The sequence below is a fragment of the Lycorma delicatula genome, chromosome 1 (assembly GCF_047948215.1).
Source record: "Lycorma delicatula isolate Av1 chromosome 1, ASM4794821v1, whole genome shotgun sequence".
Lineage (NCBI taxonomy): Eukaryota > Metazoa > Arthropoda > Insecta > Hemiptera > Fulgoridae > Lycorma > Lycorma delicatula.
In genome coordinates, this window is record NC_134455.1 from 259,673,398 (window position 1) to 259,817,576 (window position 144,179).

Sequence of the window (144,179 nt, forward strand, 5' to 3'; positions counted from 1 at the left end):
AAAATGGGCAGTTACTCCACAATATTACACTGAATATGGCCAATGGTTGCTTGAATGCAGTACTTCATTTTTAGGGTAGATGATTGGAATTTGTTCTTAAGTTTTCGTTGCCCAACAAAATGATGACAGCAAATTAAGCAACATCCCACTTAAAACTTGGATCCAGTTTTGCTTCTTGAAAGTTTAACATCATGTACTCTGAATTAAATTTAAGTCTCAAAACCAGTATCTGAAAACACCTTGTATGAAATCTTAGTAAATTTTGTTTCAAATTCAAAATCAATTTAGTATTGTTACAAATCTTTGTTGTTAAGAAAAGTGATTTTCATAGTTAAGTGTTGCTTTTCATTTCTAGAAACAGCAAAGAGATGTTGTCAGGGTACAACACCATTCAGGCTCATTTACAATTATACTGTGCATTTTTAAAATTCATTATAATGTTTTTGTTTTCATGTAGTTAAATAAATCCAATTTATTGTTTTCTAGAAACATTCTTGTTAAGAATAGTTCATTATTAATATTGATCAGTGGAGAAACATTATTCTTTAAATCTCAATAGAAAAATTCCACTAAAATATTATCAAAACTAACTGCTTTTTATTCTCAGAAAATTTCATAAGTTTGATAACTTAACCCTCAATTATGTGTGCAAGAAAGAACAAATTTGCTACAAATTGTAAACAGAAGTGTCCTTTGATGAGGGATTGATGTACATTATTTTTTGGTAAAAATTTATTTGTAAAATATTCATTACGTGTATTAGAAACCTTAATTAAAGGTGTCTATAATTAAGTCATTTTTCCATTTTAAAATAAAAATTATCATTAACTTTGTTTTAATAAAATTCCAAATAAACTTAATATTATTTTTTTCCCATAATTTTTCCCAACTGCACACATTTGTAGTTGCATCTTTATATTTTAAATAGTTTAAAAAATGAATATGAAATGAATTCATTGTTATACTGTTTATTTAATTGCAATGTTTTTAATTTTTCTGAAGAAACCTGTACGTACTTACATGTAATACAGCACCTATTGTAATTTTGTGGTAGTAGTTTGGTATTCTTCAGTTAATAAAATAGTTTCTTAAAATTTTGTTTATTGTTATGGCAGCAATTACATTTTTTCTGGAGACTTTTATGTTCTTTAATCTGGGTCAAAATTTCCTTCTACACCAACTACAAAAATAATCAAATTTCTTTTGAGAAGATTTTCCAGTATATCTATATTATTATTTGGGCGTTAAGTGGAAATGTACAATATTGTGCTGTGAAATCTGAAAAAAGATTTTGATAGATTCTGCATAAGGAATATACTGGTCATAAGTAGGCTTTGAATACACCATGATGTGTCAGAAGCTGGATTAGCCAAAAATTAACCTCCCCATGCCTCTGACAGACCCACTTTTCCATGCTCAAGATGACCTAGTGCATCATCTACCAGTCATGGCAGCTCCCATCTCTCCAGAAGTAAGTTTCTTTGTTTTGTCTCACTAGTATTGAGCCTGTTCCTTTGTTTTGTCAACTCATCTATCAATGCATTCACTAATCTTGAGGTTCACAGGCGGCACCCCGGCAACCACAAACACTGCCTCAGTTAAGACACTCCTATATGCAGAAGCGATTTGGAGCTTCATCCTCCTCTGAACCTTGTTGGTATTTCCTGCACTTCTCATATCAAGGCTATGAACCAAAGTGGGCTAGCATAGGACGTGATGGACCCACAACTGTGGTTAGCAATTAGCCTTCCTCTCCCAACTTTTTGAGGATTGCCAACCATCTCATGCTGTTGAAGGTGTTACAGACATCTGGGAACAAAGTCATTGGTAACTTCCTGGTGCCACAGACCACCCCCTCAATCAGCATGGTAGTCCACAGTGGATGCACTGTGGACCCCATGTCAGAACCCATATTGTGATCAGATAACCTGGCACATGTATTAACTATATCTCTTCCCTGTTTTCAGCCTCTCAGAAGCCAAGTTTAGATCTTTCAGAGTAAAGAATGGTATCTCTTACGTTACAAACTCACTTCTATGTAAGGGTTCATCACAACTCATAACCTGGGGAGCTCTGCCAAATTTTTTTTGTTATAATCATATAAGCATCACACCCCATGGGTCTTCATTGATCTTGGCACATAGCCCAGCCCACTTATCTTTTTTGGTGCTCTCAATAAGTTTTTTGAGGTGCCTATTCTGAGCCAAGTAATGTTCGCTGGAGACCCTGGCATCTGAGTCTCTTCGTCTCTTCTGCCATGCTCTTTGGCATCTCCTTCATGATTTGGCAATACTGGAAGACCACCAGTACACCTGCTTTTTGGTCTGATGACCAGGCCTTTTGTCCTCGATTTCATAACATATCTTCAAGGTAGTTTCTATGAGACCATCAGCCAGGATAGTTTCTTCCTTCAACCTATCAACAAGGACTACCCTGAGCTTCTGAAGGGCTGCTGGGCTAATTATTAATGACTGTCTTATTGCATTAGCACTGGGTCCAGTCATGAATACAGGGTACATTGAAGGATACAGCCTTAGATGTAATGAACATGCTGAATATCTAATAGGTTATTAAAATTACTATTTGTTTGAGGTGTGTGATAGACTGATAATTGTAATGTTAAACTTCTGAAATTCATCAGCTGCAGTAATTAACTTATCTTTGAGTAACTTAATTTCATTTTTTTTAAGGTAAATTACAATTCCATTGTGAACATTAGTAATATTATGGAAAGTACAGGCCAAACAGTTAGTAGAAAAGTTTTAAAATATTACTGTTACAATGGATGAGTGCAATATCATAGCGCTACCATGCTCACTATTAAACATAACATTAAAAAATGCTGTTCTAAAAATATTTCCAGTCCTCAGATTTATGGCAAATACTACACAATTCCTGAAGTTTGAATTTTCAATTTGTTTAATTAGGTATTTTCTTTTCTGAATAATATTTAAAAAAAATTTCATTTCATTGATCTTTAAATAACATCTTTGCTTACATGCAGTTATTATTAGATGACTTAATCGTAAGAAGATAATCATAGTTATTTTCTAATTAAAATGCATATCAGGGATTTTTTTTCTTATTCACAGTATATTATATGGAAATAATAAAGTTTGTATGAAATTTATGGTATGATATTTGTTTTTAATTTTCTCTACCTAAAATAGTAAACAAGTGTTATCAGTAAAAGCTTTCTCACTGTAGGGTAACTTTTGCAGATGGGTCTGTATTAAAAATAGAAAGGTTTTTGGCTTCCAAAAATTTTGAATCTGAAACAAAGGCTTCATATGTTTAAAAAGATTAATAAAAATATTAAGATAGACACTATTCAAAATAATCCACTTAACATCCTGTCAACATACAGGAATACATACTTGTATTCCTTGATATAACCATCTTTTGATCATACCTTTTCAAGAATTATTATTGTCCTTCATAAATCACTACGAAACAATAATCACCTGAACACAACTGAGTTCATGACTTAGTCTTTATATAAGTCATAAAATAATTGAATCACTCCATCAGCAATAAGTAATATTACAACTATTACAATAGGTTCATCCATTTGTAAATCTCAGGTGAAATATTTTTAGGGCATTCTGAAAACATATACATCAGACAAAGTATACATATATTGCTATGTTTATATTGTCATATAGCCAATACAAAGGAAATGGCAATGTCATGCATTCCATATATCCAGTCTCAAAATATGTTACATTTTTTGATTCCATCATGTAAAAATAGATAAAAACAATGTTAACATATATAGAAAACTGAACATCTAATTGTCCAATAAAATGCAGATATGTTGCTTTCTTACACATATTACATTATCTAATGCACACATCTTTGTCAGCCAACAACTAAACAACTGGGATAGGTAAATAGTTACATTTATTTTTTAAATTAATTTTTATATGTTTTTTAGGAGGGTTATTATATTGCTTTCAAAATACAGTAAAGTCATTTAGCAAATCAACAAAATTCTACTGATATCCAGCAACTCAGTAGTATACAATATAAATTCCTTTCTTTTTCCCGTTTAGCCTCCGGTAACAACCGTTTAGATAATTCTTCAGAGGATGAATGAGGATGATATGTATGAGTGTAAATGAAGTGTAGTCTTGTAAATTCTCAGTTCGACCATTTCTGAGATGTGTGGTTAATTGAAACCCAACCACCAAAGAACACCGGTATCCACAATCTAGTATTCAAATCCGTGTAAAAATAACTGGATACAATATAAATTGCAGCGATTGAACTACACTATGTAGCTTGTTTATCATGTAATAAGAGTTGACTTTATTAGACAATGGATTTCCAAAATTTTAATAAATCATTTGAAACTAAAAATTTTGTAACAACACTTTGAATTAAATTGCACAAAAATTCTTTTATAAAAATAACCAATTTTAAAACATTTTCACTGTGTCTTTGCTAAGAATGGTTGGTTGCTAAGACAACTTAAAAAGTTTTCAAATGTTATTTTAAAAAAAACTGTTTTATTGTACAATTTGGTTTGGTGTGTTGTTAAAATGTTTAAATTTGAACTGATATCACTGTTGATCAACATGATTGCTGGATAAGATTATAGCAAATTTCATATACAGTTGTAATCTTTTTTTTAAAAAGAAAAAATAATGTTTAACCGGTTTCAATACCGGTTAAACAATAATATTATCACTTTTCTCTACATAATATTTAGATCCAAAAAATTCATTGTTCCATTTCCTTAAGTTCCCATTGTGAATTGTAATTTTTATAATGGCTCTTTCCTACAGTTCCTTAAAAGGTTTCCTATAGTTCTTTTCAAAATTATTTAGAAAAATTTCAACTGTGCTTACCAATGCAGGCATTCTCATTGATAACCCTTATTAGAATACCATCTAAAAATTAAAATTTGACAGAAGATCAAACAAATTTGGGTATATTATTGTTGGGTAAAGTTAACAAAAATAAAAGAACACACCGCTCGTATTTGCCAACAGAAATTGGACTTTAATTAGAAAGAAAACAAAAGAACTTATGTTAAATCATAACCTTAAAAAAATTAAAAGAAATTATGAAATTAACAAAACTTAATGATACTTAATAAATATCAGCTGAATCAACATATGAATAATGATATTAAATGAGAAAATACATGAATATACATTTTTTAAATACACATTTTGACAATATACAATTTAACAACGCCTGAAAACAAGAGAACATAAAACACCTTATTTTCAATTAGTTAATTTAAACTGTTGCATTACTGATATGCTGTAATATTGAAAAATTAGCAATGAACAAATGTTATTAACTTAGAAAAATAAATTATAGTAAATCTTAATTGGCACTGGCCTTTCCTGAAGCCGAGTCCATCCGAAAGGACCTGTGTGAACGGTGAAGAGCCGCTAAATCGTCAGGCGCCGAGTGCTTCCGAATGGAACCGAGTGAATGTAACATGTTTACGTTTAGTTCTTTTTTTTAAACATTATACACATGAAATAACACAGAATTAAATTTTAATAAATAATCGATACAAAAGTCATAAATAAAAATCAACTGAGCACATATTTATATGTATGTTGAACGGAATGCATTAATTTCAGTGTACGAAAAAATTTCTTATTTATAATAAAAATATTCATTAGATCGAAATACTGTTAAATTTTAGATGAAAATAAGTCAAATACCAAACCAGTTGAAATAACTTAAAAACTGCTTTACGCAATGGCGTAAACAATAATTATCATCATTATTTATTATTATTATTATTATTAATAATAAAAAATTATTACTTTCTTTTACATACTTTCAGATTAAATACTGAATATTGATAAGTAAAAACACACTGTTTGCAGTTAATCCCTCTTGGCCCATAATGTTATAATCCAATGATTTGTGATTTTTTTTCCTTTATTTTAATTGGCTTTACTTTTATGAAGATACCTCTTTAAGTGTAGCTTTGTCAGCTGTTTTAAGTTCTTGTGCGTTTTTGGTTGACTTTTTCTTGATGTCATATTTTTTTCTTGTTTTTGTGAAAAAATATTTTCACAAGTTTCTTTCTTGGGTTTTAGTTTTTTCTGTACACTTGAAAACTTGTGATGTTTTTTAAAGTTTTCTTTATAGGTGACTTTAAACATTAAGGTGCCTATTTCTTAATAAAGTTTTTCTTTGTTTAAATAAACTTCTAATTTTTAGCCTGGAACAAATTTTGAAAGCTCTGACAGGAAATAACAATAGAAGTGATTTTAAAGTATTATAACAAAGTTAATGAATATCATGGGATAGTGATTAAGTTAAAGAAAAAATTTATTTTTGTTATTTATTTGATAATTTAAAGAAAGAGATTGTACTTACACAGTAAAGAAGTCAATATTGTTGAATATATATGATTGTGAATAAGTGTTGCATATCGTGAAATCATATTTTATTTTTAAAAAGATATACTTCATAATTTACATGTATTCTTGCTTATGTCCTAAATCCTTCTATAAATCTTTTCTGAACTACTCCCAGCATTTTTCACTGTTGGTAAGCATTTTTAGTACCCATGACTATTTGAATAGTTTGCAGATTTCTAACTCAGTACAGGATCAGAGAATCCCTGATCAGTGCTCAGCAATGAGAAGTTTGCATTGACCAGCAAGAATGTGCTTAGGAAGAAATCTATTTTTACTTCTGGAATTTAAAATGCTTCATAAGAAAAAGCTCAGCTTCTAAAAGTATATTTTCATCCAGCCTCAGAGTGTTTGGTTATGTAATTATTCAACAGAACAATAAACTGTTCACTCCTACTGGAGGGAAATCACTTTGTCATTATGTATACAAAAATGCTTGGTCGTTGATATACTTGTAGAAAATAAATTTTCTTTTTTTTTAGAGTAGGAATGTGCCTTTAGAAAGAAAGTTTACATTTATTATTAAACTTTTATATGTGACCAAGTCTTTAAAACCTTTAAATATATGTTGTTTATTACATATTACTTTTTCATATTTTTAATAGTAGACAATTTTTTTTTTTTGAAAAATAATTAGTTGTCTTTATTTCTAAAAACTTAACACCAAACATCAGTGATTTTTTGGATGTCCATCCTATTACCTTTTAGTTTGTTTAAGAAGGAAGGAAAATTAGTTTTTTTTAATGTTTATCCTTAAGACACTACTATTCTACTCAGAATAAACAGATATTTCACTAACAGAAATACTCACACATGGGAGTCTAATTTTAAAATAAACACTTTAAATGAAATCTACTCTTTCGCCTTTTATAATTTTGGAATCAAATCAAATTAATGTTCTTTCTGTAGGTTGAGAAATATCCTATATGTTTGTTATGCCTTATGTTGTATTATGTCATGTTATCTAAGTATTATATCATGTGATTTACACTGATGTATTGCACCTGGAGTTCATACCCACATAACTTTGTGTACTCATTACAGATTAAAAACATAGTTGCCAAAATAAATCATTTTATTTAAACAAAGCTTGAGCCATATGAATCAATTGATTATTTTTTGCCATGTTATATGCTAGTAGTTAAAACTGGAATAAGTAAATTTCCAGTATCAGCAAAATTAATTAGGCATCAGTTAGAATAATAATATGCTGAATTCACTGTTTTCTAAAGTAAAAATTGTCATATATATATATATATATATATATATATATATATATATGTATAAAATAACAGTAATAAATGACAACAATTTTCCACATTGGCTAAAAAGCTGAATAGTAAACCAAAACCATATACCCTGAATTATAAAGAAGCTCTTATATTGTAAAAGATTGTCATTTGCATAATTAATGAAAATAACTGATTTGGATATATAATTAATTATTCTTTTTAGTTAAAACGACTATTAGTATATATCTTTTATGGTCTTTATTTCAAAAAGCTGAAAATGATTTTTAAAATAAAAATTCCAAACAGTAATAGCTTAATTGCAAATTAATGTGAAATAAAAATGCAAGTTTAATATTATGTACATATAACTTTATTTATATAATCACTATTGTTTCAATAGTTATTGTCTTTGATCAACATATACAAAATACTGGTTATCAGGTAAATGTATTTTACATTCAAACAATTAATTATTCTACAATAAATTATGATTAATCATTATGACTTCATTTATTTTGGTGAGTTATTTGCTTCCATGATACAGATACTGTTTGACTATCTGGGGCACGTCCAAATGGTTTTGAACCATCCGTTGCAGTATATTGATTTACTCTATATTCCCTCAGCACTCTGTAGCCAAAAATATCAGTTCCTAGTTGCTGAAACAGATGAGTGACATTAAATTTTATAGACTTGTAAGTTAATACATTTTTCATATTTACAGTACATTTTGCTAAAGAAGAAAAAAGAGATTGTTCATTTATGTACTGTGCAGATTTTCTTATGCATTTTGAAGTTAACCATTTTTTGTTACCACTTTTCAACTATTAAAATAATTACTTTAAAATAGTTTACATTTTCAAAAAGTAATTTCTTAGAAGTGATCACCTTTATTTTTTAGCAAATGAAAAACCTGACAACACAGTTATAGGAGTTTCCCATCATGCGGCTTTTTCCAGATCCATGGCTTACAGTACAGCTAAATGTCTGTGCTACACTACTACTCCTTGTGGTGACAGGGGGTACTATTGACACAAAATACCCACTTAGTCACTAGTTTAGTGCATTTTTTTTTGGGAAGGGTGCGATTTAAAAAAAATTTTTTTTTGCAAATATAATTTTTTAACAAATGTATCTAAGAAAAATAAGATCTTAAATAGGTGAAATCTCGAGATACTGATGGTAAACTTGCTCTACAGCCTCACCCCCTTGACCTTTTAAGTTGAAAATTTAATGACATTAATGTCCCATACACAGAAGTAATCTGACCAAGTTTGGTCAAAATCAATCAAATAGTTCTGGAGATATAAGGTGAGAAACACACATACATACATACACACACACACACACACACACACACACACACACACACACACACATCTGGAAAATCTCCATCTGGTTTTTTGGTTTTCTTGGGTTCCTTAGTTGTCAAAATGTCAAGATCCAGTGAAAACTGCATATGCCCAAATTGACCAATTATGATACGTTTCCTTGTGTAGCTATAGCTCTGCTGTAGCGCTAGATGGGAAAGTAAAATGCCATCTCTGACTGATTCAAATTCAGCACCTTCATATGAATAAGACACTACACTTCACCACGGTGATCGGCAATTTTCTCTGATATCCTTTTGTTAATTACTTAAAAATATAAAAATTATAATTAAAATTGCAAACAATCTTATCTTACTTCCTTGTGTATTTTCTTCTTGTTTAATAATTTTCAATCTCTGTACATGACTAATATATATTCTTTAATTGCTTAAATTAAGTGAATGAGTTCTTCTTTTATAAAAAGTATGTAACTTTTTTTAAGCTACTTTTCAAATGCTTTCTTAGTGTCAGAAAACTGTTTGGATTTTTAAGTTAACTCAACAAGATCTCAATATATATATATTTTATATATATATATATGCATTCGGTCTTTGACCCTTTTAGAAAACCACACTATTCATCTTCATACTTTTTCCAAGAAGAATAATAAATCATTTGAGAACATTTAACAGCAATTCATAACAGGTTGGGTGTCATCTGGGCATCATATCATTCAGTTGGGAGTTCTAATATGTGCAATAAATTTACTTGTTTACTGTACAGTTCAGTATTGTAAAAATAATATGATTAAAAACATTTGTACTTTTAAGAAGTTACAAAGCAAACACATCTTTTTGGGTGATTTAAGTTTCTGTAAATGATGAAAGTGTTAATAGTTTCATATATTTTTTTCTTTTTCATAAAGTAGGAACAGAGATATTACATAAAAATCAAGTCATGCTTAATGTTATAATAAATTTAATGTAATGTCTAGTAATGTAATTTTGTAATATATTACAAATTTTGTATGAAACTATTTCTTATATTATTTAAAAATATTAGTAATATTCTTATTTTATTTTGTACTACACTGATTAACTGATTGATTTGTCTCATATGCTGGAAATATCTAGTTATCTTATGCAGATTTCTTGATTTAGGGGGCTGAAGGCAGCTGATTTCTTTAAATATAATAAGTATACTCGTATTTATAATTCATTATATTGGTAGATTGCCCCAGTTAAGATTTGTTGTTAACTGGACCTCACACATCTAACCACTGCCATTCTAATACACCACACTCTATTGGTGTGTATTTGTGAATAATCTGTTTTTTTATTGTTTCTCTTTTTCTTCTCTCCTGGGCTGGTTCCTGCAGTAGAGCTCAGGGGAGAGTCCTTTACTCTAATGGTCCTCCACATCTCGGCCTGCCAGTCGGATCTCACTTTGCGCCTGCCTCAAACCCCCAGAGTAGGATCCAACAGGCCCAGCTATGCCATCCCTGGGTCCTCACCCCGGGAGCCGAGGCTCAGTCTTTATGCCAATGCCTCTAACAGGGACACCCTCTAAGTGGGGCATCCCCGCTGGAACTCAGTCTTTTTCACTCGGGAGTGCGAGAGTCCCCGTGCCTCATCGCTACCACCCACTCGTGCAAGCACGTGCGAACAGCAGCTCCGCAGATGGCTGTCCCTCATTCACGAGCTCTCCGAATCCTTCAACACTCACTACAAACTCAGAACACCATGTGTTCTGGGGTATCCGGGTCGCCACAGTAAGGGCAGTAGGGGTCATCCGCCCTCCTCCTACCACACAGGTAGGCGCGGAAGACCTCATGGCCGGTCAGGAATTGCGTGAGACAGTAGTTAAGCTGACCAAACCAACGATCAGCCCACGGCTTTATATCCACGATAAGACTGCGCGTCCACCTGCCCTTGGTGGACGCATCCCACCTAGCTTGCCAATCTCGGAACAGGGCCGCATGTATGTCTCGCTTGAGCACTCGCCGGTGGCCCAACACTCGAGCCTCTGCCAGCTGCTGAAGAGGCAGCTGCTCCGTGACCACCAACACCGCCTCTGTCGACACCAAGGCATATGCTGATGCCAACTTGAGGGCCATGGGACGCTGTACCCCCTCTAGAAACTCCTATTGCGCCCCACGGCCATGGACCTCTTCCACGCCATAACGCCATAGAGAAGAGTTGCATTTACCACGTGTGTATACAGCCTTCTTTTCGTGAAGTGGCTTTCTTTGGCTCGTGGTCTGCCGATGTTCGAGAGAAACCTAGCCAGATGCTGCACCATTCGTCCGCTCACTAACCTCTTTCACATAGTGGGTGAACGATCGCTTGTGATCCAACCACATTCTCAGGTACTTCGTGGTTTCCCGCGACTGGACCACCTCTCCCTCAATGTTGATTGCAATGGGCTCCAGCACCCGTCTACCCGCCAGCGGGACGAACACAGATTTTCCTCAGGACGGCTACAACTTCTTTTCCGTCATCCATCTTCAGATCTTAGCTGTAGTAGCGTTTGTCACCTCTCCTCAGGCTTCTCCACCACCAGAAGGGCCAAATCATCAGTGTAGGCAATAAGAGTCATCCCTCCTGGGTAACGCAGCCGATGTACCTCATCATAGACCACGTTCCACAGGGGAGGTCCCAAGACAGAGCCTGGGGGCACCCTACGCGTAGACCGGAATCACAGCTCGTTATCCTCTGCCTATATACAAGTCGTCGATCGTCGAGGTAATCCTGTACTATCCTCCTCAGGTAGCCATTAAAGCCCTTCCCCTCAGCACCTGGAAGATAGACTCCCAGCTGGGGGAGTTGAATGTGTTCTGCACATCGAGAAATATTACAACTGGTATAATAACCAATCGTAATATTAGTCCTCTAGGTATCGGTCACCGCCTTATCAGCTATCTCCATTACTGCATTGACAGCATCAACTTTCCAGGTCGAAAGCCAAACTATCAATTGTGGAGACTTCTGCCATGGTCAATCTCAGTCTTACATTGATCATCTGCTCCAATAACTTAGTAATGTTGTTCACCAGACATATAGGCCTATACAAAGACGGAGACTCCTCAATGTTGGATATTTTGATTAAGACCAACCGTGATCTTTTCCAGGCCTCCGAGATGGATCGTCGACATAAATCACCATTTAGTACCCGAATGATCTCTGTTGGCGCCTCCTCCACCTAGATTCAGATCACCTCGACCGGTATTCACAATTCTAGGTGCAGTTTTCTAAGATTGAGCACAATAAGTTGCAACAGAAAACCTACACTTTTATAAAAAAAGTCTTTGTAATCTACAGATAAAACTGGAAGGGTACATTAGATGAACAGGAAAAAGAGACAGAGGGAGATGTTTACAGACAACGCGATTAAAATTATTTGCCAAGTTTTGCAGTGTTTTCTACTAGTGACAAAAATGTATTTTTGTGAAAAGTAATATTTTGATATTCAGATTTATTTAAAAATTTATTGAGTTTGAAAATGCTTTATATTATCTTTTACTTTGTTAAAAACATGAAGTTCAGTTATTATACAATTAGATTTATGAGTAAATATAAATCAAATTCGTACTTGTGTCAGAGGACTGGAATTAGTTGTGAAGATACTCGTAAAATCTGAATGTAGAGCTAATCTGATTACTTCTTCTTCCATAAACTGCATTACAGAGACATTTTCTGCTGGAGTTAAGTTTTGATTAGTACCCATCATAAAACTGTGCAAAACTTCGCCTTTTTTTTTTGGTAAATATTGCTCCCTGCAAAATCAAAGAATGTATTTCATCAAATATAAATGAATAAATAAATAAATTCATCATTAGTATGTTGTGATAAATCAAAATTCTGAGATTTCAAAGCATGTGTTAAACATGTTGTAATAGTTCCAGAAAAGGGTTACTTTGACTTGAAGTCAAAATAAGAGGATGAATTTATAAACATTAAACACCTTAATGTTAAAACCTTAATTGTAAATTAAATGTAGTACAAACTGTTGTAAACTTTAACGTTGCAGGGATTTCATATTTTTTTTTTAAATAAAAGAAAATGTAGTTCTTTATACACATAAGAACAAGAAAAAATTACAGCTTCTCTCATTAGTAGCTCCTTAATGTTGTTTTACAGTACTTCTTTCTTATCTTTTTTTTTAAGACACTGGTTTCTTATTTTTGCATTTCTTGAAAACATTTATTTTATAGGAATGTTATTTATTATAGGTCACACCATATTGTATATAAAAATATTTATAAAGAAAATAAAATTGGAAAAAAAAATTAAAACACACTATATATAATAATAATAATAATAATAATAATAATAATAATAATAATAATAATAAAAAACCCACTCTTGATTTTGAGTTTAAAGTAAATTCCAAATTACCACTTTATCAAATAAAGTTGGTTGATAAGTTGATATTTTTTAATTTGGTGTCAACATCAAAAAGTCAAAATTGAAAGAATTGAGTAATAGGCTATTATTTTTTCTTGATTTTGAAATCTTTTATTTCTTTTATAATATACTTTATTATAAATTAAATTAACATTTAATTAATAAATTATTAAAAATTCTATTTAAAAATCGTATCACTTGCATTTTTAAATATTCTATTGTGTTTTTTTTTTAAATCTACTGCTTTAGTTTACTTTGATTACACTATTTCCATTACACTATACAACACTGTATGACAAATATTTTTTTACTTTCTTAGCAGGGATAAACTTGCTGACAGATTGACAGGACCAGTTTTAGGTTGATGCATGTGAGATGCCTCACCCTACCATAGGCCCCTGGGTTTAGGAGGAATGCCATAATCAGGAAAGTACATAAAAAAATCAATTAAAATTTATGATGAAATTTATCTTCATAACTAAAGTAAAACATGAATAGGTCTACACATCAGGATAGACGTTTTTAGGTTCTGGCCGGTTCTAATAAAGAATACACTGGTTAGTGAACCTATTGCCCGGTATATCTATAAGATAGGAAGATTACTCTTCATAAAATTCATCAGTTTCACGAAAAGCCCAAAGGTTTTTGGTTAATTATCACTGAATATTTTACCACTCTTATTTTCTCTACAATTATTTGGGTAAAAAATAATCATGTTAAAAATAATAAAATCATAAGTAATATATTTTGTACATTTAACATTTCAAAATAACTTTTTAACCTTTTTGTTTGGTGTTCGAAAAATATCAAAGTAATATTTTAGCTGTAGCTTTTAATATGTTCAAAAATTTTAATTCACAAAATTTTGACACAATTGAATTTTTATGAGTGTAGAAAAATATATTGCATGCTAATACTTTTCTTTACTTTTTCCAACTGTTAAATTTGCTACAAAAGTTGGACATTTCATTTTTTTCTTTTTTTTTAAATTTATAATAAGTATTTCATTATTGGTTACGTTTATTTCCAATTTATGAAAGAATTTTCATAGGTACTGACCTCTTGTTTATGCATCAATTATTCAAATAATGAAGAAGTAAATAAATAAAGTTAAAAAGCAAACCTTTGCAGATACAATCTATAAATCAGAGTGAACATTTTAATAAATTAAGAAAGCATAATAAAAATAAGTGTTTTTGTAATTGTTAAGTAGACTAAATAAGGCAAAATAAATTTTGAGGTTTTAGATGGTAAGCTAAAATTTTTTTGTTTGGGCACAAAATGTCCTGTGGTCAGTTCTATTTTTCATAATGTTTGTTTTCTTTCCATTAGATTTTCAGTTGTATTTATTAACTGAATTTTCCTTCTCTTACACTTTACTGATTAAAAAAATGTGAGAAAGACGAGAAAGTTTAAAATTAATACATTTTAACTTAAATACAACTATTACGAGAGGTTATCTCTAAAGTAAAAACCGTTTCATAGTAAACGGGTTTATTCTGAAAACTTTATAAGTATTTTTTATTTCTCTTAAAGTGCATACCTTATATTACTTCTCTATATAATCACCACATGAATTAAGACATTTATCGTAGCGATTCACAAGCTTCCATATACCCTCGTCGTATTCTTCTGCCACCAGTTCATTTAGCCACTGATTAACAGCATTTTTAAGCTATCGTTACCCGCGAATTGCTTACCACTCAAAAATTCTTTCAATTTCCCAAACTAATGATAATCAGAAGGAGCTAAATCCGGACTATATGGCGGTGATCGTAAATTTCCCATCCAAATGTTCTCAGTAAATTACGTGTCGAGCCCGCATCATGTGGACGTGCATTATCGTGCAGCGGGACGATGCCGTCCACGTCGCCAATTTTGAATGGTGCGCCGTAACTTACGTAGAGTTTTGCAGTAGGCTTTTGCATTTATAGTCGTTCCATGTGGCATGAAATCAGTCAGCAGTATGCGAAACCGATCCCAAAAGATTGTGGCCATCAGTTTGCGTCCAAATGGCTGAGGCTTGACCTTTGATGGTCTGGTTGGTGATTGAGGATGACGCTATTCACTTGACTGCCGTTTTCTCTCTGGCGTGTAGTACGAAATCCATGTTTCATCGCCGGTAACAATTGATTAAGAAACTCATCACCTTTTTCTGTGTAGCACATCAATAATTCCAAAGCAGATCCCATTCGGATTTTTTATGACGTTCTGTTAAGACGTGTGGGATTCAACGCGCACAAACCTTCCTGAAGCCTAAATAGTCATGAACAATGCGACCAATAACAGCTCTTGAAACATCAGGAAAAAGAAGGACCTGGTTGGAAATCGTTGAGGGACATCTTTTCTGATTTCATAATCGACGCGTTGGGTCTCCCCGAACGTTCTTCATCATGCACAGTAATTCTGTTATTTCTAATCCTTTTTACACCACTTTCGGAAGTTTCTTTCATTCATTACAGTACACACAGTAACCAACTTCCTATGATTAGCAGCTATTTTGATGGTTTAAAAAACGTATGACTACGTATTTCACAGTCGGCGGCAACATCAATTTTTCTATTTATATTATAACGTAATAACTCACACGTAATCAAAGATACTACAACGCGACAATTTACAGACAACAATGCAGTGTGTACGTTACTAGCATGGCCTTGAGTGACACAGGTTCGCTAAACTAAAGGAGAGAAATTTCCCAGTGGTCTTTACTTTAGAGATATCCCTCTTAGTTGGAATGGTTGTTGGATTGCAATGAATGTAAAATTTTTCTTCTGAGTGTAGCATGTGTACAAGCATGCTGATTAAAATAATAAATAAAAGAGTTGTATTAAATTGTTTTATATATAAAAGATTTTTTTTTTAACAGTTGGTCATAATTCTAATGATTTAATGTAAATTCTAAAGAATTACAGATGAGAGATTTTTAAAATAATATTTTACTGTTTGAATTCAGTTATACATAAGCAAGATTTGTCATATTTTTAATGAATAATATAGGAGCAGAGTTTAGTTCTGATAAAACTCTACTACAGCTATTAAATTTCAGCAGTTTACTTTTGTTGATTTCCATTCTGTACATCACCTTAAATAAAACCTTATTTTTCCTTCATTCTTTCACTGTTTGAAAGATCAGAATAAGTGATCTTGCCTGCTTGACTCAACTTTAACTTTCAGATTTCTTCTTCCATACAAATTAATTTTTTCTGATTTCAATCTACTTCTAAAAAATAAAATGTTCAGAATACAGCTTTACACCTAATTTCTTGGTTTGGTCAAGTCTTGCTTCTTAAAATGTCCAAAACATTCATTGTTTAGTAATACTATTTTTTAGACAAAATTTTGAGATCAAATAAAAATAAGAATATACCTTACAGGTTGCTCCATCGTTTCAAGAAACTCAAATACAATCTGCATTTGGCTTGTAAGTTCTACTTCAGGCTCATCATGGACATCAAAATTTAGGGAAACTCCAATTAGTTTTCCATTTTTTGCTCTAACTACGAAACTAAAACAAAAAGTCATATTATTCTATATCTTAACAGTTTAAGAGAAATAAAAATCATTTGCAGAATTAAAACAAATTTGAGTTTTATTATTTTTTATTATAAATGATTTTTTAATTATACATGTTGTGTGTTTAATAAAATGAAAACAAGATCATATTGATCCTATGAAATTCCTAGCCACAGCCAGAATCCAAACTTGGGGCATTCAGTATAACAGTTGTTTCTCTATTGATTTGAGGCTACAGAAACTATATTGTATTGGTACCTACTGAAAGAACATTACGTTAGTTGTAATACAACTTTTACGTAGTTTAACAATTTGAAATAAACAAAATAAAATATAATTGGACTGTGTATCATGCTATGAAACTACTTAACATGGGAGTGTTTGTTTCATAGAGACTAGTAAAAGATAAAAAAAAGATTGTGGCATTTCAAGTTAAAAAATATAATAAGTCACTGGTATAGAGATCTCATTAGTTTTATTTAAAGGCAAGATCTTTGACGTTATAAAATATTTGTTCATGTTTTTATATTGAAATCTTTAGTTTCTAACTAAACAAATTTAACGTTATGTTTCAATTCTGGTTAGTAATGCTATTAAAAATCATTATCCATCTAGCTTATCTAATTTTAACTAATAAGATTGCTATGTAGAATTATCAAAAAAATTAATTTATTCTTATTGTGAATTATCCTTACTGTTAAGTTATATATATTATATCATAATATGATATACAGATATATGATATGTATATCATTATATTTGTGTAAGATATTGTAGAATAATGAAAGTTTGTATTTAAATGTTAACATTTATGAAAATATAATGGGAATCACAATTATAATTTTCATATTTGTTAGGTAGAAAACTTTTATTCAAAATATGTATTGTGATCCATAAAGGTATTGCAGCTTCTTTAGTAAAAATTCAGTTATACTCAAAAATAACTATATAACTATATAAATAATAATAACTATATAATACTATATTATAGTAAAAAATCTAATCAATGAAACAGTAATTGTATAAACATTAGTAAACAATTAATGAAGCAATAAATTAATGTTGTTGAAGCTTATTTTCTGTCTGAGGTAGTATTCTATTTTTAACCTTAAATAATCATTTATTTACTTTTTATTTCTATTAGACCTTGGATATACTTTTGCATATAACGTAAAGAAGGTGAAGTGGTTGGTGAAAAAAAGCCAGGTCGTTGATGGGGATTAAACCTGACACCTATAAGTGTAAGTTACACGTCATTGTATACAAAAATACAGTCAATTTTTAATTATATTTATATTAAGATAGAGCTAGATGAATCTTTTCCTTTCAAAGAGTGTATACTTCTCTATATTTCTTGTAAAGTTTAATGTTTTGATTAGCATCTATAAAATTAGTTGTCATAGTTTTTTTAGAATATTGTTAAGAATTTTAAATTGGCAGTTTTCCTTCTATACAATCAAAAAGAGGTTTCTTTGATTTGATAAGAAACATTATTTTTTAACAGTTTAACAAATAATAAGATCTAAGTTGCTATGTATGTGAAAATTATTATTTGCTTAGAGTAGTGATGCTAAGGTTACATTTCAGAATGTCTAGTATGTGATGTACGCATGTTAAATGCCACTATTAATCAACTGGAGCAATTTGACATGAGACACTAATACTCTTGATGTTGTATGCCTAATAAGAGTCAACAGTTCAAATCATTACAGCTTGAAATGGGTGTCTATTGGCTGTAAAATAATTTTGATTTTGGATTCTGAATTCTATTAAAATACTATGCTCAGAAGTAGATTAATTATTCTGATTTCCTTTAATCATATTTTTCTTGTTATTTTTCTACCTGAAATTATTTTTAAACAGATTACAATGTGAGAAACTGTGGTTACATCATAATTCTTTCTTATAGTATCAAATGAACTGGAAAAGACGATTATGTTGCATTTAATCATTTTTTTTTAATTTTTACTTTATTTATTTATTATTTTTTTTTAATTTATAGTATATAAATGAATAAAAATTGGTGTTTAAAAACATACCTCAGTCTAGTTCTTAGCAATGCAACCCATATTTTGTCAAGCAACTCATGGTAATCTTCACGACGTATAGGAGGCTCTATCCATCTTTCCAAATCAGCCTTCTCAAAAAAACTGTCCGTTATCATTCTGTTGAGAGAAAAATTAATACTTTAAAAAAATTAATTTGTTAAATTATTTTATTTTAATAATGATAAAAAATTGACAGTAATCTTATTTTATTTCAATCACTTTTCTGTTATTATATGCAACATTAGTGAGATTTATTATTCATTTCATTAATGAAAGTTTCTTTAAAATTAAATTGCTTCATTTCATTAAATAATTTAAATCATTTTTTGTGCTGTTATGTTTAGTTAAAAATAGACACAATCAAGTCTTTAGTATGATATCTTAAACATGTTCATTTTTAAAAAAGTCAAAACTAAAATCACTGCAGATCAAAATTTCCTCACAATATTTAAGGAAGTATGAGTTACATATGAATATCCATTTCAAGACATTTTTCAGCTGATTTATCAGATCTCATTGAAGAACAAAAGATTATTCATTATAACTGAAATCCTAGAATATCATCCGTTACACCTAATATTCACAAACGTGTGTTAATACACTCATTGACTTACCTGCCCAGAATTAAAAAAAAAAAATTAAAACAAACACCACAAAATATAACTAACTGATAATAGAAACAAAAATTCCAAAGAAATAAAATTGAATAATCAGGATATGTTAACTAATTTGAGGATTATTAGTTCTCCAACAGCTAACCTATTAGAATAAATTTATAATTTTTGTAACATTTTCTCATTGTCCTAGATATTTCCTAATTTCATTATATCTTTGCAAATGAATTTAAAGGTTAATAATTTACTTCATTATTATGATAAATAATTGACAGAAGTCTTAATTTATTCCAAACACGGTTTGGATATTACATACAACATTAGTGAGAAATATTATTCATTTCATTACTGAAAGTTTCTTTAAAAATCAGACAAGACTGAAAAAAGTACCATTTATTCACTATTTTTAAACCAGATTTGATTTTATGACAATGTAAAATTGCAATGAAAGTCTAAAATTCATCAAATTAACTGCATAATAACATTTTTCCATCCTCCTTGCAAAATTTGAACATTTTTGGATCAATAGTTTTCTGTTTTCAATTTACAAGAAATTGCTATTTCAAACAGGGTATTTCATCTCAAGTGTAAATGTAGCAATACTGTAATTTTCACTACTAGCCTGACATTAACAGTAAAGTTACCTAGAAGTAAAATATATGTACAACAGGCTGAACAATTACATTAAGGCTACTGCAATTAACAAGCATTCTAATATATTTCTTCAGCCAATATTTATAATTCAAACAATTACTTAACGCTCAATTTAATTTTGAATTTATGTGGTACAGTATTTATTAAAATAACCAGTATTTGTTAAACACATAAACAAGTACATATACAAACATGCAATTTATAAGTTATTATAAAAATAAATTATCTAATAAAATATTTTTTAAAGACCGTTTCATGAAAACCAATCCTGTAACATAGAATTATTACTCATTGTAACATTTACATCATGATGATGAAGATGATGATGCATGTATCATTCATGTTAGTATATTGTATATTGTAAGTTCACTATATGATAATTTTTATTAATAATACAAAATATCAGGTGTCTGTATAACCATCAATCTTCCTATCCATTGCTTTAAAACTCAAATTTCTGGAAATAGGATAGTCTGATTAGATTTTTACCTATGTTTTGTAGAGACTACTAGAATACAACTTTCATTAATGTATTCTCAGGAAAATTGGCTAAGAGAAATTTCTACAAAAAAATATAATTGCTGTTTGATTGTAGAATATGAGATTATTATTAATTAAGGAGAAAATTATGTTGATTAAATTAATATTATTTAGATTTTCTTTTATATTTTTAAAATTACTTATTTCTATTGAATTCATACATATTACATTATTATAATCTGTAAAAATGAAACGAAAACCATCATCTCCTTGAAGTGTGATACAATCCTTAACTATCTCTAATTTTAAATTAAGATTTAAATGAATAAATTATAATTATTTAAGGCAGCATTTTTTATGTTCTGAGGAGATACTTTACCTGTATACATCAGATTTATGGTTTTCATGTAATATTTCTGATGAATACAATTCTTTGAATTTCTTTTCAGTAACTGTTTTATCAGTTTCAGTTTCAGGTACCATCCTTTCAACAATCTGCCTCAGTGTTTCAGCTGATACAAATTCTGTAATACCTATGACAGAATTATTTATAATTAAAATAATATACACATATGTAATATACATAAATCTTCATGTATAAAAAATAAATGCTCAAGCAGTTTTACTAGTTTACACCATTAATGCAAGTAAATATTAATCGTGTTTTTTATCAGTAGTCAAATTTCTGTTAATTTTCATTGAGTTATCAGAATGATAATAATTAATTATATGCTACTAAATTTAACAATAATATAAACTCAATGAAATAATATTCAAATTATAAATAAAAATTTCTACTACATGCGTATCTGAACAATCGTGTTTTTGTAAATATAAAAGAAAGAGTTTGCTAAATGGTTACTGGAATAAATTCAAAACCAGAAAACACACAAAATCTGTTAATAAAAAATTATTTAAAATCTAAAAATAAATGACCATTTAGATTATTTTGCAATCATTTAGACCATGGATGAAATAACATGAAATACAAATTACCTCCAAAATTGATATGGCCATTTTATAACAAAACTTATCCCATGCCAAGGTTACTAAGGAAAGTGAGAAGTGTATTATGTTTCTTATTAAGCCAAAGTTACTGATGTACATCAGCTTATAAAAATCCTAAAAAATCCGGAACATTTTTAGCCCTCGAGTAACTCCTTCAGTCCGTTCTCCGATCAAAATATCACGTAAAGCTAGTTAATAGAATGTAACATTATCTACAATTAACAAAAACATTTACCAATACAATTAATCTAATATTTTTTATCATTTTGATTTCCGAACAAGATAATGTATACTACACCAGGAGTTACGAAGCTAATTTATTTTTACAGAATAAACTACGATATTAATATGTTAAACACAGTTCCGCCACTTTTCTGCTGTTACCTCAGCGATACCGTATTCAAGTAAACATTTACCACTAATTTGTACGTTTTGTTACTCCGAGCTACAAATCCTTTTATTTGATACCACACTAGCTCAACTGCATTCAGACTGCGTTGGTATGGTAGCAATCGTAATACAGTACTGTATGTCCATTTGCTTCAGCTATATCAATGATTACATATTTGTTAAATTCTTGCTTATTTTTTTTAACTTCTAATAGTTAAAAATTTAGAATCAAATGGGATTTGTTTTTCTCTGTCACGATATTATATCCACTTTTAGCCATGATGAATTTGGGATTTTTTGTAATTTTATACTATAGTATGCAGCATTATTCATAACAATTAAACTATTTGGCGGAATTAATTTCATAATCGTATTAAACCGGTTTTTAAAAAAGTTACCATTCATATCTTTGTTGTAAACTCTTTGTATTGCATTTGTAAATAATAATGCACCATTAATAAATCCATCTTAAGTCTCGAAATGACCTACAATCAAGCGTTTTCCTTCATTACTTGCCGGTTTTATATCGGTACTTAAATCAGACAGAAAAGTCTATTTAGATGTTTTAACGGACGTACCACACCAAACTTTATTGATTGAATGACCTTCATTCACCCAACTTTCATCCAGATAAAAATCTTTTATCCCATTTTCCTAAACTCATTAATTCAGTTCAAATATTTCCTTCACCAAATTTTTGTCATCTTTATCAATGATAACACTATTTCTACTTTTCCTGCAAGTTTGAAAATTTTCTTTTTTTGAGGTGTATATTACCCCATATTTTTTCTTTTCAGCTCACGACTCTCACTATTTGAAATCGATACACCGTGACTTCGGATTCGGCTTCTACTAGTTTACTTTCTAGAGTGGAGTATTTTTCGTGAAATTATTGAAAACATTAAGAACTATCATCTTTTCTCCACTTGCCAACATTTTACCTTTTCTGTGTTTAACTATGCAAAAAGAAAGACTCTTGGTCATAGTTATTAAATTTCACGACACTTAAAAACACTTATAAACAAAAACTTAATTTCTTGCATTGTAATAAAGGAAGTCAGTTATACGTTTCAAAAAATTGGTTAAAGCAAATTAATGACAAAAACAACCTCACTAAAAGTAACTTCTATCACGAGCAGTTGACAACACCACAGTTAAAATAACAATGAAGTTTCCCAAGGCCAAGTAATCGTTTTTAAAATAGAGTCGGAAATATAATTTAACTGTTTCTTAAAAATATAAGTAGCTATGAAGTATTGTTATTGTTTATAAATGCTATTATTGTATAACATCGTACATGATATGTACCGAATTGCAGTTCAAATACTTGCACTAACACACAGAACATTTTTTTACTCTATGCCTCAAGTAGCAAATAATGTGAATATTATAAAATTAAGGAAACTGAAATTAGCATAAATTTTCCAATAATGCATTGTTTACATTGATATCCTATCATATTTATCATTACATAATAATAAGTTATAACGTGATAATCTTAGATTAATAACGGGGTAAGAAATGATTAACATTCTATCGTGAGGTAGCTATTTTTAAAAGTGATGTGTCATTTTTGTACACCCAGCATATTGCATCAGACAATTGAAGATTATCATATGTGTGTGTGTGTGTGTGTGTGTGTGTGTTGTGTTTTGCACCCACCACAAACATATGGTTTACTTCAGGGCTCAACGTAAAGTATACCGAAAATAGATCTTTAATTCAGGAACTTTGTAAAGACTTCTCTCATTCCTTTAATAAAACAATATAAACCAAGCCTTAGAAAAGCTATATTTTTCCTGACTGGACAGTGTAAATTTGAGTCTCGTTTGAGAAATATGGGCCTTTTTATAGAAGAACCAGTGTGTACTGATTATACAAAGCAAGTTATGCCAATAATCCAATGAGTCTGTTAGGCATCCTTTCCTTGAACTCAAGGGGCTCCAATATAAATGAAATCTGATCTTTGAAGTTTCCCTCTACATGAATTTAAAATCTGAACTTGTAATTAGACTGCTTCTTTTTCTAAATGTAGAGCCATGATCTAGGCTCAGAGCAAATGAAGGATACACACAATTAGCCTTTCACATTGAGGTGTTTCAGTACAGATATGCTTGTTTTTATTTATCCTTAATCCAATCTTAAGTACAAGTAAATTTGGATATCAGTTTAAAAAAAAGCTTATTTAACTAATGTGTGAATCATGAAAAATTACAGTTGTAGGAATCTTGAGTTTAAATGGTAATAGTAACTATATGCTGTATATGTCTGTACTAATTGTTATTTCAGATACTTACCTATGAGATATCCCAAATCCTTTAATTTGGTTACTGTATAAACAGAATTAAGGGAGTTTCCACCCAGTTGGTAGAAACTGGAATCAAGGGAGAGCTTTCCTCTCATAGTTGAGCCAAGAACAGTCCTTATGGTTTTTAAAAGACCTTCAGCTGCAGCCAATTTATGTTCTGGGACACCAGTATAATCGAGTTCATCTGTGTCATCATCTGCAAAATTGTAACATTTAAATATAATTGTACTCAGATTTTAATAGCTTTGCTCTATTATCTAACTATTGTATAAATTGTCTCAGATGGTTTAAGATAAACCTGATACTAGAAACCCACCGGGTTGGTCTAGTGGTGAACGCGTCTTCCCAAATCAGCTGATTTGGAAGTTGAGAGTTCCAGTGTTCAAGTCCTAGTAAAGCCAGTTATTTTTACTTGGATTTGAATACTAGATCGTGGATACCGGTGTTCTTTGGTGGTTGGGTTTCAATTAACCACACATCTCAGGAATGGTCGAACTGAGAATGTACAAGATTACACTTCATTTACACTCATATATATCATCCTCTGAAGAATTATCTAAACGGTAGTTACTGGAGGCTAAACAGGAAAAGGAAAGAAACCCGATACTAGAAAGATGGCTGTAGGATAGAAGGTATCAAATCATTATAATTCATATAATTTATTTTTTATCTTATTGCTCTTCTATTACCATTTGCAGGCTATTGGCCTGGTAAAATCACAAAACTGAAAACTTTATTGAAAAATTATAAATTTAAAAGACAACTAAAAATATTTAAGTTTTTTTTGTAGTGTTTATATTGTAACAATACCATTGTAACAGACGTGAGTAATGAATTCCTTAAAATTAAGAAGAAAGTATGAAAAAAATAATTAAAGGAATCCAGAAGGAATCTCTTTCTCGAGCTAAAAGGTTCGTTTAGCAATCATTCTTTGTAACACTGCCAATGGCACACGTTCAACAGCTGTTTGATGAGAAGGGTTACTACACTACAGTAGGAATTTATGGGAAAATGTAAGGGAGCAGATGATAATTCTCATACTTCAACAGTAAGGAATGTGGTTCTGCAGGCCAGGGCATATAAGACTGCTCAGACAAAGGGGAAAAAGTTAGTGTGTCTTCATGAAAGAGACTTCATTGGAAAAAGGGAGACGATTTCAAAAATCATAATATTGTATTTTTAATGTAGGGAAAAATCTAGGGAAGGTTTTCCATTTGAACATAAACCTTATAGCTTCTGAGATCCCAATGGTGGCCATTTTGAGTTTATCACTGTATATTTACATTAAATCTAAAATAAATTTAATCTGGTAATTGAATAGAGTACATTTTAGGAAACACGCTGGTTTAAAATAAACTGGGGCAATTGTCAACAATTGCGATACTTCAAATTAGTTACTTCAAATTAATTCACTGTTGACCATGTCAATGTACATAAATCATTTTGATAAAAGTATATGACATCCTATTATTTTATATTAACTGTTTGAGTTTGAAAGAATTATTGACAAAAAATTGGTAAGATCATTTTCTGCAATATATGATTGAAAATGATTAAAAATACTTATCAAGTATATATTACTACAAGTACATAAGGCAATATGCTTGGGGAAAAAAATTATGTTTATGAATGTCTATAAAAGTCTGTCCATCTGTTCAGGCATCACTTCTGAATAAGTATTCATTTTTAATTAAAATTATAGGTTGAGTAGATTACAATGTTAATTGAACATAATTCACCAGTTGGCCCCATCACTCTGATGGTAAAAAATGACCTTTAGCTTTTTTTTAATTTTATTTATGAATTACACATAGTTCTTACATTAAAATTTCCTCAGGCTTTTTTCTTCTCTGATTCACTTTAAAACCTATTAATTTTAAACTTTGTTTGCCTGATAGTATTTTTATTACTGATATTAATTTTATTAAACATCTCCCAAAAAGGGAGATGTTTAATGCACATTCCTCATTTACTTTCAGAAATTTTCCATAATATTTTTGAATTAAAAAAAAAAATATTTTGTAGATTAATCTTAATCTACAATAAAGTGATTTATTAATAAGGAAAAATAAACACATCAGTTGGCAGGGAATTCTGTTTTTATAAATTAAACGTATATTTTGATATGGGCACAGTCAATCAATTTCAATTTATTTTTATAAAATGAAATTCAAAAAGCTTGATTAAAACTCTAATTAATAACCTCAGCCTACCTTCAAAAATTCTCCTAATATTGCTCCTTCAAAATGAAAGAGAATCACTTCAGCCATAAATATTTGACCGATCTTAAGATCATTCAAATGAAAGATATGATCATCAGTGAAAATGAAACTAAAAAACTGTTTCCTTAAAACATATTGTCGCGTGTTTGCGGCTCGACCAAGATACTGTGAAATTATTTTGTTGAAAAATGTTGTACATCTATCACAACACACTGTCGAAGGTTGTTAATGACGTATTCAGGAGAGCTACTGTCTACAATTTTATTAATGGTGGCCATTTTGAAAATCTGTCATAATTAACAGTGCAGTTCTGTTGTAATTCTTTCTTCCTAACAAATAAAACTAAAAACACCCACTTCAAGGTAAAAGTATTTTAATCTTACCTTTATTTTATTTTCCACTAATTTTCGAACTTAGAAAATATTATTTGAAAACAAAGTGCTAATACATTAGGTTTCCATTTAAAATAACTGCAGATGATAATAATATTGCATTTAAAAATTGTCATATAGATTGACAATGACCATCAAAAATGCAGGCGGTTTCCTGAAGGTATCATTAAAAGATTTCCACAATGTCTTTTTTTTCTACAATGCAAAAAACAGCTATTATCTAGTGTTAAAATTGGAATTTTTTTTTTTTTTTGAGTATACAATTGTCATCGAATAGCTTTGTAGTGGCTGGTTTTAGAGAGAAAATTCCAAGAATAAAGATGTCTTAAAATGATATTTTCTATAAAAAATGCAATACAAACAAGAGGTTTCCTTTGAAAAAATAATGTTAGCCGTCATATTGGTAAAAGAGCAAGATTTAAAAAATGGAAATACTGTATTTTTAACGTAGGAAAAAATCTATGGAAGGTTCCCTATTGAAAGTTTTCTCATAAAAGTTTTAATTTACTAGGCGCCAATGGTAGCCATTTTGAATTGATCATTCTCTTCATTATTCAAAATACAGTTTTTGAAAGTCGGGTTGTAATTGCAAAAATTCTAAATTAATTTGTCATACATAATTATAAGTTTGTTTTTAATTAAATGTTCTGAAACGTTTGAATGAATTTTCTGATTATTTTCTTTTCTCTTTCTTTTATTATTGTTATTATTTAATCTTCAGGTGTTATTTGATTCATTTGTTTGAGATATGTATATTTAATCACATTCAATACATACATAATTTTTTTTTTGACTTACATGTATTATTATTTAAGAATTTAATTACATCCAAATATTTGCAGATTCATGTAACAATATGTATACATTATATATATATATATATAATTATTTTGTCGCTTTGTATTCACTTTGTATTATTTTATCGTCGAATGGCTTCGAAGGTTCGTGGCACGTTAAAACCTTATGGTGGTAGCCCTGAGAAGGGCTGTTTGAGGTATCAGGATTTGCGGCCCGGAAAATGGCTGGAAGCTGGTCTGCGGCGAAGTCGACTCGGTTGTAATCGGGGAGTTGCGACTCAGTCATTAAAATCAGAACGGACTTCCCCTCAGCGGCAGTTGGGTCCCCACTACAGTGGGGCAGTGGTGGCCCCCAGAGTCCTACAGTGTCGGGTTCGCGTCGGTGATCTTTTGCCGGTGCGGTTCTCCATGAGCGATCCCACGCTAGGCCTGTTTCTGATGCCGAGTCCACCAGCCAGGGCGATTGAAGTCCGAGCAGCTGGAGCAAGAAGGTAGCGTCCGCGCCCAGCGGCTCCCTCGGTAGGGCCGGCCGGGCCTGCTACTCCGGTGGGGATGTTGACATCCGCCGGCCAGGGAACTTCTCTCTCCTTCCATCTTCTTTTTCTTCTTGGTCTTCTCCAGGCGGTGGTCAACAACAAATTGAAAATTCACTTTGTGCATGCTCTTTTATTGGATCTTGCGAGTGGTGGGGAGCAGCGTTGCTTTAGTGGGAGATCTGCGCGGTTATCTACGCTTGTGCAAGTGCGTGCGTATACTGTACTTCTGCTGATATCTGAGATGCTAGCTTTGTGTCCGCCGATTTTGCGCTAGCCATATATGTGGTAACAATTTATTTGACTTGAAGGTTTTGGCAACTACAACATTCATTTATCATCAACAAAAAAAATGTAGGATGATATAATTGGGTGTAGGCCTGCAGTTATTGGGGAAAGAATAAACAAATAACTTTAAGTAATAACATCTTTGGTGCTTTATTAATTTTTTTCTTTTTCTACCAGAAGTGCTTTTAAAAAAAATTGAATGTTGTCTAAGATAATCCTGTCAAATTAATGAATTTATCTAAGCAGTAAAATTAAAAGAAAATATAATGTAAAACACTGGAATGTCTAAACCAGAGGTTCTCACCTTTTTGGGCCTGCGCCCCCTTTGCATCCTCAATTTAATTTGGCCCCCTTAGACATAATGAATTGAATTAAATAGTCTACTGTGATATTATGACTAATAAATGTAACTTAAAAAATGTTTTATAATACTTTTATTATATAAATATAAAAAAAAGTATTTATTTTGTTGAGAGAACATCGTAATTAACTAAATTAATAATTCTATAATACAAAGGATTCTCCCCTCATTGCAGTTAAAATTTCAGGCTACATTATTTGGTTTTATTTCTTAAGAATACAATTAATGAGAGGGCTGACACTGTTTTGTTCACAAATTTTTAAATATTTGGTTCCAACTGTGATAATACACACCTCAGATCACTTTTAACATCCAGCTGTGCTTGGTATTTTAATCTGATTTAAGCCAGAACAGAACACTCAGATTCATGTAGATACATTGATGAAACTGCACTAACATCTTTGCAGCTTCCACAGTAACATGTGAGTACACAGGAAAATAGCTTAACCAAAATTCTTCAACAGTCATGTTTGGGAACTCTTCATTTGTTTCAGAATACATTTCAGGTTGATTGCTTGTTCCTGAAGGGAATCAGGAAGCATGTCCACTTTGATTTTGATTGGATCTTGGGTCAAATGAGATTGCCAGCTATCTGAAGAAAGATTTGGAAAGTAGTGTCCAATTTCAGTTTTCAAGGATGTTCTGAAATTAAGTTCTTCAGTTCACTTTTAAATTTAATGGAAGATTTTGTTTGTCGTCAAGACATGTTAAGGAAGAAAAGTTTGGTTCTAAACTCTGAAGGCGACATTGCCACAAAGATGACAAAAATAAGAATAATGCATCATAAGTCTTCAAAATGTTTTTCTGTTTTTGCAGTTTCAAATTCAAATATTTTATCAGTTCAAAGAAGTCTGCCAACTGGTGGATACATTTCTTGTCTGTGTATTGCATGTACAGATCTTCCTTATTTGAACTCATAAAAAAAAATTAAACTTCTGATTTCAGATTGAATAGCCTCTCTTGTTTCCTGTTTAGCCTCCGGTAATTACTGTTTAGATAATTCTTCAGAGGATGAATGAGGGTGATATGTATGAGTGTAAATGAAGTGTAGTCTTGTACATTCTCAGTTCGACCATTCCTGAGATGTGTGGTTAATTGAAACCTAACCACCAAAGAACACCGGTATCCACGAACTAGTATTCAAATCCGTGTAAAAACAATTGGCTTTACTAGGACTTGAATGCTGTAACTCTAGACTTCCAAATCAGCTGATTTGGGAAGACGCGTTAACCACTAGACCAACCCGGTGGGTTAGATTGAATAGCCTAGTGAGCACATACCTTCTGAGAGCCAATCAACTTCAGTGCGGTAAAGAAGAGTTTGTTGATGACTTTTCAATTCATGACATAAACCATCAAAAAATCTGCTATTCAAGCACTATATTTGTTATACTTTGATTACCAATTTTAAAACAGTATTAAGTGTTTCAGGCAGAGTCTTAAAAGCATTGTAAGACTCTTATAGTCTTATGTCTATTTAAACAAGCTTGTCTGTGTACAATACAATGAAAACCAATGATGTTAAGGTTCTATTATTTTGTAAGCACACAAATCCAGAATGACAGGTGTCATGGCTTGGAGCCCTCAGTGCATATTCCAACAATATTCTTCCATGAAAGATCACTAGCTGTCAAAAAAGTACCCAGAGCAGAACAAAATTATTGTCTGATTTTATGGTTGTATGAAGAATTTGGGAAAATAATATTTTCTTTATGAAGAGTTTCCATCAATATATCTACAGTAAACAACTCAGTGAAATGTCAGTTATCTTGTTGGAGAAAAAAGAACAGAGATTTCTTTACCTTTTTTATTACTTGTGTTTTTTTTAAATCTTGTGCCATTTCATAAATTCTACATTTTACTCTGCCTTTTGAGAGTTGTATTTTTGCAATTCTATTGTAGCTTTCCTTTCCAAATAAAGTGCTGCATACAGTTAGTAAACATGGTTTTAAAAGTGATCCACCAATGGCATGTGATTTCTTGTCTTTTGCTATAAGCAAAGCAAAGCAAGATTGTAAGAAAATTCAACAGTCTTTTCATTCTCCACTTGAAGAACTTCCAGTGGAAATGAGTTTCATTTGTTTAAATGAGTTTCTCTTTCCATCAAAAAACTCCCTTGGTTTGTCTTTCAAGCCAGGATGAGTGGTAGTCAAATGGTGTTCTAATATCCTGTGGCATTGTTTATTACTCAGAACATTGTGACAAATAACACACTAAGGCAAATGACAATCATTCTTTTGAATGTATCAAATTTGACTTGTAAGTCAAATCTTATATAATCATCACTGTAGTCTTCTCTTTAATAATGATTTAGCCATGTTTAGTACTACTAAGCACAATAATCATGTGCACAAATGACTGGAACATAATAACAATCCTTAATTGTATAGGGTAGCCTTTAACTAGTAATAAAATTACCCTTGTCATGGTAGTGTTTTCTCAAGAAGAACTGTTTGCTTCTAACAGAGAAGTAGAAGGATCTAGTGATATTGGGTCAAACTATTTGGGTTTAGGCCGGTGTTAAATAAGACATTTATTTGAATGCAGTTATATCTAGTGGTGATGATGAGAACTATTTGCAGAAGTTCCTTTTCTAAGGCCTTGCATGAATGCTTTGTTTATTACAAGTTTTTATTGTTCGGCTAATTTATGTATATTTTCATTGTTTTTGCTGAGAAAAAAGTTGAACTTAGACATTTTTTCTCAGTGTACCACACCTCCCCTGAAATTCTCCTATGGCCTCCAGGAAGACACAGCCCCCCAGGTTAAGAACTCATGATCTATATCATGTACAACCAAAATAAAGAACAAAATTCTTAATTTGTAATTTCTACATATAAAAAAAATAGCTAAACAAAATAGTTACCACACTAAATTTAGAAAATGTACAAACATATATAAAAAAAATTAACTATACAATGGGATAACACTGTAAATAAAGGAAAAAAAATTAATAAGAACAAAAAACATTTATAAGAACAAAAGATATTTAAAATGTAATTATGTTATTAAAACAGTAGAATTTATTATGAAAAATATACAATAGATAAACACATGATATTTCATCATTAATAAAAATGGAGAACTGTTTATAAAATATTTGAGCCCTACAAATAATGTGTGTGATAAATATTGTAAATGCGATATTTATAAAATAAGTGTGACTGATGGAACACATTTATTCAGAAAAACCAATCAGTTATTTAAAACAAAATTTATATAACAATTGAGAACAGCAAAACTAAAAATTTGTAACAGGTAAGTACTTCATAAAAAAAATACACCATACATAATATAAAAAAAAAAAAAAAAAACTTTAGAAGGAAATAATAATATAAATAGATTAGAACAATATTGGAAAAGTATTAAATTTATAAATTCAAAATTAAACATAATTTAATAAATTGATAAACAATACAAGCCAATATTGTAAAGATCACATGAATTGAAAGTATAATCACATTTTCATAATAAATACTAATATATATATATATATATATATATATATATATATATTAGTTTTAGTATAAAATATTAAAACATATCTGAGTTTTATTTAGATTGATATTTGATTTATTGTTTAATTGTGTATTTTATCAAGTTAGATGTTTCATATATAAAATTCTACTTACTGCAAGAGGACTCTGCATAATGTTTTAGTAATGTTTGTCTATCAACTTTTCCATTCACTAGTAGTGGAATGGTATCAATAACAAACACCTGAAAAATTCAGAAACAGTACTTATGAATTAATTATCCTCTTATAATTTAAAATATTTCAGTAACATAAATTTTATTATATTCCACTATTAATATGAAAATTTTTTAAATATAGTTTTCTATGTACACACAATGCTCAGATGTGTTAAAGGGTACAGACAGCTTATTTAGGTGGCTTAATAGTATTTGTCATAGTGATTTATTTGATTTTTGGTTTTACTCCAAAGCATGAAAATGTGATGTAAAGTTTCAATAATTTTTAATATTTAAAATAATTATTATACCTTATTTTAATTACAGCTGACATTTTATAAATTTAACAAAAAACATTGTAACATTTAAAGACAATGGATTAATTCTTCTACTGAGTTGATGCAGTATGTGTAATACATTGTTTTACAGAAGAACAGAGAATATTGATTGGTTGCTTCAAACCGTCTATCCCAATTATCTTTCTTATAGCTCTGATGCATGTACAGTATAAACTGGTCTCTCTAATGACCAAAAGAGAATGAGGAGGTCACTTACAAAATGCAGGTGATGTTCAGCCATGTAGCTGAATATCTTGTGTATTTTTAGCAAGCTTAATGTATGCAACATTACAATTGACTTATTAAAAAAGGTAACAGAAAATCACTTCAGTCCTCAATTTTCTGGTTTTTCTACTGAATGGCTATGACATTTTTAAAATAACAAGTAAACTGCTTACTAGTATTATGGTTTTGGCACATGACAAACAAACACTGTGAGATAAAAGATGACTTGACAAAAAATCTTTGACACAAACCAGGAATTGAACTTCTGGAGTAAATAACTACATATTTAACCAGCTATAGACATTAGATTAAAATTAGATCACATTCAGATATGCATTTCAAATTATTTAAATGTGTTATCTGTATGTACTGTTTGTTAAAATGAAAGGTTCTGCTAAATTTGAACTGAGGAGGCTTATATCATTGTAACTGAGTTGGGTTGGCAGATCCTACAGTGGGGATTGAGTTCATAACATAAATTTTATATTATTTATGTTTTATAAATTCACAAACTGAAGAAATAAAAATTTTACAGAATGGAAATAAACAAAAAATAAATAAATTTTCTAGTGTACTAGTCAACATACATGTGGACACACACATGTTAAGTTGAGTGTGGATAAAAATTTTACAGTAAACCACTTAAAAGAGTTTTCTTACTAATAACTATGTTGTATTTGTATTATACACACGTATATTATTTGTATATATATATATATATTTTTTTTTTACTATTGCCATATGTGTATTTTTATTATTTATTGTGGGGTTTTTTAAGGGTCATTAGGCATATTAAATATCCACAATATTCAACAAAATTATGCTTAACATTGTTTAATTTTTGGTAATCAATTTATTAAAAATCCATTCTGGATTTTATTTTTACTTTACATTTCTTAATTTCCAATGGGTATTGAGGATTGCTATTACTTGTCACCATGTTCCAGCTTCTTTGTAATCATAAGGTTTTAAGGGATGCAATTAACTAACTACTACCCCAAGACCCCAAAATTAATTAAAAAGATAGCTTAAGATAGTAATTCAAATGGTTTGTATCATATTTTTGAATTACTTGTACATAGTAAAAGTCCACAATGCTAAAGTTTATTGTTACTGTCAAAAAATGTAAATTTTAGTAGTTGAACAAGAAGTATAAAGATTGAGTTAAGTAAATTTTTAAGATGTAAGCCAAAAATAATGAATTAGAGATAAAGCAGGTATAAAAATTGAATTACGTATTAACAAGCATGATTTTTTTTATCCTTCAGAGTGATTTAAAACATTATCTATAAAACTTAACTTCTCTTGGTTAATATAACAGAAATCCACATACTGTGTTGATCTGTGCTGTTACACGGTCAATATTACAATAACAGTAATGTTCAAGAACCAAGAGAGTGATTTAACTGGTATTATTTTGTGTTTATATTTATCTAAATTAATCATCAGATTGGTGTCTGCCCAAGAAATATGCATTAATGAATTCTTTCTTTCAAAGTACATGCTATAAGTCATGTAACACTGACTTTCTGTATAAAATAATTAATTATAAAGTACTATAATCTTGTTGTTTATCTAAAACTAACATAAGTAATATCTACAATAATAAAAATAAATTTCATTTTTTTCTAACCTGCGGTATAGCATATGGCGGTAAAGATGTCATAAGATGATCCTCAATATCTTGAGGCAAATAGTTGTACCCAGAGTTAAGTGTTACATATGCGATTATCATCTGCAAAAATAACAGTATAAGTATTATAGCAAATTAAAAACATGGTTATATGTGGAATATTAATTTGTTATAATTATGTAATTATCCTCTTATGTTAACTTATGTTGTTGATAATTTAAAGAAAAACTACATTGTTTTGGCTAGCATTAATGTTAATGTTATTAGCATTTGAAAACACATTAATTAATCACTATTGTAAAAATAAATAAGTATATTTAAATAAAGGTGAAGTAAGAGCCTATTAAAAAATTCAAAGAAACAACAAAGTAATAAAAATACCGTTATACAGTGTAATCCCGCTATAATGCAGTTATCAGGGGACTTACGTGACACTACCACGTTATAGGCTAATCGCATTATTTTGAGAAGAAAATTTCAAATCACAAACAGGATCAATTAAAAAAATAGCACCACATTGATGGTCTAATGTGCAGTATATCATAAGAATTTCTCCTATTACTGTATTAGAATCGTAGTTTAGTTTTATTGAATCATGTTTTTGGAATTCAAAGACTTTAAAATTGGTCGTGACTAATTGACAGATGTTACATTAGAAGCGTATTGCTGAGAATTTCAAAGATTTATGGTGGGTTTTACACCAATATCGAATACAGTGTTAGGGTGTCTAGCATTTTTTCATCCTATTTATTTTTCAGATATTCAGATGTTTTTTGGTGTACAGATTATAATCCGCGTTATATCCATATCTGCGGTATATCGAACCGCATTAAAGCGGGGCTGTACTGTACTTAGTTTATTTAACCAAAATCCAGGTTTTAAAAAAAATCCACAAAACTAAGCATCCACAATGATGAACCTACTACCCACTTGTCAGTTAGATTACATTATAGTGTTGCTGCAAGCACTCACTTTTTTAAAGTCTTCCCTTAATCACTGAAAAGGCAATTTATGTTCTCCAAAGGATATCCATAGCTAGTATATAACATGGATAAGAACTTTAATTTTGCAAAAAATCAGTCATTTTACCAAATTTTCAATTGCGATGAAGTGTAAGCAGGATAAAAAGACATAGACTTTTTTCAACAATCATCAGAATTTTAATTTTTTACTTATTTATACATTGCAGTGAAAAGCATAAGAAAATTAGAGTATGAGATCAATAAGTCGAGTTTTTTTTATTGAAAACAAATTCAAAAATTAGATAATTGATTTTTACTAAAAATGGGAGTAAATGTTTTTTAAGAAATTTTTAAAGTTATAGTAGTAAAACACATAATACAAGGTTTTGGTCTTAAACCCTACAGACTTATTAACAAAAACTGCCAGCAGGTGAGAGAATTCTACAGAAATATTTTCCATTTTATTGCAAATACAAGAAGGATTTACTATAAATCTGTTAACTCTGGCTACCTTGCTTGGTCTTCAATACTTTATCTTAAGAAAGTACAGATTTGTTGACTAATTAGTTTACAGCAGAGTAAGGCTGTGAAAAGTTAGATGCCCTAAAAACTGAACATATGGCTATAAAAAAAGTTTTGCATAATTTGTAATCTCTCTCTTATTTAGAAATAAATAAATTTTCTATTTATTTTCTAATTTATTAGAAAATAAAATTAAAAAAATTTCTTATTGTTTTTTTTCTTATTTATTTTCTAAAATATATTTTAGAAAATTATAAATTTTCTTATTTATTTTTTTTCTTCACTTTTCTATTTAGTTTTTATTATTCTTAACTTTTGTCTATACCATATTGCTCGGTTAGTTGAAATATGAGGTTTCATGTTTGAAAAGGCTGTTTAATTAAATTTGGCCATCCATCTAGTGTGTGTACCAAAGAGAGGGAATGTTCTAGACTTTTATGTATAATCTCAATAAATTAGATATGTATAATGTAATCAACTGATAAAATTGACTTTAAATAACTAGTCCTTATGGCCAATGATTCCTGGTCTTAATGTAGAATTGATGCCCCATTCTAAAATTTTAGTTGTTATAAAAGAGGTGAACAGAAAGTTTATTCAGCTTTAAGAACAGTTTTAAGGAAACTGCTAGTTAATGGCATTTGTAAGATGTATATGAAAAACCACCTTTTTAAAAAAACGTTCTTTTTTAAAAAGTCTTAAAACCTTTTTTAGCTTGATTGTTTGTGAAAATCCAGATTTTTCAGTTATAAGAAAAAAATAAAGTTTCAATACTTTAAGACGTTCCTAATTTGATTACACAGCATGCAAAAAAAGATCTCTTACAGAAAATATTAATTTTAAAATATTTTTATTTGATAAAAATTGAACATCATGGAGACAGCCAAAAATTTTTAATTTTAATGTTAAAAAAAATATTTTTTATGGAAATGTTTTTTTTTTAAAATCTCCTGTTAGTAAGATATTATTTGACGTCTAATCAGATTTACTAATTTTAAGAAATTACTTAAATAGTAAAAAAAAATAATTTTATTTGATTACACAAAGTTCAATCTACGAGATCTTGTTTGAACATGCTAATGGTAAAGTTTAAGATGGATGGTTTGAATCACTGTTTAGTATAAAATTTGTGTATTTAGTACAGGTATTAAAACAGAATTTAATTTTAGGTTAATGAAATGATATAGTAAAACATAACAAGTCTTCATATATTGACTGTAAAATTTTGTTACTTGATGATGAAATATTTTAATTTAGTAACTTTTATGAAAAATTATTGATTCAGTCACTAAAGTAGAATTTTATCTACAGTATATATATATATATAAAAATTTATATATATACATATATATTTATATATACAGTATAATAATATAAATATATACAGTATATATATATATACTGTATATATTTATATTTTTATTATTTTATGTTATACAATATATATTTATTTATTTTTTTTATCTACTAGCATATACAAGTATTTTATGTTTCTTAAAATTAGTCTAATAAATAGTGTGCATATTACAATAATTAGTAATGTATATACTCGTATGTAATAGGTGTACATATGAATTATGTAGGTTAAAGACTTATACCTCATAAATTCACAAAAATTCTCTTCTTTTTTTTAAAAAGTTAAGTTACGTTTTTGTGCTATTTTTTAATTCAATAATAATGGAATCTGTTGGAGGTGATACGTTTAGTTGTAATGTGTAATTGTAATATGTTTAAAAAAAGAAACTTTGCCAGTAAAATTATATAACTTTATAATGTAAATGTTTAAACATTGAAACTTGTGAGTAATGAGTTTGGTTGAATAATCAGTTGAATTATTTTTTTGATATGCAGAAGGTTCAGATTTAAAGGAATATAATTAACCTACATTAATAGGTTTTTAAATTTATTAAAAAAGTTAATTTCTTTTTTGCTTCAAAAACATGGCATTACATATCAAACATTGTGGCAATAAAATTAGTGAAAATACATCATTTCACAGCTATGGACCTTTATTATTGTCTTATATTTTTTAACTGGTTTAACATATCTAACTTGCCTGGTCAACTTCTCCTGGCTTGTAACACAGCACAGTACTTTTGTTGATGCTTTCCATTTTATTTAATACACCATCAATCTCAGCTAAATCAACTCGATGTCCTCTTACTTTGATTTGTGAGTCCGTTCTTCCTTCATATACAATTTCCTTCTTAACTATCCTACCAAAATCACCGGTACAATATAGTCGATTTAGTCCTGAAATTAAATAAATATTTGGTTTCATTAAAATGGACGAAAATAAAAATAAATTATTTAGTAAAATAATTGAGATAAAAGGTAGGTATCTTAATTTAGAGCACTGTGTTTGGCTAAAGGTTATAACTTGTTAGTTACGCAATAACTGGAATTTCTTAAGGTATAGAATCCTGAAACTGAAATGTGTGAATAAAAAATAAATTGTCAAAAAGTAAAGTCAACTTTAGTAAATCAATTCCATTAGATCTGTGATTAAACAGTAACATAGTGCAAACTGTTATTGAAATTTATTATTGGCTTATGATTGTAGAAGTAATACCTAAAAAGAACACCTTAACGGAAGGTAAAAAATATTTCAAAGCAAAAAATTTGTAATTCTATTACTATTTATTTGAATAATATTACAGTAATATATTTATTTGATTATTACAAGTTTTTATAGCCAGTATTTATAAATGAGGAGGATTTATTTTCTTACAAGTAACATTACTATCAATATTTATTTTCTGTTTACTTTATTATAAAATGTGATTTACATCAGCAACATTGATAATCATCTCCCACTTGTTTAGTACAATATTATATTAAGCTCTAATAATATATTATAAACTGTACAATAATATTTTTTTCTGAAAAATTACATTAATTTTTTTTTATAATAAAATGTCAAGTATCTTTAGGTATGAATATTTGCCAAAAAATTAGAACAAGCACTGGTAATTTAATTAAAAGTATAAATAAAGAATTTATTATTTAAAATTTAAAGAAGCATATCAATTTGAAAAATCCTTCATCATTAGGTAAAATCTTGTTTTAATACTGTTCCCATAGGAATGATAGATTATGGCATTAATTTTCTTAAAACTACCATTTTACCTTCTGATGAATCAGTTTGATTTGAGACTGAAAGAGAGGGAATTCTTCATTTAAAAATGTAGAAGGCTAAGATTCAGTTGCTTGTAATTATTAAAAATTGATTTGATTAATAACTTCTAATGAAATAAAACTAATGTTAGGAAATTTTATGCAAGATTGAAAATGAATATGGAACTGAAACAAAAGACTGAGAAAATGCACATAAAAACTGCTAGTATTCAAGTCTATTGAAATAAATTTAAAGTGGCTAACAAATTTCCAGTAACACCTTTTTCTATGTTATATGATGACATGTGTTTTCAAACTACATGTTTAGACATCATTAGAACAGCAACAATTTCTCTTTTTTTAGTTTTACTGATATAAATGCCAGATTTGTCTTAATTTTAAAACTTTAATGCCTTGTAAGACACTTTAGTAAATGATAACCTGTGTAATTAAGTGTCTCTTTTCTAATGCAAGTTTGTAAATACTGATTAGAGTGTAATGCACTTTTAAATTACATTGAAGAACTGTGAACTATATTTAGTTTTCAGTTTTTCTTATTATTGTACGCTGCACATTTTATCCGAGGTAGTAACTTTCAGAAGCATTTAGCATCCAGCCTAATATTATTTGAGATTAAAAATAAAATTTACTGAGTTTGGTTTTTTTATTACCAAAGATTGTGAAACCTGTTGCAGTTTTCACAACACTTATTTTAATAAATACTGGGGTAAAAAACATGTTTTTTTAAGAAATTTATGTGACATGATTATTCAACGTTGGTTAACATTCTAGGGCAGCTATTTAAGCTGCCCGTGGCGCTACATTGTGGTATGAACTTTAGAAGTAGAATGAAACTATTAATTTGACACAGAATTTCAAACGTAAATCGATTCAAATTAGTCGTTAGAAATAGAACTTGCCTGGTTCAACAGTATGAGGATTAAGAATAAATTTATCAGGATCTCTTCCATCTACATATCCAAGTGCTAAGTTTAGCCCAGAAACATATATTTCTCCTATCTCTCCTGCTGGTACAAGCTTTAACTGATGATCTAGCAGGTACATTATGGTATTGTCCAGTGGTCTACCTGTATAATCAAAGAAATTAAAATATGGTTAAAGGTTTACTAATTGTGTAGAAGACTTAAAGGAATTTTAATAATTAACAGTACTTGTAAAGTTTATTTTGTTTAAAATTACAGAAAATTTGTTTTTGATTGCTAAATTTAAATAAATCAGATAATATTACAAGTAATAAGAATATGTTGCTTATTTAACAGCAATTAGAGTACATGTACTAAGGAGAAGAAGAATTAGCAAATATAAACCTCATAATTTGAGATAAATACCAAACATTAAACAGTCAGTACACAACATTTCCTTTTATAAAAAATTAAAATAAATTCTGGATTTCTATAAAAGATTTATGTATGAAATATTCTTCAATTTCAATATCACCCGGTTTAGTAAAACATTTATTGTTTTTTTAAAAATCAATTTAATATTTCATTTTCACAGTTAAAGGGATTGTGTATAATATTTTGTTTCTTGTAAAAATGGTATAGATCCCAATTTCTCTTATTGTGATTCTTATAAAGCACCTGAGGTAAAAGGGGTACTGATTAGGGTTGCTTCCTCTAAGAGTAATATTTTTTATGCGCACAGCCCTTGATGAACAGTGTGATGGTGTCACATGCAAGGCTGAATGTTACTCGCAGTTTGATGGGTTTAATGTGCAGTTTATGACAGCATTCTCTGTTCAGTGAAAGCCAATAGAACCATTTCTGTCCTCTATTTCCCTCACAAGCTTTAAGCATGGCTAAGGTGTTAGTTATTTGCAAGAATGGGTATGTTATCTTTGGAAGTGACTGGTATCTTTAAAATATCTGCAATTACATATATAAAACATGTTCATATGAGTTTAATTAATAATTATGCTAAAACATAATAAATAAATCAAGTTTAATTAATGGTATGGTACTGATCCTTCTTTTATTATTATTATTAATGTTTTACTTGTATTAACTGTTTAAATAAAAAAAATAGAAAGTAAAAAAAAATTATAATTTCAATAATTTTGTTTTACTTTTTCTATTATTAAATGATGTTTTATCATTAGTGTTATTATTGGTAGCAAGGCTATTCCAGCTTATAAGGTTCATAAAGAATTAGTTTTACTTTCTGAAAATAGTAATACAAACCAATTGGAACTTTGTTGTCAAATGAAGTGAGATCCACTGCTGACTTAATTCTGTAGTATGTAACATCACCCATGACTTCAGTACTACCATAAAAGTTGCAGAGAATACTATCATTTTCTTTAAAATATTGAAAAAATTCAAGAGCTAAGCTCTGAGGTAGAGGTTCTCCACTACATACCCAAAGTTTTAATGAAGAAAGTAGCTGAAAACATTAAAATTGCTTGAGTATTAATTTAATAAGTAGAACAATTCAAGTAACAAGTATTTAATTTATTAGTATAAACCTAAGTGTAGACAATTTAAATAGAGGAAAGAAAACATTTGAACAACTGCAAATTTACAATTAAATAAAAACTAACCATTCAAAATTTTACAGCTTGTACTTTTTATGATCAAAATATTGTATAAAAATGTTCTGATCATAAACAATGATACAATTGTTGTTTTTGTTTAGGTTGTTTGGTTTGAAATTTATTTTTACTATTTGGTAGAAGATTTCAACATACTTAAGTTTTTGTGTTGTTTCTAATGAAAAACAGTTAATTAAATTCCTGCTTAAATACATAGTCTTGAAAGTTAAGTTATATAACAGGTAAGAACATCAGTGTTACTAGGAGAGTAAGAATAAATAAGTCTGTAATTTTTTTTTTAATTTACTGAAAAATAAAATTTAAATACAATATTTTAATAAGTTATAAATAAAATGAAAAATATTTCATTTGATTGCAAAGCATTATTCAGCAGCTTGTTAGTAGAATTATTTAATTCAGCTACTCACTCATAATTGGTGAAATGGCCTTTACAACATTCTGAATTCTGTATGAAATTATCTCAGTTTGTCTAATAGTTCAGTAAATTTTTGGAAAAGTTTTATTTTTAGTTTAGCATTTTGATTTTGGACATATAATACACATAATTCAAACAAAGAAGATGAGTTTGATGAAATAACATACAAAAAAAATATTAGACCTTTGTTGGATCCCGAGTTAAATTAACCTAGAGTCAGCAGAGTTAGTGTGGTTACCACCACACCAACTTGGCCAGCCATACATCAGGAACATATGGTTAGGGCAAAGAGAATATTTCTCGTTTTAAATCTGTTAAAAAATTAACATCTTCATAAACTCATAAATTGTGTAATATATTTATATAATATTATAAAGACCCATATTAAAGTGGCTAGCATACAAACTGATTCTCATTATTAGTGCCAGTTGAGAAATATGCTTCTAATTGTCTGCAATTAAGTGCTGATGTGGGAATGCATCCTTCATAATCATGTGATTTAATTCAGAAAAATTCAGAGTTGATGCTGGTAATATTGTGAATTTCAGTGCCCCTTCAGCCGGTTACTGGCTCATGTCTTGTTCTTTGAATACGCCTGCATCTTACTTAGTTTGTTTCAAACCAATTGAAACAAGTTGCATTCAGTTTTAACCATTGCTGAAATCTGAAGTATTTCTTTTATGTGAGGCAGAACATTCCACAGTGGATGTTGAGGTAGGAAATCCTAGATTAAAGGCAGTATTTATAGTGATCAAAACTCAGGTAATGGTAAACTAACATACAAAAAAATAATAATTTAATAATATTAAATTAAGATTAATTTAATCTTAATCTAGTATTAGTTAAGATTAAATCTTAATCTAATACTAAGGTGAGGAACCTCAAAAAACAAAAAAAAACCATTTTGTTTTTTTTTTTTTTTAAATAACAAAAGTATTTTTTTACTAAATGGAAGTATTTTTTGAAAGTATAATTTACCCAGTCATTAGTCAGATAAAACACTTCATAAATTGTTTTTGATTAATAAATTTATGTGATAACAATTAATATGTGATAACAAATAAATGGCAGTCTCAAAAAAAATTTTGTTTTGCTCAATTGCAGTTAAGCAAATGCCATCAGTTATTATGACATTGTTTGATTTTTTGTAAAAAATGAAAAACTGTTTACAAAATATTTATTTGAGCAACAAATAGAAAAAAGAAACATGAGTAAGTGAAAAATTATTAAAATAGTAACATTTGCCTTTTTTCTCTTGTTGGCTCTATATTATCTTATTCATTGCCAATCAAAGACAATTCCTTATACTGTTTGGTAACATGTGTCTCATTATAACCAAGCTTCTGTGAATTAATACCTATTTATTATCACCTTGTTCTAAAATAAAATGTTATTCATTGTGTATTCTTACTTTTGGTTCACTCCTATTATCTGAAAGTTTCAGATACATCAGCATTGCTCGTAGTAGTGAAGGAACAAGGACTAAACGCTCCACCTGAAAAAAAGTTAGATTTGTTATGAAATGACAGTGACTTAATAAGTAAAGATACAAATACTTGTACTTGTAGTTTTAAAACTATAGATTAGCATCATGGCATCAATGAGCTGTTTAACCAGTTTCTCTGAAGACAACCAGTATCATTCACTTAAGTGATAAACTCTGAAAATATGCTGTTCTGAAGAAAAGCATTTCTAATGCAAAGATTGGACTATTGAGTAAAATATAACACTCCTAATGGTTTAGAGCAGCATTTCTCAACCTGGGGGGGGGGGGGTCACAGTAATATTAAAAGGGGTTTTTGAAATCAGCCTACAATTTTACACCTAAACAATAATGAAATCATTTTAGAAAAAAAATCTATTATACACATTTTAATTACATTTATAAGTACACCTGTAAAGAAAATAAATTTAGGAGATGGTTGCGTTTGGTTTCCATTTAAAAGCTAATACATGTTACTGTTAGAAACGCACAAAAGCAAATTGTTTTCAAGAAATAAAAGATGATTCCTGTATTTAGTTTTTAGCGCAACCATAGACGAAAAACACTTTTCACAAATGTAAGATGTGGTGAAAGGGATTAATATTTTCAGTGCTTCTGTACTAAATTTCATATTCACTTCGACGAGAAAGCAGAATGTATCTAAATCTTCAGATAAGAACTGTAGTTGTAACGTTTCATCAGCAGACATTTAAGTGAGTTGGTTGTGAATCTTAACTGGTAATTTAGGAGCTGCAACAATCACTAAATGGATTCAATACTCACTTCTTCAAGAAATAATTTTTTTTTTCAGGAAATACTCTGCCAAATGAATTTTTAGCTCATGCAATTGCATCTTCATGCAATCCAAACCGTGGTGAATAATAGTGTCTACTTCATCTAAATTTTTCTCAATATAAGTGAGTGGAAACATATCAAAATTGCTATGAAGGTGAATAATCCAGATATCAAGCTTCTTAATGAAATCATGAACTTTGTCATTAATAAAATGTTTTAATCACATCATTGATTGCGAAAATGCATCAGATAAGAAAGCCAATAGCAACATATACTCATTATTCTGTAAAAACATTAAGAATGGCATGTTTTATCCTGGAAAAATATTATTAATTTATCTTAGAATTCCAATAACCAGGTTAAACATTCCACTGCAATAACCATCTCTGTGTAGGAAAGAAGAAATTTTTTCTTTTTGCCCATTTCTGTTATGGTTGACTTTTAATAAAATTAACCATTTTTACAGCTTTACAAAGAATTTGTTTGAGATTTTCCGGCATATTTTTTGTGGACTAGAGCATATTTATGAAGGAAACAGTGCATCCATTCTGCCCTTGGTGTAAGACAGTCTCTTAATTTACTTAGAAATAAACTGTTCTTTCCTGTTATCGTCTTTGCACCATCACTGCATACTGCAATACATTTTGTACAGTCTATGTTATAGTTTTAGTAGCTTCAAAAAGACATTGTGTCCTGTTGCATGACAATTTCCAAAACAACATTTTTTCTTTGATTGATCTCTTCTTATTGCATTCATATCTCACAAAACATAAGAACTGAAAAATGTTTGCCACATCTGTTGATTCATCAAATTGAATACTAAAAAATTCACTGAACAACACTTGCTGAATTATCTGATTGCGAACATTGGCAGCCATATCATTGATTTTTCCTTGATAACGTGTCGTTAGAAAGCGTAACTTTTTTCAGCTTTTTCACTTCTTCCACACATATTAAAACACTGATCATATCAATTGTGGCAGGGAGTATGAAGTTATGTGATTGTATGTGGTTTGCACATTATAGCTACTCTTAATACTACAGATAAGATGCTTCAACAGTACTTTTATCAGTATGGCTTGATTTACAAACAGAAGTGGTTGATATCTCAGAATAATCTTCTTTTAAAAAATTCCAACAATTTGCTTTTATAATCCGAATGTTTATTTTCCAAGTGTCAAATTAATTTTGATGGCTTCTTGCTTTCATCGAAGAAGACTTGAAAGCAAACAATACACTATGGCTTTCCATCCTCAAGTAAACCATAATTTAAATAACTGTCACAGTAAAATCTTGTCTTTTTACCAATTGATTCACTGGTTGTGGATGGCTCACTTTGTTTTTTCACAAATTTATCCATTTTGCATAAGAATCTAATTGAAAAAAAACTGATGTCATTTGATTTAACACTAAAAAACCAAAACTTCAGTTATTATTAGTTTAAATGAAAATATGATTTTTAAAACTTAAATAAAACCATCAGTCGCACCCTTTGCATTCAAACCTGATGATCAGCAATCCCTTAAATTTCTTTTACACTGCTAAAACCAGTGTCGCAACGAGGCGTGGCGAAAGAGGCACCCGCCACATGCGCAACTGGGTTTGGGGCGCAAAACAAAGGATACCGTTCCTGTTGAGAGTTGCACATGGTTTATATTTTACTTGACCATTATAATCTACATGAATCAACACCGACTGTCACTTGTAGTTTTTTGTCTCCTGACCAATTAGACAGAGACACGTGTTATTGCACGCGCATCACACTCCCTCTCTTTCTTATACTTTTATTCGTTCCTTGTTCATAAGATCAGCTGTGTTGTTGCTTTGTTGCAATTTTTTTATGTATTTTCACTCTTTTGTGGAACAAAACAAACTGGAAAAGAAATATAATTTAGTTTATATACGTCATACTGGCATACTAACAAGTAAGTACTGTAAATAATTATATTAATAAAAACACAAATTTTAATTAAAAAATACTTATAGGGTAAAATAGCATCAAAAACACCGTCGGTGCACAGTTTAAAAAAAAATAAGAGAACAGAAGATTGAAAATATAAAGAAAATATAACTCCGATTGATATTTTTCTTAAAAAATCATCTACACCTCTAGTTCATTCAAGCTTAACAACTTAATTAAATCTGCCTTCTACAAGTAGTCATGTTTCATGTGAAATTGAAACAGAAGAGAAAAGTACTACTGAACATCAAAACCAGGAAATCGAGAAGCAGTGTACATGTAATGATGATAATTATATGGTTGATGTGATTAGAAAATATTGATAATAACGCAAAAATAATCGATTTCAATGATCCCACAACATGAGACTTAACTAATAGTAACATAAATATATTTGTGCAACATGGACCAGAGTTCTGCAATAATTTAAGTGTTTATCCTGATAGAGAAAATACGCATTTTGATAAAATATGGTTTGTAAAAACCATGTCAAACGGAGTATTCAGAAATTGGTTGATATATTAGGTCATATATTATTGGTTGATATATGCAAGTGAAAAGATGCACTGTTCTGTTTTCCATGTATTATTTTTGAAAAAAAAATCAGAATGTATGGATCTCTACGGGGTTTCGAGACTTTCGAGACGAAAATTTGTATCGAATAGAAAACTTTTGAATCAAAAATGAAGAAATGTGGTTTTATAAACTATCAATTACAAAAGAAATTTTAAAAGAAAAAGAAAGCAGAGTCGTATTTTGGAAAATTATGACTCCATAATTTTGGATGCCGTTCTGCACTGTGTAAAAAATAATGACGCTTTGAGAGGAACTTGTGAAAAAATTGGCCATCCCGAATGTGAAAAATTTCTGAACACTATAGAATTAATTAGTCATTTCGATTATATTATTGCGCAATATATTGAAAGTCAAAAGAAAAATCAAGTTAATTATTTCTCTCCTATGGTAGTAAAAAATGATATAGTTAATATAGTTGTTTCTAAAATTAGACAGCATATTATTTCAGATATTTAAAAAGCAAAATATTTTTCTATTTTATTTGATAGCACACCTGACACTTCTCCACCAGGAACAGACGCAAATTTTGCGCTATGTTAACATTGAATCCGACACGAATAAATGTAGTAGGATTGAAGAAACCTTCATAAAATTTATTGTGACACATGGAAAAACTGGCGAAGAATATTAAACTGGCCAGGATATTACGTTTAAACAATATTCCGAGGTTTGTTCCATTCACAGCTCACAGTCTTAATTTAATAGGCGTTCATGTTGCACAAACATCTGTTCAAATGAAATCATGTTTTGAAACAATTCAACAGTTGTTTAACTTTTTTGTAAATTCTAATAGTAGATGGGCTCTTTTATAGAAAAAAATATCTGTTTGTCTTAAAGGTTTAAGTAACACGAGGTGGTCCGCGGAAGCTAAGGCGGTTAAAGCTTACGAAATCAAATGCCTTTAATAATAGAACTTCTTAATGAAATGTGTGATGGACAAAGACAGTTACAGTAGACTCTGTAACAAATGCTTGAATGTTGCTAAAATTACTGACAATATTTTAATTTGTTGCACTATTAATATTTTGGGATACAATATTAGGAAAGATAAATAAAGTAAATTTACTTTTACAAGAAAGAAAAACCACAGCCGAAAATGCTGCGAAAATGATAAATGCTCTAAAAAATTAAATTCAACTGTACCGAAATGATTTTTTCGATTCGTTTCACAATTCAGCAGAAAGTCTAGCCGAAGCAACAAATATTGAAACCTACATTACAGAAAAGAGACGGCACAAAATAAAAAATATGCCTGGTGAGAAAGCTACTGATGATTCGTTTGCCATGAATGAAAGTGCATTACTAAAAAAAGAAATGTGTGAAATTTTAGATATAATACTGATACAACTCAATGATAGATTTACTGCTTTGCAAGAGGTAGCAAATGACTTCAGTTTTTTTAAATGAATACGTTTTAAAAACCATGCTACTAGATGATCTTAAAAAATGCGCAACAGACCTAGCCTTGAAATATAATAGCAACTTAGATGCTCCAGAATTTTCATGTGAAATTGAGAGTTTCAAATATCAAGCCGTGGAAGTTTTTGAAAATTGGGGGATATGGATGCTTTTCAAATATTGCGAAAAATTACGAACTGTCATTATAAAATACATATCCAAATCTAGACATAGCATTAAAGAGTTTCATAACAATGCCTGTAAAAACAGCTTCCTGCGAAAGTTCGTTTAGAAAATTAAAAATTGTAAAATCTTACCTTCGTTCTTTTATTGGACAAGAGCGATTAACAAACATGCCTATAATATCAATTGTAAAAGTTGTTGCCAAAACGTTAAATTATGATGATATAATAGATGTGTTTGCAAATGAAAAAGCGAGAATAATTGCTTTATAAAATATGCTGTACTGTTTTATGTTTTTATTCGATTATTTTAACATATACCTATGTTTTGTATTTCTTTTATTTTGTTGTCATTGAATATGAATAAAAATTTGTTCTTATTTGGGTTATAGATTATTTATTCATACAAATATCTTGACAAATACATTATTGTATATACAGGCAATTCATTTTGATGAGGTTAATAGAGTATTTAATATATTGCATTTAGTAAAATTTAAATTGTTACTTTAACATTTTTAATTTTTTTTGTCATTATTGGGTTATGGGGAGGCGCATGTTAGATACTTGCCACAGGTGCTTCATAACCTCATTACGGCACTTCTTAGAGCATGTGTTCAAACGTATCATGTGCATGTTCGAACATGATGCCTCTCACAGAAAATATTGTGCAAGCAGATATTACAATGAATATGTACACATCATGTTGGAACCTATAAATTGATCAGGTTTGGACACTTCATACATGCACATTCATACCTATCGCTATCAATGCAGCTAAATAATTTTAACTATATTTCATAGGGTGTGAAATATTCATTACATATTTTTTTTACTTTTTGGGGATCATTGAGCTAAAAAGGTTGAGAATCACTGGTTTAGAAGGTGTTTTGGAAAAGTGAGTAGTGATTTGTGATTGGATGATGCAAATAATGGACAATAAGTAACAATTGGTCTATCTTACAAAAGAAAGATTATAGAAAGATAATAGGTTAATTGTAATAAATTAATTAGGTTAGTAGTAAATCGCTGATAAAAGGTCTCAAGTAGTTTAAATGTTAACATTATGTGAATTATTTTTATATAAACTAACATTGTTGGTTAAAAATTCATTTTTACCTTAAATTCTTCTAGAAGACTAATTAGCCTCTCTGGATCTTTAGTAACCTGTCTAGGAACTACTAATATCGATCTAGGTTTTGGTGATAGTAGTGGTCCCCATATCTCACTGACGGCATCTACAAAAGTTAGTGCAGTCTTGAAAACACAAATGTGTTCATTTTTTCCATAAGGGAATTCTCTCCACTGCCATGTTAGTCGATTCAGGATTGCAGAATGTGGTATTCTAACACCTGCATGACAATTATCCAGATTAAGAAATATATTTTTAAAATGTGATTTTTTAAAATAAAATTATAGTGAACACGAAAAAGATCTGATTTTAGCTACATATATATTCTACAATGGTTGGACCATTTAAGTTCAGCAGATGACCACAAGTATGTCAGTTAAGTTGGCACACTGAAATAGTGTTAATGCGGTTCAATACTGAATTTAAAGCAAATAAAAGAAAATCAGTTCTTCTAAAAAAAAGAGTACTAATCACTAGCCATCATTAAAATGTTAGCTGTCAAAATTTTTTTAAATAGACATTTGAAAAGACACACTAATCTAATGATAATATTCTTAACAAACATAAATAACTCTAAATACTTACAATATTTAAATTGTGTTATGTAACACAATTTAAATATTGTAAGTTAAACAATATAACAATTGTTAAAACAATGTTGTTTTAACAATTTTACAATAGCCTATTGTATATAAAAAAAAAATAAAAATATTCTTGACTTTATCACTTACACTTAAAATATAGAGAAATATCAAACCATATACATAAATAATGTGGTATTAATTTTCATTTAAAATTTAACATTTACCTATTTAATTTCTGAATTTTATAAGAAACATTAAAAAATTCACTAATAAATTTTCATAATCAGAACACTGTGTGAAACTAGTGAACTTTTACATATGTCATTAGGTCATCAAACATATAAATTTTTTTTGTAATCACACACACACACACTTAGAAAAATAAAAAAAAGACAAGAATCAAAGTAACAACTTTTGTTAAAGGTTGAGTGATCGATCAGTCAATTCATTTGATCAGCAATTTAAATTTAAGAGATGTATGTACATTTGCTGATAATGCTGATGACAATCAGCAAATTGTCTCTAGGTGAGACAATCATTTGATAATATCATGGTAATAGTCTGATGATCAGATTTGATATAAAATATTGAAATACGTCAATTTTGCTTTTTATAAGCGATAAGTAGGTTTAACACAAAAAAAGCCACAATTAAGAATATCAAAAGGATATTTTATAAAATTCTACCTAAAATTCTTTGTAGAACTAAAATAAGTGAGACTGCTCACAAAAAAATTCAATTTTTGCATTTTTAGTATTAATAAAAAATATTCAAATTTTTTAGCTTACTTTTTAAAATGCTGCCCCTTTTTTTAAATTCAGTTTCACACATTGAAATTAATTTTGGTGAAATCATTCAACAAACTTCATCAATTAATAGGCACTATTTTTTGCAATGAAAACATTCTTTTATTATAAATCCAAATTTAAGTACTTTGTAGAAAATCAGTATAGGGCTGTTGAATCTAATCCTGACCCTTACTAGTTACAAAAGCTGAATGTGCATTTGTCTGACAGTTATTACCAGAATAATGGTTCTTTGTAATGTAATTACAAAATATACATTTAGAAAGAGAAAGTATGCAATTACATTTAATCAGTGCTACCGACATAAGGAAGTAACTGGAAGAGGAAGAGTAAATTTGATGTTTTATAAGCATCAAAGAGGAATGAGATGAGCATTCAGTGCAGCTCATTATGCAAGAAAATTGTACATAAACTTGTAAGTGTGATGTATGACAAAAAATAATATTCATCTTGGAATTAGAATGTTAAGGATTAGTTCATAGGGTAAGCGAATTAAGGTAAGTTTTAGGATAGGGCTCAAGTTAGCTTCGCAGAATACAAGTCATTTTGAACTCTTAAATAATTCCTTATATAACGTTTAGAACAGAAGCATACGAACATATGGAGAATGAATATTTCAAAAAAAAAATTTATCAGAATTACTTAACGCCAATGTTACTGAAGCAATCTTTAGCATGGTACGGTATCAATAATTGTGGGAAAAAATGGTTTAAGTGAAAAAGATGCTAAAATTGGCATAATACATTTAAGTAAATATATAAATTATTTATTCAAATATATTTCTCAGAATTTATCATATTTGCTAAAACTCATTGTTGATGAGTTTGTTAATTACTTACTGATAACGCCGTGAAAAATACATTAAGACAGTGATTCCCAAATTTTCCCTAAGTAAAAGTATGACTACTCGTAAGTAAGAGATAAAAATAAATAAAACTCTTGTATCTTCATTATTTTATTACTTTATTAAAATTAAATTAATAATCATAAATGTCTTGGTTCAGTTAATTATGAAGCTTTTATAATATATCGCGGCGCCCCTGTGAAGAGGCCGCGGCGCATAGTTTGGGAATAACTGCTTTAAGAAACACATTTAAATAAGTGAGCCTGAAGAGTTTAATACTTATTGAGAGTAATTTTTCTAAAGTCGGTACTGAATTTGTTATGAATGATCTGATCATATACCTTATGCTATCATATCTTTATAAGAATATTTTTATTACATTAATTTATGCAGTTACGGAATTTTAGGCGATTATCATTTACCGGTTGTAACAGAGAAAGAGCTTACCTTTAGGCACTCCTGTACTTCCTGATGTATAAAGGACAATTCCAATTGGATTATCGTTTCTGGGTAACATTTGGTCATCTGGAATTGGTTCAGCTTGCATATTCATTGCCTCTGAATCCAGTTCCTGGAAGGCAACAGCATTCTCCAAATTGTACAGATCACTTTGTTCATCTAAATAGCAAGAAACATGTATAATTTATCTACAAAATTGTGTCTCACTTGTATGTCTGATTTATTAGCTATATATATAGATTTTCTAAAAAAATAAATCTTATCAAAATAAGTATGATAAATTCAGTTGTGTCTTTAATTTTGTCTGACAGAATATTATTGCCGGTGTAATTAAATCGGCAAATATCATTTTGTAGGAAACCTTTTTGAATTTAAAACTATTTGAATTTATTTAAAACTTTTAATATTTCTTTATACATTTATTATAACTAAATTTATACTACAGGTATTAAAAATAATCTGATGTGGGCACTACATGACTTCCTTATACGCCTATTAAATTACGTATACACACTTTTTTTTAAAATGAAGAGTACATAAAATTTTATTTCATTAATAACGTCTGATATGTTTTCATATGTTTGTTTATTATTATTGAATTATTATTTATTGTAAATTTTTTTTACAATGAGAGGTTAATAATATTAATAAATCAATATATTTAAATTAAAAGAAAAAAGTTAAAAAAAGAAGATCAAGTCGGATTCCAACCGATGCGCCTTCTCCGTATAAGATCCAAATATTTCATTAATTGAAATTCCATTTGGCTATAACTCTGGAGCCGATGAAAAAAAGTACTGCGTATGATATATCGTTGAAAAGGTCTCAATGAGGGCTTATTACTGCAGTTAAGAAAAAGTCCAAAATTCAAATGTTTTTGGATTTTGGGCTTTTTTGGACACTTTTGGTTCAGTTGATTGCAATCAAAAGGGGAGATGCACAACTAGATGTTACAACAGTCTTAAATCCAACATTTCAACATCCTACTACTAATCGTTTTTGAGTTATGCGAGATACGTACATACATACGTATATATATATATATCTACGTACCGACGTCACACCAAAACCAGTCAAAATGGATTCAGGGAAAGTCAAAATAAATATTTCCGTTGAAATCTGAAAACCGAATTTTTTGCGATCACAAAGAAGTAAAAAAAAAAATCGTAATAAAAAAAAAGGGATTATTATGAGATTATAATACATACAGTTACCATGTTCACAACAATATCATTTGCACAGTTTATTTATATAATTTATATAATGATAAATATATAATAATAATAAAATTAATTCCGTGTGGAGTTGTCTGACCTCCGTCGGGCGCGTCCCCAAGTGGTGGATAGGGGAATGCATGCAGATACGCCGGATAGATGGGAAATAAAATACCACCCATGGACCAAACACAATCAACCCTCGTTTGCGTGTTAGGTAGCTTTCTTATGAAATCCAGCTATTGTAATGGGTACAATGATTGGAGTTCCAAAAAATTTCGACATACCTTCGCGTTTCACATCCCCAGATCCCAAAACCACCGTCAATTCAACAGTTTATATATATAGATATAGATATATTTCACTTTCTTGTAGACACGATAACTGACGTAATTTTGCGCCAATCACTTTCAAATTGATACATAAAATATAACTAACCAAAATCTCAGTTGAGTTCGTTTATGGGCAAAATCAAACCATGGAAGTGAAAATGGAGGGCTTTTTCGAAAAAAAAAAACAAAATATCGCTATTATTATCGTTTAAAGTTCCTACTATTCGTTGGATAAGGGCCTAAAATTTATATAAGTAAAGTTTTTTTATATCACCAACTATTGGTCCAGGGGGTGGAAAAAATAGGGTTTCGAAGACAAAAAAACATACCTACCTTAATAAACATAGTATCGAATCGGTTTAAAGTAGTCGTTAGTCCTCTAAACATTACCTAGAACTTTTGTCCGTAAAACCTTTTGATATGACCAACACTTAAGACAGGGGATGACCAAAATATTGCTGGAATTGTAAGATGGGGCTTGTCGTATGCTAAACATATGAAAGTTTTTTCACATGCAGCCATTGTCGTATTGAGTAAATTTGAAGTTTTTCTTAACTTTAAGGTGAAAATCTTTTTATCCTCTACTTAACACCGGTGAAATCTACCTCCGCCTTCCGGCGTGCCGAAAGGGATGTTTTTAGACTAAAAACACACCGTAACCTACAGTGGAACCGATCGTACTAATGGGTGACTGGCTGCACGTTAATGAGTCGCAAACGATGGCCACAGGGCACCAGGAGCACCCTATTGTAACTGTATGCCCCATCTGCAATACGCGTAGTCTCTGCTGCAATGATCTGTTTTCTCCGGTACTTTTGAGATTTGAATGAAATCGAAAAAAAACGAATCACCGATTTGAGGGGCCTCTCAAAACCCTCGTACAGTAAAAAGCCCTCCCGGCGAGGTGAAGAGAAGAAAAACAACAGTTGTAGATCCGGATCAGCTTTTCCAAACAAGTAATGTAGATGTTATACGAAATACCTTATAGTTAAAAGTACAGAGGAAAATTTTGAGGCAGTCAGTCCTTTCTTAATTGAGAAATCGATCAGTGTTTGTGCCGGATCTGCGTCAAAAACATCAACCGTCTGCTTATTTAAACGTTAACAGATCATAAAAGTAAGAAGTTGCTAGAAATGAGAAAGATTGGTGATATTGACATCACGATGTTCCTGTGCATCGATTGCACGATTGAAAGTCCTGACTTCTAATCGTACTGTCGTATCGGAGAAGATAAAAGCCGGTAAACAAGGCTGAATGTATGAGCATTCGAACTTCCACCAATTCAATAATTTCAATGTAAACGCTTAGGACACACCGCTTCAAAATGTCCCAGAACCAAGGAATGTTTATGTGAGAATCTGTGGACCGTGATGGGCTTTGCATGGAACAATGAAGTGTGTCAACTGTGAGGGACAGCACTCATCAAAGTCACGGCACTTCCCACTGTACAAGCAGGAGATGGCAATACAGGAAGTAAAATCCCCGCAGAAAGTCTGTTATCTCGAAGCGAAAAGGTCGTCTCCCCAAATATCCCGGAAAGGTATATTACGTTCAGGCACTTAAAACTATATCCTCGACCGTTCAAATAATTATAGAACTGATGCAATTAGGGACGCATTTCATAAAATACGGTGGAACTCGCGAATAACGAGCTCGCTTGTAAAGATCAAAATTCCGGGATTTGTTTGGTTTTCTATCTCATTAATGATAAATTAATTTACTTTTAGCGAAGTATCGACGCATCATAAACTTGGTTATTAGATAATTTTCATTTTTTTTTAAATACTGCAGTTCAGAAAAAGTTAAATAAAAAAAATAATCTCAAAGCAAGGGGAATTCCATCTCTTCATTTACGAAATATACATTAACAATTTATAAGTATAGATTGTGAGGTTTTATCTTAGGCTTGTTCAGGTCAGGTCTGAAGGGTGAACAAAAGGTTAGTAACAGGAAGTTGTACAGTATGTACAATTCAAGTTCCATTGCGGTATTACAAAGGCTGATAGTTATTTTAATTATTGGGGTTTTTCTGTTTGCAAAATTCCAGGAAAGACTGGGGCCAACAATGATCCATCAAAACCGCCCAAACAGGTTCATCGAACTTTATAGCAATTTTAAATGATTTAAGTGATAATCTGAAGAGGGGCGGGGTTAAAGTTTTACCTGTCCTAACCACACTGGTATATTCAGAAGTCATAATTTTCAGTTTAAAAATACAGTAGTGAACCGTAGAATCAGTTAAACAATCAGTATTGCGTTGAAATTATCGATCAGGTACCCAGTAGCTAAATACAGTACAGTAATACTGTAGTCGCGTCAGTGAATGCGTTTTCATTTTAGTGTTTCTTGACTACCATGATGAAGACGATATACTTACAATGACAGGTCAAAAATAGAAAGAGGAGTAAGGAGCGCCATTGTGGCTAACAGGATTCCCTATATGTGAACACTTCCAAGGAAGCAAGCATATACTGCTTAAATATATGTTGTGTTGAAAGAATTTGGTACTTTGAAACCTGTGGTATTGAAAGATTTGTTTTCTGTACAAATTTAATGAGCTTATTATCCACCGTAGGCAACAAATCTACCACAGATCCATTACTCAAACAATTCTTGATTTGCACCACAAACTAAGACTCCAAGGCTCATCGTTCGCTTTTCTCTGGAGCCCTCACCATTCAAGGCATTCAAGGCAATGAGGAAACAGACGTTACCACTAGGACTGTTGCAAACAGTTCGCTATAAGATAATAAGAGGCAATTAATGCTGATCTCTTGTTTCTCTTGTGTGGTAGAACTACATGTAATGAAATGGAGTGACGACAGATGGATAATGACTGGAAAGTGCAATCAACATGAAGAAATTTTTATCACCAGGCTGACTTGGGTGTACAACGCTAACTTCATCCTACCTTTTTCAAGGATGACATCAGCCTATCTGCTCTTTTAGGGTCCCACTTACAGTGAGGTGCAATGAAGACTGCATTCTCCAGACTGAGTTTGAATCCAGATGTAGGATGAAAGGCAACATCACAGAAGACCTTGCAAATGACCAGCTAGCAATAGACCAAACTATAAATTTCTAAAAGCTGTAAAGCTTTTTTATAGTATATGAAATACTGTAGTTGAAATAAAGTGATTTTTCCCTGTGACTGAAATTAATATAGACCTCAGATGCCAAGCCTCAGAATATAAAAAAATAATAATTCCACGTAAGGTATGAAATGATGTTTCTACTAATATTTATAATAACTTTTATAAAAATAAATTAAAAACAGTTCACTTTCTATATATATATATATATATATATATATATATATACATATAAATATGTATTCTGAAGATCTTCTTACAACTATGAAGCAATTTCTTTCTTAATGATGATATTACAGTTAGTGCTGTTGCTGAGATGTACTTATCTAAGTAGTTTGTTCAAATAGTATATTAGATCTGGTTTATTTTGTTCATCAAATTGCCAATGGATTTCCAGTCAGTTTTAAATGAACAATATTTACTATGGTATCATCGGCATTACAGCTGAGGAAGAAGTTTTGTTGTAATTCTTGAAGGATCTTTTAAGAATATTTCAAGTATTTAAAAAGTGAGTTGTTTCATATTTGTTTTTGTAGAAGTTTAAACTATATTTTATTATGTTGTTTTAGAATTATAATATTTTTTTTCAATTTACTTCTTTTGCCAAAAATATATAGTTTTATTAATTCTTTTCTAATAAAATATTACTAAGTTAATTTTGTAATAGCCAGTATTATGCAAATTATAAAAACATCAAAATAGGTTTGAATTAAATACTTATCAAATACTTATTTTTTTCATAATTATAATCCATATTTTTACACACATAAAACTTAACTATTGCATTACAAATGCAATAGTTAAGTTAAATACAATTAATTTCATTATCATTTCTTACTATTAATGATTTGATAATTTGTAGTAAAAAATTTAATATTGTAACACTTGAAATATTCATTGAAACTTTGCTTTTATGTTCATGATTGCCAGAAGATCTTTTGGGAGTTGATTATGGAGTTCTTTCATCATGCTGATCAGTGAGTATAATTAGTCTGTACATTGTCTACCAAAGAGTGGTACTGGTAACGGCACTGATGAAGGAGCCATATAAAGGTATAAAACAGTTTTTAAGCTAGCTCACAGTAAGATAAAGTTTTTACAAATTTCAGCTTAAATTAATGATACATGTAGTTTTGAGTTAAGGTGTACTTTTAATTGAAATTTAAACACAGGTAGTTGATTCAAACAGTAAATCATGGATATCAAATTAATAATTGAAAAAAATTCCTTTTAGAAGCATAAATTCTAATCTTTTGAAAATAGATTCGTTCATTTTTTAAATTAAGAGAAATTAAATGATTTTTTAATTTCATTTTTTCAATTTTAAAAATCAATTTTTAGAATATTCTATAGTGTGTTATTAAATTTTATCATGTTAATGTCAATGACATACTCATGTCATGAGTAATTATTATTTCAAAAATTTGAAAATGAGTTATAATCATGAATTTTACGTTACGTTTACTTTACGTTCTATCTTATATTTTGTCTAAAAGAAGAGGGGATGAATTTAATATAACGGAATTTCTTCCCTGAATAAAATTATCTGATGCAATCAGTTTTCATTTGTTAGAAAAGAGTTATATATTTTCAAGATGTTCTGTATAAATATACTTACTACTATTATCTTCTTCTATTATGATGAGAACAGGTTTAGCCTCTGAGATGATATGTTTCACTCTGGTCGGAGGAGCACATTTATCTATTGGAAGGTAAGCAGCACCGGTTTTCCAAATAGCAAGAAGTGTCAGAATGAGAGCGTCACTTGGAGATAAGTTGACTGCTATAACCCAGTCACCATCAGAATTAGGTTGACTGTTTCTGTTATGAATTTGTTTAAGAATATTTTGGGCTAACCGATTAGCTGCTCTGTCTAGTTCTTGGTAGTTTAACTTATGAACAACATTGGATTGTAAACCTGAAATGAAATCAGTTATGAGTCTAATTATATTTTTATTAATAATAGAATTAAAACTATGCATATTATAAATGAAAATAAGTTAAAAAATAAGAAAATAAAAACAAAAAAATAGAAAATAAGTTAACTTGGAATGAGGAGATCCTTATCAGAGAATTATTAAAATTTGGTTTATTTAACATACTCTGACTATGGTGCCTTTTCATTAATGCACACTATTTTATTTCAACTATGCTACTCACTAAGGTGTTACAGATGTTATGAAACCATTAGACGGTAAGGAATGCAGTTTGTCATTGAAACTATAATTATAATTTCTTCCCTTTTATTTTAACAGTTAAACATTAAGAAATATGTATGATTTTCTGAATAGGACAAAGGCTATTCTGCAAAACTTCCACTTCTGCTTGTACAGTAATCTAATCTTTTTCTGTTTGCTCCAATCATTATAAATATTTATAATTTTTTTTTGATTTTAGAACATCTGTTTTAAAAATGAAATAAAAATAATTTTTGTGCAGGTCTATACAAGAAAACCGACTTACATTATTCTACTTTGTTTCCTTTAGAAAGTATCTACTCATTCTAGTCAACTGTCTAACTTGCTCTACCCAAATTTTTTCGACTTTAAATTGAGCGTAACTCAAAAACAACTCAACCAATTTTCATCAAATTTTCAAGTGCATAACTTCAGTGTCCCATGAAGACACAGAAACTTTAAGATGTTCTATGGTGAAAGTAATGGAAAAAGTTCATATAAACATAGTTCTGGAAACGCCTTGTTTTCGAGTTAAGGCTAGTGAAAGTTTTACTAGAAATCCGGCCCGGATTTCAGGTCTTCAAATTAAAAGAAGCCCTACAATAATTTTTAGGACCGAAATTAACGAGTAAAGTGGATGGTTTCTTATGTAATCTGAGCTAGGAAATAGGATAAAAAAAGTTCAGAACTGAAATTTCAGTAGTTTTTAAGATACTCAATGTAAAACTCAAAATTCGGTGTCGAAAAACAAGTTTTTTTTTTTTTTAGGTTTGTAGCTTTGTTAAATGACTAATAAATACGGAAGAACAAAACTTGTATAGAATTTAATTCTGAGAAAATTAATGTAAATACAGCCAATAAAACACAAATAAAAACTTTTAAAAATCGGTATTTTAGTGAAGCAAAATATACAATTTTCATTGTAGACCATATTTTACAAGAAAGTATTACCAACCTGTACAATAAAGTTTACAAAACTATTTCTAAAGTAACATACATTTTAAATTTGGTTTTTACGCGATTATTTCGTTTTACTTGTGTAAAATTATTGAATATACACAGCTAAAATATTGTTTTATAAATTTTGTATTTATTTTAAAATTATTTTCAGTAATAGCGGTTTTGTTTTTAAAAAAAATACTTATTAGATACAGAAAGAATAATTGGATTTTCTATCTATGTTTCGTCTAGGTTATGTTTACTTTTTATTGGCTGTATTTACATTAATTTCTCAGAATTAAATTCTACACAAGTTTTGTTACTAAATCTTTTGCACTTATTAGTCATCTTACGAAGCTATTGTTTTACGAAACCTAAAACAATCTTGTTTTTCAACACCGAATTTTGTGTTTTATGTTGAATATCTTAAAAAAATAATGGTGTTACAGTTCTGGGATTAATTTTATCCTATTTCTCAGGTCAAATTACACAAGAAACCACCAACCAACTTTACTTCTTAATTTGGGTCCTAAAAATTACAGTAGGGGTTTTTTTTATTAGAAGAGCTGAAATCCGGGTGAAATCTTTCTCTAGCCATAACTCGAAAAGAAAGCGTTCCTATAAATTTTTTTCATTGTTTTTACCAGTAGAAGATGTCCTGAAAGTTTCTTCGTGGGACTTTTCTGTGTATATATATATATATATATATATATATATACACTATATATATATATATGTACAAGGAAACCACTATTTAAGTGAATGGTATTTTCATACTCCACAAATATTAGAGTAATATTTAATAGAAAATTTCTTGCAATTTGACAATCTAATGATCGTTAATATTTATCTAATGGTTAATATTTAGGAAGAATTTGTGGCAGATTGATGTCATTAATGGATGTTTCGCTGTTGCAATGGATGATTTTAATGGTGTTATTAATTGTCTACCTGAACTTTGTACAAATTAATACTTTTTAATAGAGTTTGACACATTTAATTAAACACACAAATTAATATTATTTTCTAATAATTCTTCATGTTAACAGATAGAACACGGCATTCACAACACAACAAATGAATTTCTTTTGGCTATTACATATTTGTTGCTACAATTCACTTACTCCAAGGGTTTAGATAAATCAGACCAGTAATTGATGTTGAATTGCAAGAGATAGTTGTAGATCTAACTTGTGGTGTATACAGCAGATTCCAATGATTCTCACAGAAATTAGTGAATTCATAGCAAGCATACTTGCGTTAAAAATGACTATTACTGAAGACTGGAATTTTTTATTGTCATATTCTTAAGTAGTTCCATCCGCATTTATTATTGATAAAAATAAAATAAAATAAAATGAATGTCAAAAATTATAAAAAAAATAAATTTCAAAAAACCATGAAAGAAAGTGAAAAGAATAGTTTAGTTCAGTAAAGAATATTTTACTGAATCACATTAAAAACTCTAAAAATTAATAGACTGGAGAAGATGACCAAAAAAGCTCAAAAATTTAAATTTAGTACTTTAAGTGAGTCTATTTTAACTCACACTGTGAGTCTATTTTAACTCACACTGTGAGTTAAACCTACTCTTTTTTGTAAAAATATCTTTTTCACATTACTTAGGCTGTATGATTCTTAAAACCTAATTTTATTCATATTTTAAAATTGATAAGTTTAAAACTTTGTCATTGTCTAAACACCAAAACATAAAATTTTCATTTAATTTACTGAATATCGGTCTACATGATCCGTATTTATGGAAACCAAACATTTTTTGTATCTTAAAGACGTGTTTTGAGTTTCTGAGGGAGCACTAAGAGGTGAAATATACTTTTGACAGAATATAATTTGACACAATTTAATAATGCAAACGAAATCGATTTAATCACCACAAAAGAATGTGCCATCTATTAAAACACTCAGAAAATTCGCAATATGGATAACTGAAGTACAATCATTGTCATTAATGGGAATTTCGTCCACGCTTTATTACATCTGAACACGGAGAAGCGCAGTGGAACAGTTTTATTCTTATCTAAAGTTAGATTGTTACAATCCATCCAATAAATAGATTCTTTGAACTGCTATTTTAGAATTTTCAATACTTTTTAAATAATTATCTTTGAATGTAGATACAGTAGCATCATCTGCGAAGAGGTTAGTAATGATTGGTTGAGAATATTAAAGAGATAATTAATAAACAAAAAATCACCGGACCAAGGACATCTTTTGTAGCACTATACATTCTATATCTTTGTGTGTTCTTATCAAACGATGAAATTTAATTTATCTGTTTACGTTTGGTAAGATATGACGTAGTCAATTGTAAGAAATTTTTCTGAGAGCCTAGTTACTAAGTTTTTTACTGGTAAAAAAATGTGAAATTAAATCGAATGGTTTATTGACATCGCAAAAAAAGGAATATTTTTGTTATCTACGCTGTTTAATATATTTTCTAAAAATTGGGAAATGACGGTGACAGTAGACAATATTTTCCTAAAATTATGCTGAAAATTTATACGTTGAAATTTTACGTTTACTTTTCGTAATTTTTTTCAGGTACTTAAGAAAATACAAACAATAACGAAGTCGGCCAAAAAATTTTGTAAATTAAGGGTTGAACCTTCCATAAGGAGTGAAATAATATCGGAAGTCTTTAGGCACTTTGAAGTACTCTACTGCTAAAAGATTCGTTAATTAAATTTATAAAAAGAACAATAATAGTATCTACAACTTCTTTTAAAATACTGGCAAGAGATTCGTCAGTACCTTTATTCTTTATACTTTAAATTACAGTTTTAACTTCCTGTGCATCAACGAGAAATAAAAATATGATTCATCAACAAAATTATTCCAGGTGAAAGGCTTTTTGATTTGAGTACTAGATCATGGATACCGGTGTTCTTTGGTGATTGATTGGGTTTCAATTAACCACACATCTCAGGAGTGGTCGACCTGAGAATATACAAGACTACACTTCATTTACATTCATACATATCATCCTCATTCATCCTCTGAAGTAATGGTTCCGGAGGCTAAACAGAAAAAGAAAAGGTGAAAGGCTTTGTTGGAAATAGATCAATGCTATTGTTATTTGAAACAATGAAAAAAGAGATTATTAAATTCTTCCGCTACAAAAATACGAGATAAGATAAAACAGAAATTGAATTTTTTTTTGTAAGTTATCTGGCACACGCTTGATTTCTAAATTTGCTTTCACTCTTATTACTTCCAAGCCTAGTTTTAAATTTGTTGTTTGAATTCGAAATTAAATTATCATAATGTATTCTTTTAGCATTACAAATTACGTTAGCACAAATCTGTTTATAATTTTTCAAACAATTTTGGAAATCTTCAGACAAATTATATTTAAACATTCCACGGAAATTCCATTGGACAAAGCTAGACTTTAATATCCCTTTCGTTAACACATGCGATTTTCTTTTTATATTTAAACTGTTTCTATTTTACTAAAGGGTAATCTAAAGAAGGCGCCTACCGAGATACATTAAGAAAATTGTTATATTTTTCATCAAAGCTGCTTTTTTTATTACTTTCAAAATTTTTTTCACAATAAAGTTCTCAAACTTCTAATTGAATCTTTATTGACTACTTTTTTTAAATAATAAAAAAAGGGTTGTTTTGAAAAATTGTATGATTTCATTAGTAAATGAAATCTGGTCAAAGGACAAATCAACAGTTTTAATCTGAAAACCTTCTATAAACCTGCGCAAAAGGATAGAATATCTTTTGGTAATTTGTAAAATTATTGTTAATGTAGGTGATAGAGGGACTTATATATTTATTTGTCTGGAGGCAGAAGTTAGTAAAGAAATACTAACTCAAAACGCGTTTATATCTCATTTGTCATTAAGTAGAAATTTGTAGAAAATTAACATTAAAATCGCCAGAGACTATTATATTGAATTTATTAGGAATTTTAAAAAAGAGTTACCGACAATTTACGTGCAAAGGTTAAAACAGAACCAGAAGGAGATCTGTAAATCTCTTTAGACTTAAATTGTATAGCAGTCAAAATTAATTTCTTCCGCATACATATAGTAACTTCGCATAGTTAATAAGGTAGTCTTTAATAAAAACCGACACTCACCAGTTTTTACACGCACGTGCAGTTCTATAAAACCTTCAACAAACTTTAAATTACCTACTTTCTATCTTGTTCAGTCAGTGTTCTGAAAATATGATTCTTGTGATTCATTATAAAAGAATATTTCAATTACTTCGGCCCTGTTTCTTATCCACTGAATATTTGTATCAAAAATCCTAATGTTAGAGGAGATTAAGTTTTCGGGAAGGAGGAATCAAAATTTAATATTTCAAGAAGATTAGTATCAAATAGAATGCATTATGCATAATAACGTTAATAAACTTGGTAGTGTTTGTAGGGACAGAGTTCTTAATGTTAATTATTACACTAGAAATAGTCAGAATAATATCATGGGAAGAATTTAAGAGGGGAGTCATTTCAAAGACAAAAAAGGGATTTCCCATTGTCATTTATAAAAAAAACTTCTTAGAATCTGTACCGACAATGCTCTATCGGTTTGCCATCGAAGTTTAAGTGGAATCAATAACGCGTGCATATGCGGAGCGTGCTAACCAGATTAGGATCCAGAAAGGAGCTATGAGACTGCGACATCGTACCAATACGTCTCCTCAAGAGACAGTTCACTTTACTTTTTAGTTATATATATTTTTAGAGTTGACGGGGTGCGCCTACCCGTTTTCGCATATATGACAAGTGAGCGGTGGGACACGAAGCAAGTGGTATGTGGCGCCATACTTAGTTCGCTCACGCAATTAGGTTAGCTGTAGGAGCTAGTTAGGACATTGGTCGCTAAACTGATTGGAGGCTCAGTACCCGTTTGTGGCACAGACATTCGGTCTTATACTTAGGGCGACCGAATGGTGGGACAAATACCGTGCAAATCAATCAATATTTTACTTTAAGTTGCTATATTCCATTAGTTCTATTTTGAAAGCTAAATCAACCAATCAATTAATAATAATTCAATAACTTTAATTTGTTTATTTTTTATAATGCAGTTTTGATACATGAAAGAGTTCACCTTTGTAAATGTTTTTGAAGAGGTCAGAAGGTGTTATCTGTATAGCAGGTGTTTAGGAGATTTTGAAGGATGAATGACATTATAAGAATGATTTTATGGATGATAATGAGAGGAAGATTAATAATTAGAACAGATTACAAATATATTAGTGTTTTTCACTACGATTTATTTTAAATTTCCTCTATATATCGGATGATGTGGGATATTATTAAAAAAAATGACAGTAGAAAAGTGTGATTAAAAATTTATCAGTCATTAAAGGCGAAGGGAACTACTCCCTTTTAAGAGCCAAGGCATGACATTGATTTTCAATAGAAACGTTTTTTTTTTTAAAATCAGTTTCATAATTAATGTATCAGTAATGCTTAATAATCTATGTTGTATAGCCTATGTTTAATAACGTATTAACGTTTCTTTCCGACTTCTGATGATGAAAGTATCCAGATGTCATACCAAGTATTTACTGTTTATCTTCTGAAGAAAACAAGAAGGAGGGTTAAATTTAAGTGCCAGTGTTAATAATTCATAACATTTACTTTCGGGTTTATTTTTAATGTTATTGTTAACAGATTAATGCATCCATTTCTGTCAAAAAACAATACATTTTTATATGTTGGCACTACATACGAGGGGAAGAATATATCACTGGACTCTGAATTTTTTTTATGGAAAAGTGACCTTCTTGATGGGTTTTTCTTTGATAAAAATTTTGGTAACCAAATGTATTTCATTTGTTCAAAGATACACAAACGATATTAAAAATTATTAACATAAATCATGACGGGGGTTTGTACTTGATGTGTTTAACGGGGTTTCATACAAGAAGAGTTGTATTGCCTCGTAGAAAATTATCTAGGCTGGAATTATAGTAAAATCAACGATAGAAAAAAATTTCAGATTATATGTTAGATCCTTTATGGATTTCCTTTTCCATCTATCTTTAACGAACAAGCTCCGTTACTATTAAAGTTAAATGCGGATAGGAAGATTATTAAAGTTAAAGAACTTTAAAGATAAAGTTCTTACTTAAATGGAACATCGGACAAGGGAACAAAAAACGTTTTCTAATGAGAAATATTTGCACTAAATACCTAGATTAAACTAACCAGATGAAACCTGACTCGCAATCGACCGAACAATTGCAAGCTGTACTTACATGCACACGCACCCAAAATCCAATCCAAGAACATTGTTGAGCGCTTATTATGAAGAATAATTTTAATTCCGATTCGAGAATTCGGTTACATTTCGCAAGTGAACCTTATTGTAGATGAAACAGTCTCATAAAAATGCTCCGGAAAGTATTTACGCTTAAGAGTAAGTAATTTGATAAAAAAAAAAGACTGTCGAAAGATCTTTTTCATAAAGTTCTTACAGTGAAACCGTAATTGTATTACTGAAAAACTCTTAAGTTCATAAAAAACAGATTTTTTTTAAATTAAAAATATTTTAAGGGAATACATACCTCTGTATATAACGGCCGGTGTGTTGCTATGGAGGGTAGCGTTTCTTTCAAATAACCTATGAATATATTTAATAGGCTGAATCTGGGTGGATCCCCCTCTCAGCATGGATACCTGAGGGATAGATCCCATTTCTGAAACAACAAAAAATAAATAAATAAAAAAATAAAATAAACAAATAGTATCGTTAATAATTGAACTTGAATTTACGGAGCGGTTCGAAAAAACTGCTGCAACATTTAAAATCTGAATGAATGACGTTGATTATAACTATTTTTTAATTTAAATATAATGTTAATTTAAATCTTATTATCAAATTTTAAATAATTAAAATTATTAATTCATTGAGTTGTGTATGTAACTTGCAGAAATGTACTATATTAAAATTATTACTTAATTTCTTTAAAAGTTGAAAATAAAGTTTTTTAAAAAAAGTAAAATTACGGAATTGCAGTATGATTATTTTATCTTTTAATAATTAATTCATTGTCAATTATTAAAAAATCATGAATAAAAGTATTATTTTGAAACCACAATGTTAAGTGCTTAAATTAAATATTTAAAAATAATGAATTAATCGCTCTAGTTATTTAAATTAGATTGTGCTTAATTTAATCCAGATAATTATATCAATAAAATATTGAATGAATTTCTACAAACCTTATTTGCATAAAATTTAACTAGAAATTATTAATTATCATATTGTATTTCTTTTTGATGTAATTACGAAAAAGGTATAGTTTATAAAAATAATTTTACACGTGTTAGTTTAATTTTTATAAAAAATTAAACCGGTTTTTTAGTATCATTGCAAAACTGGATGTACTCTAAAGAAATATAGAACGCAAAGCCTTGAGATCAAAAGATCGAGTTCAATTTAGAAATTCAACTTGACATTCACTGAAAATATGCTCGGAAAAGAAGGAAATAACTAACCCTCGTACAAAAATAAGGTAAATTTATTGTTCTTGCAGAGAAGGATTTCCTCAAAATATGATAGTAAACTACTCGAGGTCACATTTAATTATCTACATCTGAATATCGGACTTTTGTTATCTTATTTTTTTTTTTTTGTTAATGAAACTCAAAATTTTAGCAATAGAGATCACGATGTAAGTATAACAACCAATGATGTCCAGTTACATTTGTTGTAAAAAATGTTACGATTTTAGAATCTTGGACCTTGGTAAAACTAACAATTTTACAGACTAAAATATACCTCTTACTCGCCCTTAAAGCCGCCTGAGGTTATTGTAGGTAGATTGTCATATAAATATGAAATGCGAATATGTAACCGACCTTGCATTTAAATTTTAAAGTTAATTACTTTAAATATTATAAAATTACAGAGATTTTTATTCGTGCAGGTTTACGGTATTGCAGCAGTATTTACTCGTTACAATTCGATTACAGTAATTCCTATTACAGCAAATTAAATACCACTCTTATTTTCAGCATGTATCGAGTGAAGAGTGTAGATACAAAATTTAGTATTTTCTCGTAATCTCCTTGCAACACGTTATCTTTTAACGATGTTATTTTTTGTTTTATTACCTGTGACTAATTTATTAATTACTGCGAGCTTTTATTTTATTGTGATCGATAAATAAACGCAATCGCTTTTAAACGGACAACTTGATTGAGAACCTGTAAAATTTATTTACTAATTTCGGATACTTAACAACAATAAATGCAGTAGCAATTCATTTTTGACCGCATAAAATAAGATAAAATTTATAACTTAATTGAAATAATTTTGAGAAAAAAATGAAAATAAAGTTTAACTTTTCAAAAGTCTACTATTGTATAATGTATATTATTTATATACATTTATATTAATAAGTAATAAATAACAACATAAGAAAAAAAAGTTTCTTTTTCTTTAAAGGCTGTTACTGCCTTTATTTTTGTAAATAGCCGTGTGAGATATGGATTAAGAGAGACCTTACGATTTAAATTTCATTTTTTTAATTTTATGAAGTAAAGCTGTAACAAAAGAGACATTATTCAGTTTAATCCAGTTTCAATTAAAATCGTTTCGAAGGAACATATAAGTATTTCATATTAAATGCGTATTAAGGAATTTTCCCGTTGCGTTATTTATCAACAAGTTTCCCTTGATTTTAACTCGTGTAACTAAACGAAACGTATAATAACCCTTACGTGATGCTATAGGACCTGCTTTCAAATTCAAGTTTATAATCTGAATTTTCCAGCCGCCGGTTTACTTTGTTCATCGAGACTAATATAACATCTCAGTTCGAGGTTTGTCGGGGTTGTCAAGGTTTCTCAGTTTATCGGTCTGAAAAGATTCTATCAAATACGTCGTGCAGTTTATCTTTCTTCTATAGTCTCCCTTCAAAGATAATAATAAAGTAATAAAATGAAAGTGGTAAAGAAAATTAATATAGTAATAACTAAAAATAAAAATAAATGTGGGGGTTGGTATAATTGTTATCTTACAATGACAAGAACTGTTTTTATTAAACATTAATTAATTAAAGAATGCACCAATTATAAAATAATTAATCAAGTTTAAATAATAACGATAATATAAATGAATTCAGAGAAAGAAAGAAAGAAAGAGAGAGAGGGAGAGAGAGAGAGAGAGAGAGAGAGAGAAATTTTATTCCGATTATTAATAATATAATACTTCGTTATAGACAATAAACTTTATAATAAACAAAAACTTATAATAATATTCTGGTTTGACTATACGATTATTTTAAAAATTCATTCGACTTTTAATAATTTTAATAATTCACACAAGAAAGCCTTGCAATCAATATTTCTGTAAACCATCTATCAATATTTAAGTTTAAGGAATCCTGTTTCAGATTTCAAATGGTAATCCTCGAAGACTTCCTGTTTCTCGTATTTCTAAAAAAAAATTAGGCGACGCTTTTTTTATTATTAAAATTTTTTGTATTAAGTTTTGCAGAAGCTTTTTAAGTATAATGAATGTGCTATTTTCAGCATACTTTTATGAATCATCGATTCATCGGCCGTCCTCTCAAAAAATGATGTTGTCGTACTGAAGATAACAAGGAAAGTGAGGTGTAAACTAGTCTCCTATTGTCCTTTTCGCTCATAAAAATGAGATATAGAAGATAATGTTTTCAATTAAGAATTAAATATCTTAGAAAACCGGTAAGCCTTATAACAGCGATCGATATTAATAATTTTATCATATAAAGGTTTTCTATTTAAAATTTTTCCTAATGATGAACGACTTGACTTCAGAAGGAATGTACAAGTCGTATCAAAAATGTTCTCTTAATGAATTTCCATTAACAAAGTCCATAAAACAATGAAGTCCTAATTCGAACTTTAATGTACAATTAACATGATTAATGATAACACTATAAGGTAATAATAATAACAACAATAATAATAATGTCCTGAGGTAGATAATCCTCACGTCTAGAGGAAATCCCCTACATTTCACGTCCAGGGCGGCAACAATTGTACATATGTACATTACATATAGCTGGCTAATGGGGCACCGAGTATTTTTCTCGGAATGAGTTTTTTCTGTTTAACGTGTCATTCCACTTCAGGTCACTAAGATGGATTTGATTTTTTGGCCACCAGCAGATCATGAACATTTAAATGATTTGGAAATAGACTTATATCACTTTTAGAGCTAGCGGTGTGGCGGCCAGGATCAATGTTATTGCAGGTGTACAGACCCTTCCGTTGTCCACATGCCCCCTGCGATGGCAAGCATGTAGCAATGATGCCCATGTATGTCGGTGCACGGGAGCTCTGAAATCTTCAGTGAGTAGGAGCCTGGAGTCAGTGCAGAGATTGCGCATCCGCTTTCTGCCAGGACATATGCTGGTTTCACCGGAGTACTGGATCGGACCTCCAAGGTTAGTAGCCTTGGAGTGGGGGTGTACCCCGGCGGCTAATTTTCCTGCAGAAGGGATCAAACACAATGTAAGAACTTGAACAACAAAACGTGGCAGAAGGTACGCGTAAACACCCTCATTTAGAAACAGCCGATTCGCCACAAGCATAGAGGAAATGTGGTAAGGAGACAGAGAGAATCAAATAAAATACTGACAAAATCAATAGAGACTTGAAGAAAGTTTTGTTTGACAATAATGCGCCCAAACCAAGATATTTAGTCATTACGAGGGAGAATGGAAACTTTCAGAAGATCAGCCCATTCTTAATTGCCAGAGAGATTACGAATTGTGCTGGTGGTCCTGTCAAGGATATTCTAAAGACTTTTAATGTCTTAATTGTATAAAATATATAAAACTTACGCAAACACACACATACACAATAAAGAACTTTTTCAAGATCTTCAAGAGATCTAAAATCCCGGTTTAATCGATCAATCCAGGCATAAAGTTGGAGTTGGAATTAACCGGTTTACTGCGCGGCTTGTGGAACGGTTTTTAATTGTTCTTAGAGTCGGTAATAAAATTCAGATTAGTTTATTTTTCAATACGTAATATATATCTTTGGAGATAATTTTTAGAAGCAGTGATAACTTTTATTTTCATTTCAATAATAACATTTTCTTGGCGAATTAGTAGTAAGCGTAGAAATTTTGATGGGTTATACTCCGGCCATATACACTTCGTTCGTTGTAAATTTTTATTTACATACAAAAATAGATCTATTATTATGTTTATTAAAATTAACATTAAATATGATAAATTTAAAACTTATATTAAGTTTCACGTATAAGGAAATACTGCATAAATAATTGCTCGGATACAAATTTCAATAGGTTGTAATCGATTCACTCGACTACGTGATAACCACAACATATTTTAATTAATTACGATTAATCAGGATTATTTTTCTTTTTTTTTGTGAGAATTAACTCTTAATTTATTTTTAGATTATAAAGAGGTTTAAATTTAAAAAAAAAAAACTTACGCAGTTCTGCACAAGGAGACCGACGCCCTCTACTTCGCAGCCAGAAACGCTCTGATTTTCAGAGTACAACGCACTGCATATTCCACATATTCCTCTACATATTTCACTTTCAAGTTTCAAGTTTCAACTCGCTCACCACTTTGAATCAGTGAACAAGCGTATGAAAAATACACAGTTAACATAACCTCAAATTCTTATGGACCTTAAATTGAGCATAACTCAAGAATGACTAAATCAATGTTCATAAAATTCTCACGTGCAAAACTTCAGATACAGTACTAAAGCATATCTAAATATCAATGATATTGACGCTGTAGTTTTGGAAATTTTCGAGCCAAAAATGTTATAATTAGGCCTATATATATATATATATATATATATTTATTTATATATACACATATAAGGAAATCCCAGTTTAAGTAGATGGTACTTTCGTACTCCTCATACTTAAAAAATAAAGAAAATTCATTTTCACCCGCTAGCTCAAGCCATGCGACTGAAACTAACCGTCGATAAAAGACGGTAAAGATGATAAAAGTAACCGGTAAAAGACAGTTTATTCGAGAGAAAAGCATGTGAATACAAAAAAAAAACCAAATATCGACTTATGTAAAAAAAAAAACCTTTAATTTTCATGTAGTGTAATATATCATTTAATATAATTTAACACTAGCCAATAACGTCTAGCCAGGGATCGCTGTCCCCTGGACCCTCGACGTGTTCGTATCCTCATGTTTGTGAGAATATTAAGAATGTTTTACAGATATATCTTCATGTTTACAGAAATATTTTAAGATAAGAAATATTAGTGCGTAGAGAATATTTTTCTGAACATTTTGGTGTTTTTATGTTTAAAATAGACTTAAGGGCTAAGTTTAATCAAGCGATTATTAGAATTTAATAGTTTTTTAATAAAGATATAATGTTTAACTCTAGCCATATTAACAGGAAGGGCGTCTTCGTTTAGTCTTGTATGAATCCGTGTGGTGTTTTAGTTGCCGGTCCAGCTGTTGCTATTGATGCAGAGTGATGCGCCGGTCGTATGCCAACGACTCTATCCGGTAAATAACGAATCCTTCTTATGCTGCTAAATATTCCTTATATTTATAATTATTTTCTTTTAAAGGAATATAATCCTTTTCTTTTATTGAAAAATTAATAAATAAAAATAATATACGCTTAGAAATTAAATTAAATAATCTCTAAATTAATTGACAACGGACTGCTTCTATCGGGAGAGAGTTGGCTGAGAGAGAGTTGCCGTGCGCACCCGCCCGGCGCACCACCATTGGTCCGCTCTGCGCCAATAGCAAACATACGACATAAAATAATCAAACAAACCCACACACCATACTTTTTTATGTAATTTAACATATAATAGTATTATCTTTTATCTAAAAAAGTAAAAGGAACTATTAATTTAATTTTCTTAGAAAATTTTACCTTTTTGGCTTAAATTACTATTATGTTCTTTTGAACTTAATTATCAATATTCAAATATTATTATAGTTATAAAAATAATTTCTTTTAATGATTCTACATTGTTATTTATTCCGTCCATTGAAATAAGAATACGAATAAAACGTAAAACAGTTACCGATCGCGTATGAGCAGTAAACAAAATTATAGGAATAACATGCAGAGAAATAAAGAGAATTAAATAGCTACTTGTTCTAACTTCTTTATTAGAAACAGGAATATAGTGATTTATTTTTATTCATTATTTTTTTTTTTATGCTGTACTTTAAGTGGTTTTCATTGAATATTTACTGGCATTTGCATTTGCATTTCAAAAGATTTTTTTATAGTCTCTTAGCAAGTAACTAGGTACCTAAGTTTTCACAAATCTACTCATTTCATTTGAGTCATTGAGAATATCTAAATTTGTTTAAAAATCTGCCTGTCGACGAATTGTATAGCTGAAATGAATATAAAGGAACAGCCATTAACTGTAAGTCTTCAAAAGATTAATTGTTAACATGTTTCATATCCCCTTACTGCTGTATATTGATGAATTTATTTTTAAAACCAAAACATCTTTCTAAATTTTGTATAATTTTGCTTAAATTTTGAACATAATTCTATTTTGTATCAGTTATCTTCAAATAGAATGAAGTACCGATTACGAGAGAATATGAAAACACTTAATATGGTGTAAAATATTTTATATAAATTGAAAAAAAATATGTAAGAATCTATACTTAAAATTTATTTAACATGTTTAATATAATGAGCACAATTTATATATAAAAAAATATATTAATAAAGTGAATAAATCAGCTTCAAGTATGTACTTTATGATTGTAAATTCAGAACTCTTTTAAACATCAATTGTAACAAAGCGACCCCTTTGCAAATCTTCTGAAGTGGAGAAGCCAGTTCGATTGTGAAGTTCTATTCATATTTTTAGTTCCTATAATTCTTGAATGAAGACGATTATTTTATTTTAAGAATAAAATACTTTTAAAAGTAAAACCTAACTATACATTTTACTGACGCATTATTAAAAAATAATAATTTTTAATATTAAATAAGGATAAAAAGCGATATTTAGGTTAAAATATGAATTGTTATCTACAGAGGAAGAATGAAAAAGATTCATGAATATGTTACCCATTTATTGCTAAATTAGTTTATTTATAAGAAAACCACAATTATATTGGTTTAGTTATTAATCCGTTCTATTGTTAATTTCTTCTTAAAATAAAATAAAAATACAATCTATATCCGGATACTGAATTTATATCATATTATAATTATAGAGTGTATTTTAACTAATCTAATTTATTTTTTATAGTTAAAGAAACTGTTTTAATTTATTTTTTATACTTTAAGAAACTGCTTTATAAGTGCATAAATAATGTTTGAAAATGCTTCTAGTGGGTTTGTCGGGTAAAATAAATATTGCAATATTTAGCAAGCTCGACTGATAAATCAATATATTCAATCGCTAACAGTTGACAACATTCACCGACTGATTCTGGCGATTATTTACCGATAGAAACTGGTCTGATACGATTCTTTAAAACTTTGAAAACTTTATTATGAATGCGCGAGGTATTGAGTGGAACGTACTATTTTACAGACGATTGTAATGTTTACCCTGACTAACGATCGTTCATCACCAGATCTCATAATCACTTTTAACTGGAGTTATATTAATGATTTTCTTTCGTGCAGAAATCGGTTGCTAAAATCTACTGAAATCTTTGCTAGACAAAAGTTCTTTCGTGATAGTGGATTGCCCTATCATAAGACAGGTTTACAGTATCCAACCTTTGTTTTGAGAGGTAGACTTCCTTAACAGAAAATTTTTGAAACAGATTAAACCTTAACCCTTAAAACCTTAAGGGTTTCGGTTTGGAAAATGTTTTCTTACAGTCGCTATGTTTAAAAGGGGTCAGTAATATTTTGGGACAGAATTATACTTTTTATGAAGGCTCCATTTAAAGTATAATAAAGACATAAGTCAAGATTCTATTTATCGATAAAGGTATGGGTTTGATATTTTTTTTTAATAGTGACTGTACTTTGAAAAATTGTTTTACACAATTCAATGCGGTTTTTGGTGTACAGGTCGTGTTATTATTATTTTTGAACGTAAAAGTCTACTGATGGTAATGTACGATTCCCGTTGCATTATTGATGTATCCATGAGTTAAGAGGTTTTCAGAGGTACCCGGAACAAAATCAGTCTGTAGGTAGAATCCCCTTGTGGTATGTTAGAATCAAAATAACTGGAACTTTCGTGCGAAGCACGGGTAATAACCCGTGCTCCGATAACGATATCTAGGCATGTATAAGACAATAAATTTGCTGTAAATTATGAACTACTACAGCCAATTTCTAATAATATATTAAATATTTTTATTTATCAATAAAATAATTAGATAGCTAAGTGATTGTTTCCATCTACGATTTTTTTATGTAGTCTTTGGACGTCATAATTACAGTCATTTTGCTTGTTTATTACGCAATATATACTTTTATGTGACCGAATGATTAAGTTTTTATGGTAGTTGAGACACCTTTTATGATGACACCTTTTATGGTAGTTGATATAATATATTTTGAGAAAGTGAAGGGAATGTTTTTGCAAACAAAAAAATTCTTTAGCCAAGTAATACTACATAATTATATACACAGCCGTGAGAACGAAAAAAATTACAAACATTTAGTACATTACAGTATTATCTCGATTTATTCCCTACTTGCGAAATCGATTTGTACTTGTCAGTTTTTGTCTCTACAACGATAGAAATATATCCGTCGTCGTAAAAATTAAATATATTTTGTCTGTCATATTTTTTTGGTTCGAAAACATACTACTTGTATAATGGAGGAACCAGCTTCTATAATTCGCGGACATTACTTACGTTTTAATAGTATAGATGACCTAATAAAAACGACCTAATAAAAATTCGATACCAGTGCGTGTTAAAAAAATAACAGCAATACTGAATTTGTAAAGGAGAATATGATAGTTATTCCTAAACCGCCCTAAAGGACTTTAGATCATTTAGCAGGAATGAAAATTCTCAATGAAATTGATTCTGACAAGTAGAGAATATCATCAGAGAAGACTGCAATAAAATGGATGTTGATGAGCAAATTCAAAAACAGAAATCATCGTTTTATCAGATTATTGGGGGGTGATCTCTTTATTACAGTTCCAGTTTTACTTTTTTTTTCTTTTGTTTAACCTCCGGGTCCGCAGTTAAGCATTACTGCAGAGGATGTGATGAATGATTTGTAGCGTGTGTGAAAAATGCCATGCCTGACCGGGATTCAAACCCGGGACCTCCGGGTGAAAGGCCGAGACGCTACCACTCGCGCCACAGAGGCCGGCTGTTTTACCTGCACAAAACTAAAATCACTTTCTAAAATCAAGACTTATTTTGAAAAAAAAAATTATATAATAGTAAAAATAAAATGTTTCATTTTATTTCAATAAAACAAATGTTTTCATTGTTTAAATGTTCTAGTGCTCTGATTTTTTCCACAAAATCTGGAAACTTAATATTCGTAAGACTTGCTTTTAATAACTTTTTTCAATAATAAGATCAATTCTTTTTCTGTAACCATCTTCATGACTTACTAATTTATATGAAAATAAGACAAAAACTTAACTCTTTTACGTCATATTTATATCGTACCGCCCTCGGAAACAATTGGGACCTAACTTCAGATTACAACTGTACAGCAATTGTTATATTTACGAGAGGTTATCTCTAAAGTAAAGACCGTGTCACTGTAAAAAAAATATTCTGAAAACTTTAACAGCATTTTTAAGTTCAGATGCAAACAAATGGTAATCAGAAGGAGCTAAGGATGGACTATATGGTGGGTGATCGTAAATTTCTCATCCGAATGTTCTCAGTAAATCACGTTTCGGACCCGCAACATGTAGACGTGCATTATCGTGCAGCAGGACGACGCCGTCGGTCAGCCGCCCACATCGCCGATTTCGAATGGCGTGCCGTAACTTACGTAGAGTTTCGCAGTAGGCTTCTGCATTTATAGTTGTTCAACGCAGCTGAAATCAATCAGCAGTATTCCAAACCGATCCCAAAAGACTGTGGCCATCAGTTTGCGTCCAAATGGCTGTGGTTTGACCTTTGTCGGTCTGGTAGGTGATGGAGAATGACGCCATTCACTTGACTGCCGTTTTCACTCTGGCGTGTAATACGAAATCCATGTTTTATCGCCGGTAACAATCAAATTAAGGAACTCATCACCTTTTTCTGTGTAGCGCATCAATAATTCCAAAGCAGATCTCATTCGGATTTTTTTGTGATGTTCCGTTAAGACGTGTGGCATCCAACGCGCACAAACTTTTCTGAAGCCAAATGGTCATGAACGATGCGACCGATAACAGCTTGAAACATCAGGAAAGAGAAGGGCCAAATCAGAAATCGTTGAGGGACGATCTTTTTTGATTTCATCATCGACGTGTATCAAGTCCTCGGTGATTATCGAGGGCCTCCCCGAACGTTCTTCATCGTGCACAGTAATTCTGTTATTTGTAAACCTTTCACACCATTTTCGAACGTTACTTTTATTCATTACATTATCACCGTACACAGCAACCAACTGCCTATGAATTTCAGCCGGCTTAACGTTTTGATAGTTTAAAAACGTATGTCTCCACGTATTTCACAGTCGGCGGCAACATCGATTTTTCTATTCATTTTATAACGTAATAACTCATACGTAATCAAATATACTACAATGCGACAACTTACAGACAACAATGCAGTGTGTACATTACTATCATGGGCATGAATGATAGGTTTGCTAACCTTAAGGTGAGAAATTTCCCGCGGTTTTTATTTTAAAGATATCCCTCGTATTTTAATCGATGTTTTCTATTTCCTAAATGAAAATTTGTTTTAGAAAAATGTTGTTAATGTATTGTACAATTTATTCAAATTATATAGTAAAAATTTTCAATTTTATAATATAATTTTAAGGAAATAAACTAATTTTTATTTCCTTATTTTACAATAATTAACTGGTATAATGCACAGTAAAGACTTATCTAAGTCTAATGTTACATTTTTGCTGTTTCCGCTTGCTGCGGCATCATAAATTATGATGCTATAAATCATAAAGAAAATGTTTCTATTTTCATATATATATATATATATATATATATATATATATATATATATATATATTGTTCTTCATTACAATTACAAATGAAAACAAAGATGATAACGATAAATTAAAATGTTTAATTTCATTTCATAAAAAACACTTGTCTCAAAGCTGGAACGTGATGTATTACTTAAAGCTGAATGCTGTGGTATAAAATAAGTGCCAAAGTAAAAGAACATTTGAATTAAAGTAATATCGCTATACTTCTGATTAGGTGCATTAGCCCAGAATAGATTAATGTAATTAAGACCTTCAGGGACCTTCGGTTTTTAGTCTAGTTTACTTTGTTTAAAAAATGTATTTAAGTTTAGGCATTTGTATTTAGTAAAGGTAATCTATCCGTATTTTTAAGTGAAATAGGTTGGCCTATCAGAAGCTATAACCTACAAAATAAAAGTCATTTACACTATGTAACAACAAATCATTTACGATCTCTAAAATTGAGAGAAGCAATTAAAAATAATTATGATAATGTTCATTAAAACAAAAAAATGGTTACATTTAGATGAGGTAGAAAATATTATTCTCTAATTTAATATTACGTACTGTTATTATAGAAGAGTTTAGCGAACTATAGGAGTAATGAATGAAATGAATTCATTCAATTAAATTATGCTATTAACTTTTTACTCTTAATAATTATTGTAATTTAAAATTAATGCTTATATTATCATAATTATTTGTATTTTAATGAATGATTTAATTAAAATAAAACGAATTTCAACTTGTTGACCTTAAAGAATATGTTTTATATATTTTTATTTTTAACGGAAAATATATGGATAAAAAAAATACTATTTCAAGATATTAATTTACTTTAAAGATAGAGCAGACTTATACGGATATCATAATAACACGCGTTATGCTACAGGATTACTTATGTTACAAGTTACAGCTTACGGTATATCATTAAGGCAATCGTAGTTCATACAGATTGTTTTTATAAGAACATTCATTCATATGAACACCCTTTGAAATTGAATTGATACAGATTAAAGAATTTAATGTAGTGCAATATTAACGTTTAAAACTAAACAAAATAATTGCGTTAATTTAGCTTAAATTTTGCCTCACTGGTTCGAGACAGTGTATATTATGGGTTGTTTTACAATAATGAAGGACACTAATTAGTCGCTTATAATGTCTGTCTGTCATTTTTACTGTTAAAGTGCGTGTGAAGGTAAAATGCGTATTACCTTTAATAAAGGCGCCGATTACAGTTTTTCCTAAGTTCTTTACGTAGCCTAATTATGTAACGATGTTCTCCAAGCAACAGTCACAGAGAAAGATTGCTTACGGGGCTGAGTATCAAATGTATTACGGTGGGTTCATGTGTTAATGAGCAACATTCGGTTTCGTGAAGAAGGCATCGGGAAACCATTTCGAATATTATTTATCCCTGTAAGCCTGGAATGAGATGCTTTTTATTTTTAGAGTAGCCATATTTGGGATCGATTTTTATCTCACATCAAATCGCCTTCAGGACAAAAAAATTTCCTTTGGAACTGAGATCTTTGTTAAATATACGGCATGACTTTTACTTTTTATTTTTTCGATCGGTTTATCTTTAGAATTTTATTTTTGGGATCTCCATGGAAAATGTTCTTGTCGAAGATAGATCTTAATTTCTACACGAAAACATTTCTGATGAAACACTACTTTCATTATTGAGTGACTAATTAATTTTTTATGTTTATCATATCTTTATTTATACGTTACTTAAAACAAATTATAGAATTTTAAGGAATTTTTTAATAATTCTGACTTAAAGATTTCACTTTTTATGTTCTGGAAAAAGTTTATTGTTTAAACTAAGTAACTGTTAGATACCATAATCTATAGTAATTTATTTTTTATCTTAACGACCTTTCATGATATAAAAGCTACTCCCGAAAACGGTACGGATATTATAAAAAATAACAAGTAGCTCATGCGTTATTAGGGAGGCTGTGGAATGAAATAGTTTCTCGTTGCCAAGATTACTGAGAATATACTGCCGCAAATCAGATTGTTTATTCGGTATTTAGCTCTACAAGTGACGTCTTTACTTTATTCTCCTCTGAACTGTGTGAACATCATGACTATTTGAGCGAGCAATAACTATCGGCGCCTCTTTTATCTTTGCTGCACAACTTGCTTCTTACGTGCATCACAGCTTTAAAAAGGACTGGGACTATAATGGCAGTTTTAAGGTAAAAAAAAAAAAATTGTTATTAGTCATCTGACTGGCCTGATAAAAAACTTCACGTTAACTTATTTGTAAAAATAAATTTTACATTGATGAGCCTAAACTAGTATAATTCACATGTTTGCTTAAATAAAAATGTACGTATGCTAAATAAATTAAAATATTAAATTATATAAAAAAATTAAAAATTTTAACTTGGTGGTTATGTAAGTAATGGTTAAGCAATTAAGTTAGTTGGTTTTCATGGAGTGAAGCCTCGATATTTGTATTCCGTGCTTTTTTTCAAGTTTCGGACTTTTTTTTGTGATTTTGACTGATTTGGAGGACAGGCATTAATTGGTTAATTTTTTACGGACATGTATGTGAAATTGTGTGTTTTACATCGGACTGATTTTTTCTTAAGGTTTTTTCGAGATCAATCTTATTGCCTACTGCAATAGGGTTGAGAATTGAACAACTGTTGTTACAAGTCAGTGCAGGATACAATATAATGTAAACAAGGACCTGGAAAACTTTTTTCAATGCTTCTACGAAGATGAGTGATATTTTTGTAAGTCCTCAAGTCTGTTATAAGGTGAATCCTTTTTTCCTAGATTTATCCCTAATCCTTCACCCTATTGCCAAATCCCCCTGGTTCTAACTGTACCGAACCTTTCCCTTCTGTTGACCCAACAATTTTGACCCCCCAAATCTTTTAATCAATTTTTGGGGGATACAAGTCCTTGATCCCACAAAATGTTTATTCAATTTTTCTCAAGATTCATTTTACCTTCCTGTTCACAATAGTCATGTGGAACATCAGTGGATAAGGAATCCGGCCTAGTCAAAATATAAATAAAATGCAGAGAAGCAGATCACTACAGCTCTCAGGACCAGCGGAAGGAGGTACATCTGGTAAGCCAAGTACTTCAGGAGTGTCTGGTACATCGGGAGCACCTATTAAGAAACCGGAGATGAAAGGCAAGAAGCGAATTAAGCCACCAGTGTCATCAGAAGAGGAGGATCCTGCTTCTGTAAGTGAGGGAATTAATAAACAAACTGACTCTGGCGATATATACCTTGAGGAAATATCTGGGACGGAAACTGAATAGATATATAGTCCAGCACGAAAAAAATCTGGTGGCAATCAATACTGGTTTTAAGGCACTTATGGTATTTTCACCACCAATAGGTAGGTGCTATTTTGCAAGTTTCGCAAACGGAGGGTCCTAGGGAGTATAATATGGACAAAGTCCTTTCGATAAATGTGTCTGATGAAGAATTACTTGGTCTTACCCCTCACAGGTGACAGGTAGAGGTTCCAGGACCCAGTTGTTCAAAAGAGTCGTTACAGGATTTGTTATAACTTTAATGATGGCGACCGTAATTCACTGACTGTAACATTACGGGCAGTCAGGAAAGTTCTGGAAAGTTCAAAACTTCTGGTATTTGTTTTACCAGCAGGAGATATTAGTACCTCAATCAGGAAAAATTAAATGTACTTGCAGCTTGATCGTGAAGAGATGGACAAAATAGTGATGTCTCGACCAGAAATGATAAAACCGAAGACGACTTTGGGATCATCCGGCGAAAGGAGGTCTACTCCGCCTGTCAGTGATAGCAGAACGGTTCTTGTGAAAGATGCTGGAAAATCTTATGCTGATATATTACGAACGATGAAGGCAGCGGTTTCTCGAGAAGAAGTTGATGACGTCCTTTCCCTAAGGAAAAGCAATAATGATGAACTGAATATTCGCGTCAAGGGCTTACAGCGTGCAGAGACCTTCACTGCAGTATTAAGAAGTAAGGCCGCAGATCTACAGATAGACACCAAGTCTCGACGCGGAAGAAGGGCTGTAGTAGATATTAGAGACGTAGACGCTGACACCAATGATCAGGAGGTGAGGGACGCCATTGCCCACACTTTACGGAGCGCTGAGAAATTTCGCATTACTTTCTTCAGGCCAGTATTTGGTGAGATGAGCAATGTCACGGTCATTACGATCTACCGGGCCGCAAAAAACTTGTTGAGGTACGTACGTATATGTATCGGGTTTGTCTTGTGTAGAGCCTGTATAAGAGAGTATGAAAGCCATTGCTTTCATCCTTAGATGCTAGGGTTCGGGGCACAGAAGTGTTGTGTGTAACGGACCAAACAGAAGTAACCTCTGCTACAATTGCAGTGGTAAAGACTATAAGGCTGGTGGCTATAATGAGCCTACTACATGTTTACTCTGTGGGAGTGGAGAGCACCGCACGGGAGGCGTAGAGTGCAAAAAACCTCGTAATGATTAAGCTTATTTTAACAAATGAAAACAGGAGTTCTTTATTCCACGATCTGGTGGGAGAGATTGCGAAGAAGTACGGTGTCGATATTCTTGTTACGGTTGAGCCCGACCGGATTTTCGCAGCCAGAAATGGTTTGAGTACGGATAGAAAGGGTGACATAGTGATAGAAAACGTCAGTTACAGACACAGTTTGCAGCTTTTTGATAGAAAGAGTGGAGTAGTAGCAATTGAAATGGCAATTGTTGTACTGGTGGAAGCCTATATTTTAAATAATTGCGAACTGCATGACTATGAGAGTTTTATGGATAGACTACAGGATATTATTATCAGATCAACCAAGAAAATAATACTAATGGGTGATTTCAATTGTAAATCCATCGAGACAAGGAGCCCACACACTAACTGGAGGGGAGAGATTCTGACCGAGATGATGAAGTCGTTAAGCCAGATTAGATAAAGGATACTGCATCAATGATGACATCCCACGTATGAGGCGAGAGGCCACAGTTCTCTGTTGGACCTCACTATACTGAATTGAAGAATCAAGATCTGTATACATGCAGAGTGTTAAATGCTGAAACAGGCAGCGATCATTTGGCAGTTCTCCTTTAGATCCGAGATCCAGCTTTCCTCGTGAGGAATCGTCAGAAACCCTGTAGACTTTTTATCGTCAATCGGATTTGGTGACGACGAAAGTAGTCACTGAGGTTAGAAACGTACTTAAACTCATGCCCGAGGTAATCCAAGACACTATTGTTCAGGAGATCGCCGCTCTTCCGCTTGGGCGAACGGAATATAAATCTGCATACTGGTGTACGACGCGGATAGCTCAACTCCAAAGGGAGCTCCAGCGTTTTAGGAGATTAAAACAACGTCTTCGTTGTAACTCCAGAGAAGGGTACGAGTTTGCTGCACTACAGTATGCAGAACATAGAAAGAGAGCCAAAAAACTAAAATGGCAACAATTGTGTGCGGGTCTGGACAATGACCCGTGGAGACAGGCGTTTCAGATAGTTACTAAGCGGTTCGGGAGGCGTCTGGCTGTCCTGACGCATGAGAGAACCAGGGATGAGGAGGTTTGACATTTCCGTGTAGTGGGAGGGTGCTTTCAAGTTCTTGTGACTTGGAGAAGAGATGTTTTACGTTAGCTGAGGTCACCACAGCTGTCAATAGACTAGATAAGAAGCGATGCTCAGGTTAAGACGGCATACCGGCCCGGATCCTAAAAGGACTGATAAAGCAAATTCCTTGGGAGTTGATTGAGATGGTTAACCAAGGTCTAGAAAATGAGATCTTCCCGTCTTGCTGGAAGATGTCCCGCTTGATCCTTCTACCTAAGCCCAGATGTGAAGACCAAGCAGATAGCTACCGTCTTCTGTGCCTTTTGAACAACATGAGTAAAGCTGTAGAACATATGATGGTAAGAAAACTTATTATGACAGCATTGATTGTCTGCATAATTTTACGCGACCAGGTTTGGAGAAAGGCTTTGGATAAATGGAGGAATCTTCAAAGAATGCAGAGTATACTTCGTAAAGTTGTTGGTCATGATTTCTGCATTTCGTACAATATCGTATGAAGCGGCATGTGTACTAGCTACTATGCCTCCTGTCGACTTCTTGGTGCGGGAACACACAAATATATATGGCAGCATGAGCAAAGCATCGTTAACCACCATGAACACCTGGAGTGAAAGGTGGAGAGCAGGGCTAAAAGCTGAATGGACTAGAATGGTCATTCCTGACCTAATGGTTTGGTGCAACTGAAGACATGGTGAGATAAATTTTTACATTGCCCAGATGTTATCTGTGCATGGAAATTTCGAGGTTTGTCTTCATCGTGTTGGCAGACGTGACACACCGGAATATATGTTTTGCTATGCAGACGACACGGCGAATCATACGCTACTTTTCTGCCCGAGGTGGCATACACTGCGCTCTCGAGCGTGCGTTGTGGGTTTAAGTCCAGAAAACCTTGTCACCTATATGCTAGCTTCGGAGGATAACTGGCGATCCGTGGGTCAGCTTTCAAGAGAGGTCTTATGGACCAAAGACGTCGAGGAAAGGAACCGGATTTTTAGTTAAGGATGGCCGATTGCCCCAGTCGTAAGGACCGAAATGCTGAGGTGTGCCGGTTTCAATGGTCGGCTGGGGACTCCAGGGAAGTTTTAGGAATGAAATAAGATAAAGACTGAGTCCCTGCCACCGTGTGGGGCCTGGGAACGACATAGTCGGGCCCGGTTCCCCCGTGCGGTGGATAGAGGCGGGCAGTTAGAATGACCGAATCCCGGTTCTCGTGGGATCCATCCTCCCCGAGAATTAGAGGCAGGCAAAAGGATAAAATAGGAAAAAGATCCAACCGGCGGGTCGACCTACTGTGCCGTATTTATTGTCGGTGGGTGGAGAGGCCAGTTAGGGTTTGAAGGACACCCACCTGGGCCGAGTTTTACTTAACTGTATGTCCGACACAGGAGAGTAGGGGGAAAAAAAGAAAAAAAACATCAATTAAGTAGTTAAATTCACAAACTGGGTACTGCAAAACATGGGAAATACAATTGACATTAATCGCATATCTTGTTTTCATAGTAAAATGGTAATGTATTTGCATTATTTTTACTTTAATAATAATCTCATTTAAATAATATAATAATAAATTAAACCAGTTTTTTCATTTACTCAGTTTAATTTTGCAAAATTAATACACACTAACATTTTTTTTCGACAGAAAACTGCATCACATTATTTAATCGAGTTTTGTGTTAATTATTTATAACTGACCTTGTCACGTGCCAGTTTAATAATGTTTGTATTTTATTATTGGTTTTTTTATTATTCAGTTCATATTTTTTTCGGTTATATTCTTATTCTTATTATATTCGGTTTGCGGTTACTGCATTTCTCTTATTATTATATCAAAAATTTTATAAATTTTTAACACATTGATATATTCCGTAATTTATGGTATAGATATTACGTAGTTGCAAGTCATTAATATTATTCTTTACCATCGTATCTGATAATATTAATATAAAAATTATGGACGTAAAATTAGAAATACTAATAATAACTTAAAACAAATAATGAATACATTTAAAAGACCGTTCAAAAATACTGTATCTTGTTATTTTTAATAAAAGATTGCTATACTTGGAATTCAACTTCTTAAAGTCAGTAGCAAATCAAAAACACCTACCGAGAACGTAATAATATTAAACACCGCCTTTAAAAAGTAAAAATTTATAAACTTGTGAAAATTATATTTTTAAAAAAATTTTTAAGGGAATCTATTTTAAAAGTCATAAAATCATAATCATGTTTATCTATCAGAAAATCATAAAATGTATTCCATCTCTCTTTTCTTCTTCTATGGATACATACATATACATATATATAATTCTCAAATAACCAAGTACGAAGCAATGATACGATGACAAAAGGATTTTAATCCGTGTAAGTTTAATTTGTTTTAACGTGGCCAACAGAAGACTTTCCAGTGCAAAATAATAAAATAATCATTGAAATCGGTAATTTTGGTGAAAGGTAAAATTTAAAGTACCATAAAAAATATATATCCAAGTACGGGCCGAATAAGCAACCTTCTCCTTTATATCTTTCAACTAAGGATATCTACTTGGAATTAGTATCCAATTTAACATTGGAAGCATTCATTGTCGCATTGAAGCGCTTTATTTCTTGTTGGGGTATACCAAACCAAATATTTTCCTACACGGAACAAACTTCAAGGCTGCAAACAACATTCTCCATGAATTGCGTACAATATTTAAATCAAAGGACTTCCAGTACAATGTTCAGTCCTTTTCCACATTACAAGGTATAAATTTAATATTCATCCCTCCTTCATCCCCGCATTTCGTGGGTTGTGGGAAAACGGCATAAAGAGCGTTAAGTTTCATCTTCGTCGTATCATAGAACAATCGACTCTTGAAGAAAAGTCGAAGAATAGTGCGTCTTGAAGTCTTGAAGAATTGTACGTCGTACTTACGCAAATTGAAGATCGTTTTAATTCACACCCATTATATGTTGTATCTTCTGCGAGGGATCCGCAACCGTTAACTCCCGGAGACTTTCTTATTGGATTTCCTCTCAGCTTAGTTGCTGATCCTGATTTCACCGAAAGTTTTGTAATCATTTAATTTTTTAGGCCGTTGGGAAATAATGCAAAAATTTACACAATCCATTTGGAATAAATGGTCAAAGAATTACTTAAATCAATTGCAACATAAAAAGTGGCAAACTTCTAAGAGGAAACTCTGTGAAGGAGACTTAGTACTAATATCAGATGAAATTCTCCTTTACAGTGGAAACTTGGCTTGATAATAAAAATATTTAAAGGATTAGACAGTTTAGTACGTGTTGCGGATGTCAAAATCTCCTTCGTAGTACTTCATAGACCAACATACAATCTACGTTTGTAAACAACCTTAAAGAACAAATACTTATTTAATCAAGGTGTTTACTTAAACGAAGTATCTGTTTAAACATGGAAACTAAATATTCAAGATATCTGTTTAATCAAGTATTTACTAAATCAAGGTATCTACTTATTCTAAGAATCTACTTAGTCAAGCGATTTGCTTATACTAAATATTTACTTATTCTATCTACTTATTCAGTCAAACATTTATTGATTCAAAGGGTTTGTTTGTTCAAAGAACTTATTCAATACAAACTTCTGTTTGTTCAAATGATTTGTTTTAAGAACTTATTCAGTTCAAAATCTATTTATACTAGGGTTATTATTTCTTATTTCATTATATCAATGAACATTTATAAACAATCTTTCTTTTTTTTGGCGGTTCAGATATGAAATTAAGTATTGGTATTTTTCTTTATTTTATTCAGTCCTTGAACCTATTATTTCTTGTTATTATTTTTCTGATTATTAACGAACATATTGTTCTTTATTTCTTTTGTCTCAACGATTCAACATACGAGTAACATATCTCGTCTTTGTTAGAATCCTAAAAGTTAAATTATGTAAAGTTTAAACAATGTATCAAATCTTTACTATAAAGAATTTATATGGTGCGTGCACTCAAAAATGTTAATGTAAAATGTTTTCAGTTTAAATAAATTACAGTCTATCCTACAAGCATTTTTCCACTTCATTATTTACGCAATCGGCAATTCTATACGGTTCGTTAACTAAGCAGTTAAAACGTATAGCAATAATTGTATAATTATTTTTCCATATCCTCAAATTAATATTTCAAAATAAAATAATAAGGGTTTTTTAAAAAAAATAATCGTCTAGAAATAGACGCATAAAATACTATATGAAAAAATGTTGCTACAAATAAGTAAAGACACATTACATTTTATAAATATCTGTCCAACTATTTTTGAAAAATTAGACTTCAAATTCAGCATTTAAAAAGTACACACACACACACACATATACACAAACACACAAATATTATTAATATTTTACGTAGTTTATGCGTGACAAGCAAAAGTGGTCGATTTTACATTCGATTTCAGCTACTTTTTTAAATTTCTGTACTACTACTACTACTAGTATTATTTATAAACATGATATTTAATGTAGTGCAGTATCAGTTTATTCCCATCGGGAATTTTTTATTTTTAACCCATCGGGTTGGTCTAGTGGTGAACGCGTCTTCCCAAATCAGCTGATTTGGAAGTCGAGAGTTCCAGCGTTCAAGTCCTTGTAAAGGCAGTTACTTTTATACGATTTGAATACTAGATCGTGGATACTGGTGTTCTTTGGTGGTGGTTGGGGTTTCATTTAATCTCCCACATCTCAGGAATGGTCTAACTGAGACTACAAGACTACACTTCATTTACATTCATACATATCATCCTCTGAAATAATACCTGAATCGTGATTTCCGGAGACTAAATAGGAAAAAGAAAGAAAGTATCAGTTTATTCGTTGCGCAACTAAACCAGCATATGTAGGTCTGTATATATTTACTTAGGTTAATATATGTTAAAACTATTTTTTTCGAGGTACTAAGTTCCACCCGGGTTGCTGGTCACTTTGCTACAAGTGATAATAATCTAGGTGAATATATTGTCGTGGAGAAAACTGTTTATGTATATATTTATAGTTTTGAAATGTAATTTTAAAATCGATTTTAAATTCAATTTCCATATATTTTTTTTGCAACCTCTGTCAAACAAACCTTTTTGGAAGAGTTGTTAAAAATGTGTCCTAATTTAGCTTTTAAATGTTTTAAGTCCGTTATGAACAATTAAATTAAAAAATAGGGTATCTCTGTCAGAAAGTATATGTTTAAGTTGATTATCCATTAGAATAGATGTATGAATTGAAAAAATTAATTTTTATCTTTTATTATTATTATTTTTTAACTTTTTAAATACTGGTTATCTTAACAGCATTAAAATCAATAACGGAATATTATTCCTCTCATTTGTCACTAATTTTTATTTGTACAGGGACACGCTTTAAAGCAAAAATGATTAAATTATACTGAAAAATAAGTATTCCTGTACCGAAAATTAAACAAAAAATTCCTTTTCTGGTGAATACTATTCTGCAATTCCCCTGTCGTAATTCCAAACATCATTTGGAATTAAATTTTGTATGCTTAATCTGAATAGTTTTCAATGTAAAACAATAAAAAAGTAAAATTTAATATATTTTTGTGGTAAACCGTGATGACAGGAAAAAATTGTCGATTTGGTAAAATCTGTGTGTCCAAATCTTTGGGCTTTTTAATTAAAATTTGTAATTTTCGTTATAAAATTATTTACAACACAAAAATGTAACTTACTTGATCTGTATTAAAGGTCCAGATAAATAATATTGAATTATATACAAAGAACAGCACTTTCAATTAAAACAAATAAATATAAAGAAAATTTATAAAACCATCCATATTATAATATTTGCCGTATTACTTTGTATTAAAATATTAAATATGATTTATTATTTATATTTTTGATAAAACTATCCTACGTGAAAACTGGAAAGAAACATGAGTTTGAATGACGGTATTCAGCTTTTGAAAACGATGAATGTTCGCATTTTCAGATTTCCTGTCGCATTTTCTTTCTTTTTCTTATTTAGCCTCCGGTATTTACCGTTCAGATATTACTTCAGAAGATGAATGAGGATGATGTGTATGAGTGTAAATGAAGTGTAGTCTTGTACAGTCTCAGGTCGACCTTTCCTGAGATATGTGGTTATTTGAAACCCAACCACCAAAGAAAACCGGTATCCACGATCTACTATTCAAATCCGTATAAAAATTACTGACTTTACTAGGACTTGAAAGCTGGAACTCTCAACTTCCAAATCAGCTGTGGGAAGACGCGTTCACCACTAGACCAACACGGTGGGTTTACATTGATTATCTGATAAACCAAACTTAACTTAATCATAAAATTATTTTATAAATTAATTTAAAAACATTCACACAATTATTTATTTTTATAAATTAACTATTTAGACAAAAGATAGCTCCAAGTTAAATTACATAGTCGAGTAGTAAAATAGATCCGTTTTTAACTCATTTTCTCGCTGTTATAAATTTTTTCTACTAGTATTTAATTTTACAGATAATAACAGAACAGCCGATTAGAAATTAGAAATTTTTAATTAATTTATTACTATTTCCAGCACGGTGATGACATAATACGGTTTACAAAGTTATAATGTATGTTGACCGTTCAGCCATAATGTTTCCTTCGTTTCGAATTGTCATTCGTCATTATTACCATCTATTCCGGTTTTTAATATTTAGTAAATTTTGACTATTATTGCTTTCATCACAATACACTATGCTTATAAATAAGTTAGTAGCTCCAATTTCCAATGTAATAGCTCCGAAATTATTTTTAACTCGGTAACGTTCAAATTTTATCCCGAAAATCTGTATTTGTAAATAAAGGTTTAAAACATCTAAATTTTCTTACCGTTACTTTTTAAACAAACGCAATCACATATTTAAAGCTGTGGAATTTTGCTTACAATACGTAAAAAGTATACGTGTAAAACTGTAAAAATGTAACGTTACACCTTAATTAAAATTAACAGTTTAAACGAATTAAGTTCCATAACTTACTTCAGGCAGTCCTGATCTATATGTTAAAATATTAAAAATGGAGCACTACTAAATGGTGCGCTAAGAAAGTTTTAAAGTCACGAACAAGGAACATCCTCGGTAATATAAAACACGATACTGAGAATAAGTGAACCGAACTATTCTGCCAATTATTCATAACGTTCACTTTTATCTAGACTTAATACGTAATCGTTAACCCCTTCCATTTCCAAACAAGAAAGCAGCTACGAACAATCATCTTCCAACCATACACACATTTTTAAAAGACTTCTTCAACATTTAAATACATCATAAAATAATTCCATTCAATAAAACATTAATTGTAGTAAGTATTGATAATTATATGAAATTTTTATTGTAATAATAATTATTAATTTATAAATTATTTTTAATAATAATAAAATAATGTACATTATAAAATTTTAATTTTCCAGAGCGATGGTCAAGAGTCTGTGTGGTTTTATTAGATGTTAACGTCATTGTTAACATTTTGCCTGTGGAAGGTTTTTCAAAATAAAACCCTACTTAACTTTCTATTTCCACTTCAACGATTCTAACAAAGATTGAAATATTCAAAATCTCCAGTTGTAAGAGAACCCAAAAGCTGGAATGAATTCTCTTCTATACTGTTTTATTGATTTTTAACTGTGGATGACAAAGCAATCATTTCTAATGATTCGACCGTAGAAAATGTCGGTGAAACGTAATTCTATTCAGTAGAAATGGAAACCAAATATAAAAGATATAGAAGAAAATGAAGCTGCAGTAGAAGAGGGTGGCAAAAAAATTACTAATAAACTCTTACGCCTGATAGGAAAGGAATTTAATATACGATAAGGCGTACCATCATTCTTAAGGGGCTCAACAAAATTTCTAGAAAAACATGATTCACTATTGGAAGGTAAAAAGAAAGTTTTAGAAAGACCATGAACGTACGTACAAAGCGGGTAAAGGTAATATAACCATTCCTTTCTTCCTGTATGTGATGAAAAAGTAATTAAGTTTCTAGAGTGACAGCATTTAACGTATATTTTAAGAAAACTCAACCAAATTTATTGTATTTTAATTGCTGTACCAATGCTGTGTTAAATAGAGTAAAGCTTTTTGTTATATATATCTTTACCACGACGGAACGGAGACGGTATATGCGTTTGGGGTAAGAGGTTGTTTGTTGTTTGTGTGTATGTCTGCTACCATTTTCTTCAAAAACTACTGGACCGATTTCGATGTAGGTTTTTTCAATACAGAGGTATTTCTTCAGCGAACGTTCTTAGACGTGCTTTACGGTTATAGGCCACCAGGGGGCGCCGCAGTAGATGTATTTCTATAAAACGGCTGGACCTATTTTAATACAGTTTTTGCATTACATAGTATCAAATCAGAGCAGGTTCTTAGACTAGTTTCACGGTTATAAGTCAACAGGTGGCACTGCAGTAGATATGTTTTTTCAATACGGCTTCGTGGGTTTTTAAAAATTTTTAATAAATCATTTGTAACAGGTTATAAAAATGGTTTATACCACTTTTCAAAAGTTTAGAGCACATCCAAGTAAAATTTAGTGATTTAAATATATTTTTTACGAACTCATTCAGTTTTCATTAAGGTTTTTTAATTAAGTACTTTGCTAAATCAAAGTACTTAATTATTTAGCAATGTACTCCTTTAGAATTTCAGTAAAAAAGATTGTAAAATAAAGATTACTCTGATTGCCGCTAATTATAGTTTAAGTTTTATAGGTCAAGTTTTTTTATTTTTTAATATTAACTGCGGTATATGTGGTTAGCGAATACACATATTAACTGCATGGCATCTAAAAGACTGCTCATAAAATGCTTAATATTTACCATAGGATAAGCAATCATATCTAGTTTTGAACTTTGATTACCGAAAGATAATCTAAATATGTCAAATTTAACGATTATTTAAAATGAAATATATTATTTTTTACAGCTACGTTATAAAGTTTTATTAATCTTTTATTATTTATTAGTTGAATTATTACAATTTAAATTTATGCATTAAGGTATGAAAAAAACACATCAGTGAACTGTACAATTTTGCAAGACGAAGAGAGGTCAAAGGTCAAACCCAAATAGTTAATGATAAACCCTTTTTTGCATTATAATTATTATTAAGTTATTTACCTACTGTCTTTGACCGTATAGAAAAGAAAGATTCATATTCCAGTAAACATTAACCTGTTTTGCTTTTGTATTCGGCTATTATACTAAAATATCTTTTAAATTAATCTGCCGGTGATGGTTATATCCTATTTTCACCTTGCTAACTCTATCAATTCTGGTTATTCTTTTCTTCAGGATGCTTACTGATGTGTTAATATTATTATTTGCAGTTCCTTTGTTTTCAGGTCAAATATTTTATTGTATATCTTTTATTTTTTTCCATAAATGTTTAACGAAAAGGCTTCTTTAAATCCAATAGTGTTTATACCTTGTACATTATGAAACATGAATATTTCTAAGTTATGAGATATAATTTTTCAAATAATAAGCCCGTGAAAATAAAATTTTATGGTAGTTATTATAAATAAATTAAAATATAGCTATAGTCATTATTTCTAGTATTCTATTTGATGACAATAAAAAAACTTTACTTTCATTATTAATAATTAGTCAATAACAATGCAATAGACAGTGTTGTAACTGTAAATAATATATAAACATATCAGTAAAGAGTAAGTTAGGATTGTAAATCAGAAAGTATTCGTTACATTAAGATTAATATGTCGTAATCAAGGTTTCACGCTTTAAAAGATATAATTAAAAGTTTGTGTTAAAATAATATACATTATATTTTATAGCTTGATAAATTCTTTTTCAATTGATTCTAATTTGGACAGTGTTAATTTCATTATTTCATATATCTACGTACAAATTGTTCACGGCAATGAAAAAAAATGTATTGTGATAAAAACGGTCTCGGGGGAATTTCAGTACGGGAGTACCAATATACGATCATCAATTGTCAATTCGTTTTAAATAAATTAGGCTTATAATTTATATTTATAATGTAGTGATCTTCTTCCTGACTCTTAGTTCTCGGTCACTAAAGGATTTAACCTCCCCTACCCGAGCTTCTTCCTGCGAAATAGTTTAATTAATCCGTCTTAATAATGCGTTTTACTTGATACTTTAATTCATTTTACCGACTTCTCGAGCGGAACAGTAGACTCTGTATAATATCTCTTACAACTTCCCCATGAAAACATTTTTCATGCGCTATATAACTAATCTCTCATCACTGGTAAATATGACTGGATCTAGTAAAAAAATAATCGTGTTAACTTTCTCTACAAAGAAAAGTGTGCAATAGCGAATGCAGTTTATAATTTCAAATAGCTTATCCTCTTCATGAAGTTTCTTGTTGTAATCAATAAAGAATATTGGAGGCAAAAAAGACTTCACAATTTTATTTACTCAGTTGAAATTGTTTTAAGAGAATTTAATTTTAATCAAACAAATAATAAAATTTGTTAACTGTAGCTTAGGAAAAACCTTACGGGATTGAACTGCAAGATTGTTATAGAACCATGTATCGTTAATTATAATAACGAATTATGTAAACAATAGAGTTAGTGACGGGATAAGTAGACAATAATTTAATACATAATTAATAGGGTTTATAAATGGAGAAAATTAAGTAGTAAAGTATGATCGGGTTCGAATGTTTGATTCTAATAAACCTAAAAAAAACCTGTTAAACCTAAAAAAATAAATGTTTTAATGAAAAATATACAAAATTACTTACTTTTAGTGATTAGGAAGGTAATAAAAAAATGATTCTCTTTATAAGCTCTTAATCAACGTAATAGTAGTCTGTTTAAAATTAATATTTATTAAATTTAAATAAATAATTAGTTCTATTAACTGTAATATTTATAATAAAGAAAAACATTAGAGTGAGCCAATAAATTTTTTCTCTAGTATAGGAAAAATTATTTTAATGCAGTCATTTTTTTAAACTTCTAATACAGCCATATTAATTTTCAACTCCAATTTCATTAGGAGAAATTAAATGGTTTTTATAATTTTTTCCATTAGCTTTGTAACTTTTCACCTTCAATAGACGTCAAATATTCTTGAATTATTTTATGCCAAATTTACTTACTGGGGCAAGTCCTAGTAAGGGACTTAATATAAAGGCTAACCATTTTATAACTATCGATGATATTATCAAACGTTAATTTAGAAAAAAAACTAAGCATATAATCATACAATATTACGCCTGACAATTTTTATTATCAGTCGAAGTTCAAAACTACACAAAAATATGAGTCTGATTGTTATTTTTATTTGTCTTTCTAATGACATTCTTTGTAAAGAAAAAACCCTTCTAATGAGTTTAGGAGGCTGCAAATCCTCAGTTAATGTAGCATATATCCTCATATATATAGCAAATTATATCAAATTTATATAATAATAGCATGAGATTCACCTACAGTCTGCGCTTTTAAAAAAAATTCAAAATAATTAAATAGGTAAGAAAAGAAATCGTAGAAATATTCATTGTACGTTTTCAGTTTACGTAATACAGATTATAAACTGGACTCCTACAGCGGAGACACTCCAAACAAGACCGGACTAATGAAAATTCTTTTAACATTTAAAATCTATTAAGAATTGTCAATGATCGACCTAGACTATAGCAAGGACATCCTTGCCGTTATATATTAACATTGCCATTAAAGTTAGATGTTTGAGAAAAATTATTCCAGGACTCTTATTTGGCCAACTAATTCCAAAATATTTATCCGTACAAAAGATATCAATGATTTTTCTTGTACCTGAGAAGATTGAAACTAAATTTATTTATATTTGAGTACGTTAATAAAGAATTTATTAGAAGCTAATCGTTCGAAAACTATGTTCAAATCCTTCGGTAAGAAAAAGCAATCTCGTGACATTCATTAGCCTAATTTTGTAAGATTTTAAATATTATCACCGTGAATTACGATTTGACTGTTTTGTACTGCTATCATTATGTAAATAATACGCACAACGAAAAGTGGGCTCTTTGGTGAAATTTGACTCTGTGGTAAACCGGAAGGAACAATGAACTCTTCTGAAGAAATGAAAATTTTTAATAATTCCTTAAATACGGTTGAAAAAAGTTAACTGAATTTCCAACAAAACCTGTAGTTATTCTCACGAAAAATTCCACGGTTAATTTTTGAAAGGCCAAACTGAAATCTTTATGTAGAACATCAACCTGTTTGATTTGGTGTAATGAATTCGCTAAATATAATTTGATGTCTACAAAACTACTAAATTTTTAGTCTTCTTATGACAGATCCGTGTTGTTTAGATGACATTTATGGATAATCATTGAGAAAATAAGGAATTAAAGTAAATCTTTCCCAGAGTTTAACCGGAATCTAATAAATGAGTTCAGTTTAAAATTAGTAACACCTTGAGATATACTCCCTTTAGGTGTTGGTGTAACCTTTGATAAAAAGCATTCTGACTTCCACAAGTCAGAATGCAAACCGAAAACAAGTGAGGTGTTAAAAATTTGATTTAAGGTTTAAAAACATCAGCATAGACAGTACTATGACAGTACTTTGTCTCGGCCAACATCTCATTCTATTTTTGCAGATTTTACGACTTTTAAAATTTGATGTATTCCTGTTATTGTTCCTATGGATATACATCATTATTTTTTTTGTAGATTACTTTCTTCCTGTAGACCCAGAAATTTGTTACCAGAATCGTTTTTCAGAGAAAAAATATTTAGCTAACTCTGCAACAATATTCTGCTCGCCGGTAATAACTTCCTCAGCTATTTCAATGAAATGATAGCATCAAATTCGTTCTTAATTTTTATAAAATTCCAAAAATTACTTCGAATTAATTAGATTGAAGTCCTCAGAATCTATAACATAGCGCATGAATATGCTTAACTTTTATTTATTTCAAAACACCTACCTGAGTCGTAAATCTTAAAAACTTATGAGAATGTAAATTGTGAAGGAATAATTAACGATAACTAATAAAACGAATGGATGAGTAAATGACTCTTAATTAAAGTTTATTTTTCTACATTAAATCTTTTATTAATTAGTATACTTTAATAAAATTTGTTTCTTGTTCGTACGTTTAGGGTTAATTTTTTAAATAACAGTTTTCTTCCTCACTGGTATTTTTATTTATAATTTGTTCAACTTCCTAATTATTATAATTAATTCTGTTATACTATTTAATGAGTTCACGATACTTAAATATTCTGTAGAGTGAAAGGAAATATTAAGTGCAAGTTGAAGGGCAATTTGAGCACTCATCTATTACATAGATGATATTATTATTTCATGCACAATATTGTTGTACTGCATATTACCGCATAATGCAGACTCCCATAATCGCATTATGCGAGTATAATATTTGTGAGATAGTTAGATAGATAAGCAGGTAGACAGATAAATAGATAGACTGAGAAAGAAAGAATGAAAGAGAAACAACGAGAAGGACTGTGCGCGTGCGCGCATGTGTTTCTGTGTATGTATTTGCGAGCTTATGTATAAGTATACTTGAAGTTGTATCAAGGTAGAGCAGGTATTTTATTTGATAATTTTCCACGAATAAGGAACACCTGCAGCCACCACTGATAAACCACAATATTCTGAATATATTATATTATAATATATTATATTATATTATATTATTATTATTATAAGATTTTGGAAGCTCATTTTCGTAGACAGTACGTCTTTAAAAAGAATACATTTTTAGTTTAAATACAAATTACTTAGAAAATTCTAATTTCTTTTGTAACCTCAGTATATATCTACTTAACCTAAATATTTTACTTTCTATGAAAAAAAGGTTTTTCATAAATATCCTGGAATTCGAAGAAAATACTTAATATATGTTTACAATCCGTCTATTGGTAATTTAGTGTAACTGAAATTTAAATATAAATACTTTATTATAGTAGATACAGCTATAAACACTGAAATAATAAATATTATAACTAATAGATATGTTGATTGTCATTTTTTGTTTATTAGTAAAATATTTATAGAGATCGAGGAAACCTTTTTTTTTTTGCAAAATTTATTTACTATAAATAAAATTTAAAATTTCAGGATGATTTTTAAAAAAAAAAATATTGTTAGAAGATAAATAACAATTCACTGAAATTTAAGCACTTTTGAGATTTTTTCAACATGTCATTTGATTTCATCTATTCCTAAATTTTATGTATGTATGTGTTTTTTCTTCATTTCTATGAAAGATTACCGTAATTGCAATTACGTTATTTATTTACCATTCAGACCGTTATATCTGGGTCCTTGACCTTAAAATTCTTAAGAAGTATGAATAAAATATATATAACTTACTTTATAGTATATTATACTATAAATCCATTTACATACTTAGGTAGTATGTAAATATTCTATCGATCAACTAATTACAAAAACTTAGTAGTGAAATTTGATCCCCGTAATTATCTTGAAGCTATCAGTTAAGTAATTATCTGAGGTTCAACTTCTATTAATAAAATACCTCCGTAAATAATGCAAGTAGCTATTTTTTATCTTATAGTAAAGAGAATTTAAGTTTTACTTGCTATAACAATATTTTATTTCACTTTTATAAACATTTTAAATATAAAAATTTTCTGTGGCAAAATAAATAACAGATCGGTTAAATATTACATTTTTTCTAGTGCTTTAAATAAATATTTGTACATTTTTATAATAATTTTTTATAAAAATTTGTACAATTTTTATAAAAATTGTTTTTTTATATTATGATTATGTGAAGATTTTAATATAAGACTTTTTTAAAGTAAAATATTAAATTAGTAATTAAATAATTAAGCTTAACAAGTCTGAAATGCAAAATTACATAAAATTATAATGTCTTCTATTTAATAGAGAGTTATATAACGTGAAACTTATTTGCAACGCTTTTCAAAACATGTACGCTTAAATCCAATCTACCATATTCCAATCAAATTTAGTTATATTTCATTGGAATTAATTATTTTATTTGCAGCTGAAAATATTGTATCATACTAGTTAAATTTGATAAAAATTAATTTTCTTATTCGATGTTTTAATTTATCTTATTTCGACGATAGAACAAATTATTTGTTGTAAAAATATAGTTTGATAATTTACAACAGACCGAAAAAGATTTCTAATTTTGTTTTATAAATGTACACAAGAAAAAATATACACGTATGAATATTGCGTGGGAAGATATAGTTTCCTCTATTTATAATGTACTGTAATTACAAAGTGGCAATGATACATCACCTTGATGAGTGTGAGAAACTTGTTCACTTTCTCTGACATTGCATAAACAGAATACAACAAAATCCTGTTCTGATGAAATTAAAAAGTACTTTTTATACTTAAAAATCTTCTTAATATAAATAACAGTTCATTCAACCCTATATAAAAAACATTAGAATTATAGCAATAATAAAATCATTATGGTATAAACAGAGAATTATGAAATAAAGAAATTAAACAATCCACAAATATAAGTCAATTAAGTTTTAATAAATATTGTTTAAAAAATTGAACACATTATTATTAATTTAGTATATAAAATCTGATAGAAAAAAGTTAAGTAAAAGACAATTATTATGAATGAACGTATTACTTAAAAAAAAAAAACCCAGTACTTCAACATATTTTAATTTTGTTTCTATCGTTAACTTGACCTTAGCTTTTTTTCTCTGATGTTCGACAAAAAAATAACTTTGGTAGTGGTTTAGACTTGTGTCTCAAAGATATTTCTTTTCAAACTGAATTAAATTTTATTATAATTATTACTATGTACCACATATTTTGCATATTATTCTTAAGTTCTTTTTAGCATTTTAATAATTTCAGTTACATCCGTATCATTTCCGTGCCGCCATTAGTTTCTGATTATAGAAAGAGTTTTTCTGAGGCCAAGAAATTTAACACCAACAAGCAATATCTGTGATGAATATTATGTGCACTGATAGAGTGATAGACAAGTGGTTGTGCACTGTTAATCGAACTATGTTTTGGATTTAATAAGTAGATACAAATTTTCATAGTTTTACAGCAAACTAGTTACTAAATTACAGATAACATTAACAAAAATAACGCGCATAACAATCCTTTATTTCAACGCTTTCAAAAATATTTTAGTTGTTTCATCACGCCTAATTTATTTCACACGATTTTACGCTAGAGTTTGAAAGCTAAATTACGCATTTTATTTTTAAGTAAGAAATTAAATGTAAAATAACTGCAGATAAAAAACCCGGAGAGTAAAGTAATAATCATAGTGATTATTCTGTCTGATTTTTAGTGGGTCAGGATTTTATAGTTTGCAATTCCACTATCTTACCCTCGAGCTGGTAAACAAACAAATAAGCAGTTCGGTTACGTTATGTTGATCCAGAGATATAAAGCAGATATTAATGAAGAAAGGAGGGTGCCACAAGAGCTAAAAGCGAACTCGTAGAAGGAGAGGAGAGCGAATAAGAAACTTGAAGTGTAGGATGTGAATGGAGTAAGAGAGGCATTGTTAATGAACAGTTAAAGTGAATGTGAAATCGAGAAACAATCTGGGCTTATCTCCTGTCGCGAGGGACCTTGTAAAAGAGGGGGGAACGGAATGATTATGCAAGAGAATATAAAATCGTTGCGTCTGAAATGGGACGTGAAATAGATGCAATTATTCATCAACGCTTGTAATCAGAATAACGTAATAATACATTTATTAGCTTCTCTATCTCAGATTATCTGTGGAAATTTGTTGCGAAACTTAATTGAAAGGTTTTAAATAATTTATCACATGGAACCAATAAAGAGACTTTTTAATAATTAATTCTATTTAATTACTAGTTATTTAATTAATTATATTTTTACTGATTTATTAATTTTGTATAGCTTTCTTCTTTTGGCTGTAAAATAAAAAAGGGGAAAATAGATAAATGAAAAATATATTTAACAAACTTAAATTAACGTCTAATAAAAAAAAAATCTTGAGAAGGATTAAAATATTAGTATACGAAGTAATTAAAAAATATATTCTAGCAAATTTACTGCACTAATTTTTATGTAAATAATATGTTTTGTTTTCCATTTCTTACAAACTATCAAAGAAACGTTGTTAAATTGTGCTCTTCAATTCTATAAACAGCATAAGTAGAATTGAGTTCTTTATGGTAGCAGTCAGGAATTGCGCATAAAGTGCATTTAATATCTAAGCGCGGGAAGACGTTTTAAAACGTTTGGTGACGGAATTCGAATCGGATTTTTAATCGGTAGTGTTGTTAATAATAAATGGTACAAATTTCTTTAATTTCTTCATTATTTTTTGGAGACGTAGACTACAGTAAAGGATGATTCAAAAAGAACTACACAATTTTAAAAGCTCAGCATGATCAGCAGGCAAAGGTACATAAACCCGATCGAGTATCAATAAAATCTCGGACTTCTACGAGATGGTGAGGTGGATTCCCGTTTTGCTGATAGTTATGGCGTCCATATGGGTCATCATCGTTTAAATGAGGAACTAAAAAATTTTGAAGCATGTCCGGATAAACGATACCGTTTACGGTTGCCTCCTGAAAGAAGAACGGGCCGTAGAGCTTTTATTTTCTTAGGGTGCAAAAAACATTGACCGTCATCACTAACACGAATGTACTATAAAGTTTTATGAATATTTTCGCTACCCCATATTTGGCAGTTAAAATCGTGAAGTCCTTTTTGAATCATTCTTTATATTATTAATAAAGGTGTCTTTTAATGTAAAAATAAAATTTATCTATTAACATGTAATCGAAAAACATATTATATTTCAATTAAAAAATAAATTATCTACTAATATAACTGAAAATTATGAGCGAGATACTCGATGAGGAAATAAATAAAATTAATTTTGGCGAACCAAAAGATTATATCTTCCAATTTCATAACTTTAATAACGGGGAATGTAAAATTTGATAAAATTTCTGTTTTTAACCCAGAAATATTATTTCTATTGTCTGCTACTATTGTTCATTTAACTGTAATAAATAAGCTAGATCCACTCGCGCAGATGAAACAAATAGTTTCATATCTATTTCCCGAGAATCAGAATAGGCATTCAGGATTTGCAGTGACGAGCGCGTGCACACACACAAACACACTCACTCATATCTACCAAGATGTATCTCCGTACATCAACAAAATACACGCTCACTGGTTTGTCGGGTAAAGCCTAAACGTAACCATCATCAGATCTGTTGCCGAATGTTTAAAGGTGAAGTTGCAAAAGCAACATGTAGGTATACGATGTGTGTAAATTCTAGTATATGGGTATATGAAAGATAGATTTGTGTTAGCAGGAATCCCTGTTGTTATTTTGTAGAAATATAAACTTTCAACCCGTAGATTTTTTTAATTTTCTATAACCGGTATAGACTATAAAAAAAATATGTAGAATATCATATTCCTTACTCCAGTACCTATCTAAATAAATAAACAACAGTTATTAAAAATTATTCATTAATTCAACCTGCTTTCTTCTAACCTGAGTATAAAGATCTCTAAATTTAAGATTATCTATAATAAAATTGTAATCCTAGATTCGAAATGAAAGATAACAAAAATCTGCAATACATATAGAAATACGATTGTAGAAAGCTATGCTGAAAACTAGATAATATACGTTCATAGCAGAGATTTATTAAAGCAATGTGTCCTGCCAAAAAGTGATCTAATGTTAATTAAACCATTATTACAAGGGTGCAGATTATTTATTAATAATTATTATTAAGAATATTTAAAAATATATTTAATATTTTATAGTTATTTAAAATATACTTACGTCAATACAAGAACTGAATAAAAAAATGATTTTAATATATGCTGAGTTGTCACATTCATAACGGGTATTTAGGACTGGCTATCAGCTCAGTCTATTTTGATATTATTAAAACTATCATCTAAAAAATTAAAATTTGATGTATTTCAGTGCACAACCAAGCATATATCTATAGTTAATTTTTCATTTTACATGATCTTTTGAAATAAAATGAAAGAGTATTTTTAAACTAAAACTCAATCTTTTTTATTAATTAAGCGACGAAGCAAATTTTTTATAATTTATAAATTTAATTATTTTTACCAGTATAAAAAAGAAAAGGATATGTACAAAATTAAAATTTGTTCTGTACACAGAAAAATCGGTTTATTTAAATATATTTTTATAATTCAGTAGATTCCGCTTCAGAAAAATGTTCATCATGAACAATCAAAAGTTACTGCCATGTCTTGTAATAATTATGTACAAATAAATTTAAGATTAAATATTTTTACTTCTTCATATCCGTTGAATGATATAACCTTCTGTAAATATTTAATGTAGTCTTTTATTAAACAAGTAGTTGTAAAATAAAGATTATTTTATATTTTTCAGTGGATGTATATATATATACACACTCAAGATAAATGAATAAAATACTAATGAACATGAATTGTTAATTCAAAAAAATTGCTACTCATTGTGAAACACCTTACATGAACTGAAATGAATCTAACAATCGTTTTTAATTCTGAAGCACGGTAATCTCATTTACTTGCAAAACCACAATTTTGTTACTTTCATTCAATCTTTGAGTTCAATGATAACATTTTTACATATTTTTCCTATTATACGATTTAATGACAATTTATCTATCGTTATATCAGTATTTTAATAGTATTATGTATAATATATATATCCATCAATACTTTATTAAATATTATGACTGCCGTAGCAGGACGCACATGTTGCTGGCTATAGTCACAAAAATTCATCACTTTTGTTTGCAGCCTCACGTTCTGATATAAAACACTGGACTAAATTTAAGGATTTTGATTTAAGTGTTTGGTCTCCTCCTTGAAACCAATAATTATTTTCGTTGCTTGTTACATTATAATGACTCTGGCTGTAATCCCGTAGTTTTACAAGAACGGAAGGACAAGAGCTCTCTTCAGCCAGTTATCTTTTTCATGTTCTCAACAGACACTTGAATGAATTATATTTGTCTACTTCCAGTTATCTTCACGCAGCAGAGATTCCAATGAATATTTCTCCTTGATTAAACAACGAATTCAGGGTGTTAAATATTTCGTAAGCACAGACTTACAAAAAGGGCTCTTCTTTTTGGCTTCGTAATAAAGTTCTCAGAAATTCGGTCAATTCTAGGACCGTTCATCAACTTCTTAGCACTCCTATCCACCGAGTTTGTGTTGGATTTAAGTTCATCACTTTGTTTGGCATTATTTTTAGAAAAATTACGAAGGTCTTCCTTCTGATTATTATTTTAAGATTTGCCTCGATTTTTTAGGTGTTACTGTAGTTCGGGTCTGGCCAGTCAACAGTTGAACATCAGTTTGATAATCCGCCAGGCAAGTCATCACAGACACTGAAACAACATTAACATGAGCTTGATTCATACTTTCGATTACATTTCTTAATTGACTGTATTCCTCCTTGAGCGTATTAATTTCATCTTTCAGAAAATAAATTATCTGAAAAAAATAATCACCTTTTTTTTATAGTTCTTCATTAATCCAATCATCTAGTCCGACATCATGACATTAAAGAATCCAGATTCTTTCGTTATAAGTATATTATATTTCTTTTACAGTAAATATCAAATTTGCTAGTTATTTTGAGAAAATACTCATACAGTCCTTTTTCATATTTCTCACATTTGGGTCACACTTATTCTCTGAATAGCCATCAATAATCAGAAATTCTAGATCAGGATCTGATACTTTGATAAATTGCCAGATTCAAAATTAATCCGGTCATGTCTACCAAAGATTCTAAATTTGTCCAAAAATTCTGAATAATATGGTGTAAGTAAAGTTTAATAAAACAAAGAATTGTTAGAAAAATTCGAATTCTATTTAGAAAAAATACACTAGACAAAAGTGAATTAAACGTACCAGTTTATAATAAATGATAAAAAATGAGCCCGCCATTTTTAACACATTTGTTGGCACATTTCTGTGCTGTCTTTGTTGCTATTTCTAGTTCTTCAGGGCTGTCTTCAAGTTGCTCAACCGCAACCATAAATGCGGGTAATTAATTCCTCACAGAATATATTTTCGTTTTACATACAATATTTTTCATCCTTCTTCAGACCGCATAAATTCAAAGGTGATAGATATTCGGGACCAGGAATGTGGATCTACACGAAAGATCCATTTCTTAGGGAAATGATGATTTAAGAGAATGAAAACGGCACAAGTAAAACGGGGAGGCGCGCTATCGTGCTTTAGTATATTTTGTGTCTTGGCGCTAGAGCAATATCTCCAAGCAGTTGGGCAATTCTTCTTGAAGAAAGTGCAAGTAGACCTCTGCATTTAAGCGACCAGGTAATATGAACGGTCTAAACCGCTGGTTCCGAAGAAGACCGCACCATACATTGACGCTAAATCGGTATTGAAAATTGCCTTTCACCACTTCATGAGGATTTACTTTGCTCGTGTATACGCATTGCGTAAGTTGTTGACTTCATATCGAGAAAATGTTTCTTGTCGGAAAACATATTACTAGAGTCGTCGATTTATATTTCACCAGTTGCAGAACTCCAAGAGAAGCGCACCGTCTCCTGGGTGTAGATGTCGAACCGGCTGTTTACGGTAAGGATAAAACTTGTTTTGTTTGTGTCCTTCATACCATCGAATGTGAAACTCCGATTCACTTAGAAAGACAATGTATACTGAAGCCTGGACAGTGCTGAACTGAATCGATAATAATTACATCAATAACTGTGTCGTATTGGACAGATCATTCGTAGGTGGTACGCTTATTAGGTAGCGAAACTGTTTCCCGAAGACTGCGAAAAATCGCGCTAATTTTTTGGGGATCTGGAATCCTGTGATTCGGAAAACGGATTTAATATTCTACTGCAGCAGAGGTAGCATTATAATTACACACACCCAAAATGAATATCATAATCAACGTAATCCTCTGTTGTAAATATATCTGACATTACTTCAACGGGAAACCGTAAACTTTCAAGCTACAAGTCACAAAAAACCTTCATTAACGACAGCACAGTTCACGGTAACCGATATATTTAATGTACCTTACAGAATGATTTAAAACTAATGCAGTATTGCGCATTGTTGATCAGCTGCTTTAATTTTACTGCCACCTTTGGAGTAATCATTTTTCAAATAATTCATTGTATTTCCGTCATTAATAAAAAAATATTTTACAGGTAATTTTTTTTTATTTATTTATTTTAATTTTAAAATTGTTGTTTAATTTCCGTTTTTTTTTTTAATTTTTTAACAGGAAATTTTGTTATTACAAATCTTTTACATCACCAAAACAGAATTTGGTTTTTGTTTACGTTAAATAAGTAGTTTTCTAACAAATGTAGTAAAAGTGTTGTTTTTAAATAAAATTCGAAGTTTTTTTCGTTTTATTCAACTCTTCTTAAACCATTTTGTTCAAAATTAAATTTTCTGCATTTTATTTTAAAGTTTTATGTGTTTATTACCCATTTAACAAAGTTATTGTGTCAAACATAAAAAGCAGGGATTTTACCCCAATTTATTGGTTTTTACCTCAGATTTCTCAAAACATAATGCAGGTACAGTTCTGAGACCTATTTTATTCAATTTTTCAGGTCAAAAACTATAAGCAATCATTAATTTTGCTCCTTAATTAACGTTGTAAAAATTTCAGTACGACCTTATTTCACTGGGGTAGCTAAAATCCGAGCGAAATTTTTCACTAGCCGTAACTCGCAAACGAAGCATTTTAGAAATATGTTTATATAAACTTTGTTTATTATTTTCACGAATAGAATAGATTGTGAAAGTCGCGAGAAAACTTCATGACACACTCTGTATAACTGTAAATAATGTACAAAAAACAATTGTCTCTTAACTTATGTGTTTTTGCAAATGATAATTCTGAAAACTATTCTACCTACGATGTAATAATAAAGTTTAGTTTACAGACTGAAACAATATACTTCTTAAAGAAATTGGTGATGTGGATTTAAAAAATATCAGTAAGTACACTATCGTGAACGATTGAAGGTCGCTCTTAAGAGTATGCGGGAAGAAATAAAAGATATTTTCTAGTCAGATAGTGGCCTCAACCAGAATCGCTTCCTGGTCATTCTCACTTTTTATCATTCAAGCATATTTAATGTTTTAATAAATATTTTAGTTTAAATGCATAGAAAATCGTTTTTAATGACTTTATTATATTTTTTAAATAAGGTTATATAAATTGTCCGATGAATTTAATTTACCGTGAATGAACTGCATGCAGGCGAGCGATTGATTATCCACTATTATAGTTTTTATAGCCTTGATCTAGATCATTTTTGTAAAATTCATACAGAAGCCTTTTTTTTTGAGAAAGTATATCTTGTTTACATTGACATTACGATAAAGGTATATTCTATGTAACGTAAATTTGTTGTATTATATAAATTTCATTACATAATTAATTTCCAAATAGGATAAATACTAAGGAGGAGTTAGAAATAAATATTCGGTTAAATTAAAGTTTTTAACCCTAAAAAGTGAAATTTAAGTATTAATACAGATTATATTCGTGGATAATCCCTTTTTCGCTCGATAAAAACGGTATCTTTTAATTTACTCTCCTAACATAACGCAACACTTTTGTTTCAGCTATTCCTGTAGCAAATTTTATGACAAAAATAAATAACTCTAATTATATAATTCTCCAATTATTTGAAAAACATTGTTCATTCTAGATTATAAAATTACTAAAATCCTTATAATAAACAAAAGAAATATATGTTGAGAATTCTTAGTTTTAGAGCTATTTACATTAAGAATAAGTACACGTAAATTTTACGTTATAATTGTAACTATTAATATTATAATTTTCCAGGATATTTATGAATCAAATATTTGATATCATGATCCGTGATACAAAAATTGTGAACTATATACGTGCTTACGGAAGGTTATTACCGTTTGTTCACCGCAGAGCGTCCAGAATTTTTGTTCTTTAGACTCTTAACTAGGGCTTGTAAAATTTAAGTTCGTTTTATTAATACATTTTTCTTTTACAAAACTATTCTCTGAAATTTGTATGGTTTTCCTAAATCTAATATTTAATAAAAATAGTGTTTTCTTAAACATTATTTATATTAATTTTTTTTCTAGCTGGAGAAATTTATATTACAATTTTGCTTGGTATTAATCACATCTTCTTTGTCTTGAATCGAAAAAGAAAAACTATGCGAAGTTATTAAAAATACAGACACCATCAATTAGAGTTTTTACAATGTCATTTTAATATCAGACTTATCTTCTGCATAATTTTTTCTCTAGTATGAAATGGAGCTTAAATATACGTTCTAGGTGTATATAGAAGTAGTTAAACAGAAGTTAATAGTTACTAAGAAGTGTGGTGGAGTGACTTGAGGAAAGATTTGGAGCAAAAACTGGCTTTATAATTTTTCCCAAATTTTAGTAAGGGAAAGTATCAAACGTACGCGCGTGCGTGCCTCAATCCCAAACAGTTAATTTGAATTGGCTATTCTAAAAATCGATTTTAAAACAAAAATGCTTCAATATATACGGTCAAATACAATAATACTTTTTCTCGTTTGTGTTTTCTAAGTCCAAATTTGGTCGGATGATTAATGATCGATGTACTAAACGGATCTTCAGTTGGGAATATTAAATTAAAATTTATTTAATTTCATAATAAAGTATAAAATTCAATTTAAATGTTAGCATCTTGTTGCTCTCTGTCAGCGAAAATATAGATTTATCAGAGCGTTGAATTGAGCCAATATGAAACTAAATAGTTCTAATTGAGATGTAATTTTAAAGTACAGTAATTAATAATTGTCATCTAAGTTTATTTCAACCGGTCCTCCAAAACATGGTGTTTTTATTACTGATGATACTAGCAAAAACTAGAACAATCTAGAAATCCTGAAGGGTGATAAATAACGATAAAATGCCAACGGTCAAGAAACAATTTATAATAATAAATAGGTTCTTTTAGCATATTTACTAAACAGTTTTAAGATGAATTAAAAACATAAAAATATACATTATGAAAAAAAGTATCAAATCAATTATTTTAGTAAAACTGTAAATAATAATCAAACGATGAATACGACTACGATAATTATATGAATCCACCTGTAAAGATACTGTAGTAGAACACTTCTATTTCAAATAATTTATAATTTGTACCTTCTGAAAATATCTAACCTGTAATATACGAAATTAGGAATGAAGATAAATCATCCTAAACAAATTATGCCGATTAAATTGTAGTCTGTTTAATCGTTTATAAAATATTATTACAAAGTTTAATATTTTGTAAATTAAGATAAATAATTTTAATTAAGAAACATGAAATTAAATCCTTTCTATTTCTTAATGTTATTTTATATTCCCTTTGAATAACATATGGCTGTCAATTACAGAGATTCTAATCCAGTAATAACTCAACATGCTTAAGTGACCCTGTAAAATACCATTTATACTTTAAGTCATATTAATTGATTCACAAATACAGTTATTATTACTGACAATGATTTTGATGATTGTGTAATGTTTGTTATGTATAATATTTATCGAGCTATTAAATAATTTCTTAATTATTATACTTAAATAAGTCCCATTCCACAGCAATTTTGATAGAACCAATGAATGAAAATAATAAATAAATATAAAATCTGTAGTAATAAGTTAGTTAAAGTTAGTTATAGTTATAAGTAATAAGTTTTTTTATGGAATATATTTAGAGAAAACATAATTCATGAAATATAATTTATTAAGGTAAGTAGGCGATTCTATTTTCATCATCACCAATCAGTTGTCATGACAACTTATCTGTGAAACTGTTAGCTTTATAAATGTTGGATCGAATGCTTCTTCTACTTATGTAGGAGTACATTGGCCATCGAGTACCAATTAATGATAGTTTCAAACGTAATCTCTATCTATTATAATAATTTTATAAAACCATTTGCTGAACTATAATTGAAGTTACTGTACGTTGGAAATATATATATATATATATATATATATATATTTATGTACCTGCTAAATAGATGATTTAGTAAAATGTAAGATTTGAATTTAATTTTTCCTCTTTACTGAAGAAAGCCAAATCTAAAATTTTGCCATATATATTAAAGTATGCATTGAACTGATGAATAAAGGTTAAATTAAAAAAGTTTTAATTAATTAAACGTTAAAGGTTTAGTTTTATTTAGAGATATAGTACTGAAAAAATTATAAAATGTATGAATGCCTAATTGCTTTTCCTTCTTAATATATTTTAGAAAGCTTTACATACTCATGCTTTACAAATAAGTAAAAAGTTTATTTCATGTCAGAGTTTGAATATTATAGCCCACAAGTCGGTTACTTGGCAAAAATTAACCTCTCTTTTTCCGTTTTTAGCCTCCGGAACCACCGTAAGATATTACTTCAGAGGATGAATGAGGATGATATGTACGAACGTAAATGAAATGTAGTCTTGTGCAATCTCAGGTCGACCATTCCTGAGATGTGTGGTTAATTGAAACCTAACCACCAAAGAACACCGGTATCCACGATCTAGTATTCAAAGCTGTATAATAATTAACCTGGAATACTGCATTCTTAAATAGTTTTTAGTGGCTCAGTTATCGATTAATTTCTTTTTAGGGCTTTCTTAGTTAGCTATTTTTGGCTACAAAACTGAGATTGTTTTGTAGATATTTCGCTAACTTTTTGCGCTAGTGAGTGTGCGCGCGTGCATGCTTGTGTGATTTTTATGGTGACATAAGTTGCAAGATAAAAACTTTCGTTGCGTAAACACAAGCAATAGTGAGTGAACAGTTACAAGTAATATTAAAAAAAAAACTATTTCACACTTTAGCCAGGAAAAAACATGTAGATCGACTATTTTAATAAATTTAATTACATAGTTAAGAAAGTTGAACTAAAGGAACATAATAAAATAAATTATGGTATTTACTTTTACTACATTTTTTTACGTTTTATATAATAAATTCACTTATAAATGAATTTCATAAGTAATAAAAACTGGTTAACCTTCAAAGATGTGGACTTCGCAATCACGGGTTGGCTTTACTTCAGTGTAAGTAGCATCAGAAAGACGATTATTGACTGTCATTTCTCTGATTGATGTCTATTAACGATGGACTGCATTAGGCGTACTAGTCCTATATATTAAACGCAATTATCAGATGGTGTATATAATTTCATCGGCCTTGGATACATTAAAATGACTCTTTTGTATTGTTAAAAACAGTTCATAACAAATTTTTTTAACTCCTGCAAATATCAAACTCAGATCCTTGAATTAAACCAGTACTTAATAATTCATTGAAAAATTTACTGTACTTTACCGAACAAAAATAACGAAGAAAATAATACAATTTTTCTGAATGAAATATAAATAAAAATTCTCTGTAAATTATTAATCTATGTTGAATAAACATTTTTTAAATTAAATTATCATTTCGGAGAATACCGGTGCAAATAAATAAGGAAAACTTGAATCGAAATGTTATATTTCTTAGTAGGCTAATTATCGAGTGAACAATCCAAATGTATTCTTGGTAAAATTGATTCTTTCTGTATTTTCCTTTTCAGTACCATTTCCGGGTAAAATAAAATAATTTTACACACGCACACACGCGCGCGTGTGTACTAGTCTACACATACAAGTACGCACGCGTGCGATGAACTTAGAAATTTTTTTTATATTAATACTAGATAAAAAAGTAGATATATTTTATTGCCATATTGTTTGAAGAAAAGATTTTAATGAAATTATTTCTTAGTAATTTAATTGATCTTTAAGCATTAAACTATCTTTTATTTTGTTAAATTTTGTTGACAACTAATTTTACCTCCTCTACATAATAAATTTACATCATTTTCTAATTATCGATTTTAGTTTTAAGAAAAATTAAAATAGAAGAGATGATAACAACAAAAACCCAAAATTAAACACTTTTTATGTTTTCTAAATCAATTAAATAATAATAATAAAATATTAGGATTAAATTAAAAATTTTAATTTAATACTTTATTGTTCCCTTTTCCTGAGCAGAAATCAGTTTTTAAAATGTTCAGAAATTTTCTTTTTACTATTCACAGAAATAATCTTCAGAAACACTCCTCTAACGGTTTGATAACTAAAGAGTAAATTATTGTAAATGTTTAAAACAAATTTACTCTGATTGCACAAGAGTTCATTTTACTAAAGTAGTAAAATGAATCTTTTACTAAACTAGTTTTTTGAATCTTTTCCATCTGTATTCACTTATTATTTTGTTTTGTAAACGTTGCCATAAATGAAAACCTTTTTTTATTATTATTGCTCCATTGAGTCACAGATTCACTTACTTTCACAGAAAGTAAGAGACAATAGATAAAAATTTATTTTCCGATAAATATAAAAAAAAGATATGCTTATAGCAGCGCAAATAAAAATAGTCATTCCTGCAATTTCTATCTAGGCCAAATAAAACAAATTAGTGGACAATTAAAATCGAGCGCCATACCTCAATAAATATATGAGAGATTCTTATACAATCTGTCTTATAAAGAGCATAGTAACGGGAAGTATTACATCAGGTTTGACTAAATTGTTTTCTGTTGTGTCTAAACTTCTGTAGAACGATTCTTTTGTTGACTAATTAATAGAACAGAAAATACTAACTTTTATCTGAACATAATTTTCAGAAGTATGTCAATGTTTTATGAAAAAAAAATTCATACTGTACCAAACTACAATCCAGTATGTTAAAATGAATAAAAATAAACTCTGTTAGCATAGTGCAGTACCGCTTAATGACGGTTTATATCTGGTAAATTATCAGCAGATCGATTATTTATTAGCTAAATAACTTACCTATGATGAGAAAGTGAATTTTAATTGAATAGTAGACAACGATCATAACTGTTATACATTCAGTTTAATTCAGTGTCATCATTAGGCGAATGATATGTAAAAAAGTGTAAACGTAAAGAAACTCATACTTAAAATTATAATTAAAATTTAACCAGTTCGGCCTGATCTTGAACTGTTTACTTCCTGCAGGAAAGGCAAGCACTAAAATTCTGATACGTTTTAACTCACAAAGTATACATTTTATTCACAATCGTTTTTCCAACACTGTATCTCTGAACCGTGCTGTAGTGTTTCTTTATCAATTCAGATTATTGATAAGACTCAGACTCGATCTTTTGGAATTATTTTGTAATATTTACGCACTTTCTATTATATTTACTTCATAAGAGTACGTTCCGAATTTTAGCTTGTATTTCGATTATAAAAATTATAATTAATAAAAATTATTAAAATTTACTCAATCCCTTATGTTCGCATTATTTATTTATTTATTACTGACTGAAATTACTACTAATAAAATTAATACAAACTGTTAATACTTTGTGAATAAAATTAATAATGTATAATAATTTTTAAACCATCATCAATCTTACCTGTAAATAATTTTAACGATGAATAAACACAAGTTTGTTGTAGGTCGTCGAACTTCAGAACGTGTCAGCTGGACCTACACAGTAAACTGACCTGCACGCGCATTGTCTACTTTCAGTTATAGGCTTGTTAGTACTCGCCCCCCACCAAATTTCTACGGGGAGAAATTACAAGAGTTTTTCTTGTTGCAGTTGAGGGGAAAACTCAAGGATATGCATCACACATCATTCTATGAATTAGGAGCATAGCTTTAAAAAAAAAGAGTTTCCTTGTTATGTAAGATTTCCCCTTTCCCACCTCACGCTTCTAACTTCTGATTCTTTAATCGCCTTCCAAATCGTTATTGTTTTTATACAAACAAAAGTTACATCGTACTTTGTTTTTAACATTTTTCCATATAAATAAAAACTGACAATGCAATTTATTATTAATATTATTATTCTTAAAAAGCAGTAATTGTTTTAAAAGAAGCTGTAATTTCTGATTACAAAAATAAAATTCATTGAAAAAGCGAGAGTCTCAAGTACAACAATGGATTAAATTAATTTAGAAAGAAAAAACGAAAAAGAAAAACATATTATGCACCAAAATCTTTCAAGTACGATTATTTACTTCAGCCAAGTGGCTGTTAGGTAGAAGTTAGTGATCGTTACATCCCTAACATATCAATACCGTGTTAATTTTTTTCCACAATATTCTTTATTTCGTTTAGGATTATTGTTATTATTGATATGAATGTTTTTTTCTGCCTTTTCTGGCACTGCCATTCTAATATTGACGCGTTTCGGAATACCTCCATTCTCAAAACTACTTTTAACACTGACGCATTTCGGAGTACCTCCAAACTATTTTTAGCACAAGTGCTTAAGATTTTAGTCACAAGTGTTTACTTTTAGCTTAACCTCTAAAAGTAGTTTTGAGAATGGGGGTACACTGAAACGTGTCAATATTAGAGTGACAATGCTAAGAAAGTCAGAAATAACTTTCAAATCAATTATCATGTTTATTTAAAATAAATGCCTCACAAGGTATTTTTTTTAAAAATCTTATTAATAAATTTAGAAAATCCTTTTTTTATTGATTGTAGTGAAAATAATGTTTATAGAAAATATATTTTCCAGTTTAATTAATATTGTTGCGTTATGTTTGCTTAATTTTGCGCTCTTGCCTTTCCTAGTTTTCTGATTCTAATTTTAAATTATCAGAAATAACATTTAATTATTTGAAATAATAATATACACAGTGGTCTAAATTAGGGTGTATGTGAACTATGATGGGCCACAAGTCGGTCATAAAATTGCTACTGCAATGTGAACAAAGTGAATATTGTAATTGTATTATAATATATACAATGAAGAACACCGCATGTAATTTTTTTTGCAGTTGAGTAATGTTACTCGCTGAAAGAGAAACGAGACTTACGTTAATCACTTAGTTCTTACGTATTTTCATTAAATTTCTTTTAAACTGGTGTCTATATTATAGAGAATATCTCTATAAAAAAGTATATAGACGTAGAATTTATACGCTTGAGGGAAAAAAGGAGCGCGGAGGCGGGCTGTATGATAGGAAGAGCAAGGAGGGAAGCTATGAGCGGGCGATAGTGAGGTGGAATAAGTGAAAATAAAATGGAGGGTGCTACTGCAAAAGTATGAGTCTTAGAAACTGTAAGACCGTGAGCGTTGGTAAGTGGTTACGTGAGGGAGGCTGTAGAAGAACGACAGCGGCGTGTGAGCAGTTATGAGTAGTCTTGAGCTCATCCATAGCCCCATTCCCAAACAGCCGATCGCTAGTTAACACCATCGCTCTCACACAGCCGGTAGCTCACTTTATCGCTATCCCTGTTTATTCCTTTATCTATCGTTCACAGGCAAGATTGGTGGTGTTATACAGCCACTTCCACCCTTACTCGAGAATAACTTCGAACAACCACCATCCTCGATCTCAAACAGCCACCATCAACCCAGTAATTTTTTTTCTCAAGTAGTCACCGTTGTTCTCCTTCGCAGAGAGCCACAATCACGATTTAAACTCTCTCTTTATACCTTACAAGAATTTGTGATAACACAGATACATTACCTGAGACCGTTCACTCGTTACGTGCTATAGAAATTCTACTCTCACACTACCAACCGCATCCTTGTTGTGCGCCACTACACCATATTTAATAAAAAAGTAGTAATTAAAAATAATATATATACGGAAAAGAATAGGAAATTCTAAACCTTGCAAAATGACAGGCAATTGGTTACTACTCTTTACGATTGGGACTCTTATTTCAAAAACGATTACTTGGTCTTGTGAAACTTCACTGTTATTTTAATCGTGGCGTTGTTAACTGCTCGTGATAGAAGTTATTTTGAGGTTGTTTTTGTCATTAATTTGGTTTAAATAAGTATCATACAGAAATGTATGACTTATTTGCTTTATTACAGCGTTAGAAATTAAGTTTCCATTTATAAGTGTTTTTAAGTGTGGTGAAATTTAATAACTAAGGCAGCCCTTCTTGCTGTGTAGTTGAACACATAAAGTAAAATATTAGGTAGCGGGGAAAAGTCGATAGTTCTTATTGTTTTCAATACATTTCGCGAAAAATACCCTCTACTTTAGAAATTAAAGTATTAGGGTCGCTTAAATCTGAATTTACGGGTATATCCATTACAAGTATTGAGAGATTGTGAGCTGAAAAGAAAAAAATCTGATGTGGACACCACATTACTTACTTGTACACCTATTAAATTACATATACATATTTTTTATTTTTTAATTGAAAAGTACTTAAAATTTTATTTCATTAATAACCCCTGATATTTTTTCATACATTTTTTTTTATTGTTATTATTGAATTATTATTTATTGTAAAAATCTTTTTACAATCAGAGGTTATTATAATTATTAATAAATCAATACATTTAAACTTAAAAAAAAATTAAAAAAAAGGAGATGGTAGGTCGGATTTGAACCGATGTGCCTTCCCAATGTAAAACCCAAATATTTCATAAATTAAACTTTTATTTGAATGTAATTCTGGATCCAATGGAAATAAGTACCACTTTTGATATATCGTTGAAAAGCTCTCAATGAAGGCTTATTACTGCAGTTAAGAAAAAGTCCAAAATTCAAATGTTTTTGGATTTTTAGCTTTTTTGGACACTTTTGATTCAGTCGATTGCAATCAAAAACGGAGGTGCAAAACTAGATGTTACAATAGTCCTAAATTCAATATTTCACATCCTACGGCTAATCGTTTTTTAATTATGCGAGATACGTACATACATACAATACGTCATGTCAAAATTAGTCAAAATGGATTCAGGGATGGTCAAAATGGATATATCCGTTGAAATCTGAAAACCGACATTTTTCGCGATCACAATACTTCCTTTATTTCGTGTGAGGAAGTAAAAATATAAGTTAATATACACACCAAAAAAGAAAAAGTTAAAACCCGTTTTAAGCTAATTTGACGATTCCAGTAAAAATACGTCAAATCCAAAGTACAGGTCTATTTTTTAAAAATGAATTTTCCACATAAGGTACTTTCAGCTGTCACAGGTTAATTTTCGGATTTACCAAAAATTAGTCGGGCTAGTTTATATAAACTTATTTTATCGATGGTATCAAATATGCTGGAAAAAGTAGAAATATTTTATCATTGATAGAGATGGCAAAAATTTGGAGAAGAAAAAAATTGAAATAAATTAAAGAGTTTGGGAAAATCGGAAAAAAGTTTTTATCTGCATGAAACTTGGGTGAACGAAGGTCGTTCAGTCGATAAAGTTTGATGTGAAACTTTTGTTAAGACATCTAAAGAGACTTTTCTGTCTGGTTTAAGAACCGGTATAAAATCGGCAAGCAACGAAAGAAAACGTTTGGTTGTAGGTTATGCAGGGAATGAAGATGGATTTTTTAACGGTGCATTATTTTTCTCGAATCCAATAAAAAGGTTGAGTGCAACAAAAATATGAATGGTACCTTTTTTAGAAACTGTTTTGCTACGATTATGAGATTAATTCCGCCATATAATGTAATTGTTATGGATAATGCACCAAACTATAGTGTAAAATTAGAAAAAATCCCGAATTCATCATGGCTCAAAGCGGATATAATATCGTGACAGAGAAAAACAAATCCCATTTAATTCTAAATTTTTAAAGGTTGTACTTTTAGAAGAAGTTAAAAAAAAAGAGCAAGAATTTAACAAATATGTAATCGATGATACGGCTGAAGCAAATGGACATACAGTACTGTATTACGGCTTCCTCCATACCAACGCAATCTGAATTCAATTAAGCTAGTGTGGTGTCAATTAAAAGGATTTGTAGCTCGGAGTAACAAAACTTAAAAATTAGTGGATGTAAATGTTTTTTCTTGAAAACGGTATCGCTGAGGTAATGTTGTGTAATCGCTGTGTTTAACTTGTGCTGCAAAAAGAAAAAAATGTGGAAGATGGATTATTTTGTTGATATCGAGGTGGATAAACTCATTATTAATTTTGAAATGACTCCTCAGAATCTAATGTTAGTGAAAATGAAGATGAGGTGTTAAGTGAATGATTATTTATCGAGTGATTCACCGTGAGAAATTGAGAAAAAACTAACAAAAAATGATAATAAATTATACAGTATCTTTAGTTTATTTTATGCATGTAAATAGTATTCAGGATTTGCGTAAAGCACTTAATAAATTATTTAACCCTATTTATGTTTATCATTTCATTAAATCATTATTACTTTGTATAGCTACTAACTGCGTATGATAATTACTGCTGTAATGGTAAAACAAAATAACCAATGAAAATAACTTTCGTATATTACCAATTTACAACATTTTTTTAAATTTAATAAACATGAAACGTTTTAGAATTTAATTTAACTGAGCAATAAGCAACTATTTCTGAATAATTATTACGATAGAAAATAAATCAGGCGCACAGTAGCTGTCGTTCAATTTATGTTTATATTGCCTCGTTCGGTACATATATATAAAATATGGTATTATATAATAATACAGGCCTAGTATTTGTTACAAGATGAAGTATTTTATTTCTTTTAAGTTATAATAATTCTATTCCCTGCATGTAGGTATGCACACAGGGTTTTCCCCACAGACAGGCTACATTAATTTATTGCATTAGACTCTCTGTCCTAGCCTTTCTCATGGCTATGACTCATATAAAACATCGTTAGAGCAAGCGGCACTAGTTTGACTACCTTTTCTGACAGTAACGATGTTTGCTGTTCTGATAGCCTACAGCGAACAGAATGAAGCTAACACTATTAAGATGATTAGCATTTCGATAGACTTGTGAAAGGTTGATGTAGCTATATAATCGAATAAGTGAAGAAGGAAACGGGAAACTACTTCATTTTTTCATTTATGGTACAGTATACCTTTGATTTGAATGAACACTTATCATAATTATTTGTGAATATTTATTAAGCATTTTATTTTGTGTCATAGCTTGAAACTAGCTTATTTATTTTTAATGTAATTCACCAAAAAACCGTATCAAATACCGTACCAATAGCTCACGAATAATTTACCAATGTAAAACAAATTCCGCATAAAATATAAATAAATATATGTACATTAATATTTTCTAACTTATTTAAAGGACTTCGTGTTATCATTTCCTTTCCTTTAAATTTCTATTATTTCCTATTTAGGTGTAAAAAATAAATTGCAGTGAAACTGCAATTTGGCAAATAAACCTTCGCAAGATTCTAAATTAATGAAAAGCCGCCAATTATTAACTAATTTTTCCTTAGTATTTGCCCTTAACATATACTAATTTTGTTTATTTAATGGCCCTATTATCAAAATTAACGACATTCATAACTGATTCCCTGTATATTTCAATAAATATTTTGCATGAAATGTTGGTTGAGGAATTATTAAAAATTTCCGAATACGTATTAATATATATTAATGTATGCGGATTACCATATAATTCACATATTTAAAAGAAAAACTGTTGCTTTAAAATTTATAATAATGTGAATCCTCTGTATGTATTTTAATTAAATAACTTCTGTATTCAAATTAGAAGTTAATTCAATTTTACTATTTTACTGGTTATGTTTCCTTTCTAATCTGTTTGTCAGTAACATTTCCGATTGCCAGTAACATTTTCTCACAGCTTTTTATATTTATTTAAAATAAAATAACAGTACGAAATAACTATAATGAATATCTGTGCAGTGTTCATTGAAAAAATCGAAATGGTATACTAAAATTATCAAATAAAACTCTATGATGAACGCAAATTGCGTTCATCATAGAGTTATATTTATGATATATTACTGTTTTATGAATGGAATTAGTATTTGACCACATGTTCATTGGTATTAATTTAATTTATATATTGTAGGTATAATATAGCCGCGATAATTCGAGTTCAGTAACCCCAGTTTAAAATATTCCAATCTGAATTTCTTAAAAGTTAAAAATGTGTTCTGTTAAATTATACTGCCTAGCAAACACCTCTGATGCCTCCAGAGGTGCTGTGGATTTGAGTTCGCAATCGGTAATTTTTGGACTAGTCTGTCGTGTGTGTACCTTCCGCTCGTTTCAAGCGTTTCATGGTTTCAAACTGCGATTACAGTGTAGCATCATTAGTAGACTCACTTTGCTGCTAGGACACGGAGGTTTAAGGCGCAGATTGCTGCGACGTGTATCCGCCTCACCGCGGCAAAGAGGTGACAACGACTTCTGATCGTAAGTCCCTATTCAAGCAAGGGACTACTACCCAATCCTACTTGCGTTCTTTTCAGAACGAGGGCAGTGATCTGTGGTTCGCAAGAACCGATCCAGAAGCGGCTAAGAGATACAAAGGACGATAGGAGAATACAGAAGGTCTCCATCTACCCGTAGCTCATTGCGGGTAGTCTTTGCATTTGTAGGCTTGCCTAAATTATAAGGTAGGAGGAAGACAGCGAGCAATGTCTAAGTTTCAGGGTAGTGATGCTAGGGTAACTCAGGTCAGGATAGAGGATAAGATGATAGTTAAGCCTGGGCGGAAGAGGAGGGGGGAAATTTTTCCGTCCACCACAGGTTTAGATAGTGAGGGCTCCAAGATGGATGTAGGGACACCCACCCGGGAAGTAAGAGCCGACCAATTGGTCAAAGAATTTCGAGGAGCTCAGGCCAGATCTGGCAGTTCTGCCGCGCTTCTTGCCGCAGCCCAGCAGAATATCGACAATTTGTTGAATTTCGTAGAAGGAACCCGAAGCTTCAATGCAGAGGCAAAGAGTAGATTTTTACCCAGGTTAAAGCATGTTAGGTTCTTTTTGTTAACAAGGCTGAGGGGGTCTACTAAAATTAGTAGTAAACTTAAAGAGGACTTCCAGGTTGCTCTTCGAGGCAACAGGAAGAATTTAAAGATCAGAGAAATCAAAAAGACCAGCTAGGGTCTGGTAGTGGTTGCCAACGATAAGGAGACTGTCTGAATCATCGCCGAGTCTCATGCAGTGAAAAAGCTCGAGGTCAAAGTTGACCCGAAATGTAAGCGTAGAATCCGGGTCATTGTCTACGACATTGATCGGCGGCTATCTGATGTGGAAGTTCTGTCTCTTGTTCGGGAGCACAACACCGAACTGGATGAGGGCGAATTTAAGAAAGACTGTAGGCTACTCTTTAAGAAAAGCGTGATGCCCAGCGGTATCACGGCGTTTTTGAACTTGAGGCTGGTCTCTATAAGAAGTTTGAGTCTAAGGGAAGGTTTTATGTCAATCTAACGTCCTGTCTCGCTAAGGAATAAGTTGACGTGTAAAGACGCTTCAGTAGTGTCTTTTTGGCTACAGGGCCATTTTTTGTAAGTATGCGTCGGTCTGCGCGCATTGTGGCGAAGAAGGCCACATGCGTGACGACTGTCCGCAGAAAGACGAGGCTCCATCCTGCGTCAACTGTAAAAGGTTGCGCAAAGCGTGCAGACACTCGGTCAACAGTAAGAATTGTGGCTGATACTTACGAGCGGTAGAATTGTACTTCAATTCATTGGATAATTAGGACCCCTTCTTTAAATGCTTGATGTCTGTACGTAGTGTTAGGTAAATAGATGTTGTAAGTCTTGGGGTTGGTTTTTGCCGCGGCCATCTTCAGTTGTGTGACCTATGAGGTCATGTGATTTCAGTTTCTTCGTAATATATTGTGATCCATCTGTTCTTCAATGCAGAGGGCTTCTGATTTTAGGTTTTATGCGATTGTCAAATCGCTTCTTTGGCAAAAGTTAGGTGATGAATTCTGTGGACACTTTTTATGGACTGTCGACCCTTTTCCTAGGGACGCTTCTGCATCGGAAACGGATGGATCTTACCCTTAAGTTGAGTTGGTCTTAGTCTTAGACTGAGGACTGTTTATGTAGTGATAGGGGACCTGGTAGCGTTTTAGTTTCTGCGGTTTTCACCCCTGTTATCCTTCATAAACGATTATTTTTCTAGCTTAATTTGCCTCATACCCTGGATTGGCGATTGCGGGTTCATTTCAGTGTTAGTATCTTGGGTGGCTAGGGTTCCGCCCGGGCTGTTGATTGGCCATAGGTAGGCGCTTGGCACTGAGCCCCGGTTAAGTAATCATGTATCAATAGGGGTTGTGCTTGGGAGTGTGTTTTCACTCTCCTGGATGCGGTTTACTAATTTTAACATAGCAGTTTTTGGTTGAATTGCAGTGCACTATTATGGGGCAATTAAGGAACCAAGTTGCGATCAACTTTTTAGTTTATCCAACCGGGCCTCAAAATTGGAGCGAAGTGGGTGACTAAAGCTCCCGGACGGACCAGACCTGAGTTCCTCTGGGATTATGTTTTAGGTTTGTTTGCACTCCAATCCCTAAATTTATTTATTGCTATCGTTGCATTGGCGTTGTACCGAATAACTGGTTCTGTAGTGGCATATCTTAGGTGGCAGCAAAGTTAGGCGCGCGTTCTTCGTGCTTCCGCGAGTATGGTAGAGCAAAGCAATTCCAGAGGGCTACGTGATAATGTTAAGAGGTGTCCGATGCTTTCGGAGAGGACTATAACGGGGGGGGGGGAATTTACTGAGGGGAATGTCTTTCAAGGCATTAGCATCAGTGGTATCTCACCGAGGCTGACTGATGACTATGGAATGCCCAAAAAACAATTCTTTTTTAATGTTTTCTTTACTTCATGAGTCAAATCTTACTAATTTTGGAATGAGAAAAACGAATATGACAAAGAAAAACTTTTATTAGCTCTAGTTTCTGTGATATACAATAGATGGAAGTATTTTATTTTGATGGATTAAAAGAAAACGTTACATTTTAATTACATACATATACCAACATAGAACGTCCATTTGAAATTTTTTGATGACAGTTACATGCTAAATGTTCTTAATTGATGGAAAAATACCTGCCAGTTGGTTGGTTCTGAAGAGAATCATGTGGTGGCTTCAGGAGATCGTTGTCTTTAGGCTTTCCTCTTGCAAGTGAGTTCCGGAGCATCCCTACACACAGACTGGCAGTAATCCATAAGTATTGCTTCATCCCAACGGCCCTGATATCTTTTTTCCATTACAGAAATATCCTGATGAAATCTTTCTCCTTGTTCATCACTGACAACTCCACAAATAGGACGGAAAACGTTCAGGTGTGAGTGGAGAAAATGGATTTTAAGGGTCATGTTGCATCCGAGTTGATGGTATTTTTGCAGAAGTACTGTCACCAAATGACTGTAGTTTTCAGCTCTTTTGTTGCCTAAAAATCCATGAATAACTCCCTTTAAGGCTTCCTTTTCTTTCCCCTCCATAATTCGGTTAAACGCAGAATCCTTTACAAGTTGTCGAATTTGTGGCCCAACAAAAATAGCTTCCTAAAATTTTTCATCACTTAATGTAGGAAATTTGTCTCTTAAGTATTTAAAGGCCTGTCCTTGATCCATACTTTTGACAACATATTTCATCAAACCCAGCTTTATATGAAGGGGTGGAAGAAGAACATCTTTTAGATCCACGAGAGGCTTGGCAACGACATTTTCTCGCTAAAGTTAAGATTTTTTGCAAGTCAGTCTGCGTGAATAGAATGTAATTTCCTATCCCTACTATCCCATGTGCATAAAAAGCAGCAGTATTTAGTGTACAGCAGTTGCATTCCTAAGAGTACAGCGATGACTTTTAGATCGCCACAGATTTTCCACTTGTGTTCTGCATATTTTATTGACTCTAGAAGGATTGCTATGTTTATATAAGTCTCCTTCATGTGAACTACATGACCAACGGGAGTAGAAGGAAGACGGTTGCCGTTGTGTGAAGTAATACAGCTTTCAAACTAAGCTTGGAGGAGTCGATGAGTAGCCTCCAATCAGGTGGATCAGGATTCAAATTCAAGCATGACATCATGCCATTAACGTAGCAGCAAACAACATGATTGTTTTTCTTTTCAAAAAAAAAAAAAGCAGATCCCTATGACGATGTCTGTATGTGAGAACTTGACGTAACGTTGAAAAAGATTCCAGGCTTCTGCCTTCTCCTTCGACAAATCAAGGTCACGAATGACCATTCAATTCCGCTTGACTGAGTCTGTGCGGTTTTCATCTTTCTCATCAAAAACAGAATCATGGAATATGGAAGTCTTGTTAGGTACTTCTTCTTCCGCACTGTCTTCATTTTAATTTTGGGATGTTCTTCATAATTTTGGGATGAAATTGGAACTGGTAAACTATCTGAATGTAGAATAGGTCGAATAGAAGATGGAAGATTAGAGTATGGAACTGTTCCTATTTTCTTTATTGATAATCCTGCGTTTGTAGGTGGAGTCAAGCAAAAATAGCAGTTATCTGTATAGTTTGTAGGCTCCCGCCAAACCATAGGCACAGCAAAAGCAATAGATCGTTTTTTTATTTTTCAGCCATTCTCGTAGTATAACTTAACAAGAGTTGCAACATATATGTGGAGGCCATGACTTATCCTGGTCCCCTACCTTCATACCAAAATAATACTGATAGGCAGACTTCACAAGAGGCGTCAGATTGCGTTTCTATGACGAAAATGTTATTTCACCACAAATGTAACAAACATTATTCACTGAATTTACATATTTTCGTGGCAGCTTGATTTAACAAATTTTTCACTTCAAAAGTACTCAAAAACCAGAAATTCTGCACTAATTCTAACACGATCAATATGAAACTTACAGTCACAGCAACAGTAAACCTTTATAACCTACAAACAGCTGGAGAACGTTGCTTTTTCTCAGTTTAATAGGTATGACAAATCCAAAAAAAAAATTATCCTCAAATTAAAAATGTAGATCGGGTAAAAAATGACGATCATTGTATCTTCAAAGCAAGAGCACATCGATCATTTTTATCATAATTTTTTAATTCAACAGATGGAAGTACATAAGAATAAGCTATTTTTGAGCCTAAAACATTTTCATTGTTGGGCAGTGTTATCTTTTTAAATATCGTAAAAATATTTTTCGTAGGCTTATTGTCAAATTTAATTTTTATTTCCAGGTTTTTCGCTATATTAATAAGTTTAATTCTATTGCAAGGATATGATCAAAGTTTCTACTGTAAAATAAAGTTTATCTCAGTATCTGTTCGTTCCTTAAAGGGATTGAGTTAATCAAAACGTTTTGTTAAACAACTACCCGTGGAATTCCAAGAAATCTTGTTATTATGGCGTCTGGTCAGTGATAAATGTAATGAACTCGATTCTTCTTTACCTTATCAATATTGTACTGTACGAACCCATTTTACAAAAAAAGTTCAATTTTATATTTTTTTCCTTTCCGGACGTTTTATAGTGTAATTTCCATATTGTATTAGAGAATTTAGATTCAACAATCTGTTTATCAACGTTTAAAATTAATGCAAAATGAGTTAAAAGAAAAAACACGTTTCGTTGCCATTAAGAAGCTCAAAATTAGAAGCACTCAGACGCATAAAGGCAAAACACTTAAACCTACTACTATCCAAGTCCTCGCAATAAATCTCGTTACTGTTTGGAACTAGAGATGCAATCGAAAAAATATACAATAGTGGAGTTCGAGTAACCAATTTTTAAAAGGTATTTCCAGATAGTACGTAGAGGAAAGAAAAGAAATAAGTAAATTATTTTGTATTGTTTTCCTCCGTTGGTAAAAATGGTTGGCCAGGTTCTCAATATTTCACGAAAACGTAATGTAAGTTCAAAACGATACCCATGAAGTTTAAGGTTTACTTGCCAACACTGATTAGGAAGTAAAAAAAAAAAACAAACACGGCGATAGATAGTTACGAAAAACTTTCTTCTGGGAGTAAAAGTGATTTTTCTTGGGACAAGATTTAAAAAAATGGCCGAAGAAAGATATTCTCTTTTCATAAATTTCAGAATGAATCCAACCAACAACTTAGATCATACAAAATAAACTAGGATGCTGAGTTTTAAAAATAAATAAAGAACGAATTACAGTTTTACCTGGCTCAAAGGCACCCGGAAATCACTACTTGTGACTTATTATGATAGGAAAATGTAAAAGAGCCACGGCTTTCATAAACATTATTTTTCAAGGATTGCCTGCTTTTTTCCAGTTGAAGTAGTGCCTGGATGGATCAAATCATATCCAGCTGATGAAATGTACTCTGCAACGGCGAGAGAAAAAAGTCACCCTCAGCAATTTTTAACAAATTTTGAAAAAAAAAACCGTATAAAGTGCCATTTATTGAATAGATGTTACTTGTTATGAAATTAAAATACAACCCTAAAAAAATGTAGAAAAGGCATTATTTCTTCTGAAGAAATAGGTATAGAAAATCTAACCGTTTAGAAAGTTGGTTTTCAGATAACGATTTTACCGTACAAAATATGCCAAGTAGCAAAACATCTCATCCGAAGAATATTAAGGAATGATTAGAGTAATAACCACAAAGAAGAAATTACTGGGCTCGGTCAATTCCGTCTGCCATTACTTGCTCCCTTTTTCAAACCCGTCAATTGCGTCCCCATTACTGGTAACTATAAGAACGGTTCAACAACATGCCCCCCCAATACCTGCTTCTTTTTTTATTTATACATTTTTCGGGATTTATTCTTCATTTACTTATCGTTAATAAGAGTTGGTAAATCGTGTGTAGTGTGTAGCAAGTGTAATGCATCGATCATGGAAGTTATGAAAAGTGAGAGGGGTAAATCAGTCTTCGTAGTTGGTGGCTGCAAATCCAAATTTTACAAACATCTGATAGACGGAATTTAGTGATGGGTATACACTAAAAAAACTTGTGTTTCTTAAAAATTGATTTTCAAAATAAAATTACACAAAGTTTTCAAGAACACACTCATGCCCTTTGGAAGAAAATATAATTAACAGATAAAAAACAGCAAATTCTGTGAAATCTGACAAATAATGGAGACGTAGAAACATTATCAATTGGAGACGAGTTAATCAAGTGAGTAATTAGGTGGTTCAGAGAATCGATTCATCCAAGTCTTCCAAAAGGTCATTGTGCAACTCATTGCACTCTGCAAGAAATGGAAATTGTTACCAATACTTGTGAAGACTTCCTTATGATGAACAACCCAGCAAAAGGATTTGCTTGTTTCTCATCAATGACAAATTAAAAAATTCGTGTGAAATGCCAGAAATTTATGTTGATAGTACATTTAAAATTTGATAAAACGTAATCACACAGATATCCACAATACATGGACATGTAAAAGGATTTCTGGCTCATGTATGTGCCACTAGGTTTTTTCTACTGCCGGACAAAGACTTTTCCACTTGTACCGAAATGTTCAAGTCAATTGTCGCCAAGTCCGAATCGCATAATTTGTCCCTTGATCCTGAGGAAATGTTTATGGGCTTTAAATATGCAGTACATGGTATTGAAAAAGTTGTTTGACCTTCAATTAAGATCAATAGTTGTCGTTTTTATCTGAGGGAAAAACTGGTGAAAAGAATTGAAGTTCTTGGGTTGTCTTCTAAATACAAATCGAACACTGAAACCAGCCGTTTTTTGAAATTACTTTTGGGCTTATCTTTCCTAAGTCCCGACGACATAGGTGACCGTTTCACAAACGACCTAGTGGCATTACAACCAGACGAAATAGAAAACATAAGAATATTCATAGATTACGTATTCGGGAATTACATTTCTCTTGATGCTACGTTTCCTCCAAGAATATAGGCAGATTTCAACGAATCGTACGACTAACAACTGCGAATTGTTTCAGGCTCGATTAAATGCGCAATTCTACACTTCTCATTCCAACATATACATTGTTGTTGATGTTTTTAAAAATTTCCAGGCTGATACATATATCAACTTAATAAACAAAGAAAATGCAAGGAAATATAAGCGGATAAAAGAAAAGGAAATGTGTCTTCGGAAACAAATGAATAAATCCACCGGGAAAACCTGTTCTCGAATACAGTATGTAGAGGCTATCTGCATGAAATTTTTACCAATAGAATAAAGTAATATAGAAGACTGGCAGAATTATTGTAAATAGCTAGATAAACAGCAGAAGAAAAATAAAGTGCATACGGTAGAAATAAACGAAAAATAAATAAAAATAAAGGTTGCACAGAAAAGTGACAAACGTATTGTGACTAGATAAACTGCATCAAAAAAGTAAAATAAAAAATGTAACATAGCGAATTGACGAAATTATTCCAAGAGGCAAGACAAAACATATACTGTAGTTCCTTTCAAATGATATCTACATCTGATCTCTAATAAATGTAAAATGTCGATTTTGTTTTTCACTGGAATATTAAAACCACAAACGAATGGAAAAATATACACTCGTATCTATATTTATTACAATGATTAATTCTTCGGAATAACAACGTACAATTTCCTACGAGAAATGAAGTTAACCACGTAAAATTTCCCATGAGGAATGCAATTGACCGGGTTCATTTTAGGCGGATGCAACTGACCGATGTCCGAAATTACTACGAAATACATAAAAAATATCAAACAATAAGTGTTAAGGTAATGGGAAGGAAGACGAGAGTGACAAAATAACAAAAAATGGCGCGCTGTGACTGATACATGTATTCGGAAAACATATGTCTGTTGTTATGCTGCGCAGAACAACAGACTAACTGACGTCAATTGACATTTTATTTTTCTAAATGATGGAATCATCTAGCACAAAAGATATTACATCTTTCCGAAGATGTAATTTCTGTAATTTCAGTCGAAGTCGGTATCATCTAATGCAGGCAGCAGGAGAACCTCCGTGATTTACTGCGGAGGATCAGCAGAGTCCATCTCCGAGCCCTCAGACACCCTGGAGTTTGACATCAAGGCCTTCAGGAAGATGAAAAAAAGAGAAGAAAGGATGGTCAAAGAGTAAACCCGGGCGATAAAATGTAAGGAAAAGTTATTTCATATGTGTTTATAAATTCATTTGCGCTTGATATATATTATGTGAATTGATTTTGATATTTTTTTGATCATTCGATAGAAACTGTTAGGTGTTTTAAGTATTTTTAACGTATTTTGAAGTGGGTTTTAAAAAACACAAATGCAAAATGGTTTTAAGTGTTCCTTGGGGTTTACCAAACCTTTGATAAGTCTATTAATAAGATGCAAATTTTTAATGAACTCATCAGCCGCTGCCCCTAAAACTCAAAAAAATAAATAATGGCAAAACGTATGTGTAAAATACAAAAGAGTAATTCATATAAAAAGACAAAATTTTTTGATGACAGTTAAATTAACAAAACCTTAATACAGTTTAATTTACTAAAAACGTTATATTGGTCGCTAGAAATTAATACTGCATCAAGAGCAAGATAACACTAGAAAAAAAAAGTTAATACAATTTACATTTTGTAAGTATTATTATTTTTACTGTTTGTAGAAGTAACCTTCCTACACTTTATGAATGAATATAATACTGTCACTTTCACTACTGTTTACCAATAATTCACTGAACATCTTCTTTTATTCACCCACTATACACACTAGCATATTCGTGTCGCACTCTTCACTCGCAGTTACCACACGATTACTGACATCGCCGTTATCACGAATGCGCCTAACACGGCCTCGACGAACTGCTGATTCTCTCCGATGATCCGTTACAGTATTTATATCTCCTGGTCTGCAGAACCAGTACCCGACCAGTCTCTTTAATTGTTGAAACGTAATAATTTTCATTGTCGCGCCTTTATGTTTTCCTCTAAGTTCTTATTCTGGTCCGGTAACCCTTCTGGTTGAATAACAGCTTTTTTAGGTGGTATGGTCAGTATTACTAAAAACAGATTGTTGACATGTAATGGAGTATAAATCTTTAAATTTAAGTCGTAATGGCAAATTTTTTTCTCTTAATTGAAGTCAGAAAAAATGCTAAGGTGTTATTTTAAATCCCTTATGAAATCTCATATAGATTTTAAAGTTTATTTTTATGAATTGTAAACGAAGTGATTTTAAAAAATAAAGTTAGGAGAATTAAAAATATCAAACGTAATTATTTTCACGCTTCCATTTAACTCTTATTTCCTGACCTTTCAGTAAAACTATCTTGAGATCATTTTTTGCTATCTTCTCGTTACTCAGTGACTTGAAATTTTACAAAGTAACTAAGACCATTCCCGATGAGGATGTGATAATCAGTCATTTGTTTACAACAATTAGTGGTGGTGAAATGTACTAAAATACAAAAAATGATGTCATTAAATTACAGGTTTGTTATGATTAAACAAGACAGTTTTATGGAACTTATATGTTTTATTGACATCTGTAACCATTTATTTATTCAATAAGGTAATTGAAGGACTGCGGAAAAATAGTACAATTTCACTGTCTGAACTAACTAGAAACAAGGTTTGCAGCGAATGCTTGCATAAATGCAAATTTTTGAAATAAAAAATTGTATTTCAGTTAAAAAAAGGCATTCGTTTAAAATGAACAAAAAGTAAAACTATTCTGAAGGGTTAAAAAACTGTTTTTGTCTCTTAATTAATAAATCAAATATTATTAAATTTCTTTTTGTGGGTAAAAAGCGTAAGGAAGCTTGTCGTTACAAGTGGCCTTATTAGTCAGTCAGTATTAACTAGTTAAATGAAAAAACATGATTAGAGAATTCTTTGAGAATCAAAAAAAAAAAGATTTGAAATTGCTATTCATTAACTTAATAGCAAAAATGTCAAAATTAACGATTATAAAGATGAACAATAGATAAAGAGTGTACTAGTATATTGAGTTGGGGTACTACAATAAATCACCTTTCAAGTGTGCGGTTACAAATTCAAAACTGAAATAAATCACACTCCATTAAATAACAAGTAGATTATTTTTTAAGAAAATTTAATTTAAAAAACAATACATCCATCGATACTCTTCTCATTAGGTGGATCCTCCCAAAAGTGTGTAATTCCAAGCCATTATGGAATCATTGTATTAATGAAATCATTCGTTCTACAAGAAAAGGATTCCATCGAAACAAATATTTCAATATTTTGAATTTCACAAAAAATATCAAAACCCTTGATATTTCTACACAGTTTGTAAAGAGCCGCGTCTAGTGGCTCATTGATATAAAAGTTAATTTGATGCCTTAAAAATGTTTCACATTTTAGTGAATTCTAAATAAAAGCTTTATAAATAGATTCTTTAAATCTTTAAACTTATTATGTATTCATCATTTATCAGGCATGTGGAAGGAAATAAGTTGCTGCTCTTTATTGAATACAAAAGAAAAGTGGGTGGTGATTCCCAACCACCTCTAAATGGTCACAGGTAAGCTCCCCCAGGTAGTGCTGAACTATTGCCCTCGTTAATCTTATGAATGCAATCGATTATCTTTTCTTACGTTTAATAAGGGAAATATATAAAATAAAAATATAAGGGAAATAAATAAATTTGCCTACCTTAAAAGATAATAAAGATTTAATAAAATTTTTTCCGTTAAAATGAAACACTGCTGGTTGGAAAAAGTTTTTATCATTCATAATATTGATAATGATTTTAAGATTTTAGTGATAAATATTTTTCGAAAATCTTGCATTTAATCTTGGACTCGTTCAGGGTATTGAGAGATTGACAATTGAAAATGTTTATATAATTACAATTTATTAGTTTAAGAACATAAATAAAATAACACAAATCAGTAATAACACTAATGACAACAGTAATAGTAATAATAATAATAATAATAAATATCGATAATAAACAAATAATAAGCATAGTAATCCCAACAACAACATAATAATAATCATCAGGCTTTATTCAAGTTAAATATTGAAAAGCAGAATTCAGTCCCATTGACAAGAGATATTAGCATGACCTATTCTAGTTTTTGTGTACTGGAGTTACTCGTGACAGCACCTTAATTGCGTTGAACTTGCACTAGAAATTCGTTCCTTCACTGATCTCCTCGCAGAAGATTCTCGATTCAAATTCGCATAATAACTCCTCGCTTAGAACTCTATCGTAGTACTCTCTCGCAGACTCCTCGTAGATTTCATCTCGCCGACTGAAATCTCGCAGAACAGTTTCAACTGGTCTTTCCGGAGTATTTATAATCCTATGCTCTTTACCTGCCGGATCGGCCCCAACTCGAAACGTGAGAATGATCGTCCGCCCTCATATTCCCATGAAATTTCTACCCTGGTCCGGTAACTCTTCTCACGGAACAACATTTGTTTAGGTGTGTCAGCAGGCAGTATTACAATGGGACGATTGTTAAACGGACCTGTTATCTTTACTAAAAGGGTTTCTTTTAATCCCTTTCTGAATTCCTCCCATTATTATATTTTCTACTACTTTCTTCTTAATTGGTAGGAATCCGTTATACCGGTCTTGTTTTATATATATATTTTATAACTAATTTTGATTTAATTAAGTCGAATCAAAATTGATGAATATTGTTAAGAATGTAATATACACTATTTTAGCTAAATAAAAATAAATAAAGCTAATATAGGATATACCTAATTATTATTAAGAATGTCCATCATCATACATTGACAGGAAAATTTTTTCTTATCTATGGTATTCTTTAATTTGATATCTATAATTCTCGTAGATTTCAAAATATCCTTTTAAAACGCAATCGTATACACTTGCACTTTTTTATTTTATACAGTACATCTTAATTCAACATGTATTATAAACAACAAGTACGGTAAAAATATAAATTTTTGAAACCACATGATATATTTGGTGAAAAAATATAGAAAATAAGAGGAGATTATTGAGTTATAATATTACACCTAAATTAACTAATTTCATAAAATTAATACAGCAAACAGGAATAAGTTTAATTCGAATTTATACGCATATTCATTCATAAGTGATAATCCCATATTTAAAGAGACTTGATGGTTAGAAAAAAGTAGCAGAAGTAAATCTGGTTTAATATATAATTCTGTGAGAATATTTTTTAAGCAGAAAGGTGGAGGCTTATTGTTTATTATGATGACGTATAAGTTTATGTGATGCCTCGAAAGATTCTCGTAGATTACGAAGATTCCCTGACATTCCTGAAGACATAAAATTAATAAATTATATTACATAAATGTAAATATTTTAGGGTAAGCTGTATACAAGGTAACTTGTTTAAATTATATTATTAATCCCACCACGGCTATCAATTGGTGGTTTTGGAATTCATGGAATATTTATTACGTAAACACATATTTTTCTAGTTATAAGATAAAAACTATAAAATAAATAATAAGGGTGGAAAACCCACCTTTATTCTTTCGCAACATTAAAACATCCATAAATAAGAATAAAAGAAAAAAAAAACGGCTTGTGTAAATAAAACCAGTTTTACTTATACATATTGTATTGTATTGTATTACTAAAAATAAATATAAAAATTAAGATATTTATTTGATTTTCATCTTAATAGTACATTGAAAGGATAAAAAAGGAGAGGAAAGTTTTGATTACATAAAACCAGTCGGTAGTTTAACACTAACTTAATCTTAATAACTACTTATTATTTCTAACTTAATTTTAGTCAATCTTCGCGAAAAAATGTATCACAAAGTAAATACCAAGGAAAAGAAATCAAAATGGTAGAAGCTATTTTTTTGAAACTCAACAAAATTTAAAACGAGTTGTCAAATACAAGTGCATGAAAAAAGGATGTTTCTTTGCAGAAAAATCAACGAAAAAGAATTAATTAAAAAGATTTATTTATATTTACATACGTATATTTATTAACACACACGCACACACACACACACACACACACACACACACACACACATTTAAAGTACTTACTTCCGGTATTCGTTGCCATGAAGTTGACTTCCCCAATATCAGCACTCCAAGCAGGAACTCCAGGTTTAGAATAAAACATTTCCAACCCCACTGATTGTCTTATTATTTACAGCACTACTCTGCCACGTGTTAGAGACAAAGTTATTTGCCTTGTTTTTGAGATCGGTTCAGCACACCTCCTATCTCTTCCTTTGTTTATTATATAGTTTTTTTAAGGGGATTTTGTATCTATGAATCCAGATAGGTCTTCAAATAATTTTTAAAAACTGCATGGATCCGCAAACCTCTAATTCTTATTTAACATTGTTTGTAACTTCCACGATCGATTTAGATGCACGAGCATTGTGACTAACTCAATTGCTTCTCCAGATCTTCTGGCTTATATCTGTTGCGGTTGTGCTTGATACTGCATTTTTTCCAATATCGTAACTTTCTTTAAGTTGCGATAGTTTTCGTATCATTTGGAAGGAAGAAGTTACACCCTCTCGTCTTCTGGCACTACCCTCTGCTTTAAGTCACTTAATTGCAAATTGAAATAAATACGTTAATTTATAAATATAATTATTCAAAAATAATACCAACATTGACCTCTACAATATATAAATAACGAATTAAATTATTTCAAAATTACGTAAACAAGAAAAAAACACCGAATATCTGAAACAGTACAATTAACTTATCTAACGTAATTAATAATCTAAAACTCGTGTGAAATTATTTCCATCGCAATGAGAAAATTAATTCAGTATAAAAATATTTAGTTATTTAATTTGTTTTATTTTCAATAGCTTATTTCCATGATTAATTTCATATTTGGTTCGATAAAATAATCTTTCTTACATGATACCTTTCTGCCTGCCTTGAGCGATAAAGTCACCACCGGTTCACCCACAGAGTCTATACCTGATAGTTAGTTTATAGTTGGTCGTACGTCAGAGCCTCATGATCCCAAACTTACTTCTCTTCAAGGGTCTGAGCTTTTCTCTAATGTTAACATTGTAACTCAGTTGATTTATTTATTTACTTTTTTTGAAATTGAGTTTTTATTATAACTTGTTCCATTGGGTAGCAACCGACTATGTTCTTAGATCTCAAATTTAAATTGTAGATTTTTCTGTTAAATTTTTGCTCGCCACTTAATTCGAATCACTGCTAATCGGTTTTGATAAAAGAGATTTAGCCCCATTAAGTTTTGTATTAAGCTTACATTCATAATTTTAATATAAATTGTTAAATTATTTAAATAATAAGAATTCCTATTATGTATTACAATTTGTTTTCCTTAACTGACAAAAGTTAGGTAGAATGTTAAATTTTCCTATAGAAATGATATTTATCATATTATAATATTTAATAATAGATAACAATGAAGATATGGAGAAGAGTAATCGAGTTAGAATATTACATTCTTACGTTAGCAGTTTATTAAAAAGTATATTTTGTCTAATGACAAATTCAAACGACATAAATATTCTAGTTTTTGATAAAAGTTTCAGCTAAGCATAGGTTTACGGTTCTAGTTTTATAATTTTCTTGTATAATAATGAATAATGATGCAATAATGTAAAAAAAAAAAATCAGTAATAAAAGAAACTACAGATAGTTAAGAAAATAATTAAAAAATAATAATTAGTCGGGTTACTTATTTATTAACTAATGAATATTAATTGCTATGAATATAAAACGGGGAAAATTATGACGAGGAAATAAAATACAAGTTAAAGCGTTCATATATTATTATTTTTGTTACAGATAGTTCTTAGTATCAGTTTTAAACTTTAATTACCGTCTTTCTAAGGTAACCTTTCTTAAAATTAGCAAAATAGTTTCATTGTCATCTGTTCTGAATCCTTTACGTAATCGCTTATTCGACTAAAGGCGTTCTTTTTCAAGGAAAAATTCCATTATAGTTGAATTTACATTAAAATGCAAAAGGGTTTTCTTTTTAGAATGTGATTTATAAATAAAGATGAATTTCTTCTTTTCAATGTTTTTATAATTTATATAAAGTAACTAATTAGTTAGAATAACTTAATGATTTAATATAAATAAACTAAACATAATATGACAGACTTCAAAAGATCACATGCTAGTTGTTATGTAACGCACTAAAAAAGAGCCAAGTTTCATTAAAATAAACGTAGTAAACAATTTTTTCTTCAAGTTTATTTTTTATTAGGAAGAATAATAATATTAATTAAAATTTCTAAATTAATTTTTATTCAAAATATGTAATTTTCTTACCTTACGTAACTAAATTAAATTGTCAGCTTTATTAGTTCCTTGAACGAAGTAAAGGAAGTACTGTGATCGCGAAAATTTCAGTTTTCAGATTCCAACGGAAATATCCATTTTGACCATCCCTGAATCCATTTCGACTAGTTTCTGCGTGACGTCTGTACGTACGTATGTATTTCGTATAACTAAAAAACGATTAGCCATAGGATGTTGAATTTGGATTTAGAACTGCTGTAACATCTAATTGTGCAATGAAGACACACAATTATAAATTATAAAAGACACGCAATTCTGTTATACCTTCCTTTTTGATTGCAATCGACTGAATCAAACGTGTCCAAAAAAGCCCAAAATCCAAAAAAAATTGGATTTTGGACTTTTTCTTAACTGCAGTAATAAGCTCTCATCCAGAGCTTTTCAACGATTTATTATAAGTAGTACGTACAGCAGTTATTAATGAAATAAAATTTTATGTACTTTTCATTTAAAAAAAATTGTGTATATGTAATTTAACAGGCGTACAAGGAAGTCATGTGGCGCCCACACGTTTTTCCTAGTATCTTCTTACATAAAGGAGAAAAAGAAGAAAAAATTAAACTTAATTATTTGGTATGAAATAAAGTAGAATTTATCCTTTAAACATCTTATTGTTATATTAATTATGTTATTAATGGATATAATTAATATTCATAAAAAATGACGAAAGGTATAAACGTTCGAAAGCATTTGGATATGTAAATACGTATTCAAAAAATTAAATTAATGAGTAGTGTGTAATAAAGTAGTTCATGCAAGGATGAATGAGAGATGTTATTGAAATGCATAACTTATGTAAATTACATAAAAGTACTTCTATTTATTTTTATTTTATTTATTGACTGTAAATGCACAGAAGCGTACAAAGAAGCTTGTACGTGATAATGTGAAAATAGAAATTTGAAGATTATAAAAAATGCCATGTTGACCGGGATTCGAATCCAGGACCTGGATGAAAGACCGATATGCTACCACTCCGCCATGGAGGTCGGTGATATTCTGCTTTCGACAAAATTTAAAAGAATATGTTTCAAGAAAGATAATTTTTACAAAAAGTAGTATTAGAAAACCAGTTTGACATCAGTTTTCTTTACATAATGATGGTTAACGTTTATTACATTATCATTCCAATACGGCTTTCAAAATTAACCTAATAAATTAGTTTTGATATATATATCTTCACGAAACTAAGCGCGTTATGATTTATGGTAGTTATTTTGTAAGGAACTAACATTAAACTTATCTCAATCCCAGAAGAGCTATTCACTTGATGAAAAAAGTTCAGGATTACACTGATAAACATAATTTTTGTTTCCTAACATGCGATGCATGATGTTAATCTGTTTTTCGATGTTGAAAACGAATATGAACTCAGACTCTTTCTATCATCCAGCATTTATTTTAAATTTTAATTAAAGATTTTTTTTTCATTTTTAACATATAGTTAACATTTTATAAGCTTCTATATTGTATTTTTTAGCTACTTTTTATTGTTTAACTTTGTTAACATTGTAAGCTTTAAATAAACAATACTACACAAAGAATTAAATCATATCATAGTCACATATTATGACATCATATCTAATACTGAATGGTGAGCCTTCATGGACAAGATTAATCATGTCTGTGCAGGTCAAAACATGTAGCTGAAAACACAGCTGTGTTGTTTGTATTAAGCACTTTGTTTAGGAATGAATTAATTTTGTTCAGTCTTTTTGCTGTCTTAAGTTTGTTAAAAGTGCAGTATCATAATGCCTCGAAATTGTGTAAATGATGAGGATGCCTTCTGTTATGTACGTGGTGAGTTCACCGTAAAATCAAATAGAAAAAAACGTTACACCTTTAATTAAGCCGCTATAAAGGGAAACGAAATACTAATATGCTAGCCGATTACTGTTGGACATTATTTCGGGATGTGCCTGAGGCTATTTATAAAAGAAAATCATCAGAAAAATCATTCTAACACAGGTATGACCATGCAAAATTATAAATTTGACAGATTTTAACTATATTTTTCCTTATTTTTTTTTGAAGCGTAATTTATTTAAGACTAAGGGTGATAGAAACTTTGTATTTACAGATCTGTAATGTACGCAAAAATGCAATTCAAGAAATGATATCACACTTAAGGAAACATTAAAAAGATTTTTTATTATCTTTCAGTGACTATCAAATGTTACTAAAATACGCATTTTTAAGTTGTAATTATTAAGTTCATTTTCCCTGGTACTTTTTATATTATATACGGAGAAATTCAAAATAAATCGAATTGAATTAATAAAAAAATTGATATTACCAAAGAAATATATGAAGACAAAACATTAAGACAAACTTTACTTTATTTATCTCTTTTTTGATGTTCATAATGTTAAAGGTAAGCAGTGTCACTTAGGCTATCATAATAAAAAAACCACTAAATGAGAGTAAAAGATGTGACATTTTTAAAAGTACGTTAATAAAATAAAAATCTCCGAAAAATAATTTTTTGGAAATTTCTGATAGAGAATACTTGCTTTCAGTAACTTCTCACTCGGAAAGGTGTGGGTTCAAATCGCAATTAGTCTTGTAAGTAAGGATCTTTCACTATTAAAGATAAAATCATAAAAACCATAGGAGTAGCTGTTATCAGGCATAGATCTGTATTTATGAAAATTGTAACAGTGTTTAGTTTATTAATTGATAGTTTATAAGTGTTAAATACAAACTAGATTTAAAGGTAACTTGTGTTAGGTTTTAACAGTAATGTGGTTGTAGAAGACTAGAACCACTATTTCCAAGAAAATATTTTTGCTTTATTCCAGTTCTCTTATAATCCGACTGTCTTATAATGTCGGATTTGTTTGCATAGAGTACTCTACATATAAAATAGTCCCCCGACTGGATTCCCAGAAGTGGGTAGTTAAGAAGTTCAAAGTTGACGAAAATTGAAATTTTTTAAATCTAAATATATATTGAAATCTAAATAAGATTGGGATTTAAAATTGATAAAATTAAAAAAAAAATAAATAAATATGATTCATTCATGTACCTGCGAGAACATGAGATGACGAATTTGCTGAAAAAGGTATTGCTGTTTTTATGTAAACCAACCGATTTTAAAAATCCCACTTCAATGCTTTTCCAACCATTGGTTGCAAGTCCCCAAAAAAGCTTAATTAAATGGTAATACGGACATAATTAACATTGCTAATTATATCTATGATAATAAATGAGTAGATATTTGGTATTGCCGAATGGAATGTAGAAATTCAGTTTTTAAAGGAGGAAATTATAGGCTGTGCAAATCAATAAAATAGAAAGACGATGTACAAGCACCTTAAGTTTTGAGAAACCATGTAGTGTTACTAGTAGGTTAAATTTAGTACTAAAAAGTAAGTATTTAAAATGTATATTATCTTACAGTAAAATTCCACGTTAAAAAAGTAGAATACAATGAAAATTAATTAAATGGTTGTAGAAAATGGTGAATAAAATTTCAATTATGGCAAAAAATACTATCACATTATTTTTAAAAAAATAATAATTTTGCTGAACTAAGTAAAATATTGAAAAACCTTTTTTTGACCAGATTCGCGTTCACTTTGTCGTATAAATTTTAGCTATATAGAGATTGTAAAAGGTTTAATTAAACATACACGTACCTAAGAACACCGGTCGAATGAACTCACCATAAATTATGATTTAACGAGTAAATTATATGAATTAAATTTTATTATAGAAATGCAAATACACAAGGTTTAATGCTCGCAAGTTATCCTAAGTGAGTGAAAGAAAACTTATTAAGGTAAATAAGGACATGTAGCCGGATTATGGTAATTACATAACCGTCATAATTTTTTTAATTATAGTTATTGAAACAAAAAGTAATCAATTTTTAAGGGAAATCGATTAAGTTCTTACAGTAAAAATTTTACTGTAAGTTTAACATAAAATTTAACATTTAACATAAAATAGTCGAAAGCTGACTTCATTGAGGTTTTAGACACTCAAAATAATCAATATAAAAAAAAAATTACAAGCGTTGACTTAACAGTTGGTTCTGGAAGTCGAAGATTTTGAGGTTCAAATCCTAGTACGTCATTTTACATAAATTTTGAAGTCATTTATTTGAAATTTACTGTTTTTGACTGCCATCTCACCTTTTATCTGTGCTCAAATTAGCTGGATAGGGTTGTTACACTGGCAGTGAAACGGCGTTAGTCGAATGACTTCATGTTCCATTTCTGTTGCAATGTCGTCAAGCTGTATCTGTATCTTGTCATCTGTATCTTTCTCCGTGTTCATTATAAAGTGACAGTAATTCGGAAAATGTGTGATATTTTCTTCTATTCTAACAGTGAAACAATTTCCACATTTTTTTCTGTTGGTCACTGGCACTTTCTATTTATAAAACAATTGAACTGAATAATAAAAACATAAAATGAATACATAACAATTAAACTGATTAATATAAATGTTAATTTTGTGATTTTTATTTTTTTTTTAAATTTTCCTCTGTAGGTGACTGTTACTCAATAATAATACAAAAAAGAATGAAATAGTTCGGTCGCGAAGCATATGAGAAAACACAATTTTTTGTAATAAGATAATCTTATTGTGTACGTAAAATACCTTAAGTGGGGGTTATTGAAAAGTTTGATATCAATTTTTGTGATTTAGTTAACTATTGAAAATACTATATTTATTTGTGGGCATATTACATTTCTGATGCGTTATTAATGATAGATTCGGTGATGTTCTGGCCGTACGCACTCTGTGCTGTTGCAGAATACGACTTTGGGGGGGGGGGGGCAAGATAAGGAACTTGCGTGATCTTCACCCGCAAGATGATTTCATAGCTGTTGTAGTTGAACAGATTGCAACATACACATTAGAAAAGAAAGAAAGCATAGACTTTAAAATATTTCTCTCCACATCTTTCTTCAAAACAAGTAAAATCGTATGGTGACTATTAGGCTGCCGAGTAATTATTAGAACACTTTTTGTTCATTGAAACGAATATTACTTATTTATTTAGTTAAAAATAAATAAGATACTAATAAATTATATTATAATTTATGCAATGAATAAAAAATACTTTAGCATAAATTAACAAGAAATAATAATATTTGTAATAATAACCGTGTTCAACACTCACGTTTCTTGATCATATCGTAATTTATTAAATTTGGCGGTAATTTCGTAATATTCTTTAATTTGTCGCTCGAACTACAAAAGTTCAGCTAGTAAATTATCATTAATACTTAATTAACAACGATTAATGACTCTCTTAATAATATTTATACATTAATACTCAACTAATTAACCCTGTAGTGGTCGCGTGTGACTAAGTTACATGAGAGGTCGCGTGGATGACTACTGTCAACCACGAATTATCTAATTTTAAACCCTTTTTTTTATTTCCATAAGTGTCTTTTGTATTCTTAAGATAATATAGGTTAAAAAAAAATTATTCATTAATAGTGTTTTAAATACTCCCAAATATTGTTGAAAATGCATAAAGAATTAGACTGTATTTACAATGTATTTATAAAGAACATTTGTCAAAAGAATAATATAAATACATAAATAATATTATTAATAGATAAAAATAGTAAAACGTAATAAATGAAACTAGACTACTAAATACAAATGTCACAAACATCAGAACAGTGACCAGGGTATACCCAATTCTACCACAAAGCAGAGTCTTGTCGTTTTATTTTTAGAACGGCCACAAATCTGGCGCTTTCCCTTTGAACCGCATGGTATGTTTTCTGGATAGTTACATTTTGGTACATCCATTCGTACCTTAAATATTAGTGTACCTCTTCTTTTTATTTTGACTGGCACCTGAGGAATTTGTGTGCGTCTTAATATTTTGCGTCTAATTAGTTCCCAAGAAAATAATTCGATAAACTTATCTCTTTTAAATTTTTATAACTACTATTCCCCGAGAATATGCACATCGCATTTATTTCTGACAAATCTAAAAGGTCAAAGAATACAAAAGCAGGCCACCTTCTTCTATTTCTGGCAACGGAATAATTAGCACAAAGTTGGCCAACTCCAACTTTTGAATGATTATAAAAAGTGATTATTTCAGGTTTTCTTTTTTCGCCAGTAGATACGTCTATAGAATCATCTTCATGCGAAAAAGATACCAAAATTGTTGCTTTATTTTTTCTTTGAGTGTATGATACGACAGTCTTATTTTTTGAAACCGAAATCTTTTGATGATTTGCTGACCAGATATGGTCCTGGTTCCTGTTTTTCACAATAAACTTTTGAATTTATTGTGTAAATCATCCTGCAATCAACTAGAGCAAATAATTTTATCCTGTACTAGGCAGGTTTGCTTGGGATAAACTGCCGAAATGTACACTTACCCCTAAAAGGGAGCAATTATTCATCTATCATGAGGTATTCCCCTGGAGTAAAATAGCGCTGGAACTTCTTTATAAATTCATCAAAAATTTCCCGAATGGGAGTCAGCTGGTCTGATTTTCTCCTTATTTCTCTCGTCCGGCAGTCATCGAAAGGGAGATATCGCATCAGAAAACGAAATCTGTGTTCACTTATGGCGAGATAACACGCTTCGATTCGACAGTCTTTGGAATTATCCCACGTTTTTGTTGTGCTGGTTCTGCTACAACGGCGCGAACCGATAAGATACATTATTCCTAACAGGGCTCTAATCTCAGTTTCATCAGCTGGACGAGCATCTCTTTCCCTAGAATAATTTTCCCTTATTTTGTGAATATAGAGATTTGTACTAACCGTGATAATTTTAACTATGTCGTTATCAAAAAAAAGTTGTAATGTGTCCATTACTGTATTAGCATCTTTAGCTCTATCTTCAGGCCCCGCTATGTGGCTTTATTGTGTTTATTGTGTTTTATTGTGTTTTATTGTTTATATTGTGTTTTATTTACAATCCACTTAACATAAACGAAACAAGCACAATCCAATATACTTTTAATAATTTAGAAGCTAAGGATTAGAGGCTCATGAGAGGCAAGTGAGCCTGAATAATTTAAATATTATTAATATAAATATTTAATTTCGTAATTTATAATCTCAAATATATTTTTTATACAATGCTACCAGATTACGCAGCGTAGCCTGTAAAAGTTACTTTCATATTTCGCTGAAATATCGAATTTTTTTTAATCCGGCGGAAATACATGTGGCAGAGACAGGTCTACAAAACCTTAATTTTATGCTTACGTAATTCCTAGACGATCTCTATCAACTCTTGAAGCTATGGAGAGTAACCGATTTTCATTCAATAAATAATGTCAATACTTAACTGCAGGATCCGGGTGGAGAAGAAGAAGAAAAAAAGGGTAAGGATAGTATAAACAACAGATACTAGATACCGTGATAGTACAATGAAATGAAGGACAAATGTTTTTTAACAGCTTTTCTCTAAAATAATATGATATTGATACGGTACAGACTCATCTACAAGTGTGGATGCTCCTTTGTTTTCTTCTTTGAATCAAGATTTATTAATTTAGTTTGTTTTATTATTCTTTTACTTTTCAATTTTTTTTATTGTTATGAATTTTCATGTCTGTTGTACCAGATATAAACTACAAATTTATAAATTTTTACTTACCTAAAAATGATGGTCAGAAAATCACGAAGTTCAATAATTGATCAATATAATTATTACATTATTTTACGACGAATATGTTTTTATTATTGTATAACTTTAATAATATTGTATAATTATTTTAATTAATGTATAATTGAATTCTGAAACTATTCATTCCCTGTCTGAATTAATTACATGAAACGAAAGTAATTTTAATTACTTAGAAAAATTTGGAGTACAGAGATTCATTGAAAATTTTAATGTTTTTTGTAACACGATCATTTTTTGATGATCATTTTATATTACAAATATTTAAATATTACAAATATCAAGCATTCCGTTATATACGAGGGCTCGTAAACATAATCAACGAAAAGTACTTTGTTTCAGTTGGGTATAAAAATTAAATTAATTTTATATTATCAAAATTAAATTAAAATCGGTGAACTCATTGATTAAACTATTAAATTTAATTCATTTTACATTTAATTATCATTGATATCCGAAAAAACAACACCAAATACAGTTATTACCATCTAGGCGTATAAACCCATCTAGGCTAATTTTGAAATAATGAAGTGTTTAAGGGTTTCT

General features: G+C 30.4%; 1 protein-coding gene across 2 annotated transcripts; it reads right to left on the reverse strand.

The window, feature by feature from the left end:
* Positions 1 to 7,977: 7,977 nt before the first annotated feature.
* On the reverse strand, positions 7,978 to 113,667 carry e (nonribosomal peptide synthetase ebony). 2 transcript variants are annotated; one of them, XM_075376397.1, is made up of 17 exons: positions 113,541 to 113,667; positions 66,965 to 67,096; positions 58,909 to 59,208; positions 52,641 to 52,811; positions 49,947 to 50,179; positions 43,845 to 43,928; positions 41,648 to 41,849; positions 40,367 to 40,534; positions 38,386 to 38,582; positions 34,846 to 34,947; positions 32,589 to 32,676; positions 24,354 to 24,560; positions 21,038 to 21,191; positions 18,902 to 19,027; positions 16,717 to 16,854; positions 12,532 to 12,715; positions 7,978 to 8,289 (listed from the first exon to the last, which is right to left on the reverse strand). In XM_075376397.1, exons 2-17 carry the CDS (start codon positions 67,092 to 67,094, stop codon positions 8,137 to 8,139), a joined length of 2,637 nt encoding a protein of 878 aa, XP_075232512.1. In that variant the 5' UTR covers positions 67,095 to 67,096; positions 113,541 to 113,667; the 3' UTR covers positions 7,978 to 8,136. The 2 variants fall into 2 exon arrangements, with proteins under 2 accessions (XP_075232512.1, XP_075232517.1); XM_075376402.1 differs by lacking the exon at positions 113,541 to 113,667 and adding an exon at positions 91,052 to 91,163.
* Between the last annotated feature and the right edge of the window lie 30,512 nt (positions 113,668 to 144,179).

Excerpts from the sequence above, each read along its gene's own strand:
- e (XM_075376397.1), bottom strand. The coding sequence starts at position 67,094 with ATGGGATCTATCCCTCAGGTATCCATGCTGAGAGGGGGATCCACCCAG. Across the intron at positions 50,180-52,640 it reads AAGTACAGGAGTGCCTAAAG|GTGTTAGAATACCACATTCT; the intron begins GTAAGCTCTTTC and ends ATTGTCATGCAG. Across the intron at positions 12,716-16,716 it reads ACGATGGAGCAACCTGTAAG|GGAGCAATATTTACCAAAAA; the intron begins GTATATTCTTAT and ends TTGATTTTGCAG.